The 144,179-nt window shown below is 42.3% G+C and overlaps 2 protein-coding genes across 6 annotated transcripts in view; one reads left to right on the top strand and one right to left on the bottom strand.

Moving 5' to 3' along the window:
- Positions 1 to 34,871, top strand: part of LOC134353865 (cytohesin-3-like) — a 113,133-nt gene extending 78,262 nt beyond the window's left edge. For all 5 annotated transcript variants that reach the window (XM_063062345.1, XM_063062350.1, XM_063062347.1 and 2 more), the window contains 9 exons: positions 1,954 to 2,072; positions 4,450 to 4,530; positions 8,454 to 8,566; positions 12,874 to 13,022; positions 16,768 to 16,879; positions 21,045 to 21,121; positions 26,202 to 26,273; positions 28,395 to 28,549; positions 30,802 to 34,871. In XM_063062345.1, coding sequence (XP_062918415.1) covers positions 1,954 to 2,072; positions 4,450 to 4,530; positions 8,454 to 8,566; positions 12,874 to 13,022; positions 16,768 to 16,879; positions 21,045 to 21,121; positions 26,202 to 26,273; positions 28,395 to 28,549; positions 30,802 to 30,880 — 957 coding nt within the window. In that variant the 3' untranslated portion in view covers positions 30,881 to 34,871. The remainder of the gene's footprint in view (positions 1 to 1,953; positions 2,073 to 4,449; positions 4,531 to 8,453; positions 8,567 to 12,873; positions 13,023 to 16,767; positions 16,880 to 21,044; positions 21,122 to 26,201; positions 26,274 to 28,394; positions 28,550 to 30,801) is intronic.
- Positions 34,872 to 39,376: 4,505 nt separating this feature from the next.
- On the bottom strand, positions 39,377 to 111,187 carry gga1 (golgi-associated, gamma adaptin ear containing, ARF binding protein 1). The gene is made up of 17 exons (XM_063062344.1): positions 111,131 to 111,187; positions 98,414 to 98,498; positions 96,085 to 96,160; positions 89,278 to 89,376; positions 83,026 to 83,149; positions 79,525 to 79,625; positions 74,630 to 74,710; positions 69,282 to 69,419; positions 68,963 to 69,044; positions 67,648 to 67,755; positions 64,912 to 65,067; positions 61,283 to 61,353; positions 56,104 to 56,312; positions 55,009 to 55,349; positions 50,973 to 51,142; positions 48,809 to 48,919; positions 39,377 to 46,700 (listed from the first exon to the last, which is right to left on the bottom strand). Exons 1-17 carry the CDS (start codon positions 111,171 to 111,173, stop codon positions 46,590 to 46,592), a joined length of 2,106 nt encoding a protein of 701 aa, XP_062918414.1. The 5' UTR covers positions 111,174 to 111,187; the 3' UTR covers positions 39,377 to 46,589.
- Between the last annotated feature and the right edge of the window lie 32,992 nt (positions 111,188 to 144,179).

The following is a 144,179-nucleotide window of genomic DNA, read 5'->3' as shown; positions in this document are numbered from 1 at the left end:
CTTTCCCTTTTCTATTTTCTATTTATGATTTATAATTTAAATTTTTAATACTTACTATCGATTTGTACTCCGGGAGCGCAAAGCACAGAATCAAATATCGCTGTGATGATTGTACACTCTAGTACCAATTGTTTGGCGACAATAAAGTATAAAGTGAAGTATAAAGTATTTTACAAAAAAACCTGTACTAAAACAGGCAAAATTCTATAAACAACCAATGTGCAAAAGAAGACAAACTGCACAAATAAAAATAATACTGACAACATGAGTTGTAAAGAGCCTTTGAAAGTGAGTCTGTAGCGTAGAATCAGTTCAGTGGCGAAAGATATGATCACTCATTTCAGAAGGCTGATGGTTGATGTGTAATAACTGTTCCTGAACCTGGCGGTGTCGGGCCTGAGGCTCTTGTACTTCCTGCAGGTAGTAGTGAGAAAAGGGCTTGGTGGAAGTTCTTGATGATGGTTGTTGCTCTTTATTAAACGTGCTCAGTAATGGTGAGGATTCTGCCTGTGATGCACTGGGCTGTATCCTTCACTTTCTGTAGTCTTTTCCATTCCTGGGCATTGGTGTTTCCATACCAGACCATGATGCAACCAGTTAGGATACTCTCCATTGTGCATATATATAAGTTTGCAAAGTTTCTGGTGACATGCCAAATCTATACAAACATCTGGGAAGATGGAGGCATATATCTGGCTCATTTTATGTGCTAGGGTTGAATCTCCCTCTGTTACTCTGGGTGATGTACAGTATTTCTGAATGTATCATGAAGCAATTTGAACTTTTGTTGTTTTTGTAGGAATGGGATGAATATTAAAAGTTCAAAGTTCAAAGTAAATATATGTCACCATACAAACCCCCAGACTCATTTTCTTGTGGGCATTCTCAATAAATCCAATAACTGTAATAGAATTGTGAGAATTGTTTGTGGTTTCGTATCAAGGGGCTAAATTATCACATGTTCTGATCTTTTGCACCTCTTCTGCCTTTTTGACGTGCTATTGACAGCTTTATCTTCATCTGTAAAACCCCTGCTCTCCGGAATTCATTAGCTAAACCTCTTCACTTCAGTCAATGCTTGAAACCTCTCTCCGAACCTTTTGCCGAACTCCAGCTCTCCCATTTTAATGTGTTCAGTATTGATTCAGGATTAAATTTCTGTCATATTAAATGTATGAAAACAATTTTCATCATTATTCTTTCTATAAAATTGCTCAAATGTGATCAGAAAATTGAACATAGACCAGGAACAGGCCTTTTCGCCCACAGTGTTCTGCTGAAAAAATTAAATTAGTAATCAAATATCCAACTAAACCAGTCTCTTCTGCCTACACAATGTCCCCACTGTTCCATTTTCACACATTCATGTACCTATCTAAAAGTCCCCATTGTATCTGCCTCTACCACAAACCCAGGCAGCGCGTTCCAGACACTCAGCACTCTCTGTGTAAAAAAACTTGCCCCTCATCTCCTTTGAAATGTACCCCTCTCATCTTAAATGTATGCCCCCTGGTATTAGACATTTCAACCCTGGGAAAAAGATACTGTCTGTCTCTTCCATCTATGACTGTCATAATCTTATAAACCTCTATCTGATCTCCCCTCAGCCTCCGACATTCTAGAGAAGACAACCCAAGTTTGTTCAGCCTCTCATGATAGCACATGCCCTCTAATCCAGGCAGCATCCTGGTAAACCTCTTCTGCACCCTCTCCAAAGCCTCAACATCCTTCCTATAGTGGGGCAACCAGAACTTTACACAATACTCCAGATGCAGCCTACCCAGAGTTTCATCCAACTGCAACATAACTTCCTGTCTTTTGAACTCACAGCCTCGACTCATGTTACGTTATTGGTGATGTTACAATATTCTGCTTTATTTGAGGTGATAAGCTATTTAGGTTGCCTCAGACAGATGATAAATCTGTTTCAATGACTGTCTGTGTTGTTGACAGGGTATAGAATTCCTGATACAGAACAAATTGTTGTGTCAGAATGAAGAAAACATTGCCAAGTTCCTGTACAAGGGGGAAGGATTGCACAAAACTGCCATTGGAGACTACCTTGGAGGCAGGTGAGACCGATGAATTTCTAGGGATTGGTCAACGATGTCAACGATAGAATTCTACCCAATGCAAGAAAAATGGGAGTTTTGAGGAGCCCATGTAGTTCTTTGTGTCTGCTGCAAGCTGAGTTGGTGGTGAGGAAGGCAACTACAATGTTAGCATTCATTTTGAGAGAACTAGAATATAAAAGCAAAGATGTAATGCTGAGGTTTTTCAAGGCATTATTTCGAGCATCATGAGCAGTTTTGGGCTTCATATCTAAGAAAGGATGTGCTGGCATTGGAGAGGGTCTAGAGGAGGTTTACAACAATGATCCGAGGAATGAGAGGAAGCATACAATTGTTCTGGGCCTTTACTCACTGGAATTTAGAAGAATGAGGGGGGATCTCATTGAAGCCAATCGATTTGGCCAGATTTGGGAATGGCTTCTTTCCAACTGTGATAAGACTGCTGAATGGATCCTGACCCGGATCTGGGCTGTACCCTCCAAATATCCAGACCTGCCTCTTGGTTTTTTTTTTGCACTACCTTACTTTCCATTTTTCTATTTTCTATTTATGATTTATAGTTTAAATTTTTAATATTTACTAATTTAAACTATTTTTAATATCTTTAATATTTAATATTTGTAATCCAGGGAGTGTGAAGTGCAGAACCAAATTTCGCTGTGATGATTGTATGTTCTAGTACCAATTGTTTGGCGACAATAAAGTATAAAGTATAAAGTATTGAAAGGCCTGGATAGAGAGGACGTACAGAGGATGCTTAGGACCAGAAGGCACAGCCACAGCCACAGCCACAGAATATAAGATGTCCCTTTAGAACAGAGATGATGAATTTCTTTAGTGCATCTCTGGAATTCATTGTCATAGATGGCCGTGGAGTGTATACTTAAAGCAGAGGTTGATAGGTTCTTGATTAGTCAGGGTGTCAAAGGTTACGGGGAGAAAGCAGGAGAATGGGATTGAGAAGGATAATAAATTAGCCGTGATCGAATAGTGGAGCAGACTCTGTAGGCTGAATGGCCTAATTCTATTCCTGTGTCTTATAATCATACAACATAGGAGCAGGCCATTTGGCTCAGCTTGTCCATGCTAACCACTATGCCCATCTAAGCTAATCCCACTTGCCTACATTTGGCCTGGATCCCTCTAAACCAGGGGTTCCCAACTTTTTTATACCATTAACCGAGGTGTCTGTGGACCCCGGGTTAGGAACGTCTGCCCTACACCTTCCCTATCCATACAGCTGTTCCACTGGACCCACCTCCACCACTCCTTATGGTAGCTCGTTCCACATATGCTCTGTCCCACTGTTTTAGTTTTGTGCTCTAGTAACCGGGGTTCAGTTCTTAGCTCCAGCACTGTCTGTGTGGAGTTTGCATGTTCTTCCTGAGACAGCATAGGTTTCTTCCAGGTTCTCTGGTTAACTCCCACATCTCAAAGACATGTGGGTTGGTATGTTGATTGGCCTATGTAGAGTCTGGAGAGAGTTGATGGAAATGTCAGGAGAATAAGAGGATCAAAGATTAACTTTATTCACCAAATACATTGACATGTTTCTGGAATTTACCATGGTGTGTAGGCATGACATGTCACAAAAACAACATTGAACCATTATGAAGAATAAAGAATTATCAGAAAATAAAGTTAGAGGTTAAAGTATGAATATGAAACAAAATGTGCATAAATAGATAAATACCAGCATGTATTTAAGTGTAAATAAGATACCAATGCAGAATTGGTGCGAACGGGTGCTTGATAGTATGGGCTCAATGGGCTGAGAGGCCTGTATTTGTTCTGTGTGACCATGTCTCAAGTGATGGATTAGATTTCTGTTTCAACAATTAGATAGGTACATGGATGGGAGGGGTACGGAGGACTATGGTCCAAGTGCAGGTCGATCGGTCTAGACAGTTCAAATGATTTGACATGGACAAGATAGGCCAAAGGGCCTGTTTCTGTGCTGTTGTTTTCTATGTCTCTGTGAGCAGGGCAGGAAAGGGTTACAGGGATGGGGAGTGCTGTGGATATGCAGGATTCAGGTTAAGGTCCAGAGCTTGGCAGTTCTTCCCTGAGAACATTTTACCTCTCTTAATTCCTTTATGAAGTCTTTAAAGACAAATGCACAGTTTAAACTTTCAGTCACCTGACCAAATGTCACATAACATGGCACGGAGGCTACCCTGACAGAATATGCGGTACTGCTCCTCCAACCTGGCGGCAGAGGAGGCCTTGGACTGACATGTCAGAATGGGAATGGGAAGATGAATTGAAAGGGGTGGTCACGGAGAGATCCCACCTTTTATGGTGGATGGGGCGAAGTTGGGTTCTAATTCAATGAAACAAGAGTCTGAAACTTTCCTTTTGCTCTTACCCTTTTCAGGGAACCTCTGAACATCAGGATTCTACAAACGTTTGTGGAACTGCATGAGTTTTCTGACCTCAACCTTGTACAGGCACTAAGGTGAGAACATTAATGGATCGCCAGTGAATCAGACTTATTATCTCTGACTTATATGGCGTGAAATTTGTTGGTTTGCAGTAGGAGACTGGTCGGTTGTCTGTTGTATCTGTTGATAGAAGTTAGATTTGTGCAGTTCTTCGTTACTTGATGTGAACTGCACAAAAATCTGTGTGGGAGAGTTTCTGAAGTGAAAAGGCAGTTCCACTCTCTTGACCTCAGATGTCCAAGTCCTGTGGTATGAGAAGTTGTCACAACCAGGGTCTTCCTTAGTTGTTGTAGATGATAAAGGAATAATGACAATAGTAGTGTTCATGATTAGGATTATTCTTAAATCTGACAATGGAAGAGAAGAAGTTGTTCTATAAATTTGCATGTGTGCCCACTGGTTCCTGTACCTCCCTCCTCATCGTAGTATGTGAAGAGTGAAGATCCTTAACGATGCATGCCACCTTCTTGAGGCACCACCCCTTGAAGATGTCCTTGATGATGGAGAAGCTTGTGCCCATGATGGAGCTGGCTAAGTCTACAACTCTTTGCAGCCTCCTGCAATCCTGCACGTTGGAATCTCCATTCCAGGTGGTGATGCAAACAGTCGGAATATTCTCCATCCCATATCTGAAAAATCTGGCATCTCTCCTTTGATCCTTGCCTATTTTTATTGATGCACGGTAGAAAGCATTCTATCTGGATGGTTTGGCCACTACTCTGCCCAACACCTTAAGAAATTGCAGAGGTTTATGGGCATAGCTCAGCACATCACTGAAACCAGTCTCCCCTCCATGGACTCTGACTACACTCCTCTGCCTCAGCAAAATCAGCCAACAGAATCAAAGGCACCAGCCATCCGGGACATTCTCTTCTTCCCTCTCTCACTGGGCAGAAGATCAAGAAGCTTGAAAGCATGTACCGTGAAGCTCAAGAACAGCTTCTATCCCACTGCTTCAGACTTGTGAATGGACCTTTGTATAATAGGATAGATTCTTGATCCAAAATAAAGCCCTTTACCTCTTCCACCTCTCCCCTTTCAGCTTCTTACTCCATCCTCACCTACCTACCTTTCCCCTCACGTGGTATCACCCATCGCTTGCCAGCTTGTACTCCTTCCTCTCTGCCTTTTGTCTCCTTACCTTCCAGTGTCGATGAAGGGTCTGTTTATTCTCCTCCATAGATGCTGCCTGACCTGCTGAGTTCCTCCAGCAATTTGTATGTCTTGCTCAAGGTTTCCAACAACTGCAGAAAATTGAACCCCTGATTTAACCCTAACCCAATCATGAGACAGTTTACCAATTAACCTACCAAACAATTCATCTTTAGACTGTGGGTGGAAACCATAGCACCCGGAGGAAACCCACGTAGTCATAGGGAGAACGTACCAGCTCCTTACAGGTAGCAGTTGGAAATGAACCCGTGTCACTGGTACTGTAACGTGTTGTGCTAACTGCTACACGACCCTGCCATCCAATCTGCCCTGCAATGACCTTGCAAAGTATTGTCTACCTGTACCACCTCGATGCACTGTGTAATGAAATGATCAAAGTTTTTCACTGTATCTCAGAGCGTGCAACAATAATAGAGCAACTTACCTATAGAAGTTTGTCAGTTTTTGGTGAGCTGCTGATGCGTCTTCTTTGTAATTCAGAATCAGAATCGGGTTTATTATCATTGACATGTTGTGAAATGGGTTGCTTTGCAGCAGGAACAACATTAAAAAACACTATAAGTTACAATAAGAAATATAAAAAACAAATCATTGCAAAAAGTGAGGTAGGGTTCACGGTCCATTCAGAAATCTGATGGTGGAGGGGAAGAAACTCTTCCTAAAGTGTTGAGTGTGTCTTCAGGCTCCTGTGCCTCCTCCCTGGTGGTAGTTTTGAGAAGAGGCATGTTGTGGACGGTGAGGACCCTTAATGATGGATGCTACTTTTCTGAGTCATCGCCTTTTGAAGATGACCTCAATGGTGGGGAGGATGGAGCTGGCTGAGTTAACAAGCCCCCAGTCCTGTGCAGTGGTCCCTCTATAACGGATGGTGATGCAGACAGTCACAGTATGTCTGTAGAACATAATTTGTAGATTATATCAACGTCCACATCCTATACATGATGCTGGAAGGCAGAAGTTTCCCTCACAGATGTTTGTGGTTTCTTGTTTGTTCTCTTTTCTTTGTAATATTTGTTTCCTTTGTTAACCACCTGCACCCGTCTATTTATATCGGAACTCAGGAGACAATCCCTTTGCTTCTGATTGTTTGCCCCTACACCTCCTCCCTCAGTAGCATTCAAGGCCCTAAACATTTCTCCCAGGTGAAGCAACACTGCACCTGAGAGTCTGTTGGGGTGGAGTTGGGGTGGTCATCTATTGTATCAGATTCAGCCTCCTCTACTTCGGTGAGACTCGATGCAGATTGGGGAACCGCTTTGTTCAACATCTTCGTTCTGTCTGCTGCAAAAGGCTGGAAGTCATTTCGATTCAACTTCCCATTCCTATTCTGACATGTCTGTCCATGACCTCCACTTCTGCTGCGGTGAGGTCAAACTCCAGTTGGAGGAGCAACACCTCATATTTTGTCTGGTTATCCTCCAACCTGATGGCATGAATATTGATTTCTCCAACTTCCATCAATCACTCCTCCCTCCTTCCTTCTCGCTGGTTCCATTTCCTATTCTCGATCCCTTCTTACCCCTTTTCTTCTCCTCACCTGTCCATCACCGCCCTCTAGTTTCCCATATCCTTCCCTTTCTCCTATGGTCTACTCTCCTCTCCTATCAAATTCCTTCTGCTTCAGCCCTTTACCTCTTCCACCGATCACCTGCTAGCTTCTTACTTCATCCCCACCCACCCACCTTGTCTCACCTAGCACCTGACAGCTTGTACTCTGTCCCCTCACCCCAACTTCTTATTCTGGTTTCTCCCCCTTCCTTTCCAGTCCTGATGAAGGGTCTTGGTCCAAACATTATCCTCTATTGACGCTGTGATGCTGCCTGACCTGTTGAGTTCCTCCAGCATTTTGTGTATGCTTCTCAAGGTTTCCAGCATTTGCAGAATCTCTTGAGTTTAAGAATAGGGGAGGCGAGGAATTTGCTGTAAACTGCGTTAAATTATTTGAAGGTCACAAGATAATTATGGATCTGATCTTCATTCGTCCATGTTGATGTTGTGAGTTGCCATCCTGAACTAGTTACACAGAACATGGAACATAGAACAGCACAGCTCTTCGACTCACCATGTTGTGCCCACCTTTTAACCTACTCTAAGATCAACCTAACCCTTCCCACCCACACAGCCCTTCATTTTTCTATCATTCATGTGCTCTCATATCACTCAGAGTTTCTAAAATGCCCCTGATATATCTGCCTCTACCAATACCCCTGGTAGTGTGTTCCATGCACCCACCACTCTATGTGTGAAAAAACCTACCTCTGACATCCCCCCCAAACTTTCCTCCAATCTCCATAAGATTATGCCCTTTCATAATAGCTGTTTCTACACTGGGAAGAATTCTTTGGCTGTCCATTGGATCTGTGCCTCTTATCATCTTGAATACCTCTAATAGGTTGCCTCTCATCCTCCTTCGCTCCAAAGAGAAAAGCCCTAGCTTGCTCAGCCTCTCCTCATAAGACATGCTCTCTATTCCAGGCGGCATCCTGGTAAATATCCTCTGCACCCTCGCTAAAGCAGTCACATCCTTCCTCGAATGAGGCAACTGGAACTGAACACGGTACTCCAAGTTTCAACACTGTGCTCTCTGGTAAGCCAGCAAACCTTGGTGCAAGCGACTTCCAGAGTTAAATACACTTGCCTCAGCACTGCTATCTCAACAGATGGGCAGCTTACAACAACTTTTGTCTGCCCTCCATGGTGTAAAACCTCACGAGCACGAATTACAGCCATTGTACTCACAGCCTGATTTTGTTCCAACTTGCAGGCAGTTCCTGTGGAGTTTCCGGTTGCCAGGCGAAGCTCAGAAGATCGACAGGATGATGGAAGCCTTCGCAACGCGATATTGTCAGTGCAATCCAGACGTTTTCCAGTCCACCGGTGGGTACCTGAAGCTTGCAACTGGTTGGATATTCAACCAATAGAATGGTAGAGTAATGGTTTACATTACCATCGACCTGGGTTCCATTCCTGCTGCTGTCTGCAGGGAGTTTGTACGTTCTTCCCGTGACCACGTGGGTTTCCTCTGGGTGCACTGGCTCCCTCCCACGGGTAGGTTAATTGGGCATTGTAAATTGTCCCATGATTAGGCTAGGATTAAATCAGGGGATTGATGGGTGGTGTGGCTCTGAGGGCCGGAAGGTCTGTGTCTCAATAAAAAAAAATAAACTAACAGACACAAAATGCTAGAGGAACTCAGCAGGTCGGGCAGCATCTACGGAGGGTCAACGTTTTGGGCTGAGACCCTTCATCAAGACTGGAAAGGAAGGGAACAGAAGGCAGAATAGGAAGGCTGGGGGAGGAGAAGGACTACAAGTCGGAAGATGATAGGTGAGATCAGTTGGGGGATGTGGGTGAGGGGTGGGGGATGAAGTGAGAAGCTGGGAGGTGAATGGTTGTGAATGGTATGCTGGCATTTATAGCGAGAGGATTCGAGTACAGGAGCAGGGAGGTACTACTGCAGTTGTACAAGGCCTTGGTGAGACCACACCTGGAGTATTGTGTGCAGTTTTGGTCCCCTAATCTGAGGAAAGACATCTTTGCCATAGAGGGAGTACAAAGAAGGTTCACCAGATTGATTCCTGGGATGGCAGGACTTTCATATGAAGAAAGACTGGATGAATTGGGCTTGTACTCGTTGGAATTTAGAAGATTGAGGGGGGATCTGATTGAAACGTATAAGATCCTAAAGGGATTGGACAGGCTAGATGCAGGAAGATTGTTCCCGATGTTGGGGAAGTCCAGAACGAGGGGTCACAGTTTGAGGATAGAGGGGAAGCCTTTTAGGACCGAGATTAGGAAAAACTTCTTCACACAGAGAGTGGTGAATCTGTGGAATTCTCTGCCACAGGAAACTGTTGAGGCCAGTTCATTGGCTATATTTAAGAGGGAGTTAGATATGGCCCTTGTGGCTACGGGGGTCAGGGGGTATGGAGGGAAGGCTGGGGCGGGGTTCTGAGTTGGATGATCAGCCATGATCATAATAAATGGCGGTGCAGGCTCGAAGGGCCGAATGGCCTACTCCTGCACCTATTTTCTATGTTTCTATTTCTATGTGATAGGTGAGATCAGTTGGGAGATGTGGGTGAGGGGTGGGGGATGAAGTGAGAAGCTGGGAGGTGATAGGTGGAAGAGGCAAAGAGCTGAAGAAGAAGAATTTTGATAAAGAGAGGAGAATGGACCATGAGAAAAAGGGAAGGAGGAGGGGCACCAGAGGGAGAAGATGGATGGGAGAGGAGGTAAGAGGCACCAAAGGGAGGTGACTTATTAAGATAGTTTGATTCCTGCTGCAACAGTTTTCACATGTACTTTTCCATTTCTCTATGTCTGTGGTCATGTTTCAGAACAATTTTTTCAGATCTTACCCTTATTTCATTTAGCATGTTGTTTAGAACAAATTAAAAAATCAGCAACTGAGTTGGAGTGATACTCCAAGAAAAAATAAAAGTTTTATATTTTATAAAATGAGATAATTGTATTTATTTATTGAGATACAGTGCAGTACAAGCCCTTCCAGCCCTTCAAGCTATGCAGTCCAGCAATCCCCGATTTAAACCTAGCCTAATCACGGAACAATTTGCAATGACCAATTAGTATGTCTTTGGAATGTGGGAGGAAACCAGAGCACCCAAAGGAAACCCACGTGGTCATGGGGTACAAACTCCTGACAGGCAGCCCAAGTAGATCACTCTTGTTGGCTGATATCCCTTTGAAATGCCAGTCTCCTGCACTAGCCCTTAGTAACAAAACTAAACTGAAAATTAATTCATTGATTAAACTCAATAATTGACTAGATTCAAAAACAGTTACTTTCTCCAAATGGCCACCCATTAACCCATCCTACTCCAGCCCCCACCAGCACTACATCCACCATTAGCCTCTTCTCTCCACAGCCCCTCAGCATCCTTCATTCCTGCCCCCACCGTGCACACTCCACACCTCATGCACAGTCACAATCATTGACCCACTGTGTGTTCATCCACCCTGCTGCTACCTCGAAGAGTTTCTCTTATCAAGAGTTGCTTTGTCCCTTTATCAGTTCCTGTCAGAGTCACATTATGTCCAGATACTCCTGCACCTAGCGTCACTTTATCTGCATGAACCATAAATCATTGGAGCAGAATTAGGCCATTCGACCCATTGAGTCTGTTCTGCCATTTGATCAGAGCTGATTTATAGTCTGTCTTAATCCCAATCTTTCTGCTTTCTCTCTGTAATCTGGATATTGGTATTTCTATACCAGGCTAGGATAGGTTAGGATATTCTCCACTGTGCACCTGTAGAAGTTTGTCAAAGTTTTGCTGACATGCTGAATCCACACAAATGTCTCTAAGAAAGAAGAGGTGTTGAATTTGGGTTTAATTCCACGCTCCTCCACAATTTCTGACCCTGAAGTTAAAATCCAGCCCAATGAACCATGGCTGACACCAGCTGTAAAGTGCCTGAAGAATTAAAATTCACTAGAGCAAAAAACGAGTTCAGATGGCATCCGTCGAGAGTATCGCCCTGCACTTGGACCTCCAGCATCTGCATTCTCCTGAGCTTCCTGTGGATTTAAACAGCGTGGCATGAGAGCAAAACTCTTTACAATGCCAGCTGGAAGATCAGGGTCCGAATCCCGCCGCTATCGTCGAGGAGATTACATAGTTTCCGCGTGGGCTTCTTCTAGATGCTCCAGTTTTCCACCATATTCCAAAAGCATATGGGTTTGTAAGTTATTGGCGTGCTACGTTGGCACTGAGACGGTTACAAAATGTAAAAGCTACCGAAAAGGTGCACAAGTAAATGATAAAGTGCAAGATTATAATGGTGAGGCCAGGAGTCCATCTTATTGTACGAGAGGTCCATTCAACAGTGGGATCAGAATCAAAATCCAGTTTATCATCACTGGTAACACTTGCAGGCTGCTCCTAATATAGACTTGGACTGTGTTGGTGATTGATGCTAAATGATGCATCTGATATTTCGATATACATGTGACAAATAAAGCTAATCTTTATCTTGCAACACACATCAAAGTTGCTGGTGAACGCAGCAGGCCAGGCAGCATCTCTAGGAAGAGGTACAGTCGACGTTTCGGGCCGAGACCCTTCGTCAGGACCAACTGAAAGAGGAGCTAGTAAGAAATTTGAAACTGGGAGGGGGAGGGGGAGATTCAAAATGATAGGAGAAGACAGGAAGGGGAGGGTTGGAGCCAAGAGCTGGATAGTTGATTGGCAAAAGGGATATGAGAGGATCATGGGATGGGAGGCTTAGGGAGAAAGAAAGGGGGAGGGGGGAAGTCCAGAGGATGAGCAAGGAGTATAGTGGATAGACATATCAGAATGGGAATGGGACATGGAATTAAAATGTGGGGCTTTCTCTGGCGAACAGAGCGTAGGTGTTCAGCAAAATGGTCTCCCAGTCTGCGTCGGGTCTCGCCAATATATAGAAGGCCACATCGGCAGTGGCCACTCATTTTAATTCCACATCCCATTTCCATTCTGATATGTCTGTCCATGGCCTCCTCTACTGTAAAAATGAAGCCACACTCAGGTTGGAGGAACAACACCTTATATTCCATCTGGGTAGCCTCCAACCTGATGGCATGAACATTGATTTCTCTAAATTCCATTAATGCCCCATCTCCCCCCGTACTCCATTTGTTATTTATATATATATATATATATATATTCTTTTTCTCTCTCTCTCCTTTTTCTCCTTCTGTCCCTCTCACTATACTCCTTGCTCATCCTCTGGGCTTCCCCCCCTCCCCCTTTCTTTCTCCGTAGGCCTCCTGTCCCATGATCCTCTCATATCCCCTTTGCCAATCACCTGTCCAGCTCTTGGCTCCATCCCTCCCCCTCCTGTCTTCTCCTATCATTTTGGATCTCCCCCTCCCCCTCCCAGTTTCAAATCTCTTACTATCTCTTCTTTCAGTTAGTCCTGACGAAGGATCTCGGCCCAAAACATCGACTGTACCTCTTCCTAGAGATGTTGCCTGGCCTGCTGCGTTCACCAGCAACTTTGATGTGTGTTGCTTGAAATTCCAGCATCTGCAGATTTCCTCGTGTTTGCATTGCTAATCTTTACCTTTGTTGTTACGTTGTTAAATGCCTGGAGTTCTCACTGGTTATGTTTTGCAAAGTTACTTTAACCATTTGGTGCTGTTTCTCGGGGCTTACTAACAATGCACGTTTGCATTGCAGATACCTGTTATGTGCTATCGTTTGCAATCATTATGTTGAACACAAGTCTACACAATCCGAACGTTAAGGAGAAGCCGGCACTGGAAAGGTTTATAGCAATGAACCGTGGGATCAACAATGGTGGCGACCTTCCCCCAGAACTTCTCAAGGTAAGCACTCCCCACTGACTGACTGAACGTACACTGTCAGCAGCCTGCGTTCACTGGGCAATAATGTGGAGGCTTTATAATCTTCAAGACCTTGGCCTCAATACCCAGTTGTGCAATTGGATCCTGGATTTCTTCACTTGCAAACCCCAGTCAGTTTGGATTGGCAAAAACATCTCCCCCACAATCTCCATCAGCGCAGGAACACTACAGAGCTGTGTGCTTAGCACCCAGCTCTACTCGCTTTACACCTATGTCTGTGTGGCTAAGTACAGATCCTACACCAGCTGATGACACTACTGTTGTGGGCCGTATCAAAGGTGACGATGAATCGGAACACAGCAGGGAGATGGAAAGTTTGGCTGAATGGTGTAATAACAATAACCTCTCACTCAATCAGACCAAGGAACTGATTGTAGACTTCAGGAGAAGGAAACCAGAGGTTCATGAGCCAGTCACATCAGAGGATCAGAGATGGAGAGGGTCAAGAACTTTAAATTCCCGTGTGTCACTATCTCAGAGGACCTGTCCTGGACCCATCGTATAAATATTATTGCAAGGAAGGCACAATAGCATGGCTACTTCCTTGGGAGTATGTGGAGATTCGGTGGGTCATCAAACACCTTGGCAAACTTCTGTAGATGTGTTGTGGAAAGTGTGCTGACTGGTTGCATTATGGTCTGGTGTGGGAACACCAATGCCTTTGAGCAGAAAACCCAACAAAAGGTAGTGGATTCAGCTCAGTACATCATGGGTAAAGCCCTCCCAACCATTGAGCACTTCTACATGATACTTTGCAGTAGAAAAGCAGCAACCATCATCAAAAATCCTCACCACCCAGGCCATGCTCTTTTCTCACTGCTGCCGTCAGGTAGAAGGTACAAAACCTCAGGACTCACACCACCAGGTTCAGGAACAGTTACTACTCCTCAACCATTACACTCTTGAACAAAAGGGGATAACTACACTCATTCCATTTCTGATGTTCCCACAACCGATGGTCTCACTTTAAGGACTCTTTCTCTTGTTACTTCATGCTCTCGTTATTTGTTGCTATTTAGTTACATTTGTATTTACACATATTCTGTTCATTGATCTTGTTTACAGTTACTGTTCTATAGATTTGCTAAGAATGCCCACAGGAACAAGAATCTCAGGGTTGTATGTGGTGTATGTGGTATCTGATAAAAAAATACTTTGAACTTGACTTTGAACTTTGAAGGGGGAATTCTTCACTCAGAGTGTGGTGAGAGTGTGGATGCCAGTGCACGTGGTGGATGTTGGTTTGAACCCAAAATTTAAGAGAAATTTAGATAGGCACATGGATGGTAGGGGTATGGAAGCCTATGGTCTGGGTGTAGGTCAATGGGACTAGGCAGATGAATCATTTGGCTCAGAATAGAAAGGCCTTTTTCTGTGCTGTATGTTCTATATGACCATCAGCCTGAAGAAAACTAATGTGTTGGGCCAAGGCGTTGAGCACCCCCCGCCATTACCATCAACAGCTACAAGCTGGAGATAGTTCACGAGTTTACATACCTTGGCTCCGCCATCACGGACAGCCTCTCCCTAGACTCCGAGATCAACAGACGGATCAGACGAGCAGCCTCAACATTTGCCAGGCTGACAAAGAGAAACTGAGAGAACAAAAAGCTGATGACGCACACCAAAGTTGCAGTCTGCAGGGCCTGTTTCCTCAGCACACTGCTTTACGACAGCAAGACCTGGAGCCTCTACACAGACAAGAGCGGCGTCTCGACGCCTTCCACCTTTGCAGCCTGAGACGCATCCTGGACATCACGTGGACTGACCGAGTCACCAACAATGAGGTCCTGGCCCACATCCAGATAACCAGCCTCTTCACCCTGCTCCAACAACGCCGTCTCCGCTGGCTGGGCCACGTACACCGCATGTCAGACGGGAGGATCCTGAAAGACCTGTTGTATGGGGAACTGGCCTCCAGCAAGAGAGCACAAGGGCAGCCCCCATCTTTGTTTCAAAGACGTTTGCAAGAGAGACATGAAGTCACTGAAAATAAACGTCGAGAGGTGGGAGGAGATTGCAAGCGATCGCTCTCACTGGAGGCTGGAACTACGCAGAGGTGTAAAAAGAGGAGAAGGGAAGCTGAGGCTTGCTGCTGAAGAAAAGTGCACTCGTCGGAAAAACAGCACCAAGATAACACTGGAGGTCAGCGCCTTCAAGTGCAGTCGCTGCAGCCGAGACTGTCACTCCCATGTGGGCCTCTACAGCTACAACAGACGCTGCTCTAACACAAACTGAAGCAAGACCTTCCAGGTGCAGATCCATGGTCTCGCGAGACTAACAGAAGCCACCACCATCACCATGTTCTATGATTCTATGACTAGTGGTGGAGCTGGTGGATGGAAGTGTTGATCAGCCTTACTGCTTGGGGAAAGTAACCGTTTTTGAGTCTGTTGCTCCTGGTGTGGATGCTGGATAACATCCTCCCTGATGGGAGTGGGACAACAGTCTATCAGCAGGGTGGGTGGGATCCTTCATGATGTTACTGGCCTTTTTAGGCACCTTTTTACATTTCTTTCTGCAGCACCTCACTTTGTACCCCCATGATATACACCATTCTGTTATCACCGTATTAATTGTTGCATTTACTTATTGTACGCTGCTTACTTTGTGAGTTTCATGTGAGCAAGGAATTTCATGCACACTGGTTTACGTGACAATAACTAAAAGGTTCCCTTTTGGTGCCCCACCAGGCTGTGTGTTTAGTCCCCTGCTCTACTTGCTTTAAGCACAACTCCAAAAGCATATTTAAGTTTACTGACAACACCACTCTTGTTGGCTGAAACAAAGGTGGTGACGAATTGGAATATAGGAGGGAGATTGAAAATCTGTCTGAATAGTGCCACAACAACCACCTCTCACCTAATGTCAAGCAAAACCAAAGACCTGAGACACCGGAGGTCCATCAGCCAGTCCTTATCAGGAGGTCAAAGGTGGTGAAATTCAGTAGTTTAAAATTCCTTGGTGTTATCATTTCAGAGGATCTGTCCTAGGACCAGCAGTTAAACGTCATTACAAAGAAGACACAGCAGTACTTGTACTTTCTTAGAAGTTTGTGAAAATATGACAGCTCATCTAAAACTTTGACTAACTTCTATAGATGTACAGTGGAGAGCATACTGACTGATTGCATCATAGCCTGGTATGGAAACAGCCAAACCCAAGAATGCTAAAGCCTACAAAACATAGTCCAGTTCCTCATGGGTACAGCCCTCCCCACCATAGAGCACATCTACAAGGATTACAATCACAGGGTTGCAGCATCCATCAGAAAGGACCTCCACCATCCAGGCCAAGCTCTCTCCTCATTGCTGTCATTGGAGGTACAGGAGCCTCAGGACTCACACCATCAGGTTCAGGAACAGTTACTACCCCTCAAACATCAAGCTCTTGAACTTCACTTTCCTCAACTCTGAGCTGATTCCATAGCCTGTGGACTCACTTTCAAGGACTCCACAACTCATGTTTTCAGTGATATTTATTTTTTTATTATGTTTGTGTTTTCGTATTTGCACAGTTTATTGTCTTTTGCACATTGGTTGTTTGTCCTTCTTTGTTTTGTGGAGTTTTATTTTGTTTCTTTGTATTTACTGTGAATGCTCACAAGAAAATGAATCTCGGGTTAGTAAACAGTGACATATATATACTTTAATAATAAATTTACTTCAAACTTTGAACTTTGAATTTATTTTATTCCTCTGCACAGAACCTGTACGAGAGCATCAGGAATGAGCCGTTTAAAATCCCCGAGGATGATGGGAATGACCTAACGCACACGTTTTTCAATCCTGACCGGGAAGGATGGCTTTCCAAACTGGGTAAGTGTGAGATCCACTGACCCACATCAGGGCCACGGCAACACAGTGCAATACAGCGTTTCAAACATATCAGTTCGTTCCCAAGCACATGGCATGCAACTGAAGGAACATTTAACGGAGGCACCCGGATATTGAACTAAACCGCAATAGACCACACAAGAAAAGGCACGTCCCTGTCAGCCATTGATATTGGGCTGAAGGGCCTGTACTGAGAAGTACTGTGCTATGTTCAATAAAATACAGACGTATATAATGCATTGCACCAAAGTATTGTAGTACCAAAGTATTCAAGATACTTAAATACACTTCATTAAAAAAACAAAGTGAAATTATCTTATTTTCTATTGTGCATACAATTTATACAGATCAGATTATTGCACAGTGCGCTGACGTAGAACAAGGTAAAACAATAACAGAATGCAGAATAAAGTGTAATAGTTACAGTGAAAGTGCAGTGCAGGTAAATAACAAGGTAAATTGAGAGGTCAAAAGTCCATCTTATTGTACTAGGGAACTATTTAATAGTCTTATAACAGTGGGGTAGAAGCTGTCCTTGAGCCCGGTGGTGTCTGCTTTCAGGCGTTTGTATCTTCTGCCCGATGGGAGAAGATAACAGGTTTTCAAGAGATATTGAGGCCCTGGTTAAGAGAAAAACAAGGTGCATAACCAGTACAGGCAGGTAGGAACAAAGGAAGTGCTTATGGAGTATAGGAAATGCAAGAGAACACTTAAGAAAGAAATCAGGAGGGCTAAAAGAAGGCATGAAATTGTTCTAGCAGACCAGGTGAAGTAGAACCCCAAGGGATTCTACAGATATGTTAAGAGCAAAAGGATTGCAAGGGACAAAATGAGTCCTCTGGAAGACCAGAGTGGTAATCCATGTGTAGAGCCAAAACAGATGGCGGAGATCTTAAATGAATTTTTTTTTGCATCTGTATTTACTCAGGAGACGGACTCAGAGTCTGATAAAGTGAGGCCAAGTGGTATCAGCTTCAGGAACCCTGTACAGATTATGGTGGAGGAGTGGTAATAGATGGTTGCCTCTCTGACTGGAGACTTCCGACTAATGGAGTGCCACAGGGATCTGTGCTGGGTCCATTGTTGTTTGTCATCTATATCAATGAAAGAGGTGATAATGTGGTTAACTGGATCAGCAGATTTGCAGATGACACCAAGATTGGAGGTGTAGTGGACAGTGATAAAGACAATTAGGGCTTTGGCCTGAAAAATGGCAGATGGAATTTAATGCAGACAGGTGCGAGGTGTTGCACTTTGATAAGACCAACTGGGTTGGGTCCTACCCAGTGAATGGTAGGGCACTGAGAAGTATGGTGGAACAAAGGGATCTGGGAATACAGGTCTATAATTCAATGAAACTGACATCGCAGGTGGTTAGGGTTGTAAAGAAGGCTTTTGGCACATTAACCTTCATAAACCATAGTATTGAGTGCAGGAGATGGGATGTTATGTTGAAGTTGTAGATGACATTTGTGAGGACTAATTTGGAGTATTGTGTGTAGTTTTGGTCACCTACCTACAGGAAATATGTAAACAAAGTTGAAAGAGTACAGCAAGAATTTAGAAGGATGTTGCCTGGTCTAGAGAACCTGAGTTATAAGGTTAGGGCTTTATTCTTTAGACTGAGAGGAGATTTGATAGAGGTGTACAAAATTATGAGGAGTATACATGGGGTAAATGCAAGCAGGCTTTTCCCACTGAGGTTGGGTGAGACTACAATTAGAGGTCTTGGGATAAAGGGAGAAGTTTGGATAGGTACATGGATGGTAGGAGTATGGAGGGCTAAGGTCCCGGTGCAGGTCATTGGGAGTAGGTAGTTTAAATAGTTTGGTACAGACTAGATGGGCTGAAGGGCCTTTTTCTGTGTTGTACTTTTCTATCTCTAAGACTCCGTGACAGCTGGTGTCTTTGATTATGGCCACGTGGTTGTGTCAGCCCGTTAAGATCAACCTAATGCTTCCCACTCACATCGCTAATAACCCTCCATCTTTCTATCATCCATGACCCTCTCTAAGAGTCTCAAATGCCTCTACCACCACCCTCACAGTGTTTCCCAGACACCCACTACTCTCTGTGTAAAAAACATCTTTCAAATATATATGAATAACGATAATAAACATTTATAGTAATATGTATGGAATTGATATGAATATGCTGTAATTATTCATATTAAGAATGTTCATAATTTAATATTTATATGAACATTTGTATGACTAATTATGATGGTATTTACAATTGATTATATCATATCTTCGAATCTGTAGTGATACAGAAAAGAAATACCCATGGGTCAAACAGTCTCTGTGAAGACCAGGTAGACGACCTTTCATTAAAAGTGCTGTGTAGAACAGTGTGGTAGGCAGTGCTATTGGGGTGTTTGAAGATGGCAGGAATGATGTGAGTTTCAGAGAGTGGTTCCGACTGCCCAGTGATGTTGGTGCTAGGGGAATGGAGCTGGTGGAAGCCAGCATAGACAATGATAAACACAAGGGATTCCGCAGATGCTGGAACCCCAGAGTAACATACACGTATATTTTGCGTATGTGTAGATTTAAAGGGCCTTCCATACCTTCACAATTAGTTGATAATATATAATTATGCCATTTTATTACACTGTTATTGTTGGTGGGAATAATTTCTGTAGTGGAGGCACAAAAGATGCCAGAAACTGGAATCTATAGGAACTCAGCAGGTCAGCCAGCAACATGGTGGGAAATGGACAGTCGCTAACCTGGCCCGAGACCCTTCTTCTGAACAGTCTAGTGCTGCTGTTAATAAGGGTCTTAAACCTTCCCCTCCCCCCCACTGGGCAGAGAAATAATCATGGTTCCCATGAAGCTTTAATGCTTGAACTCAGTCACAGAGTCATTGAGAACGGCACCACAAAAACAGGCCCTTTGGCCCATTGAGTCCTTGTCAAACTGTTGTTCTGCCAAGTCCAGCTGGACCATGCCCCTCCTGTCCACGGACTTACCGAATTTCTCTTCAATGTTGAAGTTGAACCCGCACCCACCACTTCCACTGGCAGCTCATTCCACACCCGCACCACCCTCTGAGTGAAGAAATACCCCCTCAGGTTCCCCTGAAATATTTCGCCTTTCACCCTTCTAGTCACACTCAATCTCAATGGAAAAAGCCGACTTGCATTAATTCCATCTATACACCTCATAATTTTGTATACCTCTATCAAATCTCCCCTCATTCTCCTACTTTCTAGGGAATAAATCCCTAACCTATTTAATCTTTCCCTATAAATCAGGTCCTCAAGTCCCGGCAAGGTGCCTGTAAATGTTCTCTGTAATCTTTCAATCTTATTTACTTCTTTCCTGCAGGTAAGTGACCAGAAATACACACAATACTCCAAATTAGCCCTCACTAATATTTTATACAGCCACAACATAACATCCCATCTCCTGGACTCAGTACTTTTGATTTATGAAGGACAATACGCCTAAAGCTTTCTTTATGACCCTGTTTACCTTGAGTCTTACCACGTGCTCATATATTGTTGTCATGTTGATCTTCACAGCAGATGCCAGCATCTTGCTTGCAGAGGGATTAGAGGTCTCGGTAATACTCTGGGGTAACGAATACTGAGGATGAGATTTGAATCAATTGCAGGGTTTTAGATTGTCTGGTGTCATGGAGACTGGAGGTCAGGAAAGTGTTGAAATACTTAAGTACAGAGGTAATGAAATAGATAGCCAGATGTTTCAGCACAGTAGCGAGCAGTTAGCGCATCGCTTTATTGCGCCAGCAACCGGTATTCAATTCCCGCCGCTGTCTGTAATTGTTTTTATCATTCTCCCTGTGGCCACGGTTGTTTCCTCCAGGTGCTCTGGTTTCCTCCCACATTCCAAAGGAGGGTTAGTTGGTTAGTTGGTCACATGGTATAATTGGGCAGCATGGGTTCATTGGGTGGAAGGGCCTCTAGTGCACTGATTCTCTAAATTAAAATTAAATTTGAATATAGTAGAACAAGTCTATAATTCTCTCGTGATACATTGTGGTGGATAGGCACTGGCCAATCAGTCTGGCCCTTTCTGGCCCTTTTGTTAATCCTGTTGAAGGGTAAAAGTCACCAGTGTGACGGCGCTTCAGGATGTGTCTCTTTTCACGTGTAACCCATTTCCCACTTTCCTTGCAGGTGGACGAGTAAAAACGTGGAAACGCCGGTGGTTCATTTTGACAGACAACTGCCTGTATTACTTTGAGTACACAACTGTAAGTTGTCTCTGGCATATATTTTATTAGATATTTGAGGGGAAGTTTTTTCTCTCTCTCAGAATCAGAATCAGGATTATTATCGCTGGTATACAATATGTCATGAGATTTGTTGTTGTGCGGCAGCAGTACAGTGCAATTCATAATAAAAACTACAACGAGTCACAATAAGGGATACATGAAGAAATAACGGGAGCAAAAAGAGAGCAACAGTGAGGTTGTGTTCACGGTCCGTTCGTAAATCTGATAGCAGAAGGGGAAAAGCTGTTCCTATAGTGTGCTCCTTTGGGCTCCTGTACCTTTCCTCTGATGGGAGTAATAGGAAGAGGGCATGTCTGGATGGTGAGGGTCTTTAATGATGGACGCTGCCTTCTTGAGACACTCTATTTTGAAGATGTTCTTGATGGTGGAGAGGTTCATGCTAGTGCCTCTGATGGAGCTGGTTGTGTCTACAACCCTCTGCAATTTCTTTCCGATCCTGTGCACTTGCCTCGCCCAATGCAGCGGAGTGGTGCTAACCAGACACCAGTTGTAGAAATATTTATTATAACCATATAACAATTACAGCATGGAAACAGGCCATCTTGGCCCTTCTAGTCCGTGCCGAACTCTTACTCTCACCTAGTCCCACCAACCTGAACTCAGCCCATAACCCTCCATTCCTTTCCTGTCCATATATCTGTCCAATTTAACTTTAAATGACAACATCGAACCTGCCTCAACCACTTCAGCTGGAAGCTTGTTCCACACAGCTACCACTCTCTGAGTAAAGAAGTTCCCCCTCATGTTACCCCTAAACTTTTGCCCTTTAACTCTCAACTCATGTCCTCTTGTTTGAATCCCCTACTCTCAATGGAAAAAGCCTATCCACGTCAATGCTATCTATCCCCCTCATAATTTTAAATACCTCTATGAAGTCCCCCCTCAACCTTCTTCGCTGCAAAGAATAAAGACCCAACTTGTTCAACCTTTCTCTGTAACTTAGGAGATGAAACCCAGGCAGCATTCTAGTAAATCTCCTCTGTACTCTCTCAATTTTATTGACATCTTTCTTATAATTCGGTGACCAGAACTGTAGACAATACTCCAAATTTGGCCTTATCAGTGCCTTGTACAATTTCAACATTACATCCCAACTCCTATATTCAATGCTCTGATTTATAAAGGCCAGCGTACCAGAAGCTTTCTTCACCACCCTATCCACATGAGATTCCACCTTCAGGGAACTATGCACCATTATTCCTAGATCCCTCTGTTCTACAGCATTCTTCAATGCCCTACCATTTACCATGTATGTCCTATTTTGATTAGTCCTACCAAAATGTAGCACCTCACATTTATCAGCATTAAACTCCATCTGCCATCTTTCAGCCCACTCTTCTAAGTGGTCTAAATCTCTCTGCAAGCTTTGAAAACCTACTTCATTATCCACAACTCCACCTACCTTAGTATCATCTGCACACTTTCTAATCCAATTTACCACCCCATCATCCAGATCATTAATATATATGACAAACAACAACTGGACCCAGTACAGATCCCTGAGGCACACCACTATACACCGTCCTCCAATCTGACACACAGGTATTCAACCCTACTCCCTGGCATCTCCCATCCAGCCACTGCTGAATCCATTTCACTACTTCGATATTAATAACTAATGATTGAACTTTTCTAACTAACCTTCCATGTGGAACCTTGTCAAAAGCCTTACTGAAGTCCATATAGACAACATCCACCACTTTACCCTCGTCAACTTTCCTAGTAACCTTATCAAAAAATTCAATAAGATTTGTCAAACATGACCTTCCATGCACAAATCCATGTTAACTGTTCCTAATCAGACCCTGTCTATCCAGATAATTATATATACCATCTCGAAGAATACTTTCCATGAATTTACCCACCACTGACGTCAAACTCAACAGGCCAATAATTGCTAGGTTTACTCTTAGAACCCTTTTTAAACAATGGAACAACATGAGCAATACGCCAATCCCCGTTTCTAATGACATTTGAAATATTTCTGTCGGAGCCCCTGCTATTTCCACACTAACTTCCCTCAAGGTCCAAGTGAATATCCTGTCAGGACCTGGAGACTTGTCCACTTTTATATCCCTTAAAAGTGCCAGTGCTTCCTCTTCTTTAATCATCATACTTTCCACAACTACCCTACTTGTTTCCCTTACCTTACACAATTCAATGTCCTTCTCCTTAGTGAATACCGAAGAAAATAAATTGTTCAAAATCTCCCCCATCTCTTTTGGCTCCGCACATAGCCATCCACTCTGATTCTCTAAGGGACCAATTTTATCCCTCACTATCCTTTTGCTATTAATATAACTGTAGAAATCCTTTGGATTTATTTTCACCTTACTTGCCAAAGCAGCCTTGTATCTTCTTTTAGCTTTTCTATTTACTTTCTTAAGATTCTTTTTACATTCTTTATATTCCTCAAGCACCTCATTTACTCCAAGCTGCCTATATTTATTGTAGATCCCTCTCTTTTTCCGAACCAAGTTTCCAATATCCCTTGAAAACCATGGCTCTCTCAAACTGTTAACCTTTCCTTTCAACCTATCAGGAACATGAAGATCCCGTACCCCCAAAATTTCACCTTTAAATGACCTCCATTTCTCTATTACATCCTTCCCATAAAACAAATTGTGCCAATCCACTCCTTCTAAATCCTTTCACATCTCGTCAAAGTTAGTCTTTCTCCAATCAAAAATCTCAACCCTGGGTCCAGTCCTATCCTTCTCCATAATTATATTGAAACTAATGGTATTGTAATCACTGGACCCATGATCCCGTATTTTGGGATTTCCCTATGCCATCATATTTTGGATTGGTTCATAAACCCATGATTGCTGTTCCCTTTTTGCAGTATTTGAGGCAATACGACATTGGTGCAATAGCATAATATTTTTACAGCGCCTGTGACCTGGGTTCAGTTCTGCCATTGTCTGTAAGGAAGTGACCACGTGGGTTAGAGTTAGCCTTAGCCTAACCTCCAGATGGTCTCCTTTCCTCCCACGTTCCAAAGACATGTCAGTTGGTAGGTTAATTGGGCATTGTAAATTGTCCCATGATTCGTCTGGGGTTAAATTGGGGTGTTTCTGGACAGTGTGGCTCGAAGGGCTGGGAGGCTCTACACCGTGCTGTATGCCAATAAATAATAAACCTTGCTCCTCACAATTTTTTCAAATTTTCCCCCTTTCACCCTAAACACAAAATACTCTGCAGATGCAGGGGTCAAAGCAACACTCACAGCGCGCTGGAGGAATTCAGCAGGTTGGGCAGTATCCGTGGAAATGATCAGTCAACATTTTGGGCTGGAACCCTTCGTCCTGACGAAGGGTTCCAGCCTGAAATATTGATTGATCGTTTTCACGGATGCTGCCCGACCTGCTGAGTTCCTCCAGCGTGTTGTGAGTGCCCCTTTCACCCTAAATGCATGTTATTTTCACTGACATACAATATGTCATGAAATAACATATTTTGAATAAATTTTTCAGTGACCCCAATGCGCTTAAAGGGGGAGGGAAACTCACACACACTACAGATTCTTGCTCCAGCTTTTTTTTTACTGTATTTCACTGTACTGCTGCCACGAAACTTATGTCAGCTCACATCATTGATTATAAAACCTGGCTCTGATTCCGATTCTGAATATCGCCTCCGTGATGCCCGAACTTCTTTGAGGCTGCGTTATGGTGTTCCCTGTCCTGTATAGCCTGGCTCATTCAGAGCATATTCAGGGTGAAGTAATGTCTGTGAGATTCTGCCCACATTTTTGTGTGCAGCTCCGTGCCAGAATCAGAATTATTATCACCGACATACAGTGAAAATGTGTTAGGCACATAGATAGAGCTAGGCTGCCTCAGACTTTTGCAGTGTCCTGCATTAACTTGATGTATTGCACTGTACTGCTGCTGCAAAAAAACCACAAATTTTGTGACATATGGGAGTGAAGAGGAACCTGATTCTGATATGGGTCTCAATTGTGGACTGAAAGTGGGAAGAGGGCAGGGAGAGGGGAATCATGGTTAGGAAAAGGGGAGGGGAGAGGGGAGGGAGTGGGAAGCACAAGAGACATTCTGTAATGATCAATAAACCAATTGTTAGAAATCAAGTGACCATGCCTGGTGTCTTAGGGCTGGGTATGTCTGCACCCGTGCCACCTCCTGCCCCTGGCACCCCTCCTCTGCCACCTGTCCCACACCCCTCCCACGGCACTCCACCCTCACCATTCCCAACATCCTTTGCTCCCACCAGATTTACAGAATCTTTCTCCACGTCATGTTGACAAATACAGAACTGTGCAAAAGTCTTAGGCACTCTAGCTAAGACAGTGCCGTATGTCATGAAATTTATTGTTTTCTGTACAGTGCAATACATAAAATAGACTATAATTTATTATAAGAAATATGAACCATATATAAAAGCCACATTTTTAAAAAGTAGTGCATAAAGAGATAAAAAATAGTGAGGTAATATTCATGGGTTCATTGTCCATTCAGAAATCTGATGGTAGAAAGGGAAAAAGCTGTTCCTAAAAAGTTGAGTGCCTGTCTTCAGGCTCCTGGATCTCCTCCCTAATAATGAGAAAAGGGCACGTCCTGGGTGTGAGAGTCCTTCATGATGAATGCCACCTTTCTGAGGCATGGCCTTTTGAAGATGTCCTCGATGGGGGATGGGGGGAATGGGGGGGATGGGGAGGCCAGGGCTACACCACTTTGTCTGTCATGCCCCTGATCTGCCAAGGTGCACAAAGTCATCCTTCAAACCCAAGGGTTGCTGAAGAGGAAGATCATGATGATAACTGGGACTGCTTTCCTTCACATCTGTCTTCGGGAACAGTCAGGACTTTGGCTTATTGTCTCAACCAAGAACTGCACAGTATTCCTTTAGTTCCACACTGGTCAGTTGAACTTTAGCACGTGAAAGTTTACAACACAGAACATTATACAAAGGGTAAAGTGTCACTGATGGAGTCCGCATCAATAGTGGAAGTTTTCAGCCAAATAATATTTCAAGAAGGAGGCACTTATAACAAAGACACTCCTTTCTGTTGCAGGATAAAGAACCCAGAGGAATTATTCCATTAGAAAATTTGTGTGTGAAACCAAGTGAAGATTCTCGAAAATTGGTATGTACTCCACCAGATTCTTATTGAAGATTAGCTTTGCTTGTCACATGTGCTTCAAAAGAGTGAAATGCATCGTTTATGTGAAAGATCAATACAGACCGTGAATGTGCTGGGGCAGCCCGCAAGTGTTGCCACGCTTCCAGCACCAACAGATCGTGTCCACAATTTACTAACTCCAACCAGCAAGTTTTTGAAATGTGGGAAGAAACTATAGCACCTGGAGAAAACCCAAACATTCATGGGGAAAATGTACAAGCTCCCTGCAGACAGTGGCAGGAATTGAACCCTGATCACTGGCAATGTAAAGCATTACTCTACGCTGTGCCATCCCTATCAATAACAGAATCAAAAAGTTAAATATATTACAGACACAATATCTCAGAAAATCAGGCAGCATCCATGGGAAGGAATAAACAGTCGATGTTTCGGGCTGAGACCCTTCAGCAGGACTGAAAAGGACGGGGGAAGAAACCAGAATAAGAAAGTCGGGGGGCAGGGGGTTGGAGAAGGGAAGGAATACGAACTTGCAAGTGATAGGGGAAACCAGGTGTGTGTTCATCAGGACCTTTAAATGCTGCCTGACCTGCTGAGTACCTCCAGCATTTTGTGTTTTTTACTTGGGATTTCCAGCATCTGCAGAATCTCTTGTATTTTGGTTAAATATATTACTGTGATCAACTAGGGTGAAGCTGCTTCTTTTAAATAGACTCCTGAGAAAAATAAGGACAAAAACAAACTATTTTGTTATCAGGGGTGAAAGAACATGGTAATTTGAGACCTCAGTTCCTATACAGGATGTTTAAAATATAGAGAGGACTGCTGGCAAGTGTCACAGCCCATAAGTAAGGGATTCTGCAGATGCTGGTCAGGCAGCATCAGTAGAAGGGAATGAACAGTCAACGTCTCAGGTCAGGTGGACTGGAAAGGAAAGGGGATGAATGTGGGGTGGGGAAGGAGGACAAACTAGAACCAGGTGGGTGGGGGAGAGGGGATGAATTCGGAAGCTGGGAGGTGATAGGTGGAAAGGGTAAAAGGCTGAAGAAGGAGGAACCTGATAGGAGAGGAGAGTGGACCATGGGAGAAAGGAAAGGAGGGGAGGCCCCAGGGAGAGGTGACAGACACATGAGAAGAGAGGAGGTAGGAGGGGAGCCGAGTGGGGAATGGAAGAAGAGGGCAGGGGGAGGGGGAGAAATTACCAGAGTTAAAGAAATCGACATTTATTCCATCTGACCTGCAAGAGGATTGTTGCCTCACCTGGAAGGACAGTTTGGGGTCCTGAATGGAGGTAAGCAAGGAGGTGAATGGGCAACTTTTGCTTGCAACACTTCACTTACAAGCCTGTTGGGGTCATCTGCTGTGTCTGGTGCTCCTGAGGCGGCCTCCTCTACATCTGGTCACCAACCATTTTAATTCCAATCCCCGTTCCCATTCCAACATGTCAGTCCACGGCCTCCTCCACTGCTCTGATGAGGTCACTCTCAGGATGAAGGATCAATACCTCACATTCAGCCTGGGTAGCCTCCAACCTGATGGAGTGAACATCGATTTCTCTAATGCCCCTGCCCATCCACCTTCCCCCTCACCTGGTCTCACCTATCAGCTGCCAACTTGTACTCCTTCCCCGCCCCTACCTTCTTATTCTGGCTTGTTTGCCCTTCCTTTCTAGTCCTGATGAAGGGTCTCAGCCCAAAATGTTAAATATTTATTCCTTTCATCTCTGTGATTGTCCAGGACACTGACTGACAAATCTGGGAGAAACGTCATTAAGAAAAAAGAACCGAAAGACTTTGGAGAGGCATTGCCATCTGTAAGGAGTTTGTTTGTTCTCCCCATAACCATATGGATTTTCCTCTGGGTGCTCCATTTCCTCAGACAGTCCAAAGATGTATGGTTTTAGGTTTTGTGTACATTGCTCAAGATTTCCAGCATCTCATCTGCAGAACCTCCTGTGTTTATTTCCGTGCCAATAGCAATCCGTTCTGTGCCACTCCTGCTGCACTTTCACCTGTCGAGGGGAGGGCTACCTTGCGAATGATCAGTGTACACAAACATGAGAAATGTGCTGAGATTATTTGTATTCTATCAGTAATATACTGATGACCAACATGCTTTATTTTGCAGAACTGTTTTGATTTGTATTCACCAAACAGTAAGGGTCACACCATAAAGGCCTGTAAAACAGACACAGATGGACGTGTCGTTGAAGGAAATCACCACTTTTACAGAATATCTGCACCTTCAAAGGAAGAAAGAGATGCGTGGATCAAATCAATCAGGTATAACTGAGCCAGATGTTAAAAGAAACACTTGTACTATCAGCTTGCTTGGCAGTAGTCTCTCTGCCTGGACCAGGACTCTTTCCCCAGGTCGTGTGACTATTGAATTCCTGCAGCCACCCAAGTCTCATCACATATTTATTTATTTAGAGATACCGGGTGGAACAGGCCTATATGCCACTTCGAGCCGCGCACCCCCCCCCCCCCCCGATTTAATCTGAGCCTAATCACGAGACAATTTACATCAGTACAGTGCTATAGGTGAATTAGACTATAAATTATGATAAGAAATAGGGTTGATGGAGTCATGAAGAAAGCTTTTAGCACATTGGCTTTCATACTAAACCAAAGTTTTGAGTACAGGAGTTGGGATGTCACATTGAAGTTGTATAAGACATTGGTGAGGCCTAATTTGGAGTATTGTGTGAAGTTTTGGTCACCAACCTACAAGAAAGATGTAAATAATATTCAAAGAATACAGAGAAAATTTACAGGGATATTGCTGGGATTTGAGGATCTGTGTAATAGGGAAAGTCTGAATAGATTAGGATGATATTCCCTAGAGTTTGGGAGACTGAGGGGAGATTTGATAGAGGTATACTAAATTATATGGGGTATAGATAGAGTAAATGCAAGCAGGTGTTTTCCACTGAGGTTGGGTGACACTTGAACTGGAGGTCATGGGTTAAGGGTTAAGGGTGAAGGGTGAAATGTTTAAGGGGAACCTGGAGGAACTTCTTCACTCAGAGTGTGGAACAAGCGGCCAGTGGAAATGGTTGATGCGGGTTTGGTTTCAACATTTAAGAGAAATTTGGATAAATGCATGCAGTAGATGTGAGAGATATGGAAGGGCCTGGTCCGGGTGTAGGTTGATGGGACCATGCAGCATTTGAACTAGATGGGCTGAAGGGCCTGTTACTGTGCTGTATTGTTCTATGACCTTGTTGCTGCCCGCTACTCGGAAGCATCGAAGTTGATATAGCATAACCATGGGAGATCGTCTCAGAAACTTCATTTGCAATTGCAAGACTCTGTTGGACAGTGATAATGTAAATTGCCACAGGCCTGGTACCCTGGTCTGCTGCAGGGACAGTCAATGTAGGAGCTGTGTAGCCTTGGTTGTAGAAAGGACTGGGCCACAAGCCTCGGGCTTGCCTGCTCCCTCAGACCAGGTGAGAGATGCAGAAGAGTTACAGCGTGGTTGAGCTTGGCCGGGCCTGGCCTCTCATGTACGAGGGGTAGAATGATAGGCTGGATTACTTGCGTCTGTTCCATCGATTGCCATACATTGTTGCTCCAGAACTTGATCTATATATATATATATGTTTTTTATTCGAGTGAATATCCTTCTTTGAATTTGTCACTTGCTTTTTTTCAATGTTTGCTTGCTATTTTTGAATGTTTAGTGCCTTGGCCCCAGAGGAACGCTGTCTCATTCAGCTGTATCTATGTATGGTTTGAATGATAATTAAACTTGATTTGATTCAATGACTCTATGTACCAGGATAGAGTGTGGTAGTTTTGCCTCCTACTGTATGTCTTATGGTCTAAAAAATGTTCAAAAATCTTTTCTAGTTAAAGGGTCCATGCCACTAATGAAGATCTACTGGTTCTGAATCAGAATCAAGTTTATTATCCCTGAATTGTTGTGAAATTTCAAGGGTCATGGCTCCGAACATCGACTGTTTATTGTTTTCCACAAATGCTGCCTGACCTGCTGAGTTCCTCCAGCACTTTGTGTGTGTCATTGTGAAATTTGTTGTTTTGCAGCAGCAGTGCAGTGCAATACTCAAAATATACTATAAATCATAAAAAGAAATATGAAATAAATGTTTAAAAATCAAATTAAATAAGTACATTGCAATACATAAGTTACAAAAAGAATTTTTAAAAAATAGTGCAAGTGAGAGCACTATTGAGATAGTGACAATGGGTTCATGGACCATTCAGAAATCTGGTGGCAGAGGGGGAGAAACTGTTCCTAAACATTGAGTGTGTGTCTTCAGGCTCCTGTACCTCCTCTCTAATGGTAACAATGAGAAGATGGCACGTCCTGGGTGGTAGAGGGTCCTTAAAGATGGATGCTATCATTAACTTATGAATAGGTTAGGTAAGATTATGACTTAAAATGTTAAGGATTTTAGCTCCTTGGGTAAATACTTATGATATACTGAGTCTGATAACGTGATTGTATCTATGCTCTTAAAGGAAATGTCATGCAAATGAATAATTGCGCTGTTATTATATTTCAGAGCCAGTATTACTCGGGATCCTTTCTACGACATGGTGGCGGCAAGGAAAAGAAAGATAACAAGCAACAAACTGAATTAGAAGGACCTTTGTTCCTTTCCTCTGAACTGCAGCAAGGACAGTGAAATAGCTTTCAGTTCCATGTAGGTTACACATAACTTTCAGCTATTTCTTCTGTTCCAGTCGTTGGAGTATGCATACATCCATTTAGGTTGGTGCCTGCACCATGATCTTGAACTATTTCCTGCACTCCGGGTATTGGGAAATATACAAGTTCCTCCCTTACTTCGATATTCTGGATTGTGATTCACAGAGAATTCCATTCTTTTTTTTCACTCCAACTATTCAGATCAATTTACCAATCCAGATATTTGGACTACATATGTTAATGAGTCAAGTCATCATTGAAACTCTCAGGATTCGACAATATTTACAGACTCTGAACTGCACTATTGCAAAGTAGAAATTGATAATGCTGTCGTTTTTGGCCCCACTGATGTCCTGTGGATTATTTCCTTAGCACTTTATCATTGTGCATTGTATATTTATTAACATCAATGTCAGATTTCCTAGTCTGCAAATGATCAACATTCAGCTCTTAGTATTTGCTTAAATATAACTGAAGCACATTTCAAAATGTCCAATATAAGAACTAACAGAGATAAATGCAAGTTCTATAGTTGCTGGAAATCCAGAGCAACACCACAAAATGTTGGAGGAACTACCTGCTGAGTTGTGTGTGTTACAGTATAGTTGAGATAAATGAGGCTTCTTGATGTGTGCTTCTGCAGTACTAAAGAACATAGCATTTCAACTCACTCTGTGAGGACAAAGAAATTCAAAATCATATGGTTTTTTTTTGTTGAACATACGACTGAGTGACTAATGCTTTGTATTGGGTATGTGGTTGGTTTAAACAACGGCAAGTACTGAAGTGTGTCAAGGATAGAAAACTAATAGCGTTCTCTCCTCTCAGATTCCATCTTCTTCAGTCATTTACCTCTTCCACTAATCACATCCCAGCTCCTTACTTCACCACCCCCTCCCCACCCACCCATCCTCCTCTTCACCTATGACCTTTCAGCTTGAACTCCTCTCCTTCTTCCCACCTTCTTATTCTGGCTTCTGCCCCTTCCTATCCAGTCCTGACGAAGGGCCTCAGCCCGAAATATTGACGATCTACTTCCCTCCATAGGGTTCGGATGACTGCCTGACTTGCTGAGCCTCCAACATTTTGTGTGTGTTACTCAGTGTATCAGTCTCTAGAGCTTTAAGTTCAGCCACCGTGCTCGGATTCTGGATGGTCAATAATGATGGAGCATTTTTGTGCCTTCCTGTGTTCTGTCTGTCCTAATTGCTTGAAAAGTGCAGTTTCTTGCTGGGCCATTCAGTTGAAGACCTCATTCCTCTGGAGGTATCTGAGATGATAAGAGACATAGATCAAGTGGACAGTCTGAGACATAGTCCCACAGCAGAAATGTCTAATATGAGGGGCGTAATTTTAAGATAGTTGTGGGAAAGTATAGGAGGGGCCATCAGAGATCATTTTTTTTACAGAGTGGTGGGTGTGTGAAATTGCCAGGGCTGGTGGTAGGAACATTGAAGAAACTCTTAAATTGGCCCATGGACAGAAAAGTAGAAGGCGATGTAGGAGGGAAGATTAGATTGGTCTTAGTGCGATCACTTGAGTTGAGTATGATGTTCTCCTGAGAGGATATTCCCTTAACGGAGAATTCCTGTGTGTGACTTTGTTTAACATGAGGAGGCTGACACATGGACTGCTACCACATGTCCTTGATAAATCAGGGTCAGAGTTCAGTGGTACAGAGTGCAAGATGACTGGGGACCCTTCACTGCTGCAGACTTTCTCCACTGCCTTTGTGACATGCCATCATCTTCTGCCAACTTCACTGTTGAGGTCTAGTTTAGGTTGCTCTTTGGTCTGGATCCTCCCCCTTGACCTTACCCCCATGGGTGACCCTACCAGGAGCTAAGATCCAGACGGCATGGCTCTCAGAAAACTCCATCATAACTAGGTAGTGATCCTCAGAGGAGATCTTAGATCAAAAGGTCAGCACAATATGGCGGCTGAAGGGACTGTACTTCTAAGTCATTCAATGTTGACAACAATGTGGGGAGATAGAAGAAAGAGAGTTGCAACAGGATTCTGTTGCATGGATGACACAATAGCATAGTGGATGCTTTACAGTACAGCGTCCCGGGTTCATTTCTCGCCACTGCCTGTAAGGAGTTTGAATGTTCTCCCCATTATCGTGTGGGTTTCCTCTAAAATTTAGACCTTTGTCAGCACAACCAAAATTTCCATATGCGGTTACTACCTTTATAACTCCCCTTCCTCAGCCGATGATAAATAGCAAACCTTCCATAATCTCCTGGTTGTGAAAGAGGCTGTAAAGTTGTGGATCAAATTCAAAGGTATTTCTGATACTCTTCCTGTTACGGCTGCATTCTATCATCTTCTCCAGATTAGGAGATTGTGGCTGTGTGTATAGACTCAGTGGCCACTTTAATAGGTACACCTGTACATCTATGCAAATATCTAACCAGCCAATCAAGGCAGTAAAACAGTTGGGCATGGAATAGATAGGCTAATGGGCCAGTCTCTGCACTGTACACACCAAATGCTGAAGGGAGTTGACAGGTCCGGCAGCAATGAATAAACAGTCAGCAGTTTGGACCAAGACCCCTTATCAGGACCTATCGACTGTTTATTCCCCTCTATAGAAGCTGCCCGACTTGCTGATCTCATCCAGCATTTTGTGTGTGTTGCTCAAAAAGTTAGGTTCTAGCAATTTTATTGCTAGGCTCTTTGTATTAGCAAAAATGTAAGATAATACCATGTTAGTGACCAAGTATTTTAATTGTTTTATTTTAGTCCTGTAAAATTATAAATTTTAATAATTATAATTAATATTTAATTATAGTACTGTAGCCATAAAAAAACCCAACAAATTTCATGACATACGTGCTGCCTGACCTGTTGTTACTAATATGGATCTCTATCATGGACTGAGAGTGGGAAAGGGGCAGACAGAGTGGAATCATGGTTGGGAGAAGAGAAAGGGAGAGACAATCTATAATGATCAGTAAACCAATTGTTTGGAATTAAGTGACCTGGCCTGTTGTCTTGGGGCTGGGTGTGTCTACACCCGTGCCACACCCCACCCTAACACTCCTCTGCCACCTGTCCCACAGCCCTCCCGCGACACTCCACCCTCACCATTCCCAACATCCTTTGCTCTTGCCAGATTTACATACTTGTTCTCTGCTCCACATTGACAAAAGTCTTGAGCACCCTAACTATATATATGAGCCTAAAACATTTGCACAGTACTGTATTTTAATCCTGATGAAGAGCCTCATTCCCAAACACTGACCATTTAATCCTCTCCATAGATGTTGCCTGACCTGCTGAGATCCCTCAGCATTTGTTTTAATTGCTTCAGTGTACTTTGGGAAGCTCAGTCAAGGGTTTGTATATTACTGCTTCGGTCACTGCTAAGTGACGATGTCATGAGCAATACGAGTCTCAATCCAATGTGGAACTAGGGGCAAAATCCCAGTTAAATACTTGGGCATTGAGCCAAGTTGAGAACTAACTTCATTACTTAAAGGGTTCTACATCTTTGCAGTTCTTTAGCACAAAGGGATACTTTTCCATATTTATTATTCCATATTGATTTATGCTTGCACATGAATGGAACGCAGCAAAATTATCAGAGTCAAGGCCAACATTATTTGCACAATGCCAGCGAAGGCTCAAACACAAGACTCACTTCAGCCTCAATTCCTTGTATTCCTAGCCAAACAGCTTTTAAGAAAGCCTTAAAAAATGACAAGTTTCAATGAAATTTGAGTATCTTTATTCACATTGATGGGGACAGGTTCAACATCTTGACTGAGAAAGTAATTTTACTTTGTTATGATACTTCTAATTATGAAATATTTAAATTCTTTATGTATTTTGAACACAGATTATTGATGAAACTGATTTTGCAGAAAGCTCTTATTGCTGTAAATAAATTAATAGATTTATATTTTACAAACACAATCCTGGATCTTGAACCTTTGCGTTTTCTGTTATAAACTCAGTGGCCAGATCTGTTCCTTAATATCTAATTAGCTAATCGTCCGGTGCAACTCAATGCATAAATGCATGTAGACACGGTTAAGTGGTTCAGTTATTGTTCAGACCAAACATCAGAATGGGGAAGAAATATGATCTAAGTGACTTTAACCATGAAATGATTGTTGGTGCCAGACAGGGTGGTTTGAGTATCTCAGAAACTGCTGATCTCCTGGGATTTTCACGCACAACAGTGTCTAGAGTTTACACAAAATGGTACGAAGAATAAAAAACATACAGTGAATGCAGTTCTGTGGGCGAAAAAGCCTTGTTAATGAGAGAGGTCGGAGGAGAATGGCCAGACTGGTTTAAGCTGACAGGAACGTGACAGTAACTCACGTAACTACATGTTACAACAGTGGTGTGCAGGAGAGCATCTCTGAACACACAACACATCAAACCTTGAAGCGGATGGGCTACAGCAGCAAAAAGCCACATACTGTACATTCAGTGGCCACTTTATTAGGTACCCACTGCACTGAGTGTATTTTGATGGTTTTGCTGATGTGTGTGAAACCACTGATGACAATATTAACCAGAGGCTGGGTTCTTCAGCCCAACTAATAGGACTTGTGGTGAGTGGAATTCTCTTTGGTTCCCTTTTTTCACTTTCATAGATCAAAATCAAGTATCATTAAAGTTTTTACAAATCAATGGAGCAAGCATAAGGTTGCAGTACAAACAATTTCAGAATTTGAGATGAGTTGACGATAAGTATCACTGAATGTACTACTCTATCTAGATTGGATTAAAACATCATAGTCAGTGTATGTGAGCAGAAGGGCCTAATCCCGTGATAAGAGTCAAAGTACAGCACAGAAACAGGCCCTTTGGCCCATCTAGTCTTGCTGAACCATTTACACTTTCTATTCCCACCAACCTGCACCGGGACCATAGCCCACTATACCCCTACCATGCATGCACTTCTCTTAAATATTGAAATCGAGTTTGCGTGCGCCACTTGCACTAGCAGCTCATTCCACACTCTCACCACCCTCATGTTCCTCTTAAACTTTTCACCTTTCATGCTTAACCCATGATCTCTAGTTGTAGTCCTACTCAACCTCATTGGTAAAAACCAGCTTGCATTTACCCCATCTATGCCCCTCATAATCTTGTATACCTCTATCAAATCTCCTCTCAGTCTTCTACATTCCAAGAAATAAAGTCCCAACCTATTTGATCTTTCCTTATAACTCAGGTCCTCCAGACCCAGAGCGTCCTTGTAAATTTTCTCTGTACTCCTTCAACCTTATTGACATCTTTGCTGTAGGTAGGTGACCAACACTGCACATAATGCTCCAAATTAGGCCTCACTAATGTCTTGTAGAACTTCAACTTAACATCCCATTCTCTGTACTCAATACAAACAAGAGAAATTCTGCAGATGCTGGAAATCCAAGCAATGCACACAAAATGCTGGAGGAACTCAGTAGGCCAGGCAGCATCTATGGAAAAGTGTAAACAGTCAACGTTTTGGATCGAGACTCTTCATCAGGACACTGTACTCACTTCTTTGATTTATGAAGGCTGATGTGCCAAAAGCTTTCTTTATGACCCTATCTACCTATTCCGTCACTTCCAATGAATTATGGACCCGTGTTCCCAGATCTCTTTGTTCCACCACACTCCTCAGTGCCCTACCGTTCGCTGTGCAAGACCTACCCTGGTTGGTCCTACTGAAGCGCAACATCTCGCACTTGTCTGCATTAAATTCCATCTGCCATTTTTTCAGCCAGTCCAGATCCCGCTGCAAGCCATGATAGCCTTCTTCACTGTCCACTATGCCCCCAAACTTGGTGTCATCTGCAAATCTGCTGATCCAGTTATCCACATTATCATCCTGATTGTTGATGTAGATGACAAACAACAACAGACCCAGCACCGATCCCATGGCACTTCACTAGTCACAGGTCTCTAGTCAGAGAGGCAACTATCTACTACCACTCTCTGGCTTCTCCCACAAAGCCAATGTGTAATCCAATTTTCAATCTCATCTTTAAAGCCGAGTGACAGAATCTTCTCAACCAATCTCCCATCTTATTAAGTGTCTTGCTAAAGTCCATGTAGACAATATCCACTGCCTTTCCTTCATCAACTTTCCTGGTAACTTTCTAGAAAAACTCTATAGGATTGGTTAGACATGACCTACCATGATGTCTATCCTTAATCAGTCCATGTCTATCCAAATACTCATACATTTGGTCCCTTAGAATACCTCCAATAACTCTCCCACTACCGATGTCAGGCTCAGCGGCCTATCATTTCTTGGTTTACTTTTACAGCTTTTCTTAAACAGCAGCTATCTTCTAATCTTCTGGTACCTCACCTGTCATTGAGGATGATTTAAATACCTCTGCTCAGGCCCCTGCCATTTCTGCACTTGCCTCCACAGGATCCAAGGGAACACTTTGTGAGGCCCTGGAGATTTATCCAACCTACTTTGCCTCTAGACAGCAAACACCTCCTCCTCTGCAATCTGTACAAGATCCATGAAGCTGATGCCGCTTTACTTCCCTTCTATAGACTCTGTGACCGTCCCCTAAGTAAATACAGATGCAAAAATCATTTAATATCTCCCCCACCTCTTTTGGCTCCATGCATGGATTACCATTCTGATCTTCCAGACATCCAGAGGACCTATTTTGTCTCTTGGAAACTTTTTGCTTTTAACATATCCAGAATCCCTTAGGATTCTCCTTCACCTTGTCTGCTCGGGCAGCCTCATGCCTTCTTTTAGCCCTTCTGATTTCTCTTGCTTTTCGTGTACTCCATAAACACCTCACTTGCCCATACCTGCTATTTCCCCCTTAACCACTGCCTCAATATCTCTTGAAAACCAAGGTTCCCTAATCTGTTTATTTACTGACAGACACGTGCAAGCTTTCTACTCAAAATTTCACATTTGGAGGCCTTCCACTTACCAAGCATAGTTTCTCTTGAAGGTTGATTGTTTATTCCTCTCCTGACTTGCTGAGTTTCTCCAACATTTGGAGTGTGTTGCTCAGGATGTCCAGCATCTGCAGAATCTCATTTGTAAAAAATAAATTACAGGCTGGCACAGAAGGACAAGCTCCTTCTGTGTTCTATAATACTGCATTGAAAAGCTCTCCTGTTACATGGGCAAGGTAAACAGGAGCAAGGTTAGTCCATTCAGCTCCACCACTCATGGTTGAACTTTTACTTCAGGGTTATTTTCTAGTGCTATCCATATGTCCAGAAATGTTCTGATTTGTGCTTTGAACAAAGAGAATGGGATACAGAATTCCAAAAGGTTCAACACTTTCTGAACACAGAATGGTAGAGCATAGCACTACGCCCTTCTGACCAAATGTACTGACCTTAATGCTAATCCAATCTAGATAGGGTGGTAGATTGAGTGACATCATTTCTCATCATCTCATCTCTTATTCTGAAACAGTGGCCTTCTGTTTCAACTAAGGAAAACAACTTGCCTGCATCGAGCCCGTAAAGAATTGTTCAGTGTGGTTTGGGGTCTAAAGTTCAAACACGGTCTGTGTGGAGCTGATGTTCTGTAGGGTGAACATAATGAGTCACTTTGTACATCGAATGGTTTGCTCTGAAGCCAATTTACCCTTGTAAAATGGCATTATTTTCTGTTGCTGAGAATGAAGGAAGTTTGTTGAAGAGATAGCCAGCAGCATGCCAACCTCCTGTGGGTTCACTAGCAGGCTCCAGTCAATTTTTAGCACTTAGAAGACACAATGTTTCATGATGAGACTTTTTGACAACTTAGTTCCCCTTTCCACAGATGTTGTCTCCAGAGTGTTTCTAACTATTTCTGCTTTTATTTGAGATATTTCATTTAACTGTGTACAATCTAGATCAGCTAGATGGAGTAATCAAATGGTATTGAAACATTTGGGCCAGAATAAAATACAAATTTCTCTTTGAGTGGGAACAATAAGTGGTGTGATGGTGAGAAATAGAAGGTGGTGCATCTCAGGTGTCAATGTGAGCATCCTCCCAACAAGCACCAGTTATATTCTTATCTTATTTAGAGATACAGTGCAGAACAGGCCCTTCAGGTCCAACGAGCTACGCTGCTGAGCCACCCAACTGGTAACCCTACACCAACCACAGAACAATTTATAATGACCAAAATTAACCAGTATTTCTGGGCCATGGGAGAAAACTGGAGTGCCTGGAGGAAACCCATATGTTCACAGTGAGAATATACAAACTCCTTACAGAAGGCGCTGGAATGGAACTCCAAAACACCTCTATCTGTAATAGTGTTACACTAACTGTTATGCTACCGCTAAAGTCCTTCAATCTTGATTCAATAGTGGTACTAAGAATACAGAAGCTTTTCACATCTGAGTTCACATCCCCTTTAGAAATGCCTCTTTCCTGTATTTTAAGATTCACATTTCAATGAACTGGGCTCCCAGACCCTTTAAGTACAATAAAAAAATATAAATAAGACTGACTTTGAGCAATTTATTGAAAAATATACATAAAGAACAGCAGGCCCAGAGCACATCACTGCGACTCAATCCTGAAAAGAAAACATAATTTCCCATAAATACATCTTTGCTCTAATGTACATAATTCTGAAAGACCATATAAATATATACACAAGTTAGTTCTACAGACCCCAAGCAAGGGATTAGTGGAACAAGTGGATGTGCAACATTAAAAAGGAATCAGCATATCTGCAGTCAAACTAAAAGCATTTTCACTTTCTGAGGCAGACCCTACACAACCTGGGTAAGTCCTGCACTTTGAAAGTATTGGATATGTCTCTCTACTGGAAAGAAAGGCATCGCTTGGTTACGTACCAGACAGATAATTCTCTCCTGGTTGATGATCATTATTACAATTAAATTTGTATCTTCAGTGCATTCCAAGGCATTAACCTTAAAGGATTCTATGAGCATCTGTGGGTCAAGAATCTATTCCTATCAGAGGTCCAAAGGTCCAAAAAAAAGAGGAAAAACAGTGAAGAATGGTGTTTGTAGGATCTCAGGTTAACACCAATGTGCAACGCACAACATAGTATGCCTTAGGAACTGGTTACATTATCTTCACAATGGTTCAGATAGAGCACTACAGCACAGAACAGGTCCTGTTCAGCCCATCCAGTGTACCAAACTGTAATTCTACCTAGTCCCATCGACCTGCTCCTGGACCATAGCACTCCATACTCCTCAAGATGGAAAGTTATTTTGCTGGTGTTTTGTTAAAAGCCACTGAACAGGAACCTTTCTTTTTCATCTGGTGTTCATTTGGTTGCAATTCCTTGCATATTATTTGAGTACACATCACCTGATAAATAATGTATAACCCATTTAGTGCATATTGGATTTTGAACAAAGAAAGGCTGTGGTCAGAGGGATCCTTGAATTAACTAGACATTGGTGAATTCAGTGACAGGGGTAAAAAGGTTACTATAGCCCAGATGGCACCTCTTAGTGAGAACATTGCTGCAGAGACTTCACGAGAACTAATAGCTGGCAGTAAAGGCATCCGTTAATCTTGCGAGACCATGGATCTGCACCTGGGAAGTCTTCACTCTCCAGGGCGCAGGCCTGGGCAAGGTTGTATGGAAGACCAGCAGTTGCCCACGCTGGAAGTCTCCCCTCTCCACGACACCAATGTTGTCCAAGGGAAGGGCAGTAGGACCCATACAGCTTGGCACCAGTGCTGTCACAGAGCAATGTGTGATTAAGTGCCTTGCTCAAGGACACAACATGTTCCCTCGGCTGGGGCTCGAACTCATGACCTTCAGGTCGCTAGTCCAATGCCTTAACCACTTGGCCACATGCCCACACTAATAGTTGGTAACAAACAATATATGGCCTGAAGACTGGTTCAACAGGGCATATACACGTTGGGACATAACCTAAGGCGTGTCCCTACATGGAGTCCCTGCTTGTGCAAGTCAGGAGCTAGAAGGATTCATATCACATTTTTTTCAGCTGCTCAGCACTCAAGTTGGCTGATGGTAGCTATAACTGGAGAAGTAGGCCTGAATTCCTTCTACTTCTGGCTCACATTGAACTGATGGCCTCTCCTGGATTCAGTGGATGGATCACTTCCACGTTTCTACACTCTTCCCTGGGGTTTAAATGGTATCAAGACCTATGGACAATAATGGTGGAACAACTTGCCATAGTCCTACTCTGTTCATTGTGACTCAGGCACAGTCCAATTTAGTGTCTTCAGAGAGTCAGTGTGGTAATTAAATTTACATTGCAGTATGGAGGGAATTCCCACCCTTTGGGTAACATATACAAAGAAATTCACACATATGAAATTGATGTTTCCTCCAATTTCATTGCAGACTAGTCCAGACACAATGTAGAATGGATTTCTCATGAATTCTCCACAGACCAATGGTAGCGAATGACTAGCTTCAGGCAGGCAGGTTGCCAAGAAAATAAAAATTATACTAGGCTTTAATTGCTTAGCACATGGCTCTTGTGCGTACACGTAAGAGTCCTTAGATTGCTTGCTGGGCCATGCAGAAAGCAAGCTTAAAGGCAGCTGTTGGATTTGATTAATATATCTCAGCCCTGTACACAGTCACTTGGCTAACGTCGTAAATAGTCATCAGGTCTCTAATGCTTTGAAACTTATTGTGCTACAGTGTAAATGGGGCTTGAAACACTGGGCCAGAGCATGTTTCCATTTTAGGAATGCCCCATGGGAACACAATTATTTAAGATTAAGAGATCGTGCAAATGCTGGAAATGAAAAGTAACACACACAAAATGCTGGAGGAACTCAGCATTTATGAAATAAACAGACCGCCTTTTGGGCCGAAACCCTTCATCAGGACTGGTGAATTCCTCCAGCATTTTGTGTTTGTTACACATTTACTTATGCAGGTGCATGTAGCTTCTGGGAGTCTCATGTTTCACTTAACAGTGACTGCTTTTCATACAATGCACAGACACACACTCCAGTTTTCCACCTTGTAAAACATGGGCACTTATTCATGATACAATCCATGTACATATGACGTTAGCAGAACAAGGGCTCCACTCGGGAAATGTAAGCCAAGCTGCTGGTAGCACCTTGCCATTTTGGGCTGGTCTACTGGTTAACTTACTGTCTGCTCACTAAAGACTAGCACATGATAACTTTCCTGATGCTGCCTGCATGGACCATCACACACTCAAACATCTGACAATCTAGTGCAGTGTAGTGTATTGTTTTTCCGAATCTGCCTCACAACATACTTGGCTCAATTTGATGACCGAGAATGGTACAATTACAGAAGGGAAGAGTTCAGAAACATAAAAATAGCTCTTGCTCTTCATGTGCTATTGAACTATTGAAATAAGTTTAAAAAATATGCTCATATGAAATTGCTTTTTCAGCATTTACTGTTTTAATCTACTCCAGACTTTATTTTGTTTCCCTTGATATTGTAAGAACAAGCCTCAAAGATGTGCTGTGATCTTCAATTTCTGATCAAAATAATTGTGCAAATTCCTCTGTCAATAATTGTATTTTAAAAATGATAAATTAATCTTGGTTAAATATTACCATGGACACTGGCATACTGTTGCTCAAAGTTTGTAGTTGTAGTAACAACCAACAGTACCTACGTGACTCTCAAATATGTAATGAACTCTAGCGTTCTAAATTAAGCTATCAAATTATTTTGGAAATTAAACAGGACCCCAGCTAATGGCTGAGTTTAAACTCAAAAAGACATTTGTTTCTCATACATTCTGCACAAAAAGCCTCACCCATATCCTCACTGTTATGCCTTTCCTATTTTTGGGTATTTACAGTACAGTTTGTCAGTATGAGTGTCATGATCCATTCCTGATAAAGCTGTACACTGTCCCCACCACACGATCTACTGATATTAACATTTATTTTCAATTCTACAGGTGAAATGTTGTCGTTTTTACTTCTGCAGGTCGTGACCAAACCTCTGTGCAGCTCCAACTATGTTTTCTTTTGCACCACTGGCCCACCAATAGATAATCTGAGCTTTGTACACAGGATGGCGGGACTGTGTAGTTCACACCTGACTTCACAATGCAAAGAACCATTGTATGATTTTGCTGGTTCTCTGGAAATTCTTCTCAACAGGTTAAATGCTCAAGAAACAAGTCCAATGAAACAGTTTTCTGCCTTTTGAAGGCTGAGCTAATTTCATCAATGGATATTGGAAGGGGTGAAACAGATCACTTTTATGACAAAAATTCCTGGTGATGCAAAGGAAGGCTTTCTGTAGCCTTATTTCATTATTGTCTACTCAAAACTGTGGTGTAATTCTTTCCCTACACTAAAAAGGGTTAAAGTAACTCAAACGTGAAACACAGGCAATTCCCAAAATGAGGCACTTGCAACATATTTTCAGTGTTGTAATGTGAAGAAATGTGGCAGTTAACAAGATCCCACAAATTTTCATGAGGCAACCTGGATAATCTATTTAGCTGACAGTGAATGATTAAAAATAACATAAAATGTACAGAGGAGAGATTGCTTATTAAAAAAGAGTTGTCAGATAACTGAAATTAAGCAAACTGGAATTAAGAACCAGAAGTCAAATTTTTCATGTCTGGAAAAAGCTGCATGATAACTGGACACACTACAATTTAACAGTGATCATTATTCCAGTCTCCAGCAAAAACAAAAGTGATTGATTATAATTAAAAGCATGAAGAGGTGAAAGCTTAGACTTTGTGCATAACAATATTTTGCTTAATGACAAAGAAAATGATAAACACAAGAGATTCTGCTGATGCTGGAAAACCAGAATAATATGCACAAGATGCTGGAGGAACTCAGCAGGTCAGACAGTATCTATGGAGAAGAACGAAAAGTTGACATTTTGGACCTTTCTTATGAAGGGTCTCAGCCTGAAATGTCAACTCTTCATTCCTCTCCATAGATGCTGCCTGATCTGCTAAGTTCCTTCAGCATTCTGCGTGTGACGCAAAGAAACTTTTCTTGGCCATCCAGTAATCAAACAGTAAATACAGGCAACATACACAAAATACTGAAGGAACTCAGCAGGCCAGGCAGCATCTATGGAAAAGAGTAACCAGTCAACGTTTTAGGCCGAGACCCTTCATCAGGACTGGAAAAAAAAATGATGAGAAGTCAGAGTAAGAAGGTGGGGGGAGGGGGGGAGGGCAGGAAGAAGTAAAGGTAGTAGCTAATAGGTGAAACTGGGAGAGGGCGAAGGGTGATGTAGAGAGATGAGAAGTCAATTGATGGAAGAGATAAAGGGGAATCTGTCAGGAGAGGACAGAAGGCCATGGAAGAAAGGGCATGGGGCCAAACACCTGAGGGAGATCCCTCTCTCATCTTATCTCCTTACCTACCCATCACCACCCTCTGGTTTTCCTCCCTCTTCCCTTTCTTCCATGGCTTCTGTCCTCTCCTATCAGATTCCCCCTTCTCCAGCCCTTTATTCTTTCACCAATCGACTTCCTAGCTTCAGCCCTCCCCATCTCCTGGTTTCACCCATCACTGACTACCTTGTGCTTCTTCCTCTTCTCCCCCATTCTTCTTGCTGTAACTTCTCATCTTTTTTCTCCAGTCCTGATGAAAGGTCTCAGCCCGAAACGTCAGCTGTTTACTTTTTTTTCCATAGATGCTGCCTGGCCTACAGAGTTCCTCCAGCATTTTGTGAATGTTACTAGGATTTCCAGCATTTGCAGGTTTTCTCTTGTAATAAGAGATCAATAAAGTATGACTATGAATATGACTATGACTATAAATACAGGCACCAAGTAAAATTTAAGGAACATTAAAAAAGTAAGGCATGTCACTAATCAGGTTTTAAAGGTTCAACCTTTCCTCATTTATCACAATTTTGCACATCAGAGGTACAGAATCAGCATTTCATTTTTCACTGACAACTCCTGTTCTACAGGAACTTATATAAAAGGTAGGGTTGATAAGAAAACTGGTTCCAAATTTAAGTACCCTTAAATGAGAAAGTAGCAGTTACTTCAGATTCATGGCATATGCCTGAATCCAGTATACAGTACAAAGACAGGGATATATACAGCAACTGAGGATAACCTGCTTATAGATGAAAGCAGCATTTTCAGTCTCTAACCCCTATAATTCTGTTTTACCATGTTCCATGAATCCACTCCAGTAAAGTGAAAGCACTTAGTGTTTGCATCTCAGGGTGGTAAATCAGGACCAAGGTTACATTATTTAGCTGAGCCACTTTTACATTGGAAAGATAGAGCAGAAGGGGAAAAAGGCACGCTTCAGAAATGTACACAGAATAAGTCAAAAGTTCTGCAAGAGAGAAAGAAGCTGGAACTGACAAGCAGACAACACCAAATGCTTGCCATCTCAAATGCAGTGAAATGGTTCCATGTACCTTCTGGACCAGAATCGGCAACGTTAATGTGACCACAGTTTGCATGCTACTGAATCTTCAGAGGCTGGACCATTTGTACCTACATAAGCAGAAGAGCTTGAGCTGACATTCACAGAACACCCTCAGTGTAAATGACAAATATCTACAGTGTGGGTGTGAACATATTAAACTCCTTCAGGTAACTAAATCAGAGTTGTAATTAAATATCTACATATTGTGTGGCTGAACCTGCACTGTTACACTCTCAGTAAGGAAACTGGAATTGTAAGATCGGGTTAGAGATATTGCAATCCAAACATTTCTTGGGAATGGGTACATACCAGTAATTCATATATCCACACTATGCATATCAAACATATAAGATTCTTAAAACAAAAACAAACAAATTACCTCAAGAAAGAAAATCTTGATTCTGTATCTGTGCGAGATGAAAAACCATTATCTCACCATTTTGATCAAGGTCTAACTTCACAAAAAGGGCTTGCTGGGTTTTATCTAACCTCTCCTCTGCCATCTAGATTTACCCCAATGCCCAAGCTTGATCAACAAACTTTGATAGTGGAGCACAAGTCCTGACCCTGAATTTACTCAATATCAGGGATGCACTAAATCATAAACAAGAGAATCTGCAGATACTGGAAATCCACAGCAGTGCACACAAAATGCTGAGGAAACTCAGCAAGTCAGGCAGCATCTATACAGAAGGTGAAGGGTCTCAGCCCTGTTTATTTCTCTCCATAGATGCTGCCTGATCTGCTGGGTTTCCTCAACATGCTGTGTTGCTGCTCAGGGATACATTTTCCAGGACCAGCCAACAGATTACACACCAGTGAAAAGCTCTGATGCCTGATTTGAACCCTTCAGCTGTGTTCTAGCCTCGACTTGGGACTTGGGTATTTAGCTTGCAGACAGAATAAACTTCAGAAGAGAGTGGACAGCAGCTGGCAAATGGCTCAGGAAAAAGTAGACATTGAAACATTAGAATAAAACTTTAACAATTTTATCACATACTGAATAAAGTTATATAGAATCCTCGTGACATCACCATTGCACACAGGGAGGGGACTATATTGACATATCTAGTTAACAACAGGGAATCATAAAGTTCTGCTCAGTAGCAGAACTGAGGTCTCACTCCAGACCATTTTGTTGTTTCGTAAGATCTGCCTTAGAAATCAGAAATTGACTGCTTCAGAAATTATTTTTAAACTATTGTCGCCCCTTTCATTCACCCTAATAGTAAAATGTTGGTGGTCTCCAAACGACAGAGCAGCAGTACTGTGTAGTGTTGCTTTGTGTCCATGTTAGAGGTTCCCCCAGGACTCTGGAGGTGGGAACTGATCCACGTCTCCCATTTCATTGAAGGTTTGGTCGCCCAATGTAAACGTGAGCTTGTATCGTAATCGGACTTTCTCCTGTAAAGAACGAAGCCACACTTTAGGGAACTTCTAAATGTAACATTGCATTCAATAGACTCTCACTCTTAATGAAGGACAATGCAGCAATATTAGTCCGTGTAGAGTCAAAATGACTGAAAGAGATGAGCATGGGTTGAGGCCTGCATCACTAATAACAGCTTTGTTGCTATCACAAAACTCTAATCTGCCAGGAAACTTAACATGTTTGGAAATTGTATTCATGTACTTCAGTGGAATGCTTAAATGGTGAAGATGTAGTGGCCTGAGATAAGTTGTACGAAGTGGAACAGTCCATGTTCCAAGCCTACACTAGTAATGCTACCCAGCTTTTCCTCCACTACATTGATGCTGCTTCCTGCACCCATGCTGAGCTCATTAATTTTATCAACCCTGCTTCCATCTTCCACCCTGCCCTCAAATTTGCTTAGTCCATCTCTGTCAGGTCATTGAGTTTTTTCGATCCCTCTGTTTCCATCTTTGTAGACAGGCTATTCACTTACAAACCTACTGACTCTCACAGCTATCTTGACTATATCTCTTCTCATCTTACCACTTGTACAAATGCTATTCCCTTTTCTCAGCTCCCATGTTTTCACTGCTCAAGAAAAAACTTCCCTACTCTAGAACATCTGAGATGTCCTCTTTTTTTTCAAAGAACAAGGTTTCTCTTCCACCATCAGCAATGCTGCCCTCACCCACATCTCCTCTCCATTTCCCACACAATTGCCCTCACCCCATCTTACTGCCATAACAAGGATAGAGTTCCCATTGTGCTTAGCCACAATCCCATGAGCCTCCATATCCTATCACTGAGTGTAACTTTCCCTACCCTCTCCTCTCTGGTTAGTTTTGGGATTGCTCTCTGCGCAACTCCCTTGTCCACTCACATCCCACTCTCTGATCTCCTTCCTGGCACTTATCCCTGCAGGTGTGACAAGTGACCTCCTCCCTCACCACCATTCCGATGAAATAAGTTGGGAGGTGAATGGTGGAATAAGTAGAAGGCTGAAGAAGGCAACATCTGTTAGGAGAGGAGAGTGGATCATGGGAGGAGGGAAATCTGCTATTTTAGTTCCCTCACACAGACAGCTTGGACAGAAAATACTGTAAATATTAACAGTAATTGATAAAATCTAATATTTCGATATACACCAATTCATTAGACTCATTACTTTAACCTTCAAGTAGCTACTGCGTATTTTGCTCGACAGTCTGCATCTTTATAACTTTGCTTGCAATTTATTCCGATTTATCAGAATTTTACTGCCACAACTGAACAAACCATAAGAAATAAGAACAGAATTAGGCTACTCGGCCCAATGAGTCTGCTCTGCCATTCAATCATGTCTGACTTATTATCCCTCTCAACCGCATTCTTCTGCTTTCAACCCGAAACCTTTGATGCACCTACTTATCAAGAACCTCTCAAATACTGCTTTAAATGTACCCAATGACTTGGCATCCACAGTTGCCTGTGGAAATAAACTCCACAGATTCATCACCCTCTGGCTGAAAAAAAATCCTCATCATCTCTGTTCTTAAGGGACGTCCTTGCATTTTGAGACTATATCCTCTAATCTTAGACTCGCCCACATTAGGAAACATCCTCTCCACATCCACTCTATCTAGGTCTTTCAACATTCAGTAGATATCATGAGATCCCCTCATTCTAAAAAAAAAATCAGCAAGTACAGACCCATTCATTCATTAGCTATCTGCTCACTATACTCCAAAAGTGTGATCTGACCAACGCCTAATGAAGCCTCAGCATTATATCTTTGCTTATATATTCTAGTCCTCTTGAAATAAATGCTAACATTGTGTTTGCCTTCCTTACTGCTGTCTCAACCTGCAAGTTAACTTTTAAGGAATTCTAAATGAAGACTCCCAAGTCCCTTTGCACCTTCATGATGATATACTGTGACACAGATTGTACGTAATGGTTATTTGGGCACAGTGATATCTATACACCATTATACTTTTGTACTCATTTTTCTGCAGAGAAATTTTGTCTGTTTTGAAAATGCTAAGATACACAAGTGCCAAAGCATTTGCCTTGTATACTGGATAGGGACCAAAGACGCATCAACAAAAATGAGACTTACCTTCTGTGGGTTTGCTAGCAGTAGGACCTGTGTAATTGCTGAGGGTGGGACTATAGGGTTAAATGCTGGCAGTTCTGTGCCAGAGGGAGGCTGTAACTTGACTTTCATGACCTGTAACACAGGAGTAATTCACATGATAAGACACAGGAGCAGGAGTTGGTTGGAAAACCCTGTGAGCCTGATCCATCACTCAATATGATCATGTTTGATCCAAGGTTAGCCAGAGATCAATCTTCCTGACTGTTCAACTGAGTACCATGAAAGCGTGGTGGTTAGCACAATGCTATTACAGCTTGGGCAGTTCTGGAGTTCAGAGTTCAATTCCAGTACTACCTGTAAGGATTCTATACATCTTGCCCGTTGAATACATGGGATTTCCCTAGGTGCTCTGGTTTCCTCCCACAGTCCAAAGATGTACTGGGTAGGTTAAATGGTGATTGTAAATTGTCTCATATTTAGGTTAGGGCTAATAGGCTTCGTCAGCAGTTGCTGGGGTGGTGTGGCTTGAATGGGCCACTCTGCACTATATCATTAAATAAGTAATACTCCATTTTCACAGATTAAAAGTCTGCCCTGCCTTGACTATATTACATCTCCAAAGTCAAAAGTAAATTTATTATCAAAGCACATATTTGGTTCTATATGATACTTTGAGATTCATGTTTGTGTAAGCATTTATAGGAAAATAAGTATAATTTCAAAATATGTAATGCCCTGGTTAAGGTTTCTACTCTTACACTGTAGATATATCATTTAGAAGTTCTGTAAAAGCAATGAGTTCTGCTGGTACATTGTTTTGATTTTGGCTAAAAGATAAGGAGTTATGATGTTCAACTTAGGAATGTTGTGTCAGCCGATCAGGATGGTGGAATTGGGAGAAGGTTTTAAGGAGAACTGGGTGGAGTGAGATTTGTAACACACAATGCGGTTTATAGGTCTTTTTGGCAGGAGGTGCAGTGAGGATAGAAGATGGCTGAGAATGCTGTGGGAAGGAGCTCTCCCACCCCCACGAGGTGCTTTGTGCAAATGAATGGCTCCAAGGAGGAAGAGCCAATACTCCTGAGAGAGCACCCGTTTATTTGAGATGAATTTCAAGTGACGTTCGGAAGGTGGTGTGTGTTTTCACAGACTGTGGGTCCAATGCTCGAGTAAAATGACATCCTCAAGATGAGCTGCAACTTTATGTGCCCATTTGTACTGGGCCCTTTTATTTATTTTTTCTTTTCTCCTTCCTACAAACTGTTTGATAAAGCCAAAATTTGTAAATATATTTTCTTTATAAAGTTATGTGGTGTACGATCTGTTATTTCTTGCCTACCGACAATTCTTGGCATTATTATATCTGATATGCTAACACCAAGGAACTTTTGTCAGCTATCTGGAGAATGCCAAACAGTTGCTACCCTCAGAAGAAAAAAAATTCTCAACTGAGTCTTAAATAGCAAAGTCAAAAAAATCCCCACTGATGTGTAAACTATTTAATTACACTGATGAAGGGAGGGTATTCCATTGAGAGAATATTCCTTATTATCTGCTTGTACTGCACTTTCTCTGTGACTGTAACATTACATTCTGCAGTGTCATTGCTTTTTCCTTGTACTAGCTCAGTGAAACTGTTAAATAATCTGTATAGTTGGCTTGCAAGATAAAGTTTATCTAGCTCCTAGTATACGGCCTTATAGGTTATGACACCCAGGGTTCATCCAGATTGTTCTTGCACATACACTAATTAATTAAAAAGTAGCTTAAAAACCGGAGATGACAACAACTCACTAAATCTTGCCAGTTGTTTTTAAATGAGGTACCAGAGGAAAAAGAGTAACTTACCCTTAGGCATGCCTTAGTGCCAGCATAACAGTAATGCAGGGTAATGATATAAAAAAAAATGCTTCTAACATGTAATAAAAAAGGTTTTGGGGTTAAATCCCAGTTTAAACCAGATGGAGCATTCCAAAAAACTCCTGAAACCCTAGACTAGGGAAGAAAGGCTACTTATCAGCTAGGCTTTTGGTTATTATGGCTTGGAAATGAAGGTAATAGGAAGATACTTGCAATGCCCTCAGTTACTGTACATTCTGTAGGATATCTACATGGGAATTTAGTTGCCATTTTTTTTCTTTTTATAATGTTTCAACAATGTCACATAAAACACTGCCCAGCTTACCTTAGGAACAGCAGCTTGGAATTTTATATTTTTGACAGGTTGTGGTGCTGTACTTATCATAGAAGTAACGACCACTAAAACATCAGGCTGGCCGGATGGAGAATCCTTTGCAAAATGAAATAAAACACGAAAGCTATTCTTGTCGTATACTGTGACGGGCAGGATACTACCTGTGTGATGGACAGAAACAAAATGTCAATTGAAATGATTACATGTTGTAACATCACATTACAGCCACTCGTGCTGTATCATACATCATGAGAAGGGAGGCAGGAGAATGGGGCTGAGAGGGATAATAAATCAGCCTTGATGGAATAGCATAGCAGAATCGATGGGCCAAATGACCTAATTCTGCTCCTGCAGTATTGTGCAAAAGTCTTAGGCACATGTAAAAAAAATTCTGTAGAGTGAAGATGCTTTCAAAAATAATGAAATGAAAAGTTTCTAAATATCAAAAAAAATACTATAAAGAGTAGCTATTGGTAAAAAAAAACTAAATCAAATCAATATTTGGTGTGACTATCCCTTGCCTTTAAAACTACATCAATTTTCTTGTGTTCACTGTCATGTGGTTTTATAAGAAAATCGGTTGTAGATTGCTTCAATATCTTGGGAAAGCTTCCCACAGTTCTTCCGCAGACTTCAGCTGTCTCTCCTGGTAATCCCAGACAGCCTCAATGTTAAGATCAGGGCTCTGTAGAGGCCCCACCATCTGTTGCAGAACTCTATGTTCCTCTTTTCCCTGAAGATAGTTCTTCATGACCTTGGCTATGTGTTTGGGGTCATTGTACTGCCGCAGAAAGAAGTTGGGACACCTCCCTGCTGGTATGGCATGATGGATGAGAACATGCTTGCACTTCTCAGCACTGACGATTCTATTAATTCTGACCAAATCACAAACTCCATTTGCAGAAATGCAACCCAAACCTGTAACTTCACTGTTGGCTGCAAACACTCATCCACGTAGCCCTCTCCAGCTGTTCTACAGACAAACGGCCTTCTGTTTGAGCCAAAAATTTCAAATTTTTACTCATCAGTCACTTGCTACCATCGTTCAGCACTCCAGTCCTTGTGCTTTGTTTCTACTTTGGAGGACTGGCTTTTTGGCAGCAACTCTTCCATGAAGACCACTTCTGACAAGTCTTCGTCATTGGTTTCATTGGTTTTTGTGTGTTCAGAGCTAACAGCAATGCTGGACTTCTTTCAATTTAGAAGAAACGTCAGTTTGACGTATCTCTCGTCTGGTGCACTCAGTTTCCATAGTTGGTCCTCAACCACCTGTTTCTGAAAGTCAATCTTATATAACCATATAACAATTACAGCACGGAAACAGGCCATCTCGGCCCTTCTAGTCCGTGCCGAACTCTTACTCTCACCTAGTCCCACCGACCAGCACTTAGCCCATAACCCTCCATTCCTTTCCTGTCCATATATCTGTCCAATTTAACTTTAAACAACAACATCGAACCTGCCTCAACCACTTCTGCTGGAAGCTCGTTCCACACAGCTACCATTCTCTGAGTAAAGAAGTTCCCCCTCATGTTACCCCTAAACTTTTGCCCTTTAACTCTCAACTCATGTCCTCGTTTGAATCTTGCCCATTTGTTTGCGCTTTTTCAGAAGAGCTTGGACAGCACATCTTGAAACTCCTGTCTGTCCTTAAACTTCTGAAGGATGACCTCCTTGTGTCATGGTGGTATGCTCATGTTTGCCATGGTGTAAGAATTAATGATCTGAAGGTTAAACAGTTCCATCTACCCCACCCTCACCTTTGAGTTTGGTTCCTGCTACAACTGTTTCTGTTTCAGTTGATCAGTTCAGGTCATTCAACTCATTATGTCATTCATCATTAGCATCCTGTTATCTTGCTTTAATCACACACTGGGCTATATACTTATTTTATTTGAAATGTGATCTATTTCTAAATATGTTACTTTCCTTAATGAAATACAAAAATTTCTCTGCAACATTTAATTTTTTGGAAAATGAATGCTGGAAAATCTAAAAATGGTTCTTCTCTGTTGACACACTAATGCAGAAGTCAAAAAACCTAAAACAAAATTTATATAAAAAAATCTAGGGTGTCTAAGATTTTTGCACAGTACTGTATATCTTAAGGTCTTATACACCCTAAAACCACTACCTATCCTGCCTTGTATCAACTCCACAGTCAAGAATCCCATGCATTAACAGATCAAAACAAAACAACACATAAAGGACTCCGCAAAGCAGTTTTTAGTTAATTTGCTTCCATCAAATGATAAACCACAACTCACATGCGGGCTGCACCCAGCATATCCTTAGCATATTATTTATTTATTCGCAACTTATTTTATAAGGTTGTGAAACAGCCTAGAAAAACACAGAAAAGCCAGACCTCATCACTTTATTTAGCAGCTCATCCTGGCTCCCAAAACTGTATGTTTTGATGTATGTGATAAATAATGTGATCTGAAATCCGAAATTTGGAATTTCATGCCTGTGCGACTTCTGAAAAGTTAGCCGATGTTAGCCCAGTCTTTTCCATAACCCCTGTAAAAATTTCCCTTCCAAATTAAAAAAAAATTCATCTGAAGCCCATTTTCAATCTTCTTTCAAGCAGAGTCTAGTTACAACATGCTAAGTCAATACAGTTCCTCTTCAGTTCTTTCATTAATTACCTTTAACCTGCATCCTATCAATACCCACCAGCAGAAACACTTTCTTGCAGTTACTTGCTCTATAACTTTTAATTTTTAAAATATAGAGATAGAGAACAGTCACAGACCATTTCCGCCCAACAAACCCACACTGCCCAATTACACCAATGTAACCAATTAACCTACTAACCCATACATCCTTAGAATGTGGGAGGAAACCAGAGCACCCAGAGGAAATCCAAGTGGTTACAGGGAGAACATACAAACTCCTTACAGACAATGGCAGGAATTAAACCCGGGTCACTGGTGCTGTAGCAGCTATGCTATTGTGCTGCCCCTATTAATACTCTTGATGAGACTACTTAATTGGCTCAGCCTGCCTGACCTGAACCCAAACGCTTGGACCAACTTGCTCCAAAATTTGGGAGCCAGGATGAACTGCTAAAGAAAGTGATGAGGTCTGGCTTTTCTGTGTTTTTCTAGGCTGTTTCACAACCTAGCGAATAAATAAATAATATAAAAGTTGTGAATAAATAAATAATGTAAAATTGAAACAGTGAGGCAAAAAATAATCAGTATGGGAGGCAGTTACATGCCTGAACATCACTATTATATACAGACTCAAAGTTTTCTCTTCAGGTAAACAACCCATGGCTCTATTAACAAGAGATTCTGCAGCTGTTGGAAAGCCAGAGGAACATACAAAATGTGTAGAGGAACACACAGAATTCTGGAGGAACTCAGCAGATCAGGCAACATCTACAGAAATATATAAACAGTCGATGTTTCCAGCTAAGACCCTTCATCAGGGCTGGAAAGGAAGGGAGAAGAAGGCAGAATAAGAGGGTGAGGGAGGGGAAGAGATACAAGCTAGAAGGTGATAGATGAGACCAGGTTAGGAGGAAGGTGGGTGAGTGGGGTAGATGAAGTGAGAAGCTGGAAAGTGAAGGTAAAAGGCTGAAAAAGAAGGAGATTGATAGGAGAGGAGAGTGGACCATGAGAGAAAGGGAAGGTGGAAGGGAACCACAGGGAGATATTAGACAGGTGAGGAGAAGGGCTAAGAGGGGAGCTAGAAGGCAGAATGGCAACAGAGGGAAGGGGGCAGGGGAGAAATTACTGGATGTTAGAGAAATCAGTCTTTGTGCTGTCAGGCTGGAGGCTACTCAGACAGAATATGAGGTGTTGCAAACTGAGAGTAGCCTCTTCATGGTAGTAGAGGAGGTTATGGACCAACATGTCAGAAAGGGAATGGGGATTGGTATTAAAATGGTTGGCCACTGGGAAATCCTGCTTGTTGCAGATAGAGGAAAGGAGCCCAACAAAGTGGTGCCCCATCTGTTAAGTTCTTCCATATAAAGGTGTAATTGGGTAGAGACTTGCGCGAACTATTTACTCACTTGGTTTAATTGATTCTAGAGGTACCAGAACATGAGTTAGTGAGATTTCCTGCTGAGACAGCGATGATGGTTTGAGTCCTCCTAGGGCACTGGGCTGAACCCCGGGCTGTCCAATGTTTGACTCATCAGCAGATGCTGGAGAAATTGAAGAACCATACCCAAATGCCATTGGTTGATCAGGTTGAGGGATATGGCCTGTGGGAGGGATGGGTTTTGCTAAGATCGGTGAGACGCTCTTGGTTGAAGCAGGTAAAAGTGGTGCTACGCCCAAGCCAGTTGCTGAGTTAGTGCTAGCTTTGTTCTGGAGATCTCGAAGAGTTTGTTTTTGTGGTGGAGCAGACCTGTGATTAAAACAAGTAATTATTCTACACTCAATGGCCACTTTATTAGGTATTCTTGTAATTTAATGCAAATACTTAATCAATCATCAAATACAGCAACTCAATGCATAAAATCATGCAGACATAGTCAGGAGGTTCGGATGTTGTTCAGACTAAACATCAAAATGGGGAAAGAATGTGACCCAAGTGACTTTGACTGTGAAATGATTATTGGTGGCAAACGGGGTGGTTTGAGTATCTTAGAAACTGCTGATCTCCTGAGACTTTCACACACAATAGTTCCTAGAGTTTACAGAGAATGGAGTGAAAAACAAAAAATATCATTCAGTAAGTGATAGTTCTGTGGGCAAAAACACCTTGTTAATGAGAAGGTCAAAGGAGAAAGGTCAGACTGGTTAAAGCTGACAGGAAGGCAACAGTAACTCAAATAACTACATGTTACAGCAGTGGAGTGCAGAAACGCATCTCTGAATGCACAACAGCAGCAGAAGAACACATACATTCATTGGCCACTTCATGTGTACAGGAGGTACCTAAAATTGGCCACTGAGTATGTAACACATAGAGATCGTCACCACATCCATATACCAGGGCAAACAGTTTGTCTAGCATGTTAGAACACCCAAAGCTAGAAGAAGCATGTGACAACTTGCTTTAATAGATGGATTGTGGTTTGAGTTGGCGCCAGTTAGGTGGAATGTAAATTATTTCGTTCCCCACAACAGACACTGACCCAGTTTTGCTTGTGTCATACCATTTAACCTGCTGAGATTCTGGAGGCAAGGACTGCTGAAGGAGGGTTTTCCCCAACATATCCAGATCATCTAAAGCTTTACTTGCAGCGCTGGCAGGGGTGGGGCTTTGGTGGCAGGCAGTCACAGCAGTTGGCTTCAGCAACTCAGAAGATGTTGTGCTGGCCTCTGCAGATGTTACAGGACCACTCAGCTCATCAGATTCAGAGGACTGGAAAGGATAAAAATAATTAGATTTGTTCTTACATGCAAAACAGGAAAGTTAACTGTAAATTACAGGTATACATGAAGATCCTCAAAAGATTATATAAATTATCCAGTATTGAGAGACTGAGGATCTTTTCAAAGTCAGAATATATAATTAGGTACTGAAGGTGATGTAATAATTTAAAAGGATACAATAAACATGTAAATTAGCTTATTATTGTCACGTGTACTGAGATACAGTGAAAAACTTACGTTCTATAAGTTAAAACAGAGTGCAAAATAAAGTGTACAGTTACAGAGAAAGCAAAGTGCAGATCAAGTATATTATTCAAAGTTTAAAGTAAATTTATTGTCAAAATACATATACGTTACCAGATATTACTGAGATTAATTTTCTTGTGGGCAATAAAACAGAATCATTGAAAAACAGGCACATAGTAGAGACAAACAACCACATGCAAAAGGCAACAAACTGCAAATACAAAAAAAGAAAAGAAAATGTAATAAATATTGAGAACACATCTTTGTAGAGTTCTTAAAAGTGAATCCATAGGTTGTGGAAACAGTTCAGTGTTGGGGTGAGTGACGCTATCCACAGTTCAAAAGCCTGATGGTTGAGGGGTAATAACTGTTCCTGAACCTGGTGGTGTGGGACCTGAGGCTCCTGTACTTTGTTTCTGATGGCAGTAGTGAGAAGACAGCATCGCCTGGATGGTGGAGTCCTTAATGATGAATGCTATTTTCTTGTGATAGTGCTCCATATAGTTGGCTCAGTGGTGGGAAGGGCTTTAACTGTGATGGACTGGGCTGTATCCATTACTTCTTGTAGATATTATCTGATTATTATCAGATTATTATCTGAATGCTGGCCGATTAGGAAAAGGGGAGGTGCAACGAGACCTGGGTGTCATTATACACCAGTCATTGAAAGTGGGCATGCAGGTACAGCAGGCGGTGAAAAAGGTGAATGGTATGCTGGCATTTATAGTGAGAGGATTCGAGTACAGGAGCAGGGAGGTACTACCGCAGTTGTACAAGGCCTTGGTGAGACCACACCTGGAGTATTGTGTGCAGTTTTGGTCCCCTAATCTGAGGAAAGACATCCTTGCCATAGAGGGAGTACAAAGAAGGTTCACCAGATTGATTCCTGGGATGGCAGGACTTTCATATGAAGAAAGACTGGATGAACTAGGCTTGTACTCATTGGAATTTAGAAGATTGAGGGGGGATCTGATTGAAACGTATAAAATCCTAAAGGGATTGGACAGGCTAGATGCAGGAAGATTGTTCCCGATGTTGGGAAAGTCCAGAACGAGGGGTCACAGTTTGAGGATAAGGGGGAAGCCTTTTAGGACTGAGATTAGGAAAAACTTCTTCACACAGAGAGTGGTGAATCTGTGGAATTCTCTGCCACAGGAAACAGTTGAGGCCAGTTCATTGGCTATATTTAAGAGGGAGTTAGATATGGCCCTTGTGGCTACGGGGATCAGGGGGTATGGAGGGAAGGCTGGTGCAGGGTTCTGAGTTGGATGATCAGCCATGATCATAATAAATGGTGGTGCAGGCTCAAAGGGCCGAATGGCCTACTCCTGCACCTATTTTCTATGTTTCTATATTTCCATTCAAGGTCTTTGGAGTTTCCGCAGCAGTCATTATACTCTCAACCACACATCTATAGAAGTCTGTCAAAGTTTTAGATGACATATCGAATCGGCACAAACTCCTAAGGAAGTAGAGGTGCTGCTGTGCCTTCTTTGTAAAGGTACTTAAGTACTGGATGAGGACAGATCGTCTGAAATGATAACACAGACGAATTTAAAGTTGTTGGCCCTCTCCACCTCTGATGAGGACTAACTCATGGACCACATGTCCTCCTCTATAGTCAATAATCAATGTCTCATAGTCCTAAGTATAAACCGAGGAGAGCAGGGGGCTAAGCACACAGCCTTGTGGTGCACCTGTGCCGATGGTGATTGTGGAGGAGATGTTGTTGCCAATTTGAACTGACTGGTGTCTGCAAATGAGGAAATTGAGGATTCACTTGACAGTAGTGTTGAATGCAGAGCTGTAGTCCATGAAGAGCATGCTAATGTATGTATCTTCGCTGTCCAGGTGTTCTAGGGTTGAGTGAAAAGCCAGTGAAATGAAATCTGCTGTTGACCTGTGACAGTAGGCAAACTAGAGTGGATCCAAGTTACTCCTCAGGCAGGAGTTGATATGCTACATTACCATTCTCACAAAACACTTCATTGCTGTGGATGGAAGTGCTACTGGATGACAGTCATTGAGGCAGGTTACATTACTCTTCTTGGGTATTGGTATAATTGAAGCTGCATGAAGCAGGTGGGTACCTCAGACTGCCAAAGTGAGAAGTTAAAGATCCCAGTGAGCACTGCAGCCAGCTGAATAGCACTGGTCTTCAGTACTTGGCCAGGAACCCCATTTGGGTTGGATGCTTTCCACGGGTTCAGCCTCCTGCAAGATACACTCACGTTGGTTTTGGAGACTAAAACCAAAGGGTCATCAGGAGCTGGTGAAGATGTTTTTTTGGTCAGCGAACATATAAGACATTAAGCTCATCTGGGAGAAAAATCTTGTTGTCACATATGTCACTTGGTTTCATCTTGTCGAAGGTGATAGCAATGAAGCCTTGCCACAGCTGTCAAGCATCCTTCAGTAATTCAAGTTTGGTCTGGAATGAGGACAAGAGACCATTTTATTGCATTAGGGAAACATTCAATCATCTTGAAACAGTGGGACAGAAGTTATCCTTAAGCCTGGTGGTACTTGCGTTCAGGCTTCCCCTCTGACTGATGAGAGGGGGAAGCAGCACGGATGTCTGGGGAGGTGGAATTCTTAACTATGCTATCCCTTCTGTTCCAGCCCTTTACCTTCTCCACTTATCATCTTCCTCCTTATTAGTTCATTTCCTTCCCCTCGCTTCACTAGGCTGTACTCCTTCCACTCCCACAACCTTCTTATTTCTGGCTTCTTCCCACTTGCTTTACAGACCTGATGAAAAGTCTCGGCCGAAAACACTGACTGTTTATTCACTTCCATAGATGTTGCCCGACTTGCTGAGTTTCTCCAGCATTTGTGTGTGTGTGTGTCTCTGAATTTCCAAAATCTGCAGAATCTCTCTTTTTAAATTACACTGAGTGCTTTACTGAGGTAGTGAGAAGTGCAGACACAGTCCATGGAGGGGAGGCTGGTTCCCATGGTGTGCTGAAGTGTGTCCATATTTCCCTGCAGTTTCCTGCAGTAATGAGTGGAGCTGTTGCCATACCAAACCAAGGTACATCAGAATAGGAGACTTTCCATGGTGCACCAATCAAAATTGGTGAGAGTCAAAGGGGACATGCCAGATTTCTTTAGCCTCCGAAGAAGTAGAAGCATTGGAGGGTTTCTTGGCCATGGCATCAATGTGGCTGGAGCAGCACAGACTTTTGGTGATGTTCATACCGAGAACTTGTAGCTCTCAACCTTAGCACTATTGATCTAAGCAGGAAAATGAGCATCTTCCCCCTTCCTGAAATAAATGACCAGTCCTTTTGTTTTTCTGACACCATGTCATTAGATTCTCTAACTTTTCAAGTGCCAGATTCATCATTATTTGAGATATGGTGTCACCTGCAAGCCTATACATGGAATTGGAGAAGACCATGCAGTTTTGTGTGTATAGTGAGGACGGTAGGGGATTGCTTGTAGCCATAGTTTTGTGTGTATTGTGAGTACAGTAGGGAATTGCTTGTAGCCATACAGTTTTGTGTATAGAGAGGTTTAGAGTGTACAGAGAGTACGGTAGGAGATTTCTTGTAACCATACAGTTTTGTGTGTATAGAGAGTATAGTAGGAGATTGCTCAGAAGTCCAGAACTAAATATAACAGTTGCCTAGTGAACCCAATAATGGACAAGATACCCAAGAGACATTTATTTATCCCAAGTGATATTAAAACACAGTTCGTGCTATTACATGGAGGCAAAAGGTATTTATGGGGAGACTTGATAAGCATGGAGGACAAGCTATGCTAATAGGTGAGATGAATTAGAATGAGAGGCAGTTCATCTGGGGTATTAGCATTTAAATTAGTTTGTGCTAAAACTGTAAAGTTACATCATGTGTGATTAAAAACACACTTAACTAAAATGCATCAACAAAACTCTCAGCTTTCCATTCCTCTAACCCATTGAAGTATAAAATTTATAAATATGGTGACTATTTTGTTTTAAACTTTTTTGGTGAAATTTGCACTCACTTGAAACCAAGAAACGAAAGCCTGTGCTGGTATTAGGCACTTGGATTAATCGTGGTTACAGAGGGCTTGTTGCTTTTTTAGCTGTTCTCAACAAAATGACTGAGTTGTCAACCTCTAAAAGCATACTGAAGCGAGTAAACAGCTACACTTACTGCATGTCCATCTGGCCTGTGATCTGAGATCATTTAACAGTGTGAATCTCACAAATAGGCCCAGCTGGGTTGGGTTGAGACTATCCAGATATAAGCAGGAGGCACCAGATAAAGGGGGCTTTAGTGCTGTTTATCTCATGAATTATGATTATAGAACTAGTGATAGAAATGGGCACACCCTAAACATCCATTTCACTGGAGAAAGTGTAACACACAATAGCCAGAATTAAGATACCACAGCAATTTAGGCACCAAAACTTTAACACATTAAAAAATAAAGTTTTCAAAAATCTTTGTGCTCCTGGAAAAAGAGCTTCTAAAATTTAAGATGGTGAACCATGAGTTTTGCAACCAAGACCATGTTTGAATTATTGTAATACTGGCACTGTAGAAATAAATTTGTATTTCTACACCATATTTCATGTTACTTTCAAGATTTAAAGTGATTTACATGCAGTGAGTATAATTGAAATTTGTCCTCGAGCTAATGGAAATCTGACTGTATACGGTCAGTTTCTATACAAAATAAAGAATAATAAGAGATCCAAGCTTCGCATTTATTTACCTGAAATGTATTCCAATTGCTTGACTCAACCTGGGATGAAGATATTGCATTAGGAACTAGGTCGTTCAGTCCTATAGATAAAAAGATCAGAAACCTTAACAAATTTTGTTTTACAGAGTCGGGCATTTTGGAACAAATGTTGTTTGCTGATTAAATATTTACATCTATTGCAAGATGCTCCAGCCATCGTCTGACATATTAATGGTAAAATGCTGCTGTAAATGATTATCTTGCTGATTTTCTATAATGTAGCCACTCATTCTGATCAAATGATTTCAAAACACCATATCAAACTAAACAACTCTTAAAAACATGAGTCTTTAGAACAAATTGCCCAATTGGATACCTGTCCATGAATTGCTTTGCTTTTTCCAGTCTACAGAGGAGGAGGAGGCGCCACTAATGGCAGAACATCAATCATAACATAACAGTTAGAAATCAGGGATGCTAAAGCAGAAGGGATCTGAGCTCTCAAAGGCTTGTATGGCTAAAGGAAGTGACAGTGGTAGGGAAAGTCCCCTCCTATTGGGCAGGAGATACAAAAGCCTAAAAGCATATACCACCATGCTTCTACACCAGTTAGTTACAAAACCATTCCATAATAAGATGGTATGATAGATGGACATAACCGGTTAGGCAGCATCTATAGAGGAATAAACAGTCAACGTTTCAGGCCAAGACCAGAGTCCTGATGAAGGGACTTTCTATTCATAGGTGCTGCCTGATCTGCTGAACTCCTCATGCATTTTGGGTGTATTGGTCCGGATTTCAAGCACCTGCAGAACACCTTGTGTTTATGATAAGGTGGAATCTTGACCTCATACTCCACCTTGCCATGGCCTTGCACTTGATTGTCTGCCTGCCTGAAACTTTCTGTGTAGTTGTTACACTTTATTCTGCATTCTGTTGTACTCTCTTGATGTACTGATGTGATGAAAACATCATAAGACCATATGACATGGAATCAGATTTTGGCCATTCAGCCCAGAATCTGCTCCACTATCTGATCCTGATTGATTTACTTTCCCTCTCAACCCCATTCTCTGGCCTTCTCCCCATAACCTTTGACATCCTTTCTAACCAAGAAGCTATCAACCTCCGATTTAAATATACTCAATGAATCTGTCTTCATAGCCGTCTGTGGCAATGAATTCCACAGATTCGCCAGCTTCAGGCAGGAGAAATTCCACTTCATCTCTGTTCTAAAGGGCCATCTTTGTATGATCTGTCAGGAAGGCTTACTAAACAGATTTTTATTGTACCTCAGTACATGTCACAGAAATAAATTAATTTACAGTGCCTATAAAAAGTATTCACCAATCCCCACTTCCCCTGAAGTTTTCATGTTTTAATGTTTTACAACATTGGATCACAGTGGATTTAATTGGCTTTTTTGAGACTAATCGACAGAAAAAGACTTTCGTGTCAAAATGAAAAGGGGGCTCTACAAAATCGTCTAAGTTAATTACAAATTATAAAACACAAAATAATTGATTGCATAAGTATTTACCCCCACCCTTTAATATGACACACCAGATCATCACTAGTGCAGCCAAATGGTTTTAGAATTTACATAATTTGTTAAATGGAGATCAGTTTTTGGAGACCTGTGTGCAGTCAAGATGTTTCAATTGATTTAAGTAAAAATACATCTGTTTCTGGAAGGTCCAACTGCTGGTGAGTCAGTATCCAGGCAAAAACTACACAAGACAAAAGAACAGTTCAAGCAACTTCATGAAAAGGTTTTTGAAAAACGCAAGTCAGGAGATGGATACAAGAAAATTTCCAAGTCACTGAATATCCCTTGGAGTACAGTTAAGTCAATCATCAAGAAATGGAAGGAATATGGCACATCTGTAAATTCACCCAGAGCAGGCCATCCTCAAAAACTGAGTGACCGTGCAAGAAGGGGACTAGTGAGGGAGGCCATCAAGAGGCCCATGACAACTCTGAAGGAGTTATAAACTTCAGTGGCTGAGATAGGAAAGACTGTGTATACAACTGTTGTCCAGGTGCTTCATCAGTCACAGCTTTATGGGAGAGTGGCAAAGGGAAAGCCTCTGTTGAAAAAAAAAATCACATGAAATCTCGGCTAGTTTGCCAGAAGGCATGTGGGAGACTCTTAAGTCAGCTGGAAGAAGGTTCTATAGTCTGAAGAAACCAAAATTGAGCTTTTTGGCTATCAGACTAAACTCTATGTTTCGCATAAGCCAAATACTGCACATCATCAAAAAAACACCATCCCTACCGTGAAGCATGGTGGTGGCTGCACCTCGCTATGGAGATGCTTCACTGCAGCAGGCCCTGGAAGGCTTGTGAATGTAGCAAAATACAGGGAAAGCCTGGAGGAACACCTGCTGCAGTCTGCAAGAGAACTGCATTGAGAGAAGATTTGCTTTCCAGCAAGACAATGACCCCAAGCATAAAGCCAAAGCTACACTGGAATGGCTTAAAAACAATGTTAATGTCCTGAGGTGGCCAAGTCAGAGTCCAAACTTTAATCCATTTGAGGATTTGTGGCTGGACTTGAAAAGGGCTATTCACTCATGATCCCCATGCAATCTGACAGAGCTTGAGCAGTTTTATAAAGAAGAATAGGGAAAAATTGCAGTGTACAGATGTGCAAACCTGATAGAGACATATCGACACAGACTCGAGGCTGTAATTGTTGCCAAAGGTGCATCTGCTAAATACTGATTTGAACGGGATGAATACTTATGCAATCAATTGTTTTGTGCTTTATATTTGTAATTAATTAGATCACTTTGTAGAGATCTGTTTTCACTTTGACATGGAAGAGCCTTTTTCTGTTGACCAGTGTCAAAAAAAGCCAAATTAAATCCACTGTGATTCAGTAATGTAAAACAATAAAACATGAAATCTTCCGGTGGGGGAGAGAAAGAGGGAGAATACTTTTTATAGGCACTGCACTTAGAGCCTAGCAATGTGACCCAACTATGTGTGTTGGACTCAGATAGGGTTGGGTTGTGCTGCACTGACTCAGCTCACTTTATCCACATCAGGCTGATTTGCTTAACAAAAACAAAAAATGCTGTAAATCCTCTTGCAGCATCTAAAGTAGAGTCTCAGATACACCAATTTTCATCAATCTCACTTTCTGTAGCTGCTCCTCGACTTGCTAGTGTTGCTTTGTTTTTTAGAATCTGCAGCAGTTTTTGATTTCCATTTGTTCACTATTACAACCAGTGCTCCATTTTTCATCAATACTTGGTGATTCATCTTCAAATAGATTAACACTGTATCATTCACTGGTGGTTATATTTATGAGTATGTGGAGAAAAAGAAAAAATCAGATTGGGTTTTCATTTTATATTGGAGGTACAGCACCGTCACCAGCCCTCTCAGCCCAGGTACACTCATGTGATCTATTAACCCATACGTCTTTGGAAAGTGAGAGGAAAGCAGAGCAATTGGTGGAAAGCCACTTGGTCACAGGGAGAATGTACAAACTCCTAACAGACAGCGGTGGGAATTGTACCCGGGTAATATCCAAACAAATTGTTAATGGGAATAAGAATTCCTGAACTGGCAACCATCCCATGTGCTAAGTAGGTTAGTAAGTGATTGATCTTCACATTACAGAAAAGTACTGAGGAAAATGTTCTTACCTAATGACATTAATTCATCATCCAGTAATGATACTGAGCTGCTGAGATCATGTGACAGATCAGCGTTCCAGCTTTGATTGGCAGGAGCAGAAGGGTAAGAAGGACCACTTGAACCCGTGTCCAACCCACAGAGATCCAGTAGAGCAGAACTGCTGGCTGGAAATAATTATAGAACAGACATCATATTAATATTCTCCGAGCCAAGTCTCAGTAAATTGATAATACTAAATAGGTTACATAAATTATCTTGATTTTATTAAAACATGTTCCTTAAGGTTGTTATAGCCAGGGATGGCAGCGGGAATAACCTCCCACTATCTATTAAATGCTCCCAATGCTGTATGTCTGAAATAGCCTCTGACAACCAAGTCCTGCTTTGGGCCTTCACATGTGGCGTAGCTACTAAGCCCAGTGGAACCGTTTCTATTGACAGCAGAAGGGGCAATGGAAGGTTACTGGCACACTAAAACCAGTTGCTTTGGGCAGGTGGGGCTCCTTAGCCATGGTTGGCAGCTCATTTAGGAAAAGGAAAACTCTATTCTCAAACCTCCACTGCTTTGTGGCTATACCCACTCATAGGGAAGGCTTTGGAAGTAAACCCCGAGGGAAAAATCAGGAGCTGGAATCCCTAAGGTAGCCCGAAGCGAGTTCGACACTGACTGGCAACTCCTGGAACACCGTTGATGCCAAACTGTATCTGTCTCTGCCGTTCCTTTGGACTTACCAGCTGCATGGAAAGGGGGAACAGGCTACATGGGGCAACAGCTTGCTCTCCATATCGTATCACCCTAGCTTGCGTATCATGTAGACAACTGAGACGCATGGTTGACCCCGACCAACAAGAAGACCTCATGTTATTAAAACCATAAATATCATTTGCCCCTTTTGATTTGGTAGCTTAAAGGCATTCAAATAATATATGTTATGGAGGAGGACGATTTCCACGTTATCTACTTTCAGTAGATTTCATATCCATAGTAAGTCTGAAAGGGAAACAGGATCATCTTTCGCCAGAGGGTGCCGTATTTGTGGAGGCTGTGGAGGCCAAGTATTCTGGTATACTTCAAGTGGATATTGATAGATTCTTGGTTAGTAAGGGTGTCAAAGGTTATGGAGAGAAGGCAAGAGAAAGGGTTTGAGAGGGAAAATAAATCATCCACGATGGCCTTGATGACTGGATACTGATAGTGGATGATCAGCCATGATCACAGTGAATGGCGGTGCTGGCTCAAAGGGCTGAATGGCCTACTCCTGCACCTATTGTCTATTGTTGGGCCGAATCGCCTAATTCTGCTCCTATGTCTTATGGTCTACATACTAATGGAATAGAAAATGGCACACTAATTTATAGTCAAGACAATGGTCAAATATGAATCCACACTGTTACTTTCTGTAGCATTTAGAAGTGGTGGTATTTATAGAATATACAGCAGTCCAGCACAGGAACAAGCTTAGGCCTGTGGTCGACACAATGACAAATTAAATCTCTTGTGCCTGCATAACCCTAATCCTCCATTTCCTGCATGGTCATAGGCCTACTGAAAAGCCTCTTATTCACCACTATCATATCTATTTCCACTAGATTCTAGTCTGATCCACACACTTACCACTCTGCAAAAACCAAACTTGTCCTGCACACCTCCTTTAAACCATCTCCCTTTCAACTTAAAAGCATGACTTCTTGTATTTGATATTATCGCAAGGAAAACAGATTCTGATCTATACCTCTCATAATTTTATAAACTTCTATCAGGCCTCCATTCAGCCTCAGGTGATCCAGAGAAAGTGATACAAGTTTGTCCAATTTCTCCTTACTGTTCATCTCTCTAATTCAGACAGCATTCAGAACCTCCTCTGTACCTTTCCAAAGCCTTCAAATCCTTCATGTACTGGGGCACCTAGAGTGGTGCACAATGCACTGGGGTGACTTGAATAGCACATAATTTATTTGGCTATTATGGCATAGAAACAGGATATTCAGCCCATTGAGACCATCCCGGCTCTCAGCAGAACAATCCTACAGCTGCATTACCCTTTTCTTATTCTCTCACTCTCCTTTAATTATGTTTTCTTTAACCTACACCCAAGGAAAATTTATAATGATCAATTAACCTCCCCCCCCACACTTACACTCAATGGCCACTTTATTAGTTACACCTGCTCACTAATGCAAAAATCTATTCAGCTAGTCACCAGGCAGCAGCTCAATGCATAAAAGCATGTGGACATGGTCAAGAGGTCAGTTGTTGTTCAGACGAAACATCAGAATGGGGAAGAAATGTGAACCAACTAACTTTGACTGTGGAATAATTATTGGTGCCAGACTGGGTGGTTTGAGCATCTCAGAAACTGCTGATCTCCTGGGATTTTCATACACAGCTCTGTACAGTTTACAGAGGATTGTGTGAAAAACAAAAAAAATCCAGTAAGCGACAGTTGTGTGGGTAAAAATGCCTTGTTAACAAGAAAGGTCAGAAGAAAATGGCCAGAGTGGTTCAAACTGACAGGAAGGCAACAGTAACTCAAATGACCACACATTACAACACTGGGGTGCAGAAAAGCACCTCTGAACACAGAATACTTTGAACCTTGAAGTGGATGAGTTACAGCAGCAGAAGATCAGAAACATCCACTTATTGGCCACTTTACTTGTTACAAGAGGTATACGCAAATAATATCATGAGCCACACACAATCCAACACAGATGCGAAGCATGGCCACTGCAGCCACATGTACCTTTAATGTTTGGCAGTTCAGTCATCCCATTAATTTCTTCCCCTTTCACTATCTTCTTATACATGTTAATGACTTGTGTTAAGTTGTCATTTGCTTGGAGGATTTCAGCTGCGGAAGAAGATGAGAGCAAGCTTAGGAACTTTAGAAGTTCTGTGTTAAACAAGTGAATTTTGTTACAACACTGACTGCTGCTTACTCTTTTATACTTATCTACCACACAACTGAAAGGCAGTACAGAACCTAATTTAAAATAACACCTGTAATATAACTAGATATAATTCACTGTCAAGATTCAGATTCATTTATTCATCACACATACGTTGAAATGAGCCATAGATACAAAAGATTGTGCAGATACTGGAAATTCAGGGCAACACACGAAATGCTGGAGGAGCTCAGCAGGCGGGGAATAAACAATGTTTCAGGCCAAGACTCTTCATCAAGACTGCAAAGGAAAGGTGTAAGAGCCAGAAGCAGAGGTAGGGGGAGGGAAATGAGTACAAGATGACAGGTGATAGATAGGCGAACCAGGTGAGGGTGAAGGTGCGATGAAGTAAGAAGCTGGGAAGGGATAGGTGGAAAAGGTAAAGGGCTGAAGAGGAAGGAAGGGAAGGAGGAGAGGCGGAAGAGGGAAGTGATGGGCAGGTGGGAAGGGAAGGGCTGAGAGGGGAGCCAAAATGTGGAACTGAAAAAAGAGAAGGGGAGGAGTGAGAAATCACCGGAAGTTAGAGAAATCAGTGTTCATGCCATCAGGTTGGAGGCTACTCAGAAGGAATAATGTGAAAATGTGTCATTTGCGTTAACAACCAAAGAACCCAAGGACATGCTGGAGGTAGCTTGCAAGTGTCACCACACATTCTGGTGCTAACATAGCATGCCCACAAGGATCAACAGAACAACAGAAGCAACAACAACAAAACAAAAACAGTAAAACAAGCTCCTTTTCCTCCTTCCCACCCACCAATACAGAAGCCTCTATTTCTGGGGCAGGCTGCCTCCAGCCTCAAATCCAGTAAAAACCAGAAATGCAAAGGTGGCTACTCCATAACTTGGTGCATTCATTCAATGCTCAACATGAGTATCAAGGTGCACTGCATTCATCATGTACAATTTCTTTACATCTGTAATTCTGTTGCAAATAGCCAGCCTATCACTTGCATCCATATGCTGTAATGCTACCTATAGCTGGAAGTAAGATAATTATGGTAATTTCATACGGCATTTTCTTAACCAGAACCAACGCAACTAACTACATAAAAATGCACATGTTATATAACCATTCAGGCAAGTTAACAACCTTAATTTATGGATTTACCTAGTGCTTCATCATTATCCTCAGTATCACTTGCTAATCGGAATAGTGTAGGTCTCATCTTCTCACATCGCTGGTACAACTCCTGTGTAAAAGGAAAATCCTAATTAAGTAATATTGAAATACCTTCTAAGTTCTGCAGGCTACAGCAATTGAAATGGCACTGCCTGGAAGCACATGGAAAAAGGATGTGATATACTTTGACAAATATAGGAGCTGTTGTGCCTGAGAAACAAGATGAATAATCTTTGCTTTACAGGCAGAGTGCTTCTAACATAGGATGAACAAAATGTAAACACAAAGTTCGTGCTCATACAATAACCTTCATTATTTCTTCATTACTCTCCAAGGTTTCGTCTTTGCTGTAGTTCTCCAGCATTTCACTCAGTAGTTTAACATTGTTGTTCACCTCTTCGATTGCATTCACTCTTTTGGAAATCTTCTCCATTCTTTTCTGGTCCTGGGGAATTTAAAGACCATGCTAAGATTTTCAGTATAGATATCACATTTTCACTATTGGCCATGTGTCAAAAGAGAAACAATAAAAGGCGAGGAGAAAGTACTGGATTAATGAGTTAGACACTGAATATTTTCCATTGTGATATATTCAAAAGCACTATGGATACAAAGGTGCTCTGGATTCAAGGGTGTATTATGTCTTTAACTGTTACTACAAAACTGGTACAACTTTGCAATCTATTGGAAATCAGGTTTGATAATGGTTTCATCCAACTCAACAGAAGAGTCACAACAGAAAAAACTGCAGACACTGGAAATAACCATATAACAATTACAGCAAGGAAACAGGCCATCTTGGCCCTTCTAGTCCGTGCCGAACACTTACTCTCACCTAGTCCCACCGACCTGCAATCAGCCCATAACCCTCTATTCCTTTCCTGTCCATAAAGCTATCCAACTTAACTTTAAATGACAACATCGAATCTGCCTCAACCACTTCTGCTGGAAGCTCGTTCCACACAGCTACCACTCTCTGAGTAAAGAAGTTCCTCCTCATGTTACCCCTAAACTTTTGCCCTTTAACACTCAACTCATGTCCTCTTGTTTGAATCTCCCCTACTCGCAATGGAAAAGCCTATCCACATCAACTCTATCTATCTATCCCCCTCATAATTTTAAATGCCTCTATCAAGTCCCCCCTCAATCTTCTACGCTCCAAAGAATAAAGACCCAACTTGTTCAACCTTTCTCTGTAACTTAGGTGATGAAACCCAGGTAACATTCTAGTAAATCTTCCCTGTACTCTCTCAATTTTGTTGACATCTTTCCTATAATTCGGTGACCAGAACTGTACACAATACGCCAAATTTGGCCTTACCAATGCCTTGTACAATTTCAACATTACATCCCAACTCCTATACTCAGTGCTCTGATTTATAAAGGCCAGCGTACCAGAAGCTTTCTTCACCACCCTATCCACATGAGATTCCACCTTCAGGGAAATATGCACCATTATTCCTAGATCCCTCTGTTCTACAGCATTCTTCAATGCCCTACCATTTACCATGTATGTCCTATTTTGATTAGTCCTACCAAAATGTAGCACCTCACATTTATCAGCATTAAACTCCATCTGCCATCTTTCAGCCCACTCTTCTAACTGGCCTAAATCTCTCTGCAAGCTTTGAAAACCTACTTCATTATCCACAACTTCACCTATCTTAGTATTATCTGCATACTTACTAATCCAATTTACCACCTCATCGTCCAGATCATTAATGAATATGACAAACAACACTGGATTACCGGCCTCCAATCTGACAAACAGTTATCTACCACTACCCTCTGGCGTCTCCCATCCAGCCACTGCTGAACGCATTTTACTACTTCAATATTAATACCTAATGATTGAACCTTCCTAACTAACCTTCCGCGTGGAACCTTGTCAAAGGCCTTACTGAAGTCCATATAGAGAACATCCACCGCTTTACCCTTGTCAACTTTCCTAGTAACCTCTTCAAAAAATTCAATAATATTTGTCAAACATGACCTTCCACGCACAAATCCATGTTGACTGTTTCTAATCAGACCCTGTCTATCCAGATAATTACGTATACCATCTCTAAGAATATTTCTATCAATTTACCCACCACTGACGTCAAACTCACAGGCCGATAATTGCTAGGTTTACTCTTAGAACCCTTTTTAAACAATGGAACAACATGAGCAAATACGCCAATCCTCTGGCACCATCCCCGTTTCTAATGACGTTTGAAGTATTTCTGTCAGAGCCCCTGCTATTTCCACACTAACTTCCCTCAAGGTCCTATGGAATATCCTGTCAGGACCTGGAGACTTATCCACTTTTATATACCTTAAAAGCACCAGTACTTCCTCTTCATTAATCATTATAGTTTCCATAACTTCCCTACCCGTTTCCCTTACTTTGCACAATTCAATATCCTTCTTCTTAGTGAAAACCAAAGAAGAGAAATTGTTCAAAATCTCCCCCATCTCTTTTGGCTCCACACATAGCTGTCCACTCTGATTCTCTAAGGGACCAATTTTATCCCTCACTATCCTTTAGCTATTAAGATAACTGTAGAAACCCTTTGGATTTATTTTCACCTTACTTGCCAAAGCAATCTCATATCTGTTTTTAGCTTTTCTAATTTCTTTCTTAAGATTCTTTTTACATTCCTTATATTCCTCAAGCACCTCATTTACTCCATGCTGCCTATATTTATTGTAGATATCTTTTTCCGAACCAAGTTTCCAATATCCCTTGAAAAGCATGGCTCTCTCAAACTTTTAATCTTTCCTTTCAACCTAACAGGAACATAAAGATTCTATACCCTCAAAATTTCACCTTTAAATGACCTTCATTTCTCGATTACATCCTTCCTATAAAACAAATTGTCCCAATCCACTCCTAAATCCTTTTGCATCCCTCCAAAGTTAGCCTTTCTCCAATCAAAAATCTCAACCCTAGGTCCAGACCTATCTTTCTCCATAATTATATTGAAACTAATGTCATTGTGATCACTGGACCTGAAATGCTCCCCAACACAAACCTCCATCACCTGACCTATCTCATTCCCTAACAGGAGATCCAACACTGCCCCTTCTTCAGTTGGTACCTCTATGTATTGCTGCAAAAAACTATCCTGCACACATTTTACAAACTCCAAACCATTCAGCCCTTTTATAGTATGGGCTTCCCAGTCTATGTGTGGAAAATTAGTATATCCCACAATCACAACCTTGTGCTTACTACAAATATCTGCTATCTCCTTACAAATTTGCTCCTCCAATTCTCACTGCCCATTTGGCGGTCTATTATACACCCCTATAAGTGTTACTACACCTTTCCCATTCCTCAATTCCACTCAAATAGCCTCCCTAGACGAGCCCTCTAATCTATTTTGTCAGAGCACCACTGTAATATTTTCTCTCACAAGCAATACAACACCTCCCCCTCTTGTCCCGCCGATTCTATCACACCTGAAGCAATGAAATTCAGGAATATTTACTTGCCAATCACACTCCTTCTGTAACCATGTTTCACTAATAGCTACCACATCATACTTCCAGGTATCAATCCATGCTTTAAGCTCATCCACCTTTCTTATAATGCTCCTAGCATTAAAATAAATGCATTTATGAAATTTTCCACCTCTTACTCTCTGTTTATAACTAACGTTGCAAACAACTTTACTATTTTCTTTTTCTTCCTTCTCCTCTACATCTGTTCCTACACTCTGGTTCCCCTCCCCCCTTGTATCTAGTTTAAATCCACTGGAGCCTCTCTAGCAAACCTACCTGCAAGAATATTTGTCCCCCTCCGGTACAGATGTAAACTGTCCCACCTTCCTGGGGAGGGAACGTCGACTCAGACCATGAGAGGCCTGCATCGGGCATTTTCATGCCTTACACGGCGCAGATTGGAAGTCTGTGTGGGGCGCCACTCCTCGCACAGACTAGAGCAATGTGTGATTAAGTGCCTTGCTTAAGGGCACAAACACGCTGCCACAACTGAGGCTCGGACTAGCAACCTTGAGATAACTAGACGAATACCTTAACCACTTGGCCACATCCCGGGAAAACGGCCCACTTATCTATAAATCTGAAGCCCTCCCTCCTGCACCATGTCTTCAACCACGTGTTGATCTGTGCTATCTTACTATTTCTAAACCCACCTGCACGTGGCACTGGTAGCCATCCGGAGATTGCTATCCTGGAGGTCCTGTCCCTTAACTTGGCGCCTAATTCCCTAAACTCGCCTTTCAGGACCTCCTCACTCTTCCTACCCACGTCATTGGTCCCTATATGGACCATGACATCCGGCTGCTCACCCTCCCTCGAGAATACTGAGAACTCGATCCGAGATATCGCGGACCTTGGTACCAGGGTGGCAACAGACCATCCAGGATTCTCGATCTCTTCCGCAGAATCTCTTATCTGTCCCCTTAACTATTGAATCCCCTACCACTACTGCTCTCCTCTTTTCCCTCCTTCCCTTCTGAGCTGAGGGTCCCGTCTCGGTGCCAGAGACGCAACCACTGCAACTTGTCCCTGGTAGGTTGTCCCCATCAACAGTATCCAAAAAGATGTACTTATTATTGGTGGGAACGGCCACAGGGGTGCTCTGCTCATTCTGTCTATTCCCCTTCCCTCTCCTGACAGTCACCCAGCTACCTATCTCCTGACTCTCAGGGGTGACTATCTCCCTGTAACTCCTGTTGATTTCTGCCTCTGCCTCCCGAATGATCCGAAGTTCATGCAGCTCCAGCTCCCTAACTCGGTTTGTCAGGAGCTGCAGCTGGATGCACCTTTAACAGGTGTAGTCATCTGAAATAAAAATAGTAAGAAAGCTGAAGCAGTGAGCAGCCGGCAGATGTAAAAAGAGAAAATGAGTTTTCATCTTTTTATCTGAAAGTCACAATGATGGTTGTTCAGTGCTGTCAACAACTGAGGATCATCTTTTGGCACTGCAGGCAGATGACATTCCTCAGGAAAAGGGCCCGATTACAGCGAAAGTTTGTTATACCATGATGTAGAATGGCAAAGGGATATTCCCCAATGCCAACATCTCCAGCCATGAGACATGGAAAGAAGCAAAATGAAGATCTTTTCAATATTACAATTTAAAAGCCCACAATATCTATAAAAAGATGTGCTGGCATTGGAGAAGGTCCAGGAGAGGTTCTTGAGAATGATCCCAGGAAGGAAAGGGTTAATGCACAAGGACCATATTGATGGATCTGGGCTCAACGAAGAATGAGGGAGCTCACTGAAACCTATCGAACATTGAAAGACCTAGATAGAGTGCATGTGGAGAGGATAACTCCTATCGTGGGGGAGCCCAGGCCCAGAGCATACAGTCTCAGAATACAAAGACATCCCTTTGAACAGAGATGAGGAGGAATTTCTTTTGCCAGAGTGCGATGAATCTATGGAATTCATTGCCACAGATGACTGTGAAAGCCAAGTAATTGGATATGTTTAAAGCGAAGGTTGCTAGGTTCCTGATTAGTAAAGGCATTAAAGGTTATGGGGAGAAGGCAGGAGAATGAGGATGAGAGAGATAATAAATCAGCCATGATGAATGGTTAAGCAGACCAAGTCTGCTCCCAGTTCTTATTGTTTTAATAGACCTTCCGTAATCAAACAGCCAGTCAGTCCATTCAGTAACTGAGAACCATGACAAACCTCTTGGACCATCTCCTTGATTAGCTTATTTGCAGCTCGGAGGTCCTCTGAGTGCCTGCTCTTCAGTAGTCTTGCCAATAGCTGAAAAGATACAATAGCAAAAATATTGGAGCAAAGCTTACAGGACTTAAAATGGTTAAGTACAATACAACCGTGTTAAAAGCCATCTCTCTCACAGATAAAAATAACACAGAACCTTCTGCACTGTCAAGAGATGCAATCTCCTAGTGTCACTAAAACTATATCAAACTTACCAGCTATTAGTCAGTGATTTTACAATACCACCTAGTGCTAGAAATGACTTCTACAACTGTAATATACAATCAGTAGCCACTTTATTAGGCATCTCCTGTAACTAATAAAATGGCCACTGAGTGCATGTCTGTGGTCTTCTGCTGCTGCAGCCCGTCCACTTCAAGGTTTAACATGTTGTGTATTCAGAAATGTTCTTCTGCAAACCAGAACTGTAATGCGGTAATTATTTAAGTTACTGTTGCTTTCCTGCCAGCTTGAACTGCATCTTCTTCACTGTCCACTACACTCCCAATCTTACTGTCATATGCAAATTTGCTGATCCAGTTTACCACATTATCATCCAGATTGTTGATACAGATGACAAACAACGGATCCAACACCGATTCCTGCAGCACACCACTAGTCACAGGCTTCCGTCAGAGGCAATCCTCTGCTACTACTCTCTGGCTTCTCCCACAAAGACAATGTCTAATCCAATTTATTATTTCATTTTGAATGCCAAGTGACTGAAACTTCTTGACCAGTTTGCCATACATGACCTTGTAAAAGGCCTTGCCAAAGTCTATCTAAACAACATCCACTGCCTTACCTCCATCAACATTCCTGGTAACTACCTCAAAAAACTCTATAAGATTGGTTAGACACAACCTACTACACACAAAGCCATGTTCACTACTCCTAAGCAATCCCTGTCTATCCAAATATTTACATATCTGGTCCCTTAGGCAACCTTACCCACTACTGATGTCAGGCTCACCAGCCTATGATTTCCAGGTTTATCCTTGGAACTTTTCTTAAAACAATGGACAAAAGCTATCCTCCAATTCTCTAGCACCTCACCCATCGCCAAGGTATTTTAAATATCTTTGCTAGGGCTCCTGCAATTTCTGCACTAGCCTCCTACAGGGAGGGAGCAGCTCGTCAGGCCCTGGGGATTTATCCACCTAAACGTCTTAAGACAGCAAGCAACTCTTCCTCTGTAATCTGTATAGGGTTCATAAACTCACTGCTGTTTTGCCTCACTTCTATAGATTCTGTGTCCATCTGCCAAGTAAACAGATGCAAAAAATCCATCTCTTTCAGCTCCATGCATAGGTGACTACAATTTTGTCCCTTTCTATTCTTTTGCTCTCTGTAGAAGCCCTTGAGATCCTCCTTCACCTTGTCTGCTAGAGCAACCACATCTTTTTTAACCCTTATTTTCCTCATGTTCTCTTGCATTTCTTATACACCTTAAGTACCTCATTTGCTCCTTCCTGTCTATACCTGCTTCTTCTTCAATCAAAAACCTGTTATCCTTGCCTTTTATTCTGTCAAGATGTCCATGGCTAAATGCTTTTATGCACTGAATTGCTGCCACATGATTGGCTGATTAGATATTTGTATTAACAAGGCATACAGGAGAACCTAACAAGTGCTTCTGATGGACTGAATAAGGGGACTGGAATGATGAAGTTTCTCCATTACATCAATTACAATACTTCCAAAGTGTCTCATTGATTGTCAACTACTTTTGGATGTCTCACAGTTGTGAAAGTTTTTATATAAATGCAACTCCTCCATGAACTCTGTCTATACTTCGCTCTCTATCAGTAAAATGGCGTAATTAATGTGCATAATCAAAGACTCCACTCATCCCAGACGTTCTCTCCTCAATCAAGTGGAAGATACAAAAGCCTGAAAACACATACCACCAGGCTCAAAGGCAACTTTCACCCCACTTTTAATAAGATTATTGAATGGTTCCATGGTACGATAGGATGGACTCTTTGTCTCATTATGACCTTCAACCTTATGGTTTACCTCTCTTTGTATCTGTTACTTTATTCTACGGTTATAAGAAAAAGTTTGTAATTACCTGACTTTCTGCATGAATTAGATAGAGAGACTTTATTGATCCCAAAGAAAATTACAGTGTCAGAGTAACATTACAAGTGCATAGATATACAAATATCAGAAGAGAAATAAAAAAGAATTAAAAGTAAGTTACCTCAAACAGTCTAACAGGAGGGGGTCATCACTTCCCCAGCTCATAGAACCTAATAGTTGAGGGTAAGAATGACCTCATATTGTGCACTTTGGAGCAGCGCAGTTGTCTCAGTCTATTACAAAAAATACTCCTCTTTTCAGTCAAGGTGGCATTCAGAGGGTGAGAAACATTGTCCTGAATTCCCAGGATTCTCCGTAGGGTCCTTTGTTCTATCACAGCCTACAGTGTGTCCAGTTTGACTCCAGTGGGTGCCGGGCACAATCCTGATTTGATGGAGACAGATGTGAGAGCACGGAGGCACATCTGGATAAACTTCTGAAATGCCTGCTTCGTTGCCGCTGCTACTGTGTGATCCAGAATCTCCGGAGGGGAAGGCCCCGAGTCCTCGGCTTTGCTTGTTGCTTGGCGGCCGGGGTGGGGTCGAAGTGCTCGGCAGAGAATGGTGCTCGGTGTCGGAGGCTCGAAGTTTTCAGACGGACTCAGAGTCCACTGCGGTCGGGTGCTTCCAATGGTGCTGCATCAGCAAATTTGCGGCGCTTGGAGGTTCATGGCAGGGAGAGTTTCTCCCTTCTACCATCTGCGTGAGATGATGGGGCTATCGGGACTTGAGACTTTTTTTTTACCGTGCCCATGGTCTGCTCTTTATCAAATTACAGTATTGCTTTGCACTGTTGTAACTATATGTTATAATTATGTGGTTTTGTCAGTTTTAGTCTTGGTTTGTCCTGTGTTTCTGTGATATCATTCTGGAGGAACATTGTATCATTTTTTAATGCATGCATTTCTAAATGACAATAAATGAGGACTGAGTGTCCTCATAATCTAATCTAATAACACAGCCACCTTTCTAATCAGTTTATTGAGCCTGTTGGCATCACCCATGTTGATGCCATTGCCCTAGCATACCATTGCAGAGAAGATTGTACTGGTGACAACAGACTGGTAGAACATGTGAAGGAGAGGCCTGCATACTCCAATGGACCTCAGTCTCCTCAGGAAGTAAAGGTGACTCTGGCTCTTCTTGTACACAGCCTCTGTGTTGGTGTCCACTCAAGTCTGTCATCCAGGTGCACTCCCAGCTACTTGTAGGTCCTCACCACATCCATGTCCTCACCATCAATAGTAACAGGGAGCCGCACAGGTTTGGTCTTCTTGAAGTCCATCACCATCTCTTTGTCTTACTGATGTTAAGCTGCAGATGACTCAGCTTGCACCATTTGACAAAGTCTGTATACATCCTCCTGTCCTCCACTTATATACCCAACTAATGCTGAGTTATCAGAGAATTTCTGCAGATGACATGACTCAGTGTTGTATCTAAAGTGTTGATACTCATAAAATGTGTTCTGATCTTCGTCTAAGTCACAATCTGCCTAAACTAAAAACACACAAACAATTATACTTTTCATGTCTTTATTGAACACATTGTTTACTCATTCACAGTCCAGGCTGGAAAAAATGTGAACCCTTGTATTTAATAACTGGTAGAACTTCCTTTAGCAGTAATAACCTCCACCAAATGTTACCTGTAGGTGCTGATCAGACTTGCACAATGGCGAGAAGGAATTTTAGAGCATTCCTCCAAACAAAACTATCAGATCGTCAATATTTCTGGGATACCTTGCATGATCAGCCCTCTTCAGGTCAGGCCACAGCATCTCAATTGGGTTAAGGTGTGGACTCTGACTTGGCCATTCCAAAACACAGATTTTCTTCTTTTTTTTAAAAAAATGATTCTGTGGTTGATTTACCCTTGTGCTTTGGATCCTTGTCTTGTTACATCATCCAACTTTTGTTAAGCTCCAGGTGATGGACCGCTACCCTGATATTCTCCTGTAAAACGTCTTGATACAATTTTGAATTCGTTCTTCCCTCAATGATTGCAAGCTGTCTAAGCCCTGAGGCAGCAACACAGCCCCAAACCATGATGTTCCTTCCAAACTTGCTTTACAGTTGGGATGAGGTATTGGTGTTGGTGAACAGTGCCCTTTTCCTTCCAAAACATAGCGGTGTGCATTTCTGCCAAAAAGTTCAACTTTTGTCTCATCTGTCCAGAGGACATTGTTCCAGAAGTGTTGTGGAACATCCAGTTGGTCTTTTACAAACTTGAGACATACAGATCTTTACTTTGATCTCTTCTATGCAGTTTAGCACATGAAAATTCTGTTCACCTGGCAGTCACTACTGGAAAACAAATATGAAATAGATAATGCAATAGCTTTGGGATTGTTCTCATCTCAAAATTTAAGTAATTTCAATTCGTGAGGTATTCTCGTCAGTGGTCTGTAGGCATAGCCCATAAACTTTTCAGTTCCAACTCAAAATGAAGAGAATCTAAATAGCAGCAAATATCCTGGAACTTTGTGCAGTAAAATTAAATTTAATCAAAAACAAGAGGTAGCCTCACAGCAAAAGGATACAAAAAAATTTTTAAAATGTTAAAAAAATATTTTCCATGTGCACACATTTCTATAACATTCAGTACTGCTTTCCAAGATGTTCATTTAGCTATTTACTTGTACAAATATATAACCAATACAGTAAATATGAACAATGATACATTGGTGCATGCCTTCCTAACCTTCTTCACCCGAAATGTACACTTGGCCTTGTGCCCCTATGGACAATGCTACAGAAATCAGCAAATTACCTTTGACTTTTCCTCGTCTTCAAACATAGCATTCTTTGCACGTGGGGGTGGTGGAGGAAGAGGCTCTTCACGAGGTAACACAGGATCCTGTTTTATAATTCCTGTGGAATAATGCGTAAGAAAAATAAAGCCAAACTCCCTACCAATGGCTGGGCAAAGACTTTCCCGGTAGTTTAAGGTGATGGTAAGTACAGGTTCATTGAAGATTATAGAATTTACAAGCAATGCTGAATAAACACATCAGAAAGCAGAGGCACTCTAGCTTATTAGAAATAGCAGTGTAGTTCTTTAATCAGTGGAAAATTACATTTTTCATATGTCTTCTTTCTGAATCTGGTTGAGTTTATGAATTAACTTCTTACTTTCATACTTCACTAACTAAAGCATTTATATTATAACAAGTGAAAACTCATTTAAGCATTATTTAAAATAAAAATTCTTTCAATATTTATCAGTAGTCATTGAGGAAGTGTAATGAAATCTTTAAAATACATAACATGAATGCTTTTGTCTCCAATTCATTTAGTTAGAGACATAAACATACATGTATTTTAATTTAAAATACATACTAAATATTCATTTAGTTGGAGATATAATTTAAATAAAGCTTCAGTAAAATCATGTGGCAACAAAAGACAGCTAGCAGACAATTCTGTGCTCAAAAGGAAGTTCCAATTCAACTGCTCCTCTTTGTTCTCTTGCTGACTATGAGCAGCAAGGCAAAAAACATCATTCATACACATTGATAAGTAAACATAACCCAAAAAACGATTAACCAGCCCATCCAGAGTCAGATTAAAGCCATTTACTCCACTGATTGACAGGGAATGTGGAAGGCCCTTCTTAAACTTAAACAGAAATTCATCTTCATTTTACGTCTGCAAAATGATGGCTGTAAACTATTATCTTAACCAAAAGATGCAAACTCGACAAAGATGCGCATCAAGGATGGTCACCTTATTGCCTCAATAATTTTTTTCAACATTTTGTCACAAAGATTAAACCTCACATCCACCATTTTCCTACTAAAGTGAAGCTGATCTATTGGTTCAATGGAAACTGTTCAACTCATGTCACCTCCACACCAGAACCAAGACCACCAAATGTCAGTCTTCAGGATCCGTATGATTAATGGAAAATGATACTCAAGTTCTATTGAACTAATACCTTTTGATTATTCACCTTTTAAAAGAACACCCTGCCTTGCTTTTTTTTATATAGAAAGTGGATGTCCTCATATTTTTCCCACATTATATCCCATCTGTCACATCATCCACTATTTGCTGACATGCTAAATCCTGCTTGCAACCCACACTGAAACCCAGCTGTATATTATCATAAAGCCTGACTATATGAAGCTTGTATTCCTAATCATTGATATCACTTGAGAGGTACAACAGCTCCCCCTCTAGGTACAGCTTAAATTAGCCCATTTATTTGTACAGTCCATTTTCTAAATATCAATATATAAGCCATCAAGCACATCTTGCCCCCCGCCCCACTTCTTGCTTTCCGCAGGGATTGCTCCCTACACAACTCCCTTGTTCATTTGTCTCTCCCCACTGATCTCCCTCTTGCCACTCATCCTTGTAAGTGGAACAAGTGCTACACCTCCTCCCTTACTACAACTTAGGGCCCTAAACAGTCCTTTCAGGTGAGGCGACACTTCACCTGTGAGTCTGTTGGGTCACTGCTCCCGGTGTGGCCTCCTGTATATCACTGCGACCAGATGCAGACTGGGAGTGCGCTTCACCGAGCACCTACGGTCTGCCCACCAGAAAGAGCCAGATTTCCCAGTGGCCACCCATTTTAATTCTACTTCCCATTCCCATATGTCAATCCATGGCATCCTCTACTGTTGCGACGAGGCCACATTCAGGTTGGAGGAGCAACACCTCATATTCCATGCGGGTAGCCTCCAACCGGATGGCATGAACTTCGATTTCTCAAGATTCCCTCCCTCTCCCTCACCATTCCCCATCCTCTTTTCTGTCTCTCACCTCATCTCCTTGCCTGCCCTTCAGCCCTCCTGCCTTTTTCTTTCTTTCGTGGCCTTCTGTTCTCTCCTATTTGATTGCCCTTTCTCCAGCCCGCTATTTCTGTCACCAATCAACTTCCCAGGTCTTTTCTTCACCCCTGCCCCCCTCCCCCAGTTTCACCTATCACCTTGTGTTTCTCCCTCCATCCCCCCCCCCACCTTCTAACTCAGGTTCCTCATTTATTTCTCCAGTCCCAAATGAAGGGTCTCAGCCTGAAACATCGATTGTTCTCTTTTCCATAGATGCTGCCTGGCCTGCTGAGTTCCTCCAGCATTTTGTGTGTCTTATTTGTACACTGTTTTCTGTAGGTCAATATATCCTCAATCTATGACAGTATAGTATCCCCAATCTCACGTGCAAGAATTTGGCATCACAGTTAGATATGGTCACAAAGAGAGATTTTGGCAAATTGGCCTTCGTAAATCAGGGCACTGAGCACAGGAGTTGAGATGCTATGTTGAAGTTGTATAAGAAGTTGGTGAGACTGACGCAGTTGGAGTACAGTATGCAGTTCTGGTCACCTACCTACAGGAGAGGTATCAATAAGTTTTAAAGAGTACAGAGAAAATTTACAAGGATGTTGCCAGGACTTGAAGGGAAAGGTTGAATAGGTTAGGACTTTATTCTCTGGAACACAGGAGAATGAGGGGAAATCTTATAGAGGTATACAAGATCATAAGGGGCATAGGTGGAATGAATGCATACAGGCTTTTTCCTCTCAGATAGGGCGAGACTAAAACCAGACATAGGTTTAGAATGAAACTTGAAATACTTGAGGGGAAACATCTCAAAGGCTTGTGTGTGTGTGTGTGTGTGTGTGTGTGTTTGTGTGTTGAACAAGCTGCCAATGGAATTCATTGTAGCATTTAAAAGAAGTTTGGATAAGAACATGGATGGGGGAGGTATGATGTGATTATGGTCCATGTAGGCAGATAGGATTATGCAGATCAGGTTGAGTTGAACTGGATGAGTTGAAGGGCTTGTTTATGTGTTATAGTACTCTCTGATTCTATAATTTCATATGTCACTTTATTCAAAATTATTTGAAAACTTAACTACTGCATTCACTGGCTTCCTTTTATCCATTCTGTTAGTTACAACATCAAAAAAAATCAATTGTCAATCATGATTTCCCTTTCAAATACAAGTCCAGTGGACTCTGCCCAACTATTATTACCTTTGAAGTGCTCTTTTACCATTTAACAATCTATACCGATTGATTTTAGCATTTTCCCTATGAGTCAGGTTGCTCAATCTTTCCCCGAGTTCAGTAGAATGAACAAATTTTACAAAATTTTAGTGATATTTAACGATGCGTTGGAAAAAGGAATTGAAAAAGGAAAGGGTATGAGACTGATACAATTTGTACAAACTGTACTGTTGCCACTTAATTTAGGAACAAGGCGCTTTATTAGGAGGTAGTCACAGGTTCAAGCAAACGAATGAAACAGACCAAACCAACCTTGCTTTTTCAGCATGGAATAAGCTTCTGTGATCTTTTGTTCATCTGGTAAGCCCACTGTCCAACTGAACATCAGTTCTAGGACTTTATTTTTTACTTTTTCAGGCGCTCGTGTTCCAAGATACTGATGAGAAACAAGAAAATATGGTTACCACAAACTACAAAGCTTGAAGCAGACTTCTTAACAGTACAACTCAACTGTTAAAATTTGTTTCCAGGAATCTTTGTCAGTCTAATGTATTTCTGAACTATTATTCTGACCTTTCTACAGATTGTTATTGGAAGAAATTGAATCATTTTCTAGTCATATTCCGGTAAGATGGTGACACACTCAGAGGCAGTGGCTTCTATGGGGCCATAGAGGGGTTATTGTCTTTTTTTAAAAATGTATTTGCTGTGATTGCAAGACCTTGCTAGACGTTAAGAATTTAAATGTACTGCAGGTCTACCCCATCAGCGAGTTGTTTATTGGTAGCGAAACTGAAAGAGCTGGACTTCCTGTAGATCATGCTGCTGCCTGCGTCAGAGAGGCGTCAGTGTGCAGTCTAACGGCAAGTGATTGTCTTAGTTGCTTTTCTTGTGATACAAGACCCTGTTGGACATTGACAATGTGGGATGTTGCAAATCCGACTGTTTTATTGGTAGATGGAGCGGGAGCTGTGTGGCCTTGGTCATAGTGTATATTAAGCCTCAAACTACAGTGTCGCCTGTTTGCATCCACCAATAAGTGTTGGAGTCAGTGAACTCCACCAGAGTGCTGGAGGTGGTGTGGCATGGCATACATGCTGGAGACAGTGCTGCTCTCCAGTGTTCACTTGGCAGAAGACAAGATTTATTGCGTTCGACTGCTGCAACATTCATGGACTCAGAGACTTGGACTATTTTTATTAAAAGTGTGTGACTCTATTTTACTGCTGTCTTATAAGTGCTACGTGGGCCTTGTGCCGTGTACAACTGTTGGTATCGCGTTTTGCACCTTGGCCCTGGAGTAATGCTGTTTTGTTTCATGGGTGTTCATGTAGGTTGAACTTGATATTATTTGTTCTGTACCTAAATGCTGGTATTCTGATTGGTGCTAAACCATTGTCACAGCTCTTGGGGACAAAGAGGACAAGGCACAGGATAGCACTGGGTGGTCTGAATTCTTCATCTGGCAGTGTGCAACTCAAGTGTTCAATACAAACACCTATGTCAGGATGCTGTTTGTTAACTACAGCTCAGTGTATAACATCATTTCTGCAGTCCTGATCAATAGCACAGCACAGGACCGAAAGCTACAGAAAGCTGCAAAATCAGTCAGCTCCATCTTGGGCACTAGCCTCCGTAGTATTCAAGACATCTTCATGGAGCAGTGCCTCAGAAAGGTGACGTCCATTATTAAGTATCCCCATCGCCCAGGGCATGCCCTTTCCTCACTGTTACCATCAGGAAGTAGGGACAGAAGCCTGAAGGCACACACTCAGTGATTCAGGAACAGCTTCTTCCCCTCTGCTATACAAATCCTAAATGGACATTGAACCCATGAACACTGTCTATCTGTCTGTCTAGGTACCATATCCGATGCGGACTTTGGTGACCATGGTTTTCCATATAGATCTATCCTTCGTTTTTTGGATGACTTCCATTTCCTCGATGTGTAACCATCTGGCTATGCTTTTGATGTACATAAGCCGAGGTCTTCCTCTAGGTTTGCTCCTCTCAATCTTTCCAGAGAGTACGAGTTTTTCTAGCTCATCTTTCCACATGCTGTGTCCTAGGAATCTGAGTTGCCTTTCTCTTATTGTTGGTATGAGTGATCGAACTGCTTGGGCTCTTCTGAGAACTTCTTCATTTGATGTGTGTGTTGTCCATGATATTTTTAACATTCTCCTGTAGAACCATAATTCAGCTGCTTCTTGTCTCTTTTCCATTAATGAGGAGATGGTCCAGCATTCACTTCCATAAGTTAGGATAGAATAAATGTAGCACTGCAGTATTCTGTTTTTAGTGTACGTGCTCATCTTTCTGTCTGTTAATATGGTCTTCATTTTTTGGAGTTTCTTTCGCCATTGCTATTCTGTATTTGATATCTGTGTTGCACCTGCCATTACTTGTTATTAGGCTGCCAAGATATTTGAATTTGTTGACTTGTTTGATGTTTGTATTTCCGATCTTGACCACACATTGTGGGATGTTTGTCTTTCTGAGATGACCATGCTTTCTGTCTTTCTTTCTTGGTGTTGATTGAGAGGCCTCTGTGATTACTTTCTGCTGCCACTATAGTGAGTAGTTCTTGAAGTTTTGTTTCTGAGTCAGCTATTAGTACGATGTCATCAGCATATCTGATGTTATTTATATTATGGCCTCCAATTGTGAATCCTTTGATATCTTTGATACTTCTCGAGATACTTTCACTGTACAGGTTGAATAAGTCTAGCAAACAACCTGCCTGACTCCTCTCATGATATTCACATATTCACTCACTTCTCCTTCTATTCTGATGGATGCTGTCTGGTCCCAGTATAAGTTTCTTAAGAAACGTACATCTTTCCCATCTATGTCAAGATCTTGAAGCATTTCCAGAAGATCTTGCTGTCTGACAGTGTCAAAAGCTTTTGTATAGTCAATGAAACATAGGTAGATGTCTTTTTGTACCTGGATGGCTCATTCACAGATCATCCGTAGCATGAAAATTGCATTTCTGTTTCCAGTGTTTTCCACAATGCCGCATTGTTCTTTACTGATTTCTGGTTTTATACAGCATCTTGCTCTCATCAAGATTACTCTGAGAATAATTTTTGCCATGTGGCTCATCAGGCTTATTGTACGATGTAACTCACATTCTGTTGCTCCCTCTATCTTTGGAAGTGTGATGAACATTGATTTACTTAAATCATCAGGTATCTCCCCATGATTATAGATTTCATTTGCTATTTCCGTTATCTTCTCTATTCCAAAATCTTCTAAGGCCAGTTATCATTTCAACAGCGACGTTGTCTGGACCAGTTGCTCTGTTATGTTTTGTTTTTTTTACGGCTGCTCGAATTTCTGATTTCAGAATGCTAGGTCCTTCAAGATTCTTCTTTATGTTTGGCTTTTCTCCTCTTTGGTCTTCAAAAAGTTCTTTTATATATTCTGTTCATTTGTTTAGGATTTCCTCTTTGTTCATAATTAAGTTGCCATCTTTTGCCTTGATGCATCCACTTGTTGAGCAAGGTTATTCTCCCGTTAGTTCTTTAATCTTATTGTGCATCAACTTTGTTCCAGGGTTATGGGTTTTGTAGCATTTCTATCTCTGAGCATTTCTCATTTAGCCATCACGTTTATCTCCACCAGAGTATATCATCTTGTAGTCGCCTGATTGGAATACTCCAGTCTTTAGCTCCTCTGCATTTTCTTTTTATTGTCTTATCAAGTTGTTTGTATTCTTCGCTGTCTCTTGGTTTGATGGTTTGTTTTTGTTGCATCAATTGTATTATATCTTCAGTTATCCATTTCTTCTTACTTTTCCGATCTTTTCGTGGGATGGTTTCTTTTGCAGCTACAACCATGGATTCCTTCAGTATGTCCCAGGAAGATTTGCCTCCTTCATTCTGCACCAATTGAAAACAGTTTTTTACCTTGATTGTGCATTCTGTTTTCAGATGAGGGTTGTTTTGTAGTTGTTGATAATCCAGTGGTTCTGATCTTTTTGGTTTCTTTAATTTTCTCATCTTTATTTTCATTTTGCAAATGACTGGTATGTGGCTGCTTCCACAGTCTGCTCCAGGGTAGCTTTTAGATTGAGTTATCGAGTTTTTGAATCTGTTATTGATTGTTATGTAGTCCATTTGATTTTTGTTGTTCCCATCTGGGCTTCTCCATGTCCATTTCCTTATTGGATGTTGTTTAAACCAAGTGTTGGTGATTATCTGATTGTTTGTTTTACACCATGATATAAGCTTTTCTCTTCTTTCATTTCTTTCTCCCAACCCCTGGTCTCCAACAATATGGTCTTCTCTTCCCTCACCAACTTTTGCATTGAAGTCGCTCATGACTATGATGGTTTCTTGTGATTTGCATTCTTCTAGTGCTTTGTCTCGGGAGTGGTAGAGGCATCAATTTCTTCCCCTGAGCTTGCCATTGTGGGTGCAGATACTTCGATGATACAGATGTTGTTTTGTTGTCCTTTTAGTTTGATTAGCATCATTCTGTCTGAGATATGCCAGTATCCTAGCAGGCTCTTGGATGTTTCTTTGTTTAAGATGATTGCAACACCCTTTTCATGTTTATCTCCACCAGAGTATATCATCTCGTAGTCGCCTGATTGGAATACTCCAGTGCCTTTCCATTTTATTTCACTTAGGCCTAGGATGCTGACTTCTAGCCTCTTCATTTCTAATTTTACATTTTCTAGCTTACCAGTTTGGTGCAGGGTTTGAACATTCCAAGTGGCAATTTGCAGTCTCTTGTTCTTGCAGACAGTAGTGGTATGACGATCCGGGCACACCTTTCTGTTTACATGATATCCCATACCGAGCGAGGTGTCTGCACTATTTGGAAATGGGCTGCCATTTACGCTGTTGTCTTTTACATTTGTGTATGTATTAATCATGGTTGTACGAGGGATAAAATACAAGAAGTAGCTTCCCCTTGCTTGCTTCCGATGCAGTGTCTTTACAAGACAGGTGACCCTGAACATTTTCCTATTAAAAGGATCTACTGCTCAGCAGCTAAGAAGCAGGAACCATCGATTGTGTTACTCACAACTTACCTTCTGCTTCTCACTGTAACCCAAGTAGGGAGGCTAACAGGTGCTACACCTTGCCTAAGGATGACCTGGAAGTAGCTGTGGTTAATGGTAACCTCATTACCCAAAGCAAATGCTTCACAGGCGGATGTAGTTTATCCTCATAGCCATGAACACTACTTCACTTATATTTTCTAATATATATTACTTCTGTTTTGCAATTTTTTAATCTATTTATTGTACATAGTGCCTATAAAAAGTATTCATCCTCCTTGTAAGTTTTCACGTTTTATTGTTTTACAACACTGAATCATGCTTCACAGTACGGATGGTGTTTTTTTGATGATGTGCAGTATTTGGCTTATGCCAAACATAGCATTTAGTCTGATGGCCAAAAAGCTCGATTTTGGTTTCATCAGAGCATAGAACCTTCTTCCAGCTGACTTCAGAGTCTCCCACATGCCTTCTGGTAAAGTCCAGCTGAGATTTCATGTGAGCTATTTTTTTTAAAGTGGGTTTCTCTTTGCCACCGTCCCATAAAGCTGCAACTGGTGAAGCAACCAGGAAACAGTTGTTGTATGCGCAGTCTCTCCCATCTCAGCCACTGTAGCTTGCACCTTCCCCAGAGTTGTCATACGTCTCTTGATGGCCTCCCTCACTAAATTGACTTAGCTGTACTCCAAGGGATATTCAGTGACTTGGAAATTTTCTTGTATCCATCTCCTGGCTTGTGCTTTTCAATAACCTTTTCGCAGAATTGGTTGGAGTGTTATTTTGTCTTCATGGTGTAGTTTTTGCCAGGATACTGACTCACCAACAGTTGAACCTTTCAGAAACAGGTGTATTTTTACTACTATCAATTGAAACACCTTGACTTCACACAGGTGATCTCCTTTTAACTAATTATGTGACTTCTGAAACCAATTGGCTGCACCAGCGATGATCTGGTGTGTCATATTAAAGGGGGTGTACTCTTATGCAATCAATTATTTTGTGTTTTATATTTGTAATTAACTTACATCACTTTACAGAGATCAGTTGTTTTCACTTTAATACGAAAGAGTCTTTATCTGTTGATCAGTGTCCAAAAAAGCCAAATTAAGTCCACTGCGATTCAATGTTGCAAAATAATAAGACAAAACAAAAACTTCCCACGGCGGGGGTGAATACCTTTTGCAGACACTGTTTATATACTTCCTGTAATTCATGCTTGTTTTTTTCTTTCTGTATTATGCATTCTGATTCTGAAGTGTCAATCTAACAATTACAGATGCAGCCCCTATCAAATGTTAATAATTTTTGGGACTTAAATAGTGTTATTATACTGGGCTTCACACTGGCAACAAAATAAGGTGCACAACATTGGTGATTTACTGCAGGTTTCCATACTCATTACCAGCCTCATTGCAAAATACTATTCTACCTTAAAAAATCTCTGCTCAGAAATGTGAATCAGATGGCATCAGTCAGGCTGCTTCTTCTCTGGGCATCATTAAGTGTAAGCACAGTACCAAGTCTACAGAGTCCCATGTGACATTACTTACCTTGGGCGACACCACTTTGATTAGTTCATTCAAAAATCTGAACTTTCCTACTTCATTATGAAATCTTTTGCCACAATTTTTCATACATGTCTCCAAGACCTAAATTAAAATCGGAAAGAATGGACCATATCATTAATATTGGACAAAAGTCAAACTTCTAAAGGTTTGAACATATTTTTACTTTTTACAGCACCATAAAGTACATTATTTTCTACTCCCTTGAACAACAACAGCAGGTGACTTGCATGTCAGAGTTAGGCTAGCACTGGAAATGCTCTATTATTTACTTAGGAATTTAACATTAGATAGGGAAAGTAAAGAGGAATTCTATGAAATTCGGTCCCACACCTTTTGTTAGAAGCATTGTTGGTCCAACTGTTTAATTCTCAGATTAGACTGCTTGATAACTCAAGTGCAAGTGGAGCGGCCATTCTTTGAGTGGCCATTCTTTTGAGTGCGCCAGTGTTTAGAGTGACTTTGGCTCATCAGGCCTAGTCGAGGTTACAAAAAGGGTAGGTTTCTCTCTTTCTGTTCGTCCTTATCTGTTAGGGCAGAGGAGTATCGAGAGACTGGCTCCAGGGGCAGTATTATGTTCTGTGTATAGGATGTGGGAAGTCTGGGAGACTGGATAGACACATCCGCACCAGTGCAACAAAATGCAACACCTGAAAGAACGTATTAAAGAAGTGGAGCTGTAGCTCAATGACTTTCAACTCATACAGGAGAAGGAGGAGGTGATAGATCAGAGCTAAAGGGATGTAGTCATCCTTAGCTTGCAGGAGGCAGGTAACTGGGTAACTGAGCACACCTGTGGCTGTTCCCCTCAATAATAAGTACACAACTTTAGATACTATTGAGAGGGAAGATCTAGCGGGGGACCCACTGTGACTGGGTATCCGGCACTGAGTTGGTACTATTGTTCAGAAGAACAGAGAGGTGAAGATGACTGCAGTGTTGACAGGAGATTCCATAGTTACCCAGAGGAACAGAGATGAGATTCTGTGGACGCGATAAGAGACACACGGATGACACATTGCCTCCCAGATGCCAGGGTCAAGGATGTTCCAGATCGGGTCCACTGCATTCTCAAGGATGAGGAACAGCAGCCAGAAGTTTTGGTACGTATTGGCACTAATGGCAAAGGTAAACAAGGTGAGGAGGTCCTGAACAGAGATTATAGGGAGCTAGGTACAAAGCTGAAAAACAGGACTTCCAGAGTAGTAATCTCTAGATTGCTACCTGTGCCAAGTGCCAGTGAAGGTAAGAATAGGATGATATATCTTTGTGGCCAAGTTTGCAAACGATACAGAGGTGTAGGGTCAAGTGGTTTTGAGGAAGTAGAGAGACTACAGAAGAACTTAGAAAAAATTAGGAGAATCGGCAAAGAAGGGGCAGATGGAATACAGTGTCGGGAAGTGTATTGGCATGCATTTTGGTAGAAGAAATGGAAGGGTTGACTATTTTCTAAACGGAGAGAAAATACAAAAAGCAAAGAGACTTGTGAGTCCTTGTGCAGGATTCCCTAAAGGTTAATTTAAGTAATTAGCTGATTGTCGACTTCAGGAGAGGGAAACCAGAGGTCCATGAGCCAGTAATCATCAGAGGATCAGAGATGGAGAGGGTCAATAACTTTAAATTCCTGGGTGTCACTATCTCAGAGGGCCTGTCTTGGACCCATCATATAAATATAATTGCAAAGAAAGCACGACAGTGCCTCTACTTCCTCAGGTGTCTGCAAAGGTTCGGCATGTCACTGAAAACCTTGGCAAACTTCTACAGATGTGTGGTGGAAAGTGTGCTGGCTGGCTGCATAATAGCCTGGTATGGGAACACCAATGCCTTTGAGCAGAAAATCCTACAAAATGTAATGGATGTTGCTGAATCCATCAAAGATCCTCACCACTTAGGCCATGCTTTTTTCTCGCTGTTGCCATCAGGTAGAAGGTATAAAAGCCTCAGGACTCGCACCACCAGCTTCAAGAACATTTATTACCCCTCAACCATCAGACTCTTGAATAAGATAGCTATATTCATTTAAGGATTCTGTTATATCATTATTTCTTGTTAATTATTTACTATTTATTTATATCTTCATTTGTACAATTTGTTCACAATTTATAGTTTCTGATATTTATAGTTACTGTTCTATAGATCTGCAAAGTATGCTTGCAGAAAAATAATATCAAGGTTGTATGTGGTGACATGTATGTACTCTGATAATAAATTTTATTTTGAACTTTGAATTTGCAGGTTGAGTCTTGTGGTGAGGAAGGCAAATGCTATTTTAGCATTTATTTCAAGAGGACTATAATATAAAAGCAAGGATATAAAGTTGAGACTTTATAAAGCACTGGTGAGGCTTCACTTCGAGTATTGTGAGCAGTTTTGGGCCCCTTATCTTCAAAAGGATGTGCTGAAACTGGAGAAGGTTCAAAGGGAGTTAATGAAAATGATTCCCAGGATGGAACGGCTTGGTATATGAAGAGTTCTGGGCCTGTATTCACTGGAATTCAGAAGAATGAGGGGCAACCTAATTGAAACCTATCAAGTGGTGAAAGGCCTTGACAGAGTGGAGAGTGGAGAGGATGTCTCCTGTGTGGGAGAGTCTAAGACCAGAGGACAAAGCCTCAGAATAGAGAGGTGTCCTTTTAGAACAGAGATGAGGAGGAATTTCTGTAGCCAGAGTGTAGTGAATCAGTGGAATTCTTTGCCACAGAAAGCTGTGGAAGCCAAGTCTTCATGTATATTTAAGACAGGGCTTGACAGATTATTGATTGGTCAGGGCATGAAGGAATACTGGCGGGGGGGAGGGGGGGCGTAGAGAGGAAGGCAGGAGGTTGGGCTGAGAGGAAAAATGGATCAGTCATGATGAAGTGGTACAGTAGACTCGATGGGCCATATGGGCTAATTCTGCTCTTATGTCTTATGGTCTGAATTGTTATTTTCTTTGCAGTCATCTGCTTCTATTTTAAGTAGTTCTTATATGCATATAACGGTTTAATATGTCTACAATGGCTATACAATTCTAGAAAGTGCTGGAAGCTTCTTTATTATATTTTCTCATTGGTTAACTTGATACTACAGCATTTGAATGAGTGCTTTCTCATTGGTTACTCTTAATCTATAAATTTCAATGGAATTTTCATTATCTCTGGCCAAAAAAATAAAAATAAAAAAATATAAAATGGCCAAACAAAACAGTGACTGTCTTCTTAGCATCGTAGTTTTGTCTTTAAGTTTTATGCTACCAGCTTCCGCTCCTGCTTCCTTTGTTCTATCAGCACTTAATAAAACAACTGTGAAGCAACAGGTTACATGCTTCGTTCCTGACTTCTGAAAGTACCTTGGATCAAAAACATCAGAATCCAACTGCTGCTTTCATGCAACTCTCTGAAACAGTTATTCCTCTACACATTTTCCTACAGAATGGGCTGGACAATGCTGTTCATAGGATATACAATGCCACTGGCAATAGGCATCTTACGCAAAAGCAAATGGAGAGTAATTAGGAAAGAAATCAAGATTCATTTTCCCTTCTGTATGGCTAGAGCTCAGAGTTCATCTGAGTGTCTCAGAGACAAAGAAAGGCCATCCATTGTAGAATGCAGCTCAGAGCACATCCTGTAATAGACATACTTCAAAGTAAGTAAATTACCAAAGTACGTATATGTCACCATATACTTCCCTGAAATTCATTTTCTTGTGGGTATTCATAGTACAACAAAGAAATAGAACAGAATCAACGAAAACCACTCACAAAGACTTACAAACAACCAATGTGCAAAAGAAGACAAATTGAGCAAAAACAAATAATAAATACTGAGAACATAAGCTGTAGAGTCCTTGAAAGTGCATCCATAGGTTGTGGAATCAGTTCACTGTTGGTGTGAATAAAGTTATCCTCACTGGTTCAGGAGCGTAATGGTTGAAGGGTAATAACTGTTTCTAACACAGGTGGTATGGACTTAAAACTCCTGTGCCTCCTTCCTGATGGCAGCAATAAATAGAGAGCATGGTCTGGATGGTGGGGCTCCTTGGTGACGAATGCTGATTTCTTGTGGAAGGACTAAGCTATATCTACTACTTTTTTCCACAGATGCTGCCTAGCTTGCTGAGTTCCTCCAACATTTTGTGTGGTCGCTTTGATTACCAAGCTACGATACAACTAGTCCAGGGGTCCCCAACCTTTTTTGCACTGCGGACCAGTTTCATATTGACAATATTCTTGCGGACCGGCCGACCCGGGGTGGGTAGGGTTGCCAACGGGCAAGAGTAGCAGCCAGATACGTTGTTTACCCTGAGACTACAATGACCATGAAGCCTTGCGCAGGCACCGGTGCGCATGTGCAATTTGCGCATGCGTGTACGTGCCAATTTCATTCTACAAATAGTTTTTGAAGATTCTGTACGGGGGGAAGGGGGTGTTAAACACGACCGGAATATAGGTGATAAGTGGCTAATACACTCAATTTTGTTTCTAAAAGAGTTTATCTAATGAATTTAATATTAAACACACAGCGCATATTTTCCTTGCATGAATATAGCAATAAGTCAATTATCAGGGGAGCTTGAAGTAAGTGTTGAACGAACTTCCAGTAGAAGTGGTAGAGGCAGGTTCGATATTATCACAAAGAAAAATTGGACAGGTATATGGACAGGAAAGGAATAGAGGGTTATGGGCTGAGTGCAGGTCGGTAGGACCAGCTGAGAGTAGCGTTCGGCATGGACCAGAAGGGCAGAGATGGCCTGTTTCCGTGCTGTAATTGCTATATCGTTATATAAGTCAATAGCATCATAACATTTTGAGTAATATTTGGATATGAAACACAGCACATATTTTCCCCGTATGAACATATAAAATCATTGCAACACACTAATATCGCTGAATCAGTGGGAGCGCTAGGCTGAATACTTGTTTCCTACAAGACGGTCCCATCGAGGGGTGATGCGAGACAGCGATACTCGAAGGGGGTTACTTATGTCAACCTATTCCACAGTTTAGTTTTCGTTGCATTTATTGCAGAGATACGTTGGAAATGGAAGCAACATTTTCAGTGCTTTCCTGGCTATCTCAGGATATTTAGCTAAGATGAAGCCACACTCAGGTTGGAGGAACAACACCTTATATTCCATCTGGGTAGCCTCCAACCTGATGGCATGAACATCGACTTCTCTAACTTCCGCTAATGCCCCACCTCCCCCTCGTACCCCATCTGTTATTTATTTTTATACACACATTCTTTCTCTCACTCTCCTTTTTCTCCCTCTGTCCCTCTGAATATACCCCTTGCCCATCCTCTGGGTCCTCCCCACCCCCTGTCTTTCTTCCCGGACCTCCTGTCCCATGATCCTCTCATATCCCTTTTGCCTATCACCTGTCCAGCTCTTGGCTCCATCCCTCCCCCTCCTGTCTTCTCCTATCATTTTGGATCTCCCCCTCCCCCTCCAACTTTCAAATCCCTTACTCACTCTTCCTTCAGTTAGTCCTGACGAAGGGTCTCGGCCTGAAACGTCGACTGCACCTCTTCCTATAGATGCTGCCTGGCCTGCTGCGTTCACCAGCAACTTTTATGTGTGTTGTCAGGATATTTAGCCTTGACTTTGATCCAGAATGCCGGCAGAGATGTTACATGAAACATTCTCTTCAGTCTGCAGTCATTTGCAAGCTCGAGGAGTTGATCTCCTTCCCGCGCTGACATGGATGACGCGTGCGTTCAAGCTCAACAGCGCGTGACAGGGAATGAGGAAAGGTGCAGCTGACTCATATCGCCAAATCATATCGTTTCCTCGCGGCCCGGTAGCACATGCTTTGCGGCCCGGTGGTTGGGGACCGCTGAACTAGTCAGTATGCTCTCCACTGTGCATCTATTGAATACTGTCAAAGTTCTAGATGATATGCCGAATCTACACAAACTTCTTAGCAAATCGAGTTGCTATTGTGTTTTCTTTGTAATGGCAGTTATACAAAGGATCCCTTTGCTCATCTATACCCAAAAGTACTACTACTAAAAAGCTTTATTTAGTCAGAAATTTCATGTTCTGCTGATGTTAAAAAATCATAACATCCTGATGAAGGGTCTCGGCCTGAAATGTCGACTGCACCTCTTCCTAGAGATGCTGCCTGGCCTGCTGCGTTCACCAGCAACTTTTATGTGTGTTGCTTGACTTTCCAGCATCTGCAGAATTCCTGTTGATAACATCCTGACTTGTGTTTTGGCCCCTTCCTGGAGGGTTAGGAAAAAATAGCTGCGCCCATAACAATGATGAACAAGTTACCAGGGGGAAATTGGCAACTGATTGCTGACCATAAATTACCAACATGTAAAGAAAAGTAATGCAATAAGTACACTGTCAGTCTTTAATGATTCCAGACAGATGCTTAGAACAAAAAATGCTTCTTATTCAATACTGGATATGGGCAAACTGAATCTCTGAGATGAGTGATTCTTATATTTATGCTGTAAATATAATGAATCTTATATATTTGTAACCGTTATTTGTTTTGCACAGATCTTCCTGCAGTGCAATGAAATGTGAACTATGCACAAAAGACATTTCAACCTGCATACTTCAGCTTAACTAGCAGCAAAGATATTTGAAGGTACTTTCACAATACTGACTTTGCAAAAAATTAAATTAAATTAAACTGAAACTACATTTTGATTTTTTATGGTATTCTAAAATACTCAACTTTAGGAAGTACATAAAGCTATGGCAGCTCTGGGTTGGAATGATTATACTCTTGTCAATTGTTGATGTCATTTCATACTCAAAAGCATTTTTGCACAAAGTGACTATCAATCTTACTGTTAAGGCTTGAATAGCTTCCCATTCTTGTGGGGACTGGATCTTATGTGCCAGAAATCTTGTAGCAAGCTGGGGTCTGGAAAAACAATTTTTATAAGATATACATATCACTAAAAATAAAGCAGAATGTAAAAAATAGGAATTTTATGTTGCTACAAAAAAATCCATCATTTAAAAATTATTTCTACATATGTTAAAGGAACCTAAGCAGAAATAGGCAATGCAACAATGTGCAGCTCAATGTTTTACTCAGGAATGGCAAATAATTCTGATTAATTACTTTGATCTGCACGTTTTTCAAATGATCCCATTTGGCCAGTAGCAGGCCAAGATTTCACTCATAAAACTCCCCTTAGTCTATTATAGAAATACTTTTGATAAAGACTTGAGATTATGAAGCAACAGTTCAGGATACAGGAAGTGTACTATGCTGACAAAGCCACAGGATGGGATGGTAGGGCAGAAAAGGTGGGATGAATAGGGGAATGGGGGGTTGGCTGCAGAGATGATAATGAGTTGACTGAAATATGATGGGAATCATGAAAAGTAGATGGGAGTCAAGAGATCAGTTGGTAGAATTTGGGTAGGGAAAAAAATCACTAGGAGAATATTGTTAAAGACATATACTTGGAGAAATCTGCAGTTCTTGGATTCTCAGGCTGCAGCTATGTAATGCTGAAATTGTTCTGAGTCCTCTAGTTAAATGTGGTATTCATAGGCCTTTTTTGGCACATCAAAATATTATGCAAGTGATGTCAAGTGGTGCTGTTCACTATTTGATTACATTGCAAATACCCAGCAGCCTGTGTGTGTCCAGACATCATCCACATAGATGTCCTAGCAACAATTTCAGTCCATGATCACCTGGAACTGAAAATACCTCCAAAATACAGATGTCTAAGATACATTTTTTTAAGACTCTGCATCCTAACTAATTTTTAGAACATGGAAGAGTAGAGCACAGGAACAGATTAAATTGGTACATAAATGCATACTAAACTACCGTTCTACCGATAAGCCCATGTCCCTCCATTCTCTGCATATTTATGTGCTGATCTATGAGCCTTTCAAATGCTTCTGTCGTATTTGCCTTCACCACCATCCAGGCAGCACATTCTAAGCAACCACCACTCTTCATGTTAAAAAAAAATTGTCCCCACATCTCTCATACGAACTTGCCCTCACTTATCTTAAATGCATGCCCTCTAGTGTTTGACATTTCAACCCTCGGAAAAAGATTCAGGCTGGCCACTCTATCTAGGCCCTTCATAATCTTATAAACTTCTATCAAGTCTACTCTCAGCCTCTGCGACTCAAGAGAAAATGAATCAAGTTTGTCCAATTTCCCCTCTTACAACATGGACTCTAATGCAGACAGAATTATGATGAACCTATCTGCACCCTGTCCAAATCCTCCACATGCTTCTTATGAGGTGGCAACCAGAAATGAATTTAATACTCCAGATGTGCCTAACCAGGGATTTATAAAGCTGCAACATAACTTTCTGACCCCTGAACTCAATTTACATAATTTGTAGGGGATTGAGCCGGGCTGTGACCAACCTTTCTCAGTATTTCAGTGAAAATGTGGTTTCTCTCAAGGGGCAAAAGATATTGTGGCAGCCTTGGCACTACTCTCTGAGCCAAGGCTGCCACAATATCTTTTGCCCCTTGAGAGAAACCACATTTTCACTGAAATTCTGAGAAAGGTTGGTCACAGCCCGGCTCAATCCCCTCCAAATGACCACAGGTCCAGAAAATAAATGGCTTAGATTAACTGTACGAACACCATAAGACATGGGAACAGAATTGGGTCATCTAGCATTCAGCCCATCCAGTCTGCTATGCCACTCCATTCTGGCTGATTTATTATCCCTCTCAATCCCATTCTCCAGCCTTCTCCCTATAACCTTTGACGCCCTGACTAATCAAGAATCTATCAACCTCTGCTTTAAATATATTCTATGACTTAGCGTCCACAAATGTCTATGATAATGAATTCCACATATTCACTAAAAAAATTCCACCTCATCTCTGTTCTAAATGGACGTCCCTCTATTCTGAGGCTGTGCCAGCACATCTTTTCTCAGATAAGGGGCCCAAATTTACCACAATACTCCAAGTGCAGTCTGACCAATGCCTTATGAAGCCTGTCTGCTCACACCTACAAGAAATCCTACATTTCTGCATGTTTTGGGGTCATTCAACATAACACCAGTTTTCCTTAACTCCTGGACGCATAAAAGTCAATGGTTATTACTGTTCAATCAGAAACAATTTTCTCAATAATCTCAACATTATGTACTGTGGAATTTTTTCCAATACCTACCCCTCCAATTCCTTGTTCAGCTGGTCACAGAATGCTTTAATCGAGTCCCAGTCCAGCTCTCGGTTTAAGGGGTTTGTGGCTTTATCTGCATTGAATACAACAAAAAAAAACATTATTTTAACAACTAGATATAAACTAAAAGACTCAAGTAAACTCTAGTTCTGAAAATTATCGAGTCACAGAGTTATACAGCACAGACACAGGCCCTTCAGCCTAACTTATCCATGCTGACCAAGATGCCTTTCCAGCTGGTCCCAATTGCCTGCGACAACCCTGCCGAAGGGTTTTCAGCCTGAAGCGTTGACTGTACATTTCCCATAGATGCTGCCTGGCCTGCTGAGTTCCTCCAGCATTTTGTGTGTTGCTTCACAATGACCAGATTTCTGCAGGTTAACTCAACTTTTCAAGAGATTAAAACACCCTACAGCAGTTTGAGACAATCGTTTCATCACACTTTCAGATATAATTACCAGCAGCACCAATTCTTTCCCTTGCCAGGTTCCAGAAGGCAAATGCAGCTCCAGACTCTGAACTTCAAACGTCAGCTCTACAATGTTAATAGCTCAATTTGTTATTGTCTTATGATTATCAGAATCAGTGCTGGTAAGTGCAATAGGCCAAATGGGCACAATGAATTGTTATAAATGGCTTTTCATATTCTAGCCCAAATTAACAGCTCTTTTAGAAGTTAGCAATCTCTTACAGGGATAATGGTCACTATGGGTGTTTTGAGGGCCAGTTTCTCAATTGCTGCACCAATTATGGTTTACAAACTCAACAGAAATCTGGGTCAAAGTGGAAAATTCCTGATATTCAAAGCAATCAGGGCAAAGGTAGAAAGCAGTTTCAATAATGATCATTATTGTCTTCTTATCTAGAGGATTGCTATCACTAATGAGCTCCATTGTGTAGGCTTACACGTACAATAGGCCACATCATAAATCTGTAGCTTGTCTGAACTAGTGTCAGCTGGTCTCAACAGACCAAGGTTTAAAGTGTGAAGGTTGATCTTGTTCTCAACTGTTGTACTGAGCAGGTGGAGAAGGAATTGTCTTTCAGCTCCTTTGGAGGAGTGACAGGGCAGGGCTCTTATTTCTTCTGCTGATAAAATGGTCTCCTTGCTCAGTATTCTGAAGCACAATGAAGCCAATTGAACAAGGAAGGGAGAGTTGCTCATGGAAATGAACCAGTCCTCAGCACAGAGGTAAAAAGGGAAGAGAAAGAAAGAAAGAAAGACATTTCACTGTCCTGATTAAGGGTCTTGGCCCAAAACATCAACTGTTTATTTCCCTCCACAGATGCTGTCTGACTTGCTGAGTTCCTCCAGCATTTTCTGTGCGTTGCTCAAGATTTCCAGCATTTGCAGAATCTCTTGTGTCTATAACTATTTTGAGGTTGTTTGTTGGATTCTTACCCTCTTCCTTAGATCTCTACTTCAGTTTTTTGCCACTCCCTCGTGTGAAAAGTAAAATAATTGTGAATGCATAACTCAGCATAAAACAATTGACCATTCAGGGTATGGCCTGTCCATCCAATAAAGCTGAAACATGGAGGAAACAACTGCATTTTAATGAGTTTTTCCTGAAATACGTACACTAGCACTCCCAATACAAAAGCTCCAACAAACTGTGAGCATTTCTGACACAGCACATTTAATTCCAAACATGTTGAGATCTGCTTCATGAACAGAAAAAAAATAACAACCTTGCTCATGAAGATGCAACAAATTTTGACAATACTTAAAACAAAGTATTTTCTCGGGCCGGCTAGTGGCGCAACTACATCTGTGTCGGACCCGGGAGCGGAGGTTTCCGGGTTCGAAACTAGTTGGGTCCACTCCCGAGTACACTTTCCATCCGTGCCGGGTTGAGTGTCGAGATCGCAACTCAACCTCGTAAAATGTCTGTGTGAGGAGTGGCACACCACACAGTCTCTCTCTCGCTCCGTGCCTTGTAAAAAGCCATGAAAAAGACATCATCATGGACGCATGGACACGCAGACTCGCACGCACGCAGGCACACGCCAAAAAAAAACGAAGTATTTTCTCATGATATACAAAAACAATTCTTTTAAATAAGCATGATTCACTACAACCAGTGGATTGGTATGACCATAAGATATAGGAGCCCATCGAGGCTGCTCTGCCATTTCATCATGGCTGATCAATTTTCCTCTCAGCTCCAATCTCTTGCCTTCTCCCTGTATCCCCTCATGCCCTAACTAATCAATCTCTGCCTTAAATATACCTAGTGACTTGATCTCCACAGCTGCCTGCGGGAACAAATTCTACAGATTCACCACTTTCTGGCTAACGAAATTCCTTCTCATCTCCATTCTGAAAGGGCATCCCTTACTCTGAGGCTGAGTCCTCTAGTCTTATACTCCCCGCCATAGGAAACATCTCCACCTCCACTCTATCGAGGCCTTTCAATATTCGACAGGTCACTCATCACCCTTCTGAATTTAATTGGGTAGAGACCCAGAGCCATCAAATGCTCCTCATAAGCCTAAGCCAATCCTTTCAATCCTAGAATAATTTTCATGAACCTCCTCTGAACCCTCTTCAAAGTCAGCACATCCTTACTAAAACTGCTCACTGTACTCCAAGAGAGGCCTCAACAGTGCCTTATAAAGCCTCAACATTGCATCTTCTCTTTTAGGATGTATGAAGTGGTATACTACCAGTGACAGCACTACATTATAAAGCAAATTGTTTAACTATGATCTGTGCTGAAAATGAAGCTGACTTGCTTGGAATCATGATTCATTTCTCAACAGTTTACTCCATTTGAAATAGCATGGGTTTACGCCCAACTGACAACACATAATATAACCTTCCCTGGCCTAGTGCAGCATTCTTAATAGTGACTACTTTTCATTAGTATTTCAATGGCTAAAAAACATTTGTGAAATGCTGAGATCAAAGGTTATCTTTGTTTTTCCACTTCTGTGAAGGTGCTGCATTAAATACTATATTGAAGATCCAGCAAGCCAACAGATGAACAGGTGTTTATCCAGATCTTCACCGATCTGTGAAAGGTTGCATTAAATACTACATTGAAATTCCAGCTCACTACATGAATAAACACAGAAGATCCCATATTGTTTGACAAGCAACTCAACAGAGAATACATTGCTCTCCTCTTGCAGACTCATGAACACCAGCCTCCACACCATCGACGACATCTTCAAATGCCTCAAAAAGATGGCATCCATTATGAAGGACCTCCATTACCGGGGACATGCCCTCCCTCTTCTTCTTGTGACCAAAAAGGAGATACAGAAACCTGAAGAGACACACTCAGTGTTTTAGGAACAACTTCTTTCCCTCCACCATCAGATTTCTGAATGGAAAATTTATCCATGCATACTACCTCACTATTTTTGTTCTTCTTTTGCTCACATTTTGTTCTGCTTACTTAATTTATTTTACATATGTGTACACTCAGACTCCGCATAACGATATCCCACATAGCAGTGATTTGTTACAACGTGGTTATTCTTTATTGAAAATTTTTTAAATGACAAAAATTTATTCTAAATGACATTTAAAACTTCTCAGAAGTAGCCACCATTACTACAAACATTTAATCAGCCAATGAGAGCTTTTTACATACACTGTGAACCACTCACAGCCAATCATGTATTAGGTCATGCTCTGCTTCCCCACATGTGTAAACACGTTTCTGCACCCTCACCAATTTATTCCTTTTTTTTTCCACCGATAATGTCTGGCAAATAGCCTGCAACTTCCAGTGAGGGTAGTACATCTAAGATATCTGGGAAAAGCATTAGCATGGATGTGAAACTGCAAGTGATACAGCGTTTGGAAGCTGGAGAGCATCAGGTTGATGTTGGCACCTCTTTGAAATTGGTTATATCGATGAGCAGAGCAATTATAAAAAATGCAGACAAGGTAAAAGCTTCTGCATCAACAACCTCAAAGTTACTATTAATGAAGGCAACGTGTTCAAGGAGCCACTTGCTTGAAAATAGACTAAATAAATGGGTGGAGGACCAAACACAAAGAAACATGCCCCTAAGGCAGCTGATAATAATGGAAAAGGCAAGAAGCATCTTCGATCATATTCAAGAAGATATGTCGGTAATATTCACAGTCAGCAGTTTGGTTTGGTAGATTTAAACAGCACAGTAACCTCCATAGCATACATATCTCTAGTGAAGCAGCTAGTGCAGATAACAAGGCAGCCCAGGAATTTCCTGCAACACTGAAGACCATAATTGAACAGGACGATTATCCTCCTGAGCACATCTTCAATGTGGTTGAAATGGGCTCATTTTGGAAAGGAATGCCTTCTTGTACTTTCATCTCCTGAGAAGAGAAACATCTGGGGTTCAAGGCTGCAAAGGACTTAACCACAAAACTCCACAGAACTAGCATCACCACAATCACACAAATCATGGACCAGTTCATTGATAATGACCCTGACTGGGAATGAAGCAATAAGGCAAAAAGAGGTGTTCTCAGCATGATTTGCTGCTACTGAGAACTGCTTCATGAGAGGAAACTTAAGAAAAGGCAATCAAATCTTGATGCCTACTTGAAAAAGAAGCCAAAGCTAGAGGACGACCCACAGCCCCTAAGATGTAACCACCACTGCTGCTGCTCCACTGATGTACAGGTTAGGCCTATTTCCATGTTCGTTACTCCACGAATTACTGTGTATACAGAAAATAATCTATCATACATCTTATGTTTGTGTTTTTTTAAAAAGCAGGCACACGTGTCCACTGATGTAATGTTACAATGACCCCGCATTGCGCTGATTTACAGAGCGCTCCACCTCAGAGGACCACATCCTCAGCGTTAAGTGGGGTCTGAGTGTGGTTTCCTTTCTTCTGCCCCCCCTCCTTGAAAAGTGGAATGACTTTGCAATTTTCCAGTCCTGCCAAACCATTCCAGAATCTAGTGATTCTTGAAAGATGAATTACTAATAGCTTTACAATCTCTTTCAGCCACCTCTCTCAGAATCCTGGTGCACACCATTTGGTCCAAGTGACTTATCTACCTTCAGACCTCTCAGTTTCCAAGAATCTTCTCTCTAGTTATGGTAACTTGACACACTTCATGACCCCTGATACCTGGAACTTCCACCATACTGCTAGTGTCTTCCACAGTGAAGACTGGTGCAAAATACTTAATACTTAAATGCTCATCCGCATTTCCTTGTCCCCCATTACTACATCTCCAGCATCATTTTCCAGCAGTCTAATATCCACTCTTGTCTCTCTTTTAATTTTTTGTATCTGAAGAAAGTTTTGGTATCCTCTTTAATAATATTATTGCTAGCTTACTTTTGTATTCCATCTTGACCTTGTTTATGGCTTTTTTAGTTGTCTTCTGTTGGTTTTTAAAAGCTTCCCAATCCTCTAACTTCCCACTAATTTTTGCACTATTATATGCCCTCTTCGGCTTTTATATCAGCTTTGACTTCTCTTGTTTGCCATGGTTGTGTCATCTTGCCTTTACAATACTTCTTTCTCTTTGGGATGTCGATATATCCTGTGCTTTCCGAATTGCTTCCAGAAATTCCAGCCATTGCTGCTCTGCCAGTGTTCTCCCTCATGCCTCTGTAATTTGCTCTACTCCATTGTAATACTGATACATCTGACTTCAGCTTCTCCTTAAATTTCAGGGTGAATGCAATTATATTATCACTTGCCCCTGAGGGTTCTTTTACCTTAAGCTCTTGCATCAATTCTGGTTAATTTCACAACACCCAATCCAGAATAGCTGATCCCCTAGTGGGCTCAACCATCAGCTGCTCCAAAAAGCCATTTCATAAGCATTCTAGAAATTGTCCCTCTTGGAATCTAGCTCCAAGCTGATTTTCGCTGATTTTCCCAATCTACCTGCATATTGAAATTCCCCATGACTACTGTAACATTGCCCTTTTGGCATGTATTTTCTATCTCCCATTATAATTTGTAGACTACTGCTTGTGGGTCTGTATACAACTCCCATCAGGGTCTTTTTACTCTTGCAGTTCCTTAGCTCTGTACACAATGATTCAACACCTTCTGACCCCACGTTACTTCTTTCTAATGGCTTCCAATCGTTCCTCCTCTTATGTTTACCCGGCTTCCCCATAAACTCATCTGTTCAACCAGTCGAGGTGGCAGAACTTTTCTGCATTTTTCCTGAATCCCTGCTGAAATTATTGAAGATTTGGCTCGGATCTGTTTGCAACATTTTCCAGTTTGCTTTCCAAACATCTTAGCTTGCAAGCTACTGTAACGTAGCAATTAATGCAATGCTCTATAGTGCCAGTGATTGGGGTTCAATTCCTGCCACAATCCGTAAGGAGTTTATACATTTTCCCAGTGGCTACGTGGGTTTCCACTGAATGCTCTCGTTTCCTTCACATTCCAAAGATGTAGAGTGGTCTGCCCCAGCACATCCTCGGACTGTGTTCGTCTTTGATGCAAATGACACATTTCACTGCAGTTTTATTTGTCATATAAATATCAAGACATAATCTCGAAATTCTTTTAATACCTCCGAATCTAATTCAGTTGAATGGTCCTCTCAGCGCGTCCCCCCGCCCCCCCCGGCAAGCCCATGACAAACTATAGGCACTTTGCTGTGTGAGATATGGTATGTGATATGACCAGACAAATTACAGTTGCTGCTTTAGGAAACAAGATCCTATGATACTGTTTGTTCGCACCCATCTCATTCCCCTTCAACTCTTCCTATATTTACATGATACAACTATTCAACGTTTGGGCCCATATTTCTGATGTTTGATATTTTCTGTGTTGTTCATTCGCATTTGATAATAATACATGTACTTTGAATCAACTCCTGTGGTACAATAATTGAAACAGGCATCTTGGAACCAACAGGAATGACAATTGATTAAACCATAAACTCAGGTAAAAACATAAAATACTGCTGACCCCAGTTTATTTTCATTTTTCTTTCATAAAATATATCTAATGTGCACAGGGATTTTTTTTGTGGACAGGGAGGGGAGTTAGAGATCAGGTTAAGGTTTAGGAACAGGGATGTGGAGGAGTTAGAGGTCAGGCCTCTGCTCCACACACAAAGTCCAGAGACGTGGGTAGGTGACGAAGGGCACCCAAAGTCCAAGCTTCCTCTCTGCGCTCAAGGGCCACCGGCGTGGACAGTTGACAAAGGACATGGGTGATGTTGGGCAAGTCGGGGGGGGGGGTGGGGTCCTGGAATTGGATTCCCGTGTGAGAAACACGCATGAGGAAGCATGAGGACTGATCAGTTGGTAAAACCAGAGGCAGGTTCATTGGCTCATTGGTTTGGAAGGGCCTGTTACTATCCTGCATCTCCAGATAAAAAATATAAATACAGAATTGGCATTTCTATATTTGTTACAATCATTCAGCAGTTGGATTGAAGTGGAAAAGTATCTTCATTTATACAATAATCACATTCTTTTCAGATAGTCTCAAAATGAGGCAATCAATAAAGTGCTCTAAAGGTGTTTACAACCAGAGGTCACAGCCTCAGAATACAAAGACATCCCTTTAGAATAGAGATGAGGAAGAATTTAGAGAGCCTGAGGGTGGAAAATCTGTGGACTTCATTGCCACAGATGGCTGTGGAAGCCAAGTCATGTTTAAAATGGAGATTGATAGGTTCTGGATTAGAATTGGCATCAAAGGTCATAGGGAGAAGGCAGGAGAATGGAGTTGAGAAGGATAATAAATCAGCCACCACTGATGACGGACTTGATGGGCCAAATAGCTCCCAAGTTTATATGGTATAAAAACATTTGAGAATAATCAAGTCACAGCTACAAGAGACTACAGATATTGCAATCTGGTGCAACAAACAATCTGTTTGAGGACCTTAGCGGTTTGAGCAGCATCTGTGGGAGAAAAGGAACTATCAACGTTTCAGGTCAAGACCCTGCATCAAGCCCAATGTTATACACTGATGTCAACTGGTAAACTGAATAATACAACATGATGCCATTGGGCAAGATGATGGGTTGACTGGCCTAAGTCTGCTCCTGTATCTGTTTTTATTGTCGTTTTGAACATTATCTTCGACCGAGCGATAACTGTCCCAGTCATTTTCAGAATGGAAGAGAGTGAGTTTCCATGACCACAGCAGGGTTACCAGATTGGCTTTTATCGTGCCAAATTCCAGAAAGCTGTCTTTTTCTAATTTGGGTGGTGTCAGAAAAATTCATTTGGCTTTTCCCCTTTTCCCCTGGCTTTTCTACATGCTAAGACTATCTGCATGAAAATTACATACCATCAATTTTCTAAAACATTTTCCTTCCAGAAAAATGTTTTTTGGTCAGTTACATTGGGCAATATTTCTGCCGCCAAAAGTATGGGCAAGAAGGCGCCAACCGGCAAGTCAGCAACACAATCACATGCCCACCCGTCCGGGCGGGTGCAGTTTTTCCTCGGACCTCCGAAGTGTTTGGATGTGATTTATAATCATACAAATTGACCGTGAAGTGTACTTTCTATACGTAATAACGTTTTGTGGTGAAACTGTGATGCCTTCGGATGTTTTTACAGGTGTCCCCCGCTTTTCGAACGTTCGCTTTACGAAACCTCACTGTTAGTATCCTACATTAGTACCGTTTTGCTTAACTCAGCGCACGAAAAAATCAGTGCATCACGTAATCATCACGTAATTGTCAGCCCAGATTACAGACGACACAATCGGAAATCGGCACTGATCTGGGCTGACAATTACAGGCGGCACCTAATTAATTAGCATGTTTGTTTCGGCTTTTTTCTTAAAGATGTGCTGTGTACCTCCTGGCTACTGCTGGACCCCTGCGTTCTTCGCGGCAATGTATCGCTCAGTGGCCCGGAGGGTGGGGGCCACTGCACCACCCAAACTCTGACAAGTCTAATGCACCATCATCAGTGTGCTCGGCAAGCTGTCTTCCCGATTCCCGTGATACTACATTGTACATACATTATTTCTACTTTATATAGGCTGTGTATTTTTACGTGTTATTTGGTATGATTTGGCAGCTTCATAGCTTAAAGGTTACTGGAGAGCGCTTGCGCTTGTTTCTGCCGAGAGCGCTTGCGTGAGATTTTCTGCCGACGGCACTTGCGTGCGATTTTTGCTACGGAGAGCAGTGCAGTAATGACTGTGGAAAAGTATTTCTACTTTATATAGGCTGTGTATTTATCATATCATTCCTGCTTTTACTATGTGTTACTTTTATTTTAGGTTTTATGTGTTGCTTTGCATGATTTGGTAGGTTATTTTTTCGTCTGCGAACGCTCACAAAATTTTCCCATATAAATAAATGGTGATTGCTTCTTCACTTTACGACATTTCGGCTTACGAACCGTTTCATAGGAACGCTCTACCTTCGGATGGCGGGGGAAACCTGTATAAATCATTTATTATCAACACCCATGGCCATGTCATTAAAGAAATGGAAAGCTTCTTACAATAGCAATCGTAAGTACAATACCAAATGGGAAGAAACATTTGTATGGGTCCAAAAGGCTGCTGATGGATTGGAGGCAGCTTATTGTAAATTGTGCCACTGCACCATTGTACCAAGAGCTAGCAACCTTTCAGATCATGAAAAATCAGAGAAACACAAGCGGAGAACTCCATCACAAGGCCAGACACAATTTAATGTAACAAAGATCCTAGGCAAGATAACGATAAAGTTAAGGCTGCAGAGCTGCAAATTGCTGTAAGCATGACCTGCCATTGTGCGATATGTACAGTTGACCACCTGAGTGAAATCATGATAGCACATGGGCATGGGAGTACACTGGAGCACATAAAGTTACATAAAACTAAATGTGCATGCTTAATCAGAAACATCACTTCGTCTGCACTGAAAACTGATCTCATTGATGACTTTCAGAACAAGAAATATGCCATCATTATAGATGAATCTACTGACATTTCAACACAAAAACACTTGTGTATTTTAGTTTGAATTTTAACTGACAGGGCAAAGGAAATTGTAACTGGATTTCTAGGTTTAATTCCGGTGCAAGAGGCTACAGGAAAAAACATATTCAATTTGATTGATGAGGAAATCAAAAGATGTGGCCAGAGTCTTGCAAATTGCATTGGTTTTGCATCAGATGGTGCATCAAACTTTGGGTGCAACAACTGTGTGGTCTAGACTAAAAGATGTGTCTCCTTTCTGTGTGCAACTCAAATGTATCTGTCATTCGCTGGCACTGTGCATTCAATATGCAGTATCCAAGCTACCATCAAATATTGGATTTTTGCTGTCAGAAATACCCAATTGGTTTTGCCATAGTGAATTAAGATGAGAAGCATACAAAGAATTGTTTAGAGTGATGAACACAGCTACAGAATTTGACCTAACCCAAACTGCCCCCCTCCCCTTTGAAAAGCCTTCATCTACTTGGTGGCTTGTGTGTGGAAAGGTCATGTTTAATATTTTGATGAACTGGGAAGCACTAAAGACTCATTTTACTTCTGCTGAACTAGCCCAAAGTCTGATACAAAATTCAAAGCAAGACTCCTAAAGGAAATGTTGTCAGACTACAAAAACGACTTGTTCTTTGAGTTTGCGACACCTGTTGAGCAGGAATTTGAAAGACTGAACAGCTTTTTTCAGCAAACCAAAGCTGATCCTCATGAATTGTAGCAACAAATATTCTTACAGGGGAAGAGTCTTCAGAACAGACTGTATGATGCCAAAAGACAGAAAAAAACATTCATGAAGTTGATTTTGGTATCAAAGTCTTAACAGCATATAATAAATTCCTACAGCAGAACAACAGTGCTGAGGCCCATCTAGAAATAAAAAATGTCAAAGAAAGATGTACGTCTATGCTAGAAGCAACTCTGAGTCAAGTTATATGTAGACTTCCGTTGGCGAGAGAGACATTTGAAAGTTTATCAAAATTGAGCCATGATAATTTTAAATCAAGCTTCAAGGCCCATGTTTTCCGAGTTACCTTGCAGGAAACAACATCAGCACTATTGAAGAAGAACAGAGAAAAATGCCTTTTGTGGATTGGAAAGAAGGTCGATTTAAGAAAGATGGACTCCCTACAGACACTGAAGAGTTTTGGATTGGCATACTTCAGCATCAGGCACTTAAAGAGGTTGCCACCTTTGCCCTTACTTGCCTAATAACCCGTCAGCAACACTGTAGTTGAGAGGATGTTTTCTCTTGTATCCCCAGTTAAAAGGAAGGCAAGAAACAGAACAGTCATACTTTACTGATCCCAAGGGAAATTGATTTTCGTTACAGTTGCACCAACCAAGAATAGAGTATAAATATAGCAATATAAAACTATAAATAATTATACAGTAATATGTAAATTATGCCAGAAAATAAGTCCAGGACCAGCCTATTGGTTCAGGGTGTCTGACCCTCCAAGGGAGGAGTTGTAAAGTTTGATGGCTTCCTATGACGCTCATTGTTGCATCTCGGTGGAATGAGTCTCTGGCTGAATGTACTCCTGTGCCCAACCAGTCCATTACGTAGTGGATAGGAGACATTATCCAAGATGGCATGCAACTTGGACAGCATCCTCTTTTCAGACACCACCGTCAGACAGTTCAGTTCCACCCCCACAACATCACTGGCCTTACGAATAAGTTTGTTGATTCTGTTGGTGTCTGCTACCCTCAGCCTGCTGCCCCAGCACACAACAGCAAACATGATAGCACTGGCCACCACAGACTCGTAGAACATCCTCAGCATCGTCCGACAGATATTAAAGGACCTCAGTCTCCTCAGGAAATAGAGATGGCTCTGAATGTTCTTGATGCTATTGTGAGAATGAGGGCAGAACTATTGCTTTCAAGCAAATGTTGCAAAGACTTCACTGCATCTCCAGAAATGGTAAAAAAAAAACTTCACAACGGACAAGGTTTATGCCGATTGTTCCACTGATTCCAGTGAACAGGATAGCAATGACCTGGATATGGAGCTTTTCATGTGATGAGAGTATGAGGGAAAGTATTGGAATCTGTCTGGCTTTTTTCTGGCATTGTTTAGCTTTAAGTTAAAATTTCAATCTGGCAACCTTGGTCCACAGACAAATCCTTCTACTCTTCACCCAGACAGTGCAAAAATCCAGGTTGTTGCTTACGTCTCAGGTATGGGTTTTGCATTGAAAATCAAAGGGGCTGCCAATGTAACGTGGCAACCTGTCTACACAATTTGTATGTCACTGCATGTAAAAGTACAAGATGCATTTTAGCTGGAGGAACAGACTGCTGAAGGGATGAAACACATCCAGCAGCTGCCATTAGCCCGAGTACAGCTCAGCAGCTCATGTCCCACCCCAACATTAACATGATTGACGGGCGCCGCCTCCCTAACACAAGTTTCCCCATTCATTGGTCAAAACCCCTAGCTGTAGCACGCGTCACTCCCACCTGATAAGCCAAAGCCACTGTCAATCATCAGCACTAACCCACCCTCCCATAATTTCCGGATTATTCCGCCACTTTCAAAATAAAGGACAGCCTTCAATAGAAAACTATTTACATTTAGAAGAGACAATAATTAAATTCTTAAAGCCGGTTTAAAATGAATGCAATGCTTCGGCCGGATTCCCTTCCAGAATATTCCAGGACAAATTTCAGAAGGTTCTATATGCTGGATTCGAGACCCAGTTTGCACATAATTCAGCTCTCAGCCCGCGCGTATTTCAAACACTAATCAGTGTCTCTTTTCCTGCTTTTATTCTGCAGTTTAGCCGCGTCTCACTCACTCAGCTGCGCCTCCAGACTCTCCTCCTCCGGCGGAGCCGCCATCTTGGACCGTCCACTCTCGCGAGAGTTCCTCCGCCCTGGACGCCGAGATTCGGCAGCACCTACGTGTACTCTTAAAGTAGTAAACAATTCCCCTCTGCCTTCTTAAAGCGGAAATGCTATGTGCACACAGACCAAATGAGAAATAATTATATATTCAGACATCCCACCTCTCCCGGAAGATCCGGGAGTCTCCCGCATATCGATAGTGGCTCCCTGTCGCCCGGAAATTATATACAATATCCCGGAAATAGATTTTTTTGAGAGGGAGAGGGAGGGGGAGAGTGAGCGTACGGATTGGTCTCTCTTCGTGCTAAGAGTGGTCCCCAACCACCGGGCCGTGAGGAAACAATATGATTTGGCGATATGAAATGATATGAATCATTTTCACCTTTCCTCATTCCCTGTCACACACTGTTGAACTTGAACGCACGCGTCATCCATGTTAGCACGGGAAAAAGATCAACTCCTCGAGCTTGTAAATGTCGGCGGGCTGAAAAGTATGTTTGACATAACATCTCTGCCGGCATTCTGGATCAAAGTCAAGGCTAAATATCCTGAGATAGCCACGGAAGCACTGAAAACATTGCTTCCATTTCCAACATCATATCTCTGCGAAGCGGAGTTTTCTGCAATGAATGCAACGAAAACTAAATCGTAGAATAGACTGGACATAAGGAACCTCCTACGAGTATCACTGTCTTCCATCACCCCTCGATAGGACCGTGTTGTTGCAGGGAAACAAGCCCAGGGCTCGCACTGATTCAGCGATATTGGTGTGTTGCAATGATTTTATATGTTCATACGGGGAAAATATGCACTGTGTGTTTAATATCCAAACGTTTCTTAAAATGTTATGATGCTATTGACTTATCACCTATATTCCGGTCGTGATTAACACCCCCCCCCCCAGGTCGGCTGGTCCGCAAGAATATTGTCAATATTAAATCGGTCTGCGGTGCAAAAAATGTTGGGGACCCCTGCTAAGTAGACCTATCAGTTTTCTCTGTAGGCGGGCTGTACAATCGACCTCAAAAATAATGACAGTGTTGCTCGCTGCACTGTTTGCAACAGTGACTTTTCTATTGCCCATGGTGGGTTAAAATGTAAAAGACATGGTGAGGTGAGTTTAACAAGTGTCATTACAGCATAGCTAACGTTATTTAAACTAACTGGCTAGCTGCTAAGGAGCTACGCTATTGATGTCCTACGTGATGAGGCCAAACTCCCTGCAGACTTGCTTAAAGTTGTAATAGAATAAACATGATAATATAATATAATATAAGTACATATTTTAATGTCACATTTGCTGCATATACCCAACTTGGTTTACGGATTAGACAAAATCACTAAACAAAGTATTACATACACCCTTGGAGGTCGACTGGGGGGAGGGGGGCGGAATATGGTGTTGGGGGGGTGGGGGTGCTACCTCCCTGAAATGAGTTTTTGCAGGGTGAGATATCTGTATATTAAAAATAGCGACTGCTACGTAGGAGGGATGCACTGGAGCTCAAAGCAGCCAAGGCAAAGGCACTGTGGGGAATCAAAATAGGGTTGATTGTCATTGCCTTAGATGGTGTGAAATTTGTTGTTTTGCACCAGCTGTACAAAGCAAATAAATAAATCGTGCAAGAGGAAGAAAGGTAGTGTTCATCGGTTCATGAAAAAAACACGGTCCATTATTATTATTGAAGATGGAGGGGCTAGGTCCTGTATGGAAATACTTGCATGACGGAAAATGCAGGGCTTTGTAGGAGGGAAGGATTTGAGTAGGTCAAAAAGTCAGCACAACATCATGGGCCACAGGGCCTGTACTGTGCTGTAATGTTCTATTTAACCAATTTCCCCCGGGATCAATGAAGTATGACTATGACTATACTATACTATGTGTGAGTGTGATGTGTATTAAGGTACACATGCCTGTGTTTATATGTGCATTACACTGTACCTGAGTGCACAGTATAATACACATGTGTGTATGCATGGAGATAGATGGAGGATTCTTCCTGCTGGGAGACTTCAATGCGAGAGTTGCAGTTGGATATGAAGCATGGTCTTCTTGCCTTGGTCACTGTGGCATCGGCAAGATGAACGAGAACGGGAAGGGACTGCGAGAGCCACTGTGCACTGCCTTCACTGATCTGACCATGCTGTTCAACATCATCAGCAGAAGCCACTGTACACAGCCTTCACTGATCTGACCAAGGTGTTCAACCTCATTTCAGAAGCGGACTCTTCGACCTCCTGCTAAAGCTTGGTTGCCCCCCGCCCCCAAGACTGCACAGCATCATACCATCCTTCCATGAGGATATGCACAGCACTGTCTGCTTCAGTGAAGTAACCTCTGATGCCCCTCCAGTGAGCAGCGAGTGAAACAGGCTTGTGTCCAGACACCAACCCTCTTTGGAATCATCTTCCCCATGCTCCTTCACTATGTTTTCGCAGACTGCACTGAAGACATCTCCCTTCGCACAAGAGCTGATGGCAAGCTGTTCAATATTGCTCGCTTGCACTCCAAGACCAAAGTTAGGACAGCTCTTATCCATGAGATGCTGTTTGAAGATGATGCAGCACCAACATCGCACGCTGAAGGTGGACTCCAACAACTGATTAACCGCGTCGCCCATCCCTGCAAGGGATTTGGGCTAACCATCAGTCTGAAGAAGACAAATGTCATGGCCCAGGGTGCAGAATCTCCCCAAAACATCACCATTGATGGTTGCTCTCTTGATGTAGTCGACTCCTTCATTGGGTCGACCACCACCAGCTCACTGTGCCTTGAAGCAGAGGTGAACAGTGGGATTGCCAAAGCTGCAGCTGTCATGGCCAGGCTGAACAAGAGAGTGTGGAACAGGCAGCTGATGAAGAAGACCAAGCTGTGTGTGTACCGGGCATGCGTGCTCAGCACACTCCTCTACGCCAGTAAAGCTTGGATGCCACACATCAGCCAAGAGAAGAGGCTTAACTCTTTCCACCTACACTGCCTCAGGCGCATCTTGCACATCTCCAGGCAGGACAGAATCATCAACACTGAGGTTCTGCAGTGGGCTGACACCTCCAGCATCCACACACTACTCAGCCACAGACACCACAGATGGTTAGGCCATGTCACACAGATGGACTAGTGACATGTTCCAAGGATGTGCTGTATTGCGAGCTAAGTGAGGGTCACCGCCCACGAGGACAGGGAGGTCTGCAAATGGGGCAGGAAGTTGGCAGGCATCGACCTCAACACGTGGGAGGAAGCAGCTGAAGACCAAACAGCATGGAGGGCCGCAGTTAAAAGCGGTGTGCGATGTGTTGAGATAGCGAGGACCAACATGCTCATCAACAAGAGAGCCAGAAGAAAAGCAGGCTGCATCACCAGAGCATCTTCCTCCTTCACCTGCAGCCACTGTGAAAGAGTCTGTCACTCTGGAGTGGGGCTGGACAGCCACTCCAGAATGTGCAGATAGCCCCGAGTCTACAACCCCAAGAATCATCAGAAAAAGTGTCACACCATCGTCTTGAGGTGTACAGATGCCAACGACAACCATACACTGAGTGTACAGTATAATGCACATGTGTGTATGCATGTAGATGGATATAGTCTACTGGACCGTGTTGATACAAACGGACATGATACTTACAAAGCCATCCTCTGCCCTCATCTTGAACTCTCTGACCACATCTTCATAATGTTAATCCCAGCATACTGAACTCTGTTGAAAGCGGAGAAAGCAATCAAGAAAACCATCATTGTATGGCCTAAATGAGGCTATCTCTATGCTTCAGGACTGTCTGGTAGATATTCAAGGAGACCGCCACAAACAGACCTCTGGGAATATGGCTCACCTGTCACTGACAAAGTTAGTACCTCACGGCCCAACTAGACGCACTGGCCTAATGCAGAGGTACACTCTAAACTAAAATCCCAGGACACTGCCTTCAAGTCTGGTGACTGAGCAGCTCTCAGAGCAGCCAGTGAAACCTCATCTTAGAATCCAGATGGCAAAGACTGCCTCAGCACAAAAGAATTCTGGAACACCTGTCTGATAACGATCCCCAGCGTAGGTGGCTGGACAGGAGAGGGCGTTACTGACCACGCAAGGAAAAACAGCGCTGACATCTCCCTCACTGCTTTGGGCCAGCCGCGAATGCTACTCCCCTCGCAGGTGAGTGGCAGACTTGAGAAGAACTCTGCAGAAAGTCAAACCCTACAGGGCAGCTGGGCCAAACGACACCCCAGGCCAGGGACTCGAGGAATATGCACACCATTTCACTGACATCTTCACAGACACTTCATCGTAAAGGCTGTTGTTCCCATGTTTCAAATCAACCATCATCATCCCTGTACCAAAGAGCTCTGCGCATTCAGAACTAACCCAGTGCACTGATGACGATCATCATGATGGCTGGTAATGGCTCATATCCAAAACTCTACTCCTGCCACATTGGACACTCAGCAAAGTGCTTACCGACAGAAGCATTCTACCATCTGTCACACGCATGGGCCTGACACACAGAAAACAAGGAGCCATGTCAGAATGCTGTTTCTGGATTTCAGTTCAGCATTCACTGCTATTGTCCCACTGACCTTGGTGAACAAACTCCTCAGTCTAAATTCACCACTGTGCAACTGGATGATGGACTTCCTAACCAACAGACCTCAGATAGTCCAGTTGTACAACTGCTCCTCCCGTCCTGTCATCCTCAAGATGGGTGCGCCCCCCTCCAGGGCTGGGTGCTGAGCCCACTGCTGTACACTCTGCTCACACACGACTGCATGGCCAAACACCCGAGTAATCACATTGTCAAGTTCAACAATGACACAACAGAGGTGAGGCTCATCACCGACAACGATGAGATGGCCTACACAGAGAAGGTGGAAGAGCTCGAGGCCTGGTGCCATGCAAATAATCTCTTCCTTAATATCAACAAGACAATGGTTATTAACTTCAGGAAACTTGCACCACCACAACCCTCTTTACATCAGCGGCACAGCAGTGGAAACCTCAAGCAGTTTCACATCTCACACAATGGGCCAAGAACACAGTCTGCATAATCAGGAAAGCTCACCAAACCTCTACTTTCTGAGGAGGCTAAAGGGAGCTGGACTTTGTACATCCATACTCACGTCATTCTACAGATGCACTGTAGAGAGCATCCTAACAAATTGCATCACTGCATGGTACAGAAACTGCACTGTTGCAGACAGGAAGGCTGTACAACAGGTAGTCAAAACTGCCCAATGCATCACAGGCACCAGGCTACCCGCCATCAGGGACATATGTACAGAAAGGTGCTGGAAAAGGGCCAGTAACATCATGATGGATCCCACCTACCCTGTTCATGGACTGCGATCAGGGAGGAGGCTATGTAGCATCCACGCCAGGACCACCAAACTCAAAAGAAGTTACTTTTCCCAAGCAGTAAGGCTGATCAATACCTCCACCCACTAAGTTCACCTAAGTCCACTACAGCTCCTTTCAGAGTCACCTTATGTATAGACACTACTGTGCCTAGCATCAATTTATGGACATACGTTCACTCCGTGTACAGAAGCTCTTTTGTATTTATATTTATTGTGTTTTTTGTTATTACTGTATTCTTTACCCTATTGTGCTTTCTTTGTGCTGCATCCAATCCAGAGTAACAATTGCACATGGAGAGGAGCCAGGATGTGTACAGTAAATGATATTAAGCAATCATGAATCCTGAATGAGTGCCCCTGAGGATTTGCGCATGGTTAGATGCGAGCACGGGTGCACGAGTGTATGTACAGTATATATATTTTTGTATGAAAAGAACCTTGTGGAGTGCCTCTCTGTGCGAAAATGATTGTACCATGACTGATAATATTTTGCTAATTAAATAATTGAAATTAATTTAATTTTGACAGCACTTGCTGTTGTTCTTTGTGGTGCATCGAATGGCAAGCTTGCTGATTCTTTCGCGTTTTTGCTCTTTTTCTCGGCACAGATGGAAAGCGTGCAAGGAGTCAGCCGGATTTCAACCCAGGACCATGCCACAAAGTCCGGTGCAGATGCCACTACACCACCGGCTGGCCTTTACAGAACTTGTGATGTTTTTAAACCATTGATTCTAAATCAGAAGAATCAGAATTAGGTTTAATATCACTGGCATATTTCTGTGAAATATGTTGTTTGGTGGCAATAGCACATTGCAATACATAATCATAAAAAACTATTCATTACAATAAAAAGTATATATAAAAGTGAATTAATTAAGTAGTGCAAAAAGAGAGAGAACATTGTGAGATAGTGGTCATTGCCCATTCAGAAATCGGATGGCAGAGGGGAAAAAGCAGTCCTGGTTTGCTGAGTGTGTGCCTTCAGGCTCCTGTACCTCCTCCCTGATGGTAGCAACAAGAAGCGGGTATGTCCTGGGTAATGGGGACCCTTAACCATTGATGCTGCCTTTTTGAGGCATCACTGTTTGAAGAAGTCCTCGTTGCTGGGGAGGCTGGTGCCCATGATGGAGCTGGCTGAGTTTACAACTTTCTGCAGCTTTTTCTGATCTGGTGCAATTGTCCCTCCAGTTAGAGCAACCAGTTAGAATGCTCTCCACAGTACGTCTGCCAAAACTTGCGAGCGTCTTTGGTGACATGCTAATTCTGCTCAATCTCCTAATGAAATATAGTCACTGTCATGTCTTCCTTGGAACTGTATCAATATGTTGAGCCCAGGATAGATCCTCAGAGACGTTGACACCCTGGAACCTGAAACTGCTCACCATTTCCACTGCTGATCCCTCAATGAGGACTGGTGTGTGTTCCCTCGACTTTCCTTTCCTGAAGTCCACAATCAGTTCTTTGGTCTTACTGACACTGAGTGCAAGGTTGTTGCTGCAAGACCACTCAACCAGCTGATCTGTCTCACTCCCGTACGCCTCCTCGTCACCATCTGAAATTCTGCCAACAATAGTTGCGTCATCGGCAAATTTATAGGTGGTGTTTGAGCTGTGCCTAGCCACACAATCGTGGGTGTAGAGAGATTCAAACCTTCCCACTCTAAAACCAAAAAATTCTGAAAGAAGATACTAATCATCATTAAGGATCTCCACCACCTGCGACATGACCTCTTCTTCTTACTACTGTTAGGGAGATGGTACAGGAGCCGGAAGACCAACACTCAGCTTCAGGTTTCTGAACAGTCTATGAACCTATCAACAGTACCTCACTACTTCTTTCTACTTATTTATTTTTTATATTTTTTATTGTAAATGATATTCATTTTTATGTATTGCACTGAACAGCTGCCACAAAACAACAAATTTCACAACTTATGTCAATAATAATAAATCAGGTTCTGATTCCGATTCTGAAATCTGAACTTCAAGAAATTGGGGGTGTAGTCGACCGCGAGGGAGACTATCAAAGCTTGCAGTGGGATCTGGAACAGTTGAGACAATGGGATGAAAAATAGCAGATGGAATTTAGTGCAGACAAGGGTAAGGTGTTGCACTTTGGGAGGACGAACCAGAGAAGGTCTTACACACATAGTGAAGGGTAAAATACTCAGGACTTTTGTGAAACAGAGGGATCTGGGAATACAAATCCATAATTCCTTGAAAAGAAATGTTTAACATTCCTTGAAATATTTAAGGAGAACATGAGGGAGAATTTCTTTACTAAGGGGGAGGTGCAAGTGTGGAGTGTGATACTAACAGAAGTGGTGGATGCGGGTTCAATTTGAACATTTAAGAGAAGTTTGGATAAGTACATGGATGGGAGGGGTATGCAGGGCTGTGGTCTTGGTGCAAGTCGATGGGACTATGCATAATAATAGTTTTGCATGGATTAGATGGGCCAAAGGGCCTGATTCTGGCTCTATGACTAAATATTTATGTTAATGAATTTAACAAGTAAATACAATAAATCAACATATTAAAAAGTCTTAGATAGTCAATTTATTCATCTGTAACACATAGTATAAACTTTATCAGGGCCTCTCTACTCTCCCATCCAGGACATACACCAGAAGCCCTGCGTTTGCAGAGCCCCCAGTGTTGTCAAGAAACCCTCCCACCCATCGCACAGTCTCTCTGACCTCCTACCGTCAGGCAGAAGGTGCTGCAGAATAAGAACAAGGACTGTTAGTCTGGGTAACAGCTTCTTCCCCCAGGCTGTGAGACTCCTGAACACCCTGTTACCACCCAGTGTGCATTATTTATGATAGCTCCGGTAGCATTATACTGTTTTATATTTAACTACTTGTCATATATTCACTCTATGTCAACTTGTACATCTACGGAGTATTTTTATTACCTGTTAATATTATTTCATGTGCTGTATGTGATATATGTACTGTATTATGCACCTTGGTCCCAGAGGAATATTGTTGTGTATATCTGTATACATGTGTACGGTTGAATGACAATAAACTTGAACTTGAACTTTAGTAACTCAAGTAAAATAATTTTAGTAAAGCACCTCAGTGTTCAGACCGGAAGTGTCTGGCTGCTTAAGTGGGTGTTGTGCTCGATAAATTTCAAGCTAATCTTTCTGGGCAGGTGACACGGTAACTTCTCAGAGTGTAATCGCAGACAGGTACTGACATAATCAGAATCATCGACCAGAAATTCATGTGTAAGCACCTCCTGTTGTCACCTACACTGAATGGACTTTGCACTTGTTGCAACAGTCAGCTGGCAGAGTCTATGCAAAGTTTAGTTAATCTATCATTTCCATTAAATTATAACTGAGCTTTGAGATAGTGATAGGAACACAGACTGTCCAATTATGAGTGCTTTTGAAGTCAAATAAAATGCCTTTGTAGGGGAGAGTCATACTTCTGACTTTGGCTAGGATGAGATTAGATAAGAGTGGGCCAAAGTAAAGGGAACTAGCCTCACCATCTCCCCAGCATAATTCAGTCCTGACTCCAAAAAGGCAGCTCCTTATCAGTCGTAGAAAGCTTGTGTAATATCCAGCAGAGAATCCCAAAACACACTATCTTGATTATATAACCATATAACAATTACAGCACAGAAACAGGCCATCTTGGCCCTTCTAGTCCGTGCCAAACTCTTACTCTCACCTAGTCCCACCGACCTGCACTCAGCCCATAACCCTCCATTCCTTTCCTGTCCATATCCCTCCATTCCTTTCCTGTCCATATATCTATCCAATTTAACTTTAAACAACAACATCAAACCTGCCTCAACCACTTCTGCTGGAAGCTCGTTCCACACAGCTACCACTCTCTGAGTAAAGAAGTTCCCCCTCATGTTACCCCTAAACTTTTGCCCTTTAACTCTCAACTCATGTCCTCTTGTTTGAATCTCCCCCATTCTCAATGGAAAAAGCCTATCCACGTCAACTCTATCAATCCCCCTCATAATTTTAAACACCTCTATCAAGTCCTCCCCCCCCAACCTTCTATGCTCCAAAGAATAAAGACCTAACTTATTCAACCTTTCTCTGTAACTTAGGAGATGAAACCCAGGCAACATTTTAGTAAATCTCCTCTGTACTCTCTCAATTTTATTGACATCTTTCCTATAATTCGGTGACCAGAACTGTACACAATACGCCAAATTTGGCTTACTGATGCCTTATACAATTTCAACATTACATCCCAACTCCTATACTCAATGCTCTGATTAATAAAGGCCAGCATACCAAAAGCTTTCTTCACCACCCTATCCACATGAGATTCCACCTTCAGGGAACTATGCACCATTATTCCTAGATCCCTCTGTTCTACTGCATTCTTCAATGCCCTACCATTTACCATGTATGTCCTATTTTGATTAGTCCTACCAAAATGTAGCACCTCACATTTTTCAGCATTAAACTCCATCTGCCATCTTTCAGCCCACTCTTCTAACTGGCCTAAATCTCTCTGCAAGCTTTGAAAACCTACTTCATTATCCACAACTCCACCTATCTTAGTATTATCTGCATACTTACTAATCCAATTTACCACCTCATCGTCCAGATCATTAATATATATGACAAACAGCATTGGACCTAGTACAGATCCCTGAGGCACACCGCTACACACTGTCCTCCAATCTGACACACAGTTATCCACCACTACTCTCTGGCATCTCCCATCCAGCCACTGCTGAATCCATTTTACTACTTCGATATTAATGCCTAACAATTGAACCTTCCTAATTAACCTTCTGTGTGGAACCTTGTCAAAGGCCTTACTGAAGTCCACATAGACAACATCCACCGCTTTACCCTCGTCAACTTTCCTAGTAACCTCATCAAAAAATTCAGTAAGATTTGTCAAACATGACCTTCCACGCACAAATCCATGTTGACTGTTCATAATCAGACCCTGTCTGTCCAGATAATCATATATACCCTCTCTAAGAATACTTTCCATCAATTTACCCACCACTGACGTCAAACTCACAGGCCAATAATTGCTAAGTTTACTCTTAGAACCCTTCTTAAACAATGGAACCACAGGGACTTCCGGGTCATCAAGGGAATGGCGGCGTAAGGAAAAGGTCTCTCGACAAAAAAGAAGGTAAACTGCCCCAAAATCGAATTTAGACAAATACTTAATATTGCATAACTATATTAATAAAAGGGGCAAGGATGATGTCTAAGAACAAGAATAAAAAGTCCGCTTCGAAGGCTGATAAACATAAAGAGATGCAGCAAGGTGATGGGCCTAGCTCCCCCACGGCAAGCCAGAACGGAGATAATGAGGGGGAATCGGTGACTCTGCCTGATTCTCGGAGAGATTCGCGAGTTCCGACAAGATAACAGCAAACAGCTGGAAGATATTAAAGGAGAAATAGTAAAAACTAACTCGCGGATAGATGAAGCCGAAGCGAGGATTGTTGGAATTGAAGAGAAGCTACAAAACGCCGAGGAAGTGATAGCAGAAATGCTGAAGCTACAAGACCAGCTCCAGTGGAAACTAATAGATCAAGAAGGCGGCTCGAGAAGGGAAAATGTGAGGATCTACGGAGTTCCCGAAGGAACCGAAGGTAAACCTAGATTGATGATTCCCTTCGTGGAGAAGCTGCTTAGAGAGAACCTTGATATACCGGCCGCAAAAGACCTACAGATAGAAAGGGCTCACCGCGCGTTGGCACCATAGCCTCCGGCAGGCGCCCAGCCCAGATCGATTCTGATCAGATTTCCCAGTTACAGAACGAAGGAAGAGGTGCTTAAAAGAGCATGGCAAAAGAAAGGTTTTATGTGGAACAACTGCAAAATCAGTTTAGACCACGACTACGCACCGGGGATTCTTGCCAGACGGAAGGAATATACGGAAACACGGAGAGTCCTGAAGGAAAACAACATCAGATTCCAGACCCTGTATCCAGCTCGGCTGAGAGTCTTTTACGATGAAGGGACAAAAACTTACGCTACGGTGGAGGAGGCAACGTTGGACCTGGTGGACTGGGGACTACCTATTAAAGTTATCACCCAACCGGAGTCGCTACTGGAGAGGATTTGGCAGAAGTCGTGGCAGTTAGTGGGGCGAGGACGCTCCACTCGAACCAGAGTGTCAAACTACAAGGAAAAGCTGCAAATATTCAGATGCGAATGTACAGAGAATACAGATTAATTAAGAGAAATGACTGAAAAGAGTAAATCGGACTTAAAAGTAAAATGAAAACTGGTAACTGAAAATAAACTAGGTGGAATAACTTGAATGATAGCAATATGGTCGAGACATAAATAGGAGAAAATTCTCTATGATTATTCAAACTGCTGAGGGCCCTCTAACACAGGGTGAAGATAGAGGTTATCCCTCTGAACTGAGGTGGGTCGGTGCTCAGGCCTCACTGTGGGAAGTCGGGAAAAATTTTCAAATGTTATACGTTCAGAAATGTCTAGGGTGTGGTTATATGTCTTGGTTTACTGTTGAGAAGGGATTGCTTACTGTTTGGTTAGAAAAGGAGAGTGTTTTATTTCTACTAGAGAAAAATGCAAACTGAATTGGTAAAAATAATTTCCTATAATGTTAATGGGGTTTTGAATCCAATTAAAAGAAATAAGATTATGTCTAAATTGAAAAAAGAGAGGGCACAAATAGCTTTCCTCCAGGAAACACATATGAGTCAATCTGAACATGGAAAATTAAAAAGAATGGGCTTTAAGCATGTATTTTATTCATCATATAAATTGAGTCACAAAAGAGGGGTAGCTACTTTAATATCAAGTACTCTTAATTATGAACATATCTCAGAGACTAGAGACAAAGAAGGACGGTTTGTAAAAATCACAGGAAGAATAGAAGGTACAGAAATAACATTGCTGAATGTTTATGCTCCTCCAGGTAGTGAATGGTCATTTTATAGACACATTTTTGACCTAATGGTCAGTTCTCGAGGGGTAGTAATTTGTGGAGGGGATTTTAATATTAGATTAAATCCTATATTAGATTCTTCAAGAATAGTTACTCAGAATAAACCTCTGACTCGGAAAGTGAATTCATTGATGGAGGAGTTGGGAATTATAGATGTCTGGAGGGAATTACACCCTACTAGTAAAGATTATACATATTACTCTTTCCCTCATTCAGCCTATTCAAGGATAGACTAATTCTTTATCTTTAATACAGATAGACTCAGGATAAAAAACTGTAATATTGCAACAATTGATCTGTCGGATCATAGCCCAGTCTCTATGTCTCTAATCCTGGAAAGGAAAATGAGGAAAACACTATGGAGGCTAAACTCACATATACTCAATAACCCGAAAGTAATGGAGAGATTAAGGGGAGAAATCAAAGAATATCTAGACCTTAATGACACGGGAGAAACATCACCAGTGATTTTATGGGATACATTGAAAGCTGTACTGAAAGGGAAAATTATTTCCATTACTACTCATATGAAAAAAATCAATGCACAAAAATTAGCAGACCTTCAAGGAAAATTAAAACAACTTCAAGTTGTAGATAGCAACAAAAGTAATTCAAATCGAAAACAGGAAATTAGGAAATTGCAAAGTGAAATTGATGATATTTATACGTTGGAAACTCAAAGAAATTTTCTTTACCTGAGACAAAAGAATTATGAAGTAGGAGGTAAATCAGCTAGATTATTAGCATATTAATTACGAAAACAACAAGCAGACAATACAATTCATAAAATAAAGAATCCAAAGACAAAGCTTGTGGAGAGTACAATAGGGAAAATTCAAGAGAGTTTTGAAACATATTATCGAGAGCTGTACTCCCAACCCCGGGCCCCCAATGAGCCCTATATAGACAGTGTATTGAATTTTTTAAATCTACCTAAATTTACAGATTTACAAAATGAAAGTTTATTAGAACCAGTAACTGTCAAAGAACTGAACGTGGCCATCTCTAGGTTAAAGGCTGGAAAGTCCCCGGGTTCTGATGGGTTTACCTCAGAGTGGTACAAGTCCCTGAAGACACAGTTAGCCCCATTACTACTTAACACCTTTAATTGGATCTTGCAGAGAGGAGAAACTCCACCTTCCTGGAGAGAAGCGATTATTTCAGTTATTCCTAAAGAGGGTAAAGATAAACTAGAATGTGGCAATTATCGGCCAATTAGTGTTCTTAATTTAGATTACAAATTATTTACATCTATATTAGCGCGCAGATTGGAAAAGCTTTTACCTGGCCTAATCCATTTAGACCAGACTGGATTTATTCAACAAAGACAAACACAGGACAGCATAAGGAGAACTCTGCACATATTAGAACAGGTTAATAAGAACGAGACAGAGACAATGGTAGTAGGATTGGATGCTGAGAAAGCTTTTGATTCGGTTAGTTGGGCATTCCTATACAGAGTGTTAGGAAGATTCGGCTTTCAAGAAAGGTTTATTAAAGTAATTCAGACTCTATATGACAGCCCTACAGCCCGAATTAAGATAAATGGGGACCTCTCTGACTCCTTCATTTTAGAGAGAGGCACTAGACAGGGATGCCCAATTTCTCCTCTCCTTTTTGCGCTATATATTGAACCACTTGCCCAACTAATAAGACAGAGCGAAATCGTAAAAGGTATCAAGGTGGCAGGGATTGAACAGAAAGTGGCGTTATTCGCAGATGACGTTTTGGTCTATCTGAGTGAACCAGAAAAATCATTTATAGGATTGTTTACACTGTTGGATGACTTTGGGAAAATATCAGGTTATAAAATAAATGTAAAGAAAACGCAGGTTATGTCCCTAAATTATACACCATCCAAAAAATTGCAGGATACATACGATCTTAAGTGGGAAGCTAAATCATTAAAATATTTAGGAATAACCCTGCCGAAGGATCTTTCAACACTGTCACAGGTAAATTATGGGCCATTAATCTCAGAGATAAAAGCAGATATGCATAGATGGAATCTTATCCCCTTTTTAAGTTTAAATTCAAGGATAAATACTATAAAAATGAATATTCTTCCTCGGTTATTATATCTTTTCCGTACTTTACCAGTGGAGGTGGATGATAATCAATTCAGGGAATGGGACAAATGGATTTCCCGCTTCATTTGGCAAGGAAGGAAACCTAGAATTCGATATAACACCTTACAGTTAGGGAAGGAAGGAGGAGGTATTGTTCTTCCTTGCCTGAGAAATTATTTTTATGCCTCACAGATAACCCCTCTGTTATATTGGTGTAATAGGGAATATAAGGCTAGATGGAAGGAAATAGAATTTGGATTAGTTGACAGATTTCCTCTTCAGGCCTCAATAGCTGACAAAGGATTGATGGCCCAGCTGGAAAAATTTAATAATGCTTGGATAAATCTTACATTAAAAGTATGGCAGAAGGTGGTTAATTCATGTGGAATTAATAACATGTTAAAACTCTTTAGATGGTGTGCATATGATACCGAATTCCTTCCCAACAGAGGAGATAAAAGATTTGAGCTATGGATAAAGAAAGGTCTTACAACCTACCTCTCATTTATAGATAAAAGAGTATTACAAAGTTTCCAAATCCTGCAGGACAAACATGGCCTAGAACATAATGACTTTTTTAGGTACCTTCAAATACGAAACTATGTTAACCAGAGTTGTAGATATACAGACCTATCAACAGTAGAATTAGAATTTTTCAAGATTCTGAATTCGGCTTGCAGTTCAATACCTAGTAAATCAGTTTCTCGCCTATATAATGCACTCTCCCATGCTAAAAATGTAAATACACTGTATATTAAAGAGAAGTGGGAGAAAGAAGCGGGGTTGGTACTTTCAGAGGAGGCTTGGGGGAAAATCTGCAGCTTTCAATGGTCCTCGACTAATTCTTTGACTTGGAGAGAACATTGTTGGAAAAACATTATAAGATACTTCAAGACCCCATATCAGGAAAAATATAAAGATACAAATGTGATGTGTTGGAGAAGGTGTGGCTCCAAGGAGGCAAATCATTTTCATATTTTCTGGGATTGCCCTAAATTAAGTCTATATTGGGAAGGTATTCATAGAACATTAGTTAAGGTACTTAGGTCCCAGATACCTCTGAACTTTGAGACGCTCTATTTGGGGCATGTATTGTTCCTTGAACAGAAGGAAGATATAAAGTTGCTGCAGGCCCTCTTAGCGGCAAGTAAGAAATCAATCACTAGAAAATGGCTAAATCCAATACCACCTACATTAGAAGATTGGTACGAAATTATCTTGGAAATATTTAAAATGGAAAAGTTGACTTACTCCCTGAGAACTCAAAAAGAAACATTTTATCAAATCTGGAATAAATGGATTGAATATATAACCCCAATGCGAGCAGACTTTAGATGACTCTCCTAATGATTTATACTGCTCTTCTCATCAACACAGTAATATTGCTAACGCAAGCACCCCTAGTCTAAATGTTTGTTTTTTTTTTGGAAAATAGAGAATTAACACAAGTAAAGGGAAAGATTTGGGAAAGGGATAAAAAAAAAGAAAAACTTAAGTAAATAAGTACATAGGGATTGGATAATTATGTCTGCGGGCAGGAACAAGCACGAACAAATTGGGATATAAACACCTACAATGGTTGGTATATAGGCTTGTATGCAACATTTTGGACCAGTGGAAATGGTCCAGAAGGGTTGTATGGAAACTATTATTACCATTTTTCTTAACAACTAATTTCATTACTTAGCCTAATAGGTTAGATTTACCACAGTACATAATTATCTATTTAAATGTTTATTTTCCTTTTATATCATCTCAATGTGTACTTAAGAATGTATAAATAATTGTAGTTTTATACATATAAAAAAATGGAAAAGGTTATATGTGTGAAAAAAGTACATGATAATTGTGAATTCCTTATCCAAATAAAAATAAAATTAAAAAAAAACAATGGAACCACATGAGCAATATGCCAATCCTCCGGCACCATCCCCCCTTCTATTTGAAATATTTCTGTCAGAGCCCCTGCTATTTCCTCACTAACTTCCCTCAAGTTACTGCCATTGAATGGTCATTGTTGTAAAGAGCAAGCTCCCACAACCACAACACCTAACCTAGTTTCATGATGTTCATTGAGGGATCAACATTGGCCAAAACACTGGGGCTGGGGCGGAGGGGAGTTGTTTTTCAGACACTCAAGAAATGTTAGAATCTGGAGCAACAAGCAATCTGCTGACGGAACTTGGGTTGGTTGGCATTTGTTGGCGGGGGGGGGGGGAAAGATTAGCTTTGCACCCTAAATGCTGGAGGAACTCAGCAGGTCAGGTAGCAACTGCAGTAAGGAATGCTTTGGGCCGAGACCCTTCATTAACCCCTTCATGGAAGGGGCTTCTGCTTTCCAATGGACCGTTTGTTGCCCTCCACAGATGCTGCCTGACCTGCCGAGTTCCTCCAGCATTCTGGGTGTGTTGCTCTGGCTTTCCAGCAACTGCAGAATCTCCTATGTTTAAGATAGATTAGTTGTACACCGAACCATACAGTGAAATGCATTGTTTTGTGTCAATGACCAACAATCTGATGATGTGCTGGAGGCAGCCCACAAGTGTTGCCAACTTAGCATGCCCACAGCTCACTAACCTGTACGTTTTTGGAATGTGGGAAGAAACCAGAGCACCTGGAGGAAACCCATGCAGTCACAGGGTGATCTAACAAAATCCTTACGGACAGTGGCAGGAATTGAAACTGCAGTCGGTGGTGCTGGTGCTGCAGAGTGGTATGTTTAAGTGCTGCACTACCAGGTCGTCCATTGCCTAGCCTGCCTAACCTCTTGTAAATCTGCATTCTTTCCAGATTAATGAAACCTTTCATATAACAGGGTGACCAAAACCACAAGCAATGCTTCATTGTCTGATACATCTGCAACTTAACGTCCCAATTCTACACTCAGTAAAGGCCTGCATGCCAACCCCACCTTCACCAACCTGTCTACTGTGGCCAGTGACAGATAAATTTACATGGAGAGCATCCGAACTGGTTGCATCACTGTCTGGGACAGGCGAGTAACCTAAGCCACTGGCCTCCCCATCACCGAGGACAACTTCAAAAGGCGATGCCTCAGACATCACCCAGGACATGCTCTCTTCTCATTACTACCATCAGAGAGGAAGTACAAGAGCCTGACTTCTCAGCGTTTTAGGGACAGCTTCTTCCCCTTCACAAACACACATTTACACATTATTTATATATACACACATACAAATAACATATACATTACATCTATATTTTTTGTAATTTATTATACTGCATATTTTAATATCTTGCGTTGTACTGCAGCTACAAAACATATTTCTCCATATACTGCATGCCAGTGATAATAAAGCTGATTCTGATTCTGAGCTATCATGGTGGAGTTATGGGGCAACAGGGGGTTATCAGACAATAGAACCAGAATCAGACAATAGAATCAGTAAAATCCCCTGCAAGGCAAACAAATGACTGAAGTTGCAGTCACAGATTAAAAGCAGATTTGAAACCATTACAAAAGCAGATCAATCATTAACAGCAGGAAGGACCTTCTTCTGGTTTTTATCTGCTTCCTTCCCTTTGTATCATAATTTCTTCACGGTCTTCACCTCGCCAAGCTCCCGGAGAGACTCAGCAATGACGGTGAGTAGGGGACGTGGGAATGCCACGGTTACAGTCAGACAGTCCCTCAGGATCAAGATTGACCTGCTGCCACTGCAGTTGTGGGGAGTGAAAGACGCTTGTGTGTGAATTGTGTTAATGAAGGCTGGTTGTTACTCAGCGCACAGACTGGGCCAGAGGCAAAATGACTGGACACTAAGCTTTGCAGTGTACACACACATTTATTTATTGAGATACAATGCAGAGTAGGCCCTGGCCCTTCAGGTACTTCAAACCACACCACCTGACAACTCCCGATTTTTCCGCAGCCTGATCTCGGGACAATTTACGATGACCAATTAAACTCCGATGTCCTAAGCTGTAATAGAGTCTCGCTAATTACTACACTACTGTGGTGCCCACACCCACACACAACACATACACACACACACACACCAACACACTCTCTCTCTCACACACACACACACACACACACACCAACACACCAACACACTCACACACACACACACACCAACAACACTGACACACACACACACACACACATTCTGACACACGCACACACACCAACACACTCTCTCTCTCACACACACACACACACACACACACACACACACACACACACCAACACACTGACACACACACACACCCCTTCACCACTCTTTACTTCCCGCTGCCTCCCTCAGTCTCTCCATTTCCTTGGCCTCCCTCACTCACGGTCACTAGCCCTCTGCCTTCTTACCCCTTACCCCTTCTTTTCCAACCACATGGCCCATCCCCTGCAGCCAATGGCCATTTACCATCTCTCAGAGTTGAGGCTCTCCCCTCAACCATCCCTCCCCACTTCTCCACAGTCCCAGCATCTGCAGCTATATAGATTGTTTCTAAAAGTAGTGATGAATATTGCTACCACCTCCCTATTATTTATGCAACTGGTCAACAGTTGTACTCTGGACTCTAGCTGAGTGATAGAGAATGTGTCAAAGGAAGGGAGCCAGTAGTGCATGTCATCCCAAACAAAAGTTAATATCAAAGGTCAGCTTTCTTCACCATGTATAACGACATGTATTAGGAATTTATTGTGGTGTGCTGATCAGGGCGTGACACGCTGAAGGGCCTCGGCCTGAAACGTCGACTGTATTCTCTTCCATAGATGCTGCCTGGTCTGCTGAGTTCCTCTAGCATTTTGTGTGTGTTGCCTGGATTTTCTGCATCTGCAGATTTTCTCTTGTCAAGGGGTGACATGTAATGAGAACATCATGATGGTGTAGTGGTTAGGCGCAACAGTATCACAGCCTGGGGCGTCGGAGGTTGGAGTACAATTCCAGTGTCCTTGTAAAGAGTTTGTACGTCCTCCCCATGAATGCATGGATTTCGTCTGGGTGCTCTGGTTTCCTCCCACAGTCCAAAGATTAATAGGTTAATTGGTCATTGTAAACTGTCCTGTGATTAGGCAAGGGTTAAATCGGTGGGTTGCCGGGTGGAGTGGCTTGGTCCATGCCATATCTCTAAGTGAATAAACAAAAAAAAATTCAACAATTATAAAGAGTAAAGAATTATTTCAAACCAAAGTTAGAGGTTAAAGTAAGGGGTTACAAAGGAGGACTATGACATTTTCTGCCCCTTGTCATGCCTTGCGCATTGCAGTACTGCGTTCTTTGTGCCTTGTCATGCCCTGTGCGTTGCAGTACTGCGTTCCCTGCGCCTTGTCATGCCCTGTGCGTTGCAGTACTGTGTTCTTTTGCCTTGTCATGCCCTGCGCGTTGCAGTACTGCGTTCTTCGTGCCTTGTCATGCCCTGTGCGTTGCAGTACTGCGTTCCCTGCGCCTTGTCATGCCCTGCGCATTGCAGTACTGTGTTCTTTGTGCCTTGTCATGCCCTGTGCGTTGCAGTACTGCATTCTTTTGCCTTGTCATGCCCTGTGCGTTGCAGTACTGCGTTCCCTGCGCCTTGTCATGCCCTGCGCATTGCAGTACTGTGTTCTTCGTGCCTTGTCATGCCCTGTGCATTGCAGTACTGCGTTCCCTGCGCCTTGTCATGCCCTGCGCGTTGCAGTACTGTGTTCTTTGTGCCTTGTCATGCCCTGCGCATTGCAGTACTGTGTTCTCTGCACCTTGTCATGCCCTGTGCGTTGCAGTACTGTGTTCCCTGTGCCTTGTCATGCCCTGCGCATTGCAGTACTGTGTTCTCTGCACCTTGTCATGCCCTGTGCGTTGCAGTACTGTGTTCCCTGCACCTTGTCATGCCCTGTGCGTTGCAGTACTGTGTTTCTCGTGCCTTGTCATGCCCTGTGCATTGCAGTACTGTGTTCCCTGTGCCTTGTCATGCCTTGCGCATTGCAGTACTGTGTTTCTTGTACCTTGTCATGCCCTGCGCATTGCAGTACTGTGTTCTCTGCACCTTGTCATGCCCTGCGCATTGCAGTACTGTGTTCTCTGCACCTTGTCATGCCCTGTGCGTTGTAGTACTGTGTTCCTTGCACCTTGTCATGCCCTGTGCACTGCAGTACTGTGTTCTCTGCACCTTGTCATGCCCTGCGCATTGCAGTACTGTGTTCTCTGCACCTTGTCATGCCCTGCGCGTTGCAGTACTGTGTTCCCTGCACCTTGTCATGCCCTGTGCGTTGCAGTACTGTGTTCCCTGCACCTTGTCATGCCCTGCGCATTGCAGTACTGTGTTCCCTGCACCTTGTCATGCCCTGCGCGTTGCAGTACTGTGTTCCCTGCACCTTGTCATGCCCTGTGCGTTGCAGTACTGTGTTCCCTGCACCTTGTCATGCCCTGTACGTTGCAGTACTGTGTTCCCTGCACCTTGTCATGCCCTGTGCGTTGCAGTACTGTGTTCCCTGCACCTTGTCATGCCCTGTGCACTGCAGTACTGTGTTCTCTGCACCTTGTCATGCCCTGTACGTTGCAGTACTGTGTTCCCTGCACCTTGTCATGCCCTGTGCGTTGCAGTACTGTGTTCTCTGCACCTTGTCATGCCCTGTGCACTGCAGTACTGTGTTCCCTGCACCTTGTCATGCCCTGTGCGTTGCAGTACTGTGTTCCCTGCACCTTGTCATGCCCTGTGCACTGCAGTACTGTGTTCCCTGCACCTTGTCATGCCCTGTGCATTGCAGTACTGTGTTCCCTGCACCTTGTCATGCCCTGTGCATTGCAGTACTGTGTTCCCTGCACCTTGTCATGCCCTGTGCACTGCAGTACTGTGTTCCCTGCACCTTGTCATGCCCTGTGCATTGCAGTACTGTGTTCCCTGCACCTTGTCATGCCCTGTGCACTGCAGTACTGTGTTCCCTGCACCTTGTCATGCCCTGTACGTTGCAGTACTGTGTTCCCTGCACCTTGTCATGCCCTGTGCATTGCAGTACTGTGTTCCCTGCACCTTGTCATGCCCTGTACGTTGCAGTACTGTGTTCCCTGCACCTTGTCATGCCCTGTGCATTGCAGTACTGTGTTCCCTGCACCTTGTCATGCCCTGTGCGTTGCAGTACTGTGTTCCCTGCACCTTGTCATGCCCTGTGCGTTGCAGTACTGTGTTCCCTGCACCTTGTCATGCCCTGTGCGTTGCAGTACTGTGTTCCCTGTGCCTTGTCATGCCCTGTGCGTTGCAGTACTGTGTTCCCTGCACCTTGTCATGCCCTGTGCGTTGCAGTACTGTGTTCCCTGTGCCTTGTCATGCCCTGTGCGTTGCAGTACTGTGTTCCCTGTGCCTTGTCATGCCCTGTGCGTTGCAGTACTGTGTTCCCTGCACCTTGTCATGCCCTGTGCGTTGCAGTACTGTGTTCTCTGCACCTTGTCATGCCCTGTGTGTTGCAGTACTGCGTTCTTCGTGCCTTGTCATGCCCTGTGCACTGTGTTCCCTGCACCTTGTCATGCCCTGTGCGTTGCAGTACTGTGTTCCCTGCACCTTGTCATGCCCTGTGCGTTGCAGTACTGTGTTCCCTGCACCTTGTCATGCCCTGTGCGTTGCAGTACTGTGTTCTCTGCACCTTGTCATGCCCTGTGTGTTGCAGTACTGCGTTCTTCGTGCCTTGTCATGCCCTGTGCACTGTGTTCCCTGCACCTTGTCATGCCCTGTGCGTTGCAGTACTGTGTTCCCTGCACCTTGTCATGCCCTGTGCGTTGCAGTACTGTGTTCCCTGCACCTTGTCATGCCCTGTGCGTTGCAGTACTGTGTTCTCTGCACCTTGTCATGCCCTGTGCGTTGCAGTACTGTGTTCCCTGCACCTTGTCATGCCCTGTGCGTTGCAGTACTGTGTTCCCTGCACCTTGTCATGCCCTGTGCGTTGCAGTACTGTGTTCCCTGCACCTTGTCATGCCCTGTGTGTTGCAGTACTGTGTTCCCTGCACCTTGTCATGCCCTGTACGTTGCAGTACTGTGTTCCCTGCACCTTGTCATGCCCTGTGCACTGCGTTCCCTGCCATTGGACTTCACTGTAGATCTCATCCTCCCAGTATGTTGGAGGAAAGGTCCCAGTTTGTGATTCTTGTTTGTGCCACCGGAACCAGACTCTTGAGGTCATGAGAGTGGAAGTGCCCCAGTGCAGCATCTTTTCCACTTTAAAAACTCTCACTCACAGGTCTCCTGTCATCATCCAACAAGATAGACAACCACCATGGGTGGACCAATAGTAATTCTCTCACTTCAGTGCAAAGTACAGCAGATTGTTTCAAGAACTGACTCTCTAAGGCATGACCTTGTCATTGACTGTACAAAAGCATTCCGCCTCATTCTCCTTCACCATAGAGTGCTCTGAACTATGATTCTACTTGTGCTGCAGGAAATTGCAACCTCCAATTTACACAAAGATGCCACAATGGATGAGGAAGTAATGAGAAAAATATTTGGCTTGCAAGGTTGACTGAAGGTTAAATATTGACTGGTAAACGTCTCAAAAAAATGCTGTGAATCAGAATCAGAATCAGATTTTGTTCAAGTGCAAGTTTAATAGTCATTCAACCATCCAGCTAAATGAACCTGCATTCCTCTGGCAGCAAGATGCTAAACAGCACATACAGGCACAAAAATAATATTAACACAAGTCTCTGAGTGGCATGGCCTAGAGACTGATGGTGCATGGGATGTTGTTCTTGAGTTATGTTTCTGCAAGAACAAGGCATGTCACAGTTCCTCATCACAAGCTAATGCACACACAGACAAACACAATCCAGCTTATCTCATGTCTAGAGTCCAGTCCAATCCATTAAAATGCTATAAGTCACTATAAGAAGTATAAAAGATTTAAATAGTGCAAAAAAGAGCACAAAAAAGGAGCCATTTTCCTTATATTCATGTATTGCCTGAGAGAGTCAACATCATGCATGTCTAATAGAGGCATGAGTGACTGCAGATGCTGGAAACTGGAAGAGAAAAGCAAACTGCTGAAGGTACTCAGTGGGCCAGGCAGCATATATGGAGGGACATGGACAGTCAACACCTGCCAGCTCTTTCCCAGCCCTCCCGATCACCTCTTTATACCGGCTTTCTCCACATGAAGGGTCTCAACACAGAACGTCCACTGTTCACTTCCCAGCACAAATGCTGCCCGACCTGCAGAGTTCCTTCAGCAGTTTGATTCTTGTATCACATCTGTAAATATCACTTGACAAAACACTCCCTTTAGAATCTAAAGTGATGGTAGGACAAGATACTGTGTGTGTTTGCTCTGACACATCACCAACATTGGAAGTTTAGGTGTTGGGTAATAAGGGTTGGTAGCAAAACAATAGAATACTTTGTAATAAACAGTAGACTTTGGCATTTAGCAGTAAAAAGTAGGTGGGTGGCCAGTAGCGTGGTGGTTAACGCAATGCTTTACAGTGTTAAGATTGGGTTTCATTTTCACCACTGTCTGTAAGGAGTTTGTACGTTCTCCCAGAGACTGCATAGGTTTCCTCTGGGTGATCCGGTTTCCTCCCACAATCCAAAGATGTGCCAGTCGGTAGGTGAATTGGTCATTGTAAACTGTCCCGTGATTAGGTGAGCTGCTGGGTGGTGCTACCCAATGGGCCTGTTCCGCACTCTATCTCGAAGTAAGCTAAAGAAATGCCAGGAGAATGATGACACTTGCGGGCTACCCCCAGCATATTCGTAATGCATTTCACTGCATGCTTCGATGTACATGTGACAAATCTTTCCAGTGTACTTGGTAAGTTCAAAAGGAGCCCAAACCAAGGTACAGGTGAGCTTAAAGGGATCCATTAGGATTTCTGACTTGGTGCCCACAGCTGCCTATGGCAATGATTTCCACATATTCACCACCCTCTGGCTAAAGAAGCTAAAGGTACGTCCCTCTATTCTAAGGCTGTACCCTCTGGTCTTAGACTCTCCCACTCCACGTCCATTCTATCAAGGCCTTTCAGTGTCCAGTAGGTTTCAAAGAGACCTCTCAGCATCCTTCAGAAGTCCATCGTCCAGGCTCAGAGACATCAAACATTCCTCTGATAAATACGTATTTTGTAGTAGAATTCCAAGAGTGCTTCACAGTAACATTATCAAACTTTGTGAAACTCTGGTTCTGTGGGCTGTGTAAGTCTAGGGAAGACAATCTCTGGCCCCACCAAACGTCCTGACGAAGGGTCTCAGCCCGAAACGTCGACTGTACCTCCTCCTAGAGATGCTGCCTGGCCTGCTGCGTTCACCAGCAACTTTGATGTGTGTGGTGTGAGACTGAGGTGTGAGCTCACCTGAAACCCCCGGTTTATGTGGCTGCTGCGTGATTTGTTACCCTGTTACAAATAGTACTATGGAATAACAGACAGTACACTGCATACAATTAAACAATTTAGCTTTATAATTCTTAATTCGACTAAAGGGTTAGTAAAGAAAAAGCAAAAAGAAAAGGGCCCATTTTAATGAAACAGTCTAATGTGTACAAGTTGGAGCCCACGGTTTCCCTTCGCCGATCCTCCTTCCATCTCCCTGGCTTTCGTCGGATCATGGCCCTGCTCCGGGTCAAATCCCTTCTCTCTGGCGTCTACTACCTTCATTCCCGCCAATCCAAAAGACCCAGCTCACACACCGGTGTCAGGCACACAACACGCAAAACATACTCCCTTCATGGGACGGCTCACATTCCGAAGCACCCATTTTCTCAAACCGTAACCCAGCACTGCCTCTACAGAAAGACCATTACACCAGCAGTGAAACCTTTCCCAGGGCGTTACATTTGCATGAGGGGATCAAAAGACAAAGAATTGAAAGGTTTGGGGTTGGGGGAAGTAACTGATTCTCAGGGGTGTGTTAAAGAATGGGAATAACGTGGTGAGAAACCAAGATATAGGGGAACCATTTTGCGGCTTTGAATCAGAAAATGAAAGTGCAACTATTGGTGGAAAGATAATTAAAAATTAAAAATGGTTCAAGAGGTTCCAATCAGAGTCCTGCAGGCAAGATTATTCTTTGGATTAATTCAAGATCCATACAAACATGTAACTTCACGATTGTTCTTTTGTTTTACATTATTGTTCTTTAAGGAACATGCACTCCCTAGCCGATCTATATCAGTTAGTGTTCCACTGTTACAGTGCCTGTGGCCCGGGTTCAATTCCTGCTGCTGTCTGTGAGGAGTTTGTACTTTCTCCCTGTGACTGAGGGCATTCCCTGGATTCTCCAGCTTCCTCCCACATTCCAAAGATATATGAGTTAGTTGGTCACATGGATGTAATTGAGCAGAGCAGGCTTGTTGAACTGTATGTCTATATCGAAAAAAGTAAAACTTTATACTCGGACATCTCCTTTGGACTTTTCCCCCTCTCATCTTAAATGCAAGCCCTCAGATATTAACTGCCTCAACCCTGGGGAAAAGATAGCTGCTGTTTCTCATTATTTTATACATTTCTATCAGGGCTTCCCTCAGTCTCCGCCACTCTGGAGAAAACAATCCTAGCTTGTCCATAAACATGAGAGGCTTTGCAGTTGCTGGAAATCTTGAGTAACTCACACAAAATGCTGGAGGAACTCAGCAGGTAAGGCAGCATCTATGGAGGGGAATAAACAGTTTGTGTTTCTAGGCAAGACCATTAGTCCTTATAGCATCAACCCTCTAATCAAGCTCATTTCTTGGTTTCCAAGATCATCCATTTCCAAGATGAGCTTTATATTTAGATTCCTGGATTGAAATTAATCTTTATTATCTCTGCATCAATGAGCCAGAACTAAGTCATTGTTTAGCACACCTGGAAAATGTGATTTCACCTTCAACTCTTTAATACTTCAGCACAAGTCAATTAACTCAGATCCCTTTGATTGTGTAAGAGTGAAATAGGCACAATGGCCATTTTATTAGTACCGCAGTGTGGTCTTCTGCTACCATAGCCCATCCACTTCAAGGTTCAATATGTTGTACACTCAGAGATGCTCTTCTGCACACCACTGTTGTAACGTGTGGTTATTTGAGTTACTCTCGCCTTCCTGTCAACTTGAACCAGTCTGGCCATTCTCCTTTGACCTCTCTCATTAACAAGATGGTTTCCCTCACAGAACTGCCACTCTCTGGGTGGTTTTTGTTTTTCACACCATTTCCTGTAAACTCTGGGGACTGTTGTGCATGAAATTCCCCCAGGAGATTAGCAGTCTCTGAGATACGTCTGGCACAAGCAATCAAAGTGACTTAGGTCATATCTCTTCCCCTATCTGATGTTTGGTCTGAACAGCAACTGAACTTCTTCACCTTGTCTGCGTGCTTGTATGCACTGAGTTGCTGCCACGTGATTGGCTGATTAAATATTTGCATTAATGAGCAGGTGTGCAGGTGTCTGTGATAAAATGGCTGCTGAATATATTTGTCCAAGCCCTCTGCTTATGTGGGCATTAGTCAGAGTTTTGTTCATTAAGTATTAAGTCAAAGAAACAGTTATATAATAATGTTTTCTTTCCCATGTCAAAAACAGCTTGAAGTCCACAACATCGGAATGAAGGTCGGAGACACTCTGAAGATTAAAGGGAAGGTTTTAGATGATGCCAACAGGTGAAATAAACATTTTCTTCTTCCTTCATCCTCTTTTTCTCCCCACAGAGTTAACATGGCAGTGCTGCCATCAATAACTCGACTGAAAACTCGCACTCATACCTCAACTACACTTTATTTTAATTGTGCACAAGGTGAACAGCAAGGCTCCTGTCACGCTCACTGTTCTGAAGTCTGAACACAGGAATGCCATTTTTATATAGAATTAACTAGCAGTTATAGATATTGATCATTTGGTAAACTTCGGTAAACCATGTACAGTTGAATTCTTTATTTGCAAGATAGTGGCCATTCACAATAGAGGTGTCAATAGAAACTACAAGCTAATACTTTGAAGCTTGTGAAGTAATTGTTCCTTAGTTACTGTACATTGCTTACTCTTCCATTACATTCTTATTTCCTCCCCAGTAACCAAAATGGCTCTGGCTGCTCTGCTGTGCAAAGGGAAGTTATTATCTTCAAAGACCTTCCCTGCCTGCTCTGTCTTCACTCTATAGATGTATAGATATATATATATATATATAGACATTTTATTTTATTTTTTTTACACAGCAAGATTGATCTTGGAGCAGGTTGAGGGTTTGGCACAACATCATGGGCTGAAAGGCCTGTACTGATCTATATTCCACTGATCACCAACATGTATGACCACTTTGATTAACTCCTAACTCTCTGCTTGTCTCTGCCGCTTCTCTCCATCCACAGGTTCTCATTGAACCTTGGGAGCAACTGGGAAAACATCGCTCTGCACTTCAACCCCCGCTTTGACGACGATAATGACGGGGCTGTGATCGTCTGCAACTCGAAGTGTGACAACTGCTGGGATTCTGAGCAGAGGGAATCAAGCTTCCCCTTCGCCAAGGGGGAAAAGTTCAAAGTAAGTGATGAGTCAGGCGTACTGCTCTCAGAAAGGAGAAGATTACAACTTGACACTGAATTTCCTATTGCAAAGTCAAACTGAAAGGCAAGTTTATTGTCTCATATCACCAAGTCAAAATTCATGGTAAATTTATTACATATATGTCACCATATACAACCCTGAGATTTGTTTTCTTGTGGGCATACTCAGTAAATCCAATAACCATAATAGAAGACAACAAATTGTGCAAATACAAAAAGAAAAATAAAACAATAAATAAGCAATAAATATCAGGAACATAAGATGAAGAGCCCTTGAAAATGAGTGCATAGGTTTGAGAACTGTTCAGTGATGGGTCAAGTGAAGTTATACCCCCTGGTTCAAGAGCCTGATGGTTGAAGAACAAACTGTACCTGAACCTGGTGGTGTGAGTGCTGAAGCTCCTGTACCTTTTTTCTGATGGCAGCCTGAGAAGAGAGCACGGCCTGGGTGCTGGGGTCCCTGATGATGGTTGTTGCTTTCCTGCAAAAGCGTTTCATGTCGACGTGCTCAATGGTTCAATGCAAAACTTACTTGCGGCACAACACTCGCAAATAAATATTAGTTCATCATAAATTATGCACTATTATACATAAAACACAGTAAAAAACAAAGTCCATTGTCATGCAAAGTGATCACAGTGTTGCTATACTGAGGCAGAGATTAGGTTTTTGCTGGTTGATTCAAGAATCAAATGGTTGAAGGAAAGTTGCAATTCCTGAACCTGGTGGTTTGGAACTTCAGGCTTCTGTACCTTCTGCCTGATGGTAGCGGTGAGAAGATGGCATGACCTGTATGGTGAGGATCTTTGATGATGGATGTTGCCTTGCCTTCTGTAGATACTGCCAATGGTAGGGAGGGATGTATTGGGTTAAGTCCTGCACTCTCTGCAGCTCCTTACGTTCCTGCACATTTGAATTGTCACGCCAGAGCACGATGCAACCAGTCAGGACACTTCAACAGTACATCCGCGGAAGTTTGATAAAATGTTTCATTGACAAGCTGAACCTCCTCAACCTTCTGAGAAAGTAAAAAACTTCCCATGTGCTGGGCCCAGGATTAGCGCACGAGTATTTTAAAGCTAATGACTCTCTCTCTTGCCAATCTGCCAGTGTAGTCTGGTGCACTTTCACCCTCCTTCCTCTTCCTGAACTGTCAAGACTTTAGCTTTACTGACATTGAGCGAGAGGCTGTTGTTGTGGCACCACTAAACCAGACGTCCTATCTCACTCCTGAATGCTGACTCATCACCACCTGTGATTTGTCTAACTACAGCGGTGTAATGGGCGAATTTGTATATGGCATTGGAGCTGTGTCGTGTGTATACAGGGAACAGAGCAGGGGGCCAAGTACACAGCCCTGAGGTGCACCTGTACTGGTGAACACATAAAGTCAGAGAATGTATGAATTCGGTACAGCAGCAGGACCAGTCCACTCGGCCCCCTCAATGCTGTTCCACCAATCAATGGTATCATGGCTGATCTGACTACGATCTCAAGTCTGAATTTGTATCAAGCTGTCATAACTCTTCCCCCTTTGCTTGTCCATCTTCATTCACCTTAAATTATGCAAATTTCCACTGCCCTTTGGGGAAGAGAATTCTAAAGATTCACAGCGCCCCCCCCGACATTAAAAAAAATGCCTTTTATGTCGAAAATAGGAAATGCCCAATTTCTTATCAGTGATCAAAAGAAGCTTGAGGAGACTTGGTATGTTATCAAAGACTCTAACAAATTTCTGCAGGGGTACCACGGAGAGCTTTCTAACGGGTTGCACCCCTGCCTGGAATGGAGGTTCCAATGCACAGAACCAAAATAAAGCTGCAGCCGTCATCATCACAGGCACAACCTTCCCTGCTGTAGAGGACATCGTCAAGAGAAAGTGCCTGAAGAAGGCTGCATCCATCACCATCTGGAGCATGTCTCTTCTCATTATAACATCAGGGAGGAGCTACAGGAACCTGAAGACCCTCACTCAACGTTTTAGGAACAGCTGATTCCCCTCCACCATCAGATTTCTGAATCGACCATGAATCCATGAACACTACCTTGCTGTTCCTTTTTTGCATTTTTTTTATTGTAACATACTAATTTTTATGCCTTGCACAGCTGCCACAAAACAACAAATTTCATGACACACATCAGTGATAATAAACCTGATTCCGATTCAGAACTCTTAATTCTAGATTATCTCTCAAGATGAAACATGCTGTCCTCATCAACTTAGTTAAGCATCCTGTAGCAAACCGTCTAGACAGAGAATAAGAACATAAAAAATAGGAGCAGGAATCAGCCATCTGGCCCGTCAAGCCTGCTCCGCCATTCAATAAGATCATGGCTGATCTGGCCATGGACTCATTTGCACCTACCTGCCTTTTCCTCACAACCTTTAATTCCCCTACTATGGAAAAATCTATCCAACCTTGCCTTAAATATATTTACTGAGGTAGCCTCCACTGCTTCATTGGGCAGAGAATTCCGCAGATTCACTCCTCTCTGGGAAAAGCAGTTTCTCCTCATCTCCATCCTAAATCTACTCCCCCGAATCTTAAGGCTATGTCCCCTAGTTCTAGTCTCACCTACCAGTGGAAAGAATTTTCTCGCCTCTATCTTATCTATCCCTTTCATAACTTTATATGTTTCTTTAAGATCTTCTCTCATCCTTCTGAATTGAATCGAGTACAGTCCATGGCGACTCAATTTCTCCTCATAGTCTAACCTTCTCATCTCTGGAATCAACCTGGTGAACCTCCTCTGCACTGCCTCCAAAGCCAGTATATCCTTCCTGAAGAGTAGTCAATAGAGCTTGCTTAATGCAAGGCAAGGAACAACTACAGAGACTATTTCAACAGTACACTAGAAAGGCAGACTGCAGAGTGCAGCAAAGAATCTTCAAAGTCTACTTATAGAGTCTGTATGAATAACAACACATCCAATCCATGGCTGACGCGGCTTCATTTTCACCCAATAGGAGGGTGGTTCTTTTATCAGCAAAATGCCGTGGATACGTACAAACACAAAGCAGTATAACACATTACAGGCCGTTCAGCTCTCTATGTTATTTATTTATTTAGAGAAACAGCACAGAACAGGCCCTTTTGGCCTTTCAAGTTGCATAGCCTGCAATCCACGACCTAATCCCAGCCTAATCATGGGAGATTCCACAATAACCAATTGACCTACTAACCAGTATCTCTTTAGACTGTGGGAGGAAACCCATGCGTTCCACAGGGAGGGTGTATAAACTCCTTACAGAGGACACTAGGATCGAACTCTGAACTCCGACACCCCAAGCAGTAACAGTGTCGCACTATCTGCTACGTTACCATGATGCCCATCAAAGCTACTCCAAGATCAGTCTGATTCTTCCCTCCAACGTAACCCTCCCTTCTCTGAAGATCATCACCTTGTTGTGGTGGAGAGGCTTGCGAGTTCCTGAGATTCTGGAAGTGTTTTGTTTGGAGTTTACCCATCTGGTGCCTGGCTCCTGGCAGGATCACCTGTGGCAGTAAGGTCAAGAGGGAGGTTCCAGACAACGAGTGATCCAACCAAAACCTCAACGGTAGATCTGCTGGAAGAGGATGATGTAAAACAATGCCGATACAGGCGGAGGAAGGCTGCAGCAGTGAAGGTTTCTCAGTCACCTTGCATGCCATGCACTGTTCCCTCTAAGCTGTGTGGATGCGCAGCCCTGGTGTAACTGGAATGCCCCTGTGCACAGAGCCTTTGTTACTGCACAGCTGGAGTTTTCTTTTATATTATGTCTTATTAAGGTGCCACACAGTTTTCAGGACATGTGAAAATTTCCTGCTCAAAGCAATGGTTAGTCTGCACAGCTGTAAAAAATTTAGGGGGAACATTTGTTCGATGCCACTGAACCCTGACCATAATCTCTCACGGCTACCAAAGTTCAAAGTACATTATCAAAGTATGTGTACATTATACAACCTTGAGATTTGTCTCTTAAAAGGCAAGCACAAAACATAGAAATGCAAAGGAACCCATATAAAAATGATTGTCAAGCACCCAATGTGCAGAGAGAAAAAAAGCAAATCATGCAAACAATAAACGTAGGCAAATAGTGTTCTGAGTTGAAGTCCACAGAGAGAGTCTGTCCATGGAGCCTTAGTTCAGCGCAGAGCGGAGCAGCGAGCTGAACTGGCCTGGCCCTCGCCCATGCATCAGCCTCCCCACGTTAAACAAAGTCATACAGGTGTTCTCCATTAAGGGAGTAATAGACAACTCCTTCGGAGAACATCACACTCAACTCAGGCGCTTGCACTACATAGCCCTCCATTTTTCTTTCCTCCCGTGCCTACCCAAGAGTCTCATAAATGTCCCTGATGTAGCTGCCTCTACCACCACCCCGGCAGCTCGTTGATAAGTATTTTGTGAGGGCTGATCAGAAAATGTCAAGTTATTTATTTAGTGATAGTGTGGAGTAGGACCATCCCAGCCAGGCCACCCCAGCAGCCCCCGACAAACCCGAGTAACCCTAGCCTAATGATGACCAATTAACCTACCTGGTTTGTCTTTGGACTATGGGAGGAAACCGGAGTACCCCAGAAAAACCCATGCGTTCCTTGGGGAGGACATTTAGAGACTCCTTACAGGAGGATGCCGGAATTGAACTCGGAACTCTGAGCTGTAACCACTACACTACTGTGGCACCTGGTTGTTCATGTTTTGTCTGAAGGCACAGTGTCTCTCTGTAGGCCAGGTTTGCTGGCTCTATCTCTGCTCTCAGCTCTCCTGCAGCAACGAGGGTGGGATAACAGAGTCTGGCAGCAGAGAGGGGTGCCTCATTATAACCAAAGGCTGGTTTAACGACCTGGAGAAGTAAGTTCAAATGCCAGCATGCCTACTGGGGAATTTTTCAGTTCATTAATTAAAATAAATAAACTCTCGTGACTGTTAAACTTGCAACTAAGAATTTCTTCAAGGAAGGGAATGTGCTGTGTTCAGCCATTCTAGACTGCATGTCACTCTAGTTCCACGTGTAATTGAAGACAATGGTTTGCTGGGGTTAGTTTGCAGATCTGTTAAGAGTCCACCAGTTCTGGCCACCTCTTCACAGGAAGGATATGGAAGCTTTAGATAGAGTACTGGAGAGACTTACCGGGATGCTGCCTGGATTGGACCATAAGATCATGGGACATAGGAACATAATTAAGTCATTCGGCCCATTGAGTCTGCT

The sequence above is a fragment of the Mobula hypostoma genome, chromosome 11 (assembly GCF_963921235.1).
Source record: "Mobula hypostoma chromosome 11, sMobHyp1.1, whole genome shotgun sequence".
In the NCBI taxonomy this organism is placed as follows: Eukaryota; Metazoa; Chordata; class Chondrichthyes; order Myliobatiformes; family Myliobatidae; genus Mobula; species Mobula hypostoma.
This window is presented reverse-complemented; position numbering and strand designations above follow the sequence as displayed.

Bases quoted from the DNA above. Each gene is read 5' to 3' on its own strand.
- gga1 (XM_063062344.1), bottom strand. From the start codon at position 111,173: ATGGCGGCTCCGCCGGAGGAGGAGAGTCTGGAGGCGCAGCTGA. The intron at 48,920-50,972 runs GTAAGCTGGGCA...CCTGTGTTACAG, and splicing joins TCCAAGCTGCTGTTCCTAAG to GTCATGAAAGTCAAGTTACA. The intron at 46,701-48,808 runs GTAAGTCTCATT...CGTTCTTTACAG, and splicing joins TGCTAGCAAACCCACAGAAG to GAGAAAGTCCGATTACGATA.